Below are 144179 nucleotides of genomic sequence, written 5' to 3'. Positions count from 1 at the left end.
GGATCAAAGGCAGGGAGCCTTGGGGTTTCTCAGCAATAGAAGTGTGCCAGATTATACAGCGGCCAAACAAATGCACACCCCCACCCCATTACATCTTTAAAAACTCCCCCAGTCTCTGCCCACTTCTTTCGCTGTTACCAAAGCACTTCCCAGCTGCTGTGATTTGAATATGGGGGTCCTGCTCAAGAAAAGAGGGCATCTGGCACACGTCTTACAGGCTAACAAAAACCCCTAAACTGCTCCTGTCATGGAAATGCTCTGAAACAAGATTAAGCATCTTTAAAAAAGCTGAGAGTTAAAATGGAAACAGCCACTAAAACAAATCTGGGCAAAAGGCAATATGATACCAAGGCTAGATTGAATGCTACACATTGAGAGCTTTTCTGTTGATTATACAGTGAAGAAAATACTATTTTATTTTAATTGTGTAACTCTCCAAAGGAGGCTTCCATTTCACATTTATTAAGCTACCTGCCTCCATCTGGCCACTAATGCTAATTAACATATAGATGCTCAAAGTGTAGACAGAACAGTGTTACATTTTCTTTTTGTTTTTTTGAAATATACTAAAAAAAACATTTTATTTTTACAGTACTTCCAGTAGGTCTACTGATTACATATTGCAGAGTTTTGAAATGACCGTGAGACTCAACATTAGCCATTGTGCATACTTACAGTACATACAGTCACTGACCTGTTCAAGAGCTTGTTAATGCAAATATCTAATCAGCCAGTCAAATGGCTGAAACCCAGTGCATTTAGGCATGCATTCAACATGTACTGTTGAAGTTTAAACTCAGCATCAGAATGAAGATGAAAGATGAATTAAGTTAAATTGAATGTGTCGTGGTTTTTAGACATTTTGATCTGAGTGCTTTAGAAACTTTGGCTGTACTTGGATTTTAAGAGAATGGTCTGAAAAAGAGAAAATAGTGTGGGGGAGTTCCCAGGGAGAAAATGCTTTGTTGATGTTGAAAATTATCTGATCTGATAAGTCTTGATTTGCTTTGCAACATTTGAGTGGTAGGGTAAGAATTTGGCATAAACAACATGAAAGCATGGATCCATACCTTGTACCGACAGTTCAGGTTGCTGCTGCTTTAACAGTGTGGGGGATATTTTCTTGGCACACTTTGGCCTCCTTCATTTAAACTCCACTGCCTACTTGAGTGTTGTCCATTCTTTTACAACCCATCTTCAGATAACGCACCAAGTCACAAAGCTCAACTCATCTCAAATTGGTTTCTTGAACAATGTGTCCAGTGTACTCAAATGGCCTCCAGAGTTACCAGATCTCAATCCAATAGAGCACTTTTGGGTGGAACTGGTTGGAGATTCTCATTGTGGTTGTACAGCCAACAAATCTGAAGCAACTGTGTGATCCTATCATCAACATCATCTAATCTCTGACAAATGTGTCAGCACATATTTAAATCTATGTCATGAAGAATTGAAGAAAAAGATAAAACGAGGTCCAACCTAGTATGAGCAAGGCGTTCCTAACAAAGTGGCCAGTTGGTGTATAGAGTTTATGTGATATCAGGTTGTGGTACCAGAAAAACATGCCTGAACAAAATGACCTAAATGTTAATCCTGTAATCATGAATTAAACATTGGTGTTATGGCTACTTTATATTATACTATTGAGCAATAAGCAGCAAATATTAAATGAGCGGGCTAAATGAAGGTCTAACTATTGAAGTAGTAGTTCAAAAAAGATTTATTGATGTGCAAATAAAAGATGCTGTGACTCCGTCAACATGCTATGATCACGCCATAAAAACTATGGAGGGAAACAAAAAAAAATGACCATAATTTAATATAATCAGGACATTGCAGCTCCAACTTGTTTAATTCCATTTAAGTACGCTTGAAGTTATATGCTTTATTTCCTTTAAAATACACTTAATAGACCACCTTTCCTCTTATTTCCAGATTAAGTCAACCCCAGAAAGGTAGGCACCGGTTGAGCTTATCCTAATAGCATGATTCATATATTAGTCTGATGTGCATCTAGCAGTAGTTTCAGACTTTTTTCTTATGTCTTCTCTATCCGTTCACAGTGTGTTGAAGTCTCGGGTCCACCATATGTTTGCCCTTCTCATTCAAAATCTGCATTTTATTACCACCTAACAGCCCATAGAGATTAGTTTATTATCAGCAGCTGCAAATCCAGCTCTAGCCTTTGCTGCGTTTATGATCCTGCAGAGACGACAGAGAAGTTTACATACAAGTGACCCTATTATTGACTAAGGAAGCAGAACTTTTCAGGCAGGAAATGCTCACGTAGTGCAGTGACTCAGGACAGAGCTATGAGTCTTCATGTGTTGATGAAACCTTTGATAAGAAATGCATTTTGTCATCATAGGAGCAGCTGTTAAACCTCATTTTCCACTTTTCCCACAGTCTCATTTAGCCTTTGCAGAGAGTTTTGAGTGCAATTGAAATGGCTTTTGACACACAGCACTCGACACTTCTGATTCATGCGCAAGCACAGGCTGTGAGGTGATAAAGAAATTAAGATGTCTCTGCGTAACGTGCCATATAAATGTCAATAATAATATATAATGACCTTACTGCTTTTGAAAGTACTCAGTTACAGCAAAAGGGAATAAATTCATAAGCACAGATGACTCCCACACAATTGTGTCATCAGTTTATTTTCGCTGAGTGAGAGGTTCTCCTTACATATGTTCCTCCTCCCTGTGAGCTTGGTGGATGTCCTCTCCCCACGCCCAAGGTAGCATGGAGGAATCAGGTTCAAGAAGGTCAGCAAGTGGGTGTGGAATCCAAGTGTTTCCCACATGGAGTAACTTGACACACAAGCGCTGAGAAGCATCAGTTATTGCTCACAGAACCGGAATTCAAGTAGACCCAAAAGAACCACCTTTTGTGATGAGGCATCAGGCTTATTGAAAAGCACAAACACAGATCAAATCCAGCAATGTTACCACAGAGAACAGAGAACCCAAGATGCTGAACTGACTTTCTTAAGCCCCCAATCCGACAGAGTAATGTCACAACAAGCTTGATCTTTGGAGGACATTGGAGGCCCTGCAATGCAACCCAGAGAACCCAGAAGATCTGCTAATGTTCCAGTGCCAGACACCACAGGACACCTCCTGAGGTTCTTGACCAAATGAGTGAGAGCTCTTGTGGCAATTTAAGGACACAACTTCTCAGAGTGGTGATTGTGTTGTCATGTCAACGCCCTTTAAGTCAGAGCATATAGTTTTAGGATTAGATGATACATATTAGATGGAGATGACTATATGGTTTTCCTGTTGTTTTTCTGCATTTTATGTAGCATTCTAACCTCCAACTCTGAGGCCATAGTTCTCAGTTGGAAAAGGATGGAGATTCCACCTCAGGTCAGGGATGAGTTGCAGTGGAGGAGTTTAAGATTCCCAGGGTTTTGAGTCAGAGATTGACACAGATTTATGGGTTGGTGTCATGTCTGCAATGATTGCACTGGATCGATCTATGTTCCTACCCTGACCCAGGGTCACAAGTTCTGGGTAGTGACTGGAAGAATGAGATATAAGCGGCAGAGAGATGAGATTCTTTGAAAGGGCGTCTCTCTCTTAGAGATAGAGTGAGGAATTCAGTAATTCGTTAGGATCTTGGAATGATGCCACTACTCCTCCCCAATAAATGGAGACAACAGAGGTGGTTCAGGCAATGGATGGATGGATGAATCAGCATTTGAGCATTCTTGCATTAGCATTTAGCTCCATAAAGCTACACTGCTACTTTTTTAGCATAAGATCTTAAACTGAAATGTTGAGCATAAAGTCACATAAAATGGAAACATCCAAGGAAAAAAAATACTCCAAATTATAATTCTTGGGTTGGTTTCCTCCACTGTGGGGGAAATTTGAACAGCACCAGAGTGGGAAATGTCGGGGGAGCTGAGAGAAGAGATCTGTGTGGTTGAAATGTGGAAATGTGGCCACACGCACACACATAAACACACAAAGGTGATGCATCCCACTGAGGCAGAGCTGTGGATGGAGAAAGAGCTCCCCGTGTGAACCACCATGTTTCCTATGTACCTCTTACGGCAGAGCGGATTTACCACAACACTGTCAGAACACATCAGCTGCAGCAGCCCTGATGACCTCCACACTCAGGCTCTCCCAGCAAAGCCCTGGAGACACACCACAGGCCTGTTGCTTTAGTCCTGCTCCCAGCGGCCTGCTCAGCCTGCCTGGGTCTCAGCACACTGGAGAGGGCTCCCTAACACAATACTCCCACCCCTCAGTTTAATCTAGGGGAAAAATGATGATGTGCATTAAGCATTATCCATGCTGGCGTTTGGGAGACTAGACAGAAATAACAGCAAAGGGTCACATGGGACATTGCAATAAGTTTTTTTTTTAAAGGTTGCTCTATTGTAGCTGGAGCAGAAATGGCATTGAGCCCTTGAGCTATAGCTCCTGCTGCTTTGTGAGAAGAATAATATCCTCTGAACATGCCCACTGACCTCATTGGGTTGAGAGACTCAACATAATCTGTAATGTCTTCCTTCTACTAGGTGGCTAAAAATGTGTCATGTCATCACTATATTCTCTTCTCACAACGGTATGCAGCCTGTCAACAGAGTGAAAGTATTCTTGGTTGTCACCTGCTCTTTTAGAGATGAGGAGGCATGAATTGCTGTCATGGCAGGAGCAGGAATGCAAAAGAAGCAGTGAGAGGTAGAGAGATAAAGACACATGCATGTGGCTTGACCGACACCGGTTCAGGGTTATGACCTGTAGGCTTTGCCACTTTCTATTACACAGCAGAAATGTAAATCACTGCACTGAGCCTTGGTGAGTTTTCTGTTGAACGGGACAGCTACTGGGTTGGGGATTTTCAAGGTTTCTCCCCTAAAGTTGACACTTAACAAGGGCGCAAAGTGTTCTTTTAACAGCCTGCTCATGGTCAGTGGACACAGCGTGATGACACCAAACCCTGGAGTGACACAGATGATATGTTGTTGCCAGCTTGCAGACATCACAGGCAAGGATGAGGGCAAATGGAGTAATTTTGCAAGTACATCCCAGCGGGATGGTCAGTGGGAGGGTTTATTGAGTCAGCCGAGGCAAGAGTTGTATTAAAAAGAAAGCATGCCAAATGCTTATTTTCACCAGTTTCTCACACTTTTGTTTAACACTATTCCTGTCATTGATGAGATATTCTGTCAATCAATGCTTTTACTGTTACACAGTAAGGAGCATTGTTATGTAGCTAATGAAATAACACAGTGTGTTAGGTCCAAAGCAGACAAATATAAATATGTGATTGGTGTTTTTATATGATTGTGATCAACATTCATTCATATTGATTAAAGAAAGAATGAATAGGCGCAGAAGCTGCGACACCTCTTGTTGCAGTGACTAATCTGTTCCATCATTTAAATATAGTCTATAATTTGCACACTTTTTTCACAACATTAATGTGTGTTTGCTACCTTTGGAAACGTTGCAATTTCAAGAAGAACTTAAAGAACTTAATCTACATTTTGATGATAACAATTTTTTATATAAAAATTAAAGCAGTTAACATTTTTACACTAATCTGCAGATGCTGTCAGCATTACTGAGATTTGAAATTCATGGCAAAAAAACATCATCCACAAAAGATGAGTAACAAGAAAAGATAGCCTCTCATGTGAAAAGTTTGCATTGTTTTAATGCTTGTATTTACTCCTTTATGTTAGAGCCTACATAAATGGACCAATTGGTTGTTCTACATATTTTCCCCCTGCTCCCTGCTCACAATAGAGTTATGGCATGTAGAAGATGTTCTCCAAAGCTCGTTGTAGGACCAGCACACAACCACGCTAGTCCCTTGAATTTCAGATCATTTTTAAGCTGTCCAGAGACAATATTACAGTATTAAGTTTTGCCAGAGCATGGTATATTATTACTTCAGACAACTGTGCTTCTGTGAAAAAGCTCTGGAAATAACTACAGACACACACAGTTAGCAATTAGCTGGTAAACATTTGCCTCAAGACCTGGGAGAGACTAAAAGCAGAGCTAAAAGAGAGTGATTTAGACATATATTAGCCAGCTGGCCAAAATTGGCTTCAAGTGAATACTTTTATACTTTGTATAAAAGTTGATGGTTATATTAAACATCATCCATCCATCCATCCATTAAAGTCCAGGTCATAAGAGCCACTGAAAGATATAATCTCTATAGTGTGTCCTGAGCTGCCTCGTGGTTTCCACCCAGTTGGACATGCTCAAAATATCTCACCAAAGAAGCATCCTGGTCAGATGCTTGTACCACATTAGCTGGCTCCTTTGGATGTAGAATAGCAGCAGTTCTACTTGGAACCACTCCCAAATGAACAAGCTCCTCATGCTTTCTCTAAGAGAGAGCCAAGATACCCTTCCAAGAAAGCTTATTGGTACCCACCCTACTACTACCAACAGCTAGTGGCCGTAGATGAGTGTGAGCATGTGGATTGACCAGTAAAGCCTAGTATTTCTGCTCAGCTTTGTCTTTACCACTGCAGACTGTCTGCATTACACCAGGCCGTCTGTCATTCTTAAACTATTTTTTCCCAAAATACCTGAACTTCACTTGAGGAAATATATCCTGTAAAGCCATTTTCTAGCTTGGAGCCATGGTTTCAGACTTGGAGGTGCTAAGTTTGCACTTGGCTGCCAATCGCCACAGTGCAAGCCCGAGGTCACTGCTCAATGAAGCCAACCGCAGCACCATTTCATCCACAAAAAGCAAGTGAGATCCTGTGATCACAGAATGCAACATCCTTTGTCCCTTGGCTTTGCCTCAAAATTTGTCCATAAAAATTATGAACAGAATTGGTGATAAATAGCAGCCCTGATGTATTCCAGCACCCACTGGTGACAACTCTGGCTTAGTGCAATGTGAACCAAGCTCTCACCATAGCTGTACAGGAACCAAAATGATCTTTGACGACATGAAATTCCAGTGGTTAAACTAATTTAAACATATTTGGATCAGTCCTACATACAACAGAAACAGAGCACTATCAATCTAATAAACAGGTGAGCAGTGTGTTTTTTTTTCATGATTGTTGTGTGCAAAGCAAAGGTTGCAGAGCCAGTCTGCAGACAGCTGGCTTCAACGTGTCTGATCTCGCATTACAGGTGTGAAAATATAAACTCAAGCATAGTAAGCCTGTTTTTCACCACCAATGTGTGCACTCTGTGTCATCTCCTTAAACTATCTGTAGTGATTTAATGTCGAAAAAACATGTTTGGGAGGGGCTTTATAGTCTCACAACAGCCTAAAAAAGTTGAATGAATACAGAGCCATTGTTTGCAAGCTTGGGAACCGGGTTCCCAAAGGACAAGACATGACAGAAAACAGGGACTGTGATCAGGGTATTTGGGTTTAAACTAGCATGTGGTTCTCATTGCTGCAGCATAGTGAGTGATCATTGTGTACTAAAGCTTTAACTGGCCCCAGCCTTGCACGTGAGCCGATCAAAACCACATGTTCCAGTGCGATTGTGTCTGTGGGCTTGTAAAGATGGAGCTTTGGCTGAAGAGCTGCGTTTGGCTCACACAGACACACAGAGAGCTTTCTGCATGTTAAAAACATTTTTTCCACTCTTGGCTGATGCAACGTAGTACAACTTCCACATGGAGAGTATTTTCCCTGACTAAGGGGTTTGGGATCTGATTTATAGTACAGCACCGTTGTTCAAATGAATCTGAGGAGTGAGGCTTTGTTTTTCTAAGAGCCCTCATTGAATTAATATTCCAACAACAATCAAAGAAGAAAGGAAGTTATTAAATTGATTATCTAGGCTATAAGCAAAAGACTATTTGGAGGCAATGAGAGATTCTTTGCAGAGCTACTATTAAGCTTAAAAAGATAGGCTGAACTATTTCAACATAATTATTTTAATTTAGCAGCCTTTGAAATGCAAAGATTCTGTTTAAGAAACTGTTAGGACATCTGCTTTGTATTTCCACAAGCATTTTTCTTGGTCTTGTTGCTAAAACCAAGCTATGATCTATTTCAGATGAAAACTCATTAATGTCTGTGAACAAAATGTCCTAAATAATAATTATAAAGCTTATAATTGCACATGTTTTTAATGTTTCCAAAAAGTTTCTTCTTGTCCTGAGTTGGCGTGCAAATTTGTAATCCGTGAAAAGTTTTCTTACACTTAAAAAAACACTTAGAATGTAAAAGTCGATTAAGAGCTTGTCCAAAAATTGAAGCAAAGATGGAAATTAACAATCAGTATCAGTTAGCCTATATCTCCACTGCTCCACCTGGTAACTTTCATTGGTGTTTATAGTTTGTTTAATAAATCATCTTTTATTCAAGTTAACATTTTATGTTCACACACCCTGAACCAGTGAGTAAGACAAATGGGGTCTTGTCCGGGATTTGAACCCAGAACCTCCGACAGCCTTCCACTTGTTTATCTGGGCCGGCTTTTATAGCCTGAAAGGTCCAGGCGAGCTGCATCATCTCCCGACCCTCCCATGTCAGCCAGTTATTGGTAAGAGTGTGGCAGGACTTTTCTGGAGACTTCTTTATTTCACTCCTACAAACATATGAGATCATCTTTAATTCAGTCCACATGTTTTAAAGATATTCATTAGATAGATCACATCATTATATATCAGTTAATCTATAAATGTTAGATGTGTGTTATTGGGATATTCTATTACTTTTAGCTACAATTAGCCTATTTAATGTAACAAACAAACAAGTAAACCAAAAGAATCCATTACTTATAGCTTTATGTTTATCTGTGCTATTCTAATAATCATTTTAACTGTGCATTAAATTATTTTCAGTTATTTTTCTTTTAGATGTTTGTTTTAGTCTTTTATTTATAACTTTCTGTAAATCTGTTGCTTAAATACCTTTTCCTTTTAATTCTGTGCATGACCCACCTTTTCTTGATGCTTTTTACAGTTATCACTACAAGCAATCTCATATGTAAATCCAACATCTTAAGCTTTTTCAACTGTAAACCTTTTTAAACAAGTGTATTCCATTATTTTGATAACTTCTTATTTGATTCTGGTGATGGGTGGCTGGAGCCTATCCCAGCTATCATAGTGGAGTCCACCCTGGACAGATATCCGCTTATAAGTTTATACTGGTTAACTGTTTACAACTTTAAGTGCCATTTTAACTTTTCAGCTTTCTGTCATTATACTCACCCGAAAGCTTCAACCATTTGTTTATTGCTTTATTTTTGAATCGATGGACTTTCACAGCTGATTCCTGAAGCATTTCACAATTGCTTTCTATTCCATCAGTACTGCAGAAACTAACATTCAGATTCAAATGTGAGTTAATCAAATCTATTTTGTATTATCTGAGTTTCTCCACAAGACCTGAATACCTGACTTACACTAAAAGGTGAGTATATGACGATGAGGTGTTCAAGAGAGTGGTATGTGTTAGTCGGGTGGTAAACGAGGGACCGTTTGTGGGCTGGCCGAGGTGTTCACAGTGTTGCTGCCCTGAAGTCCCCTGGAAAAAAGCCAGCTGCAACCTCACGGAGACATTGTGTTCCTTATCTCCAGCAGCCAGGATGCTGATTACAGGGCGACAGTAGAGGCATGCACATATATCCTGGTCTGTGTCAGAGACGGTATGGCTGTGCATCTGCCTCCATGGCACCGCAGATATTCACAAAGTCATTATAATGTCACTCACTGTAATAGGATAGTGGACTTTTGAGGCAGCAATGTTTGACAAATACTGTTTCCTTGGACACCGGTGGCATCAGGTTGCAAAATTGTTTTAGGTAATGCTGGCACTCTTCCATTTGTCTGTATTTTATACAGTCAGCAATATCTTTGTTGCCTTAAAATCTAAATGTACATAGACTCTGTCCGCAGATAGACTTTTAACATACCTGGTTTAAAAAACCCAGATTTTTTAGTTTTATTGTACATGTAAAATATTATAGTATATTATAATAAAAGACAAGTGTTATCTTGTTATCAGTGGTCTTGCTGTTGTGTCATGGATCAGCTTTGCTATCAAATTTTGTACACACCGCCATCCCAGTCTTTAGATCTTTAAGTTTATTCGGATTTACAGTACTGTGTCAAATTACCATAAAGTCTTATGTGCCCGCTCCGACCGGCTTTAAAGGGTTAATGTTGTGATAACTGTACTAACTGAGCTAAACTGAGCTGAGCTGAATATTTCCACTTGATGCATGTTCATTTGGTCTTTGATCAGTGGTTGTTGATCAAAGTTCATAACAATTTGCAAATTAATAATAAAGAAACTGACCTCAAAGCCCATTGTTTGCCAGTCGTGCTAGTTTCAGTCATTATGCAAATGTACTTTTTAAAAGGTTGGGGAAACCTGTAGTCAGGTGAGACTGAAGAAGTCATTTGGATGAGTGACGAAACGTTTCTCCCACTGAAAGCGCTATGTCCAGATGAATCAACTTTTTGGGGGTTCTTCATTTGGAATTATTCCACTTTTTACATTTATAGCATTACATATACAGTAATGAGCAAAAGTCTTGAACTATCATATTTTTCGGATTATAAGGCGCACTTAAAATCCTTTAATTTTCTCAAAGATCGACAGTGCACCTTATAATCCGGTGCGCATTATGTATGAATTCTGGTTGTGCTTACTGACTTTGAACCAATTTTATGTGGTACATGGCATTCAAAAATCTGTCAAAGAAAGTTTTAGTACGACTTTGGTAAGCTAAGAAGCCGCAGCACTTGATGGATTGTCGGAGCATTACGGCTACCATAGGCTATGAGTCTTGCAGAGTAATTCGGGTCAAAAGTCCCCTTCAGGTCCCAAAGTCAAACGAACACTGCAACATCACTGAGAGTTAAAAACGGTCTAAATTCTTTCATCTTTAATAAAATGATCAGCTTTGCTGGTTTACCAGGTGTAACAATTAAGTTTAACAACCAGGCATCCATGAAAACAGAATTTATTACGTTTAACGGAGTTAGAAGTTAGCAGGAAGTTAGCTCGCTAGTTTCCACCTAAACATGATATACCATGTTCGGACTGAGAGATTTCTGAAAAAATTAAGACATACAGCTCTGCTATCACTTCCAACATAAACGAAGACAGAAAACTAAACAGCAGTGACTTTTGTAGGGTTACTGAAGTTGGACTAGCTGTTATATAATTATGCTACATACATGCTATGTTAGCATAACATGACACAGCTATGTGGGAGCATAACATAAACACAGTTGAAGTTCCTGATGGAGGGACAAATGTAATCGCATGGCAGGATGCTGTTTTCCACTTCAGTGAGGAGAACAACTGAAATAATCCATCCACAGTATGTTAGGGTTCACTGATGGTTAGGGACAACAATGTAATCGCATGGCAGGATGCTGTAAAAAGACCAAAGTTTCTAAACTTGATAATCCTGTTTTGCACAATATATAATCAGTGCACAATATGTATGAAAATAGACCCGTTCATCGACAGTGTGCCTTATAATCCGGTGCGCTTTATGGTCCGAAAAACACTGTACCCATCATTTCTTCATATTTTGCTTCCAAGGAGCCAGACTTGTAAATTGTTAAAGTTGTCTTGAGTAATACTTCTCCAGGCTTTCTAAAGGTCTTTGAAAGTTTTTCTTTGGACATTGGCTGCTTTTTCACTCGTTTTCAGTCCAGTCTGTGTACACGACCATTTTCAGAGACTGCTTTGTTCGTTTTGTTCATTTGTTTGTTGGATAAGCGGAACATGGATGGATGGAAACCATTTAACACTACCTAGCTCAAGGCATTTAAATCAACAAAAAAAAAACAACAAAACAAAACATTATATTAACCAATCAGTCCACAATTGGTATGCCAGATTACCAGTCAAACCCTGGAGAGAGGTACAACAGTGAGTGTCTACAACAATCTTTGGAGGCTCTGTCATAGTTTGGGTCTGTATTTCAGCCAGTAGTGTTGGGATCTTGTCAAAATTGATGAAGTATGAACGCAGAAAAGTATAATGCTATCTATGAAATATCTGATTGTATCAAGCTGTCCTGAAGAATAAAGGCAGTCATGCCAAATGAAACAAATGAGGCGTGGCTCAAGACCTGGACAGTACTTGGTTCTTGAATAATAACTTCAGTGTTTGTGTCTTTCCCACATTTTTTAATCATAGATTCATTTTACTCTTCTGGGATGAATAGTCACACTTATGTCAAACAAGTGCGATGTTAAAGGTCCTGAGATGTGTCAGCATGTCAGCTGAGAACTGGACTGCTATTTCTGAAACTCTGCAGCTGCGAAAGAAAAGTGGCAAGAAGGTAAGTTAATGATTTGTTTCAGCTATATTTGCTTCATTGGAATGTGACACCAGACACACAAGCAAAAAGTAAAATTTGACCCATGAACTCTCTGACTCTGGTTAAGAAAGACATTGCAGACAAGCTCACACACAGGTGTGTGCCAGAACAACATACTTGGCTCTGCTCTAGATGTTTCCACAGATATTTCTGATACAAAAAGGGTAAATACCTGAATACAATAAATGTCAGGAGATAAAGGAAACTGTACAAATACAATGCTTGCTTTTAACATTGAAGAGGATTAAAGCTCAGCTGTTATCAAGTGCCTCCAGCCACCTCCAGGCTTTCTGTTGTCTCATCACCAGTTTGGCTCTGCTTTTGAGCCACAGAAACAGAGCTCATGAAGCTCTTGCTCCCTTTTTCATACACTGGCAGTAAAAAAAAAGACAGCATTAGCCTTTTATTTCAGTGTCCCGTTCTCTTTTCAGGAGAAGAAGGCATGTCGCAAATAGATTTAATTACATCCTGAATTAAATGCAAATGTTTGAAACTGAAAGAAGGCATTTGGTGCACATATTACATTAATAATAAACTTCAGCTTGCTTATATTGCCAATTAAATGAACATGAGTTTAAATTTATTTATGACAAATTAAATTTATGTCATTATTTGTTTTTTCTAAGTCTTCATTGTTGCAAAAGGGCTAAAAAGTCCACTAATGTATTTAGACACGTGGATTACATCTACATTTACATCTACAGTATTCAATAATCTTACAAGCTTTTTGGTTTACCAGCTGACCAAGACATTTAAAAATCTAACTTTAACTTCAGACTATTTGCCTTTTATCCTGACACTTAGATGCAATATCTCTCTTTTGCTTCAGTTTGAAGATGACCGCCTGCAGCAGAACAGAAAATCTGGCAGCACCTGTGTCTGCTGCTGAGCAGGGGGTCTCGACCCGCAGACCACCAAGGCTGCTAAATGTTAGCCGAGATTACAGTGCATTCTTCGTCTACTTATAAATCTTCCCAATTTCTACATCTTACAATTTTCATAGTTTCTGAAAAGTAACTCTGTCACATTATTGTTAGTTACGTCCAGGGGCGATTTTAGCCCAAAATGAATCAAAGCACCCCCAAAGATTTCTTACTTTTTTGACAATATTTGCTGTTTGTGTGACACACTACTAAAAATATAAAAAGCATTCAGTACTTGTTTGAGACGTAACATTTTAACAACAAAAGTATAGATAACCCCCCCCCCAAAATGGTTTGCTCCAGCTCGCCTCTCCCCTGCTCTGGCTCTAGCGCCGTTGCTGCCAGAGCGATGGTGGCTGAGACGCAGCGGAGCGGAGGTGTAAGTGCCTGGCTTAAAAAAGGACATATTAGCTGCATTTAACCTTCAGTTACTCTTTATATACTTAGGTAGGAGTCAAACCATGTTTCTTTTTAGCTGAAAAACATTACACCCAGGTAACCTGCAGTGTTGCAAACGTGTTTTCTGATGATGTTTGCTACCCTACAATCCGTCCTGCTCTGTAGTAAAATCAGCGATATTTGACCGTCCTGTTGCTCCCATTGAAATTTATACAGCCTATTTAAAATCTAAAACTTAAAATTGTCTGTAGCCTGCTGTTGGTACCACTGTCCTGTTTGAAATGGAGTGAGAGAAGCTGGTTGTTATGTCATATGTGCATGTGCAGATATTAAGCCCAGGAGCAACATTCAGGTAAAAATGTAAGAACAAATGATCCGTCAATAAAGGATAATGTTGGATCAGTGTTTCAATATTTATATCTTTTATTAGATGTACATGTGGTTTGGTTATTTGCCTTTTGGTTGAAAGTACACTGAGAGAGGACTTTTTTATTAGTGATCTTAATAGTATTTGTTTTTTCATATTAATGTAATTTTTTCATCTAATTGAATACAATCTATTTGTGTATGATTGTTAGTCCAAAGAGGGAGAGAGGAAAGAGGGAATGTGAGGAGAAAGTACAAGGTCAGGAAGAACCAGGTAAGAAAACAGACAAGGAACAGTGACAGGCAAAACAAACTGTTAACCTGCTTGAGAGAGTTGATCACCAAAAAGTGATAGACAGATTTGCCAACCTCAAGGTGAGGCGACATAGGTTAAAATAAAAGAAAAAATCTGCAGAGCCGTAGTCGTATCTGCAGTAAAGATCTTTTCATACATTGTATACATTGTACCATAGGCAAAGTTGCCTCCATTTTTATAATTTTTTTTATCAATATTTTGTACATTTGTGCATTTCAAGTACTCCATTTTTGGAGTGTATTTTTATTTATCTGTATTATATTATACATACACATTAAAAGTTAATCTCTGTCCAAAAAATGCTCTCAGTTTACTTCTTACTCACTATGATCATCATTCATCATTTTCCCCCAGTAATTAAGGTTAGGATATGTATTTTTTTTTATTCCAATCATTCTTCATTTGCAGCATTTAAATAACCTTTATCTGATTTGATGGTTTTGTTACTAACTTTTAAAAAAGTGTTTTGTTTTTCTTTCACAAATGTGAGGATTAAATTGTGTTAAAATGTACAAAACAGTGATGTCATGTTTTGTGACAAGGACCCAGGCACAGAGAGACTTGATGAATTTAAGAATCTTATGATTTAATAAAGAAATTTGCAGACTTACACAGAGATGGTAAAATTATGATGACTGATAACGGAGACGAAGACAACAGACGATGAGGACAGGGAGGAACAGGGGTTTAAATGCACCAAGGAGACAGTCAGAGAGAACTCGGGACAACTGGAGACATTTAAGGATGCAGGGACTGACAGAGACAGGGAAGACGTCTCATCGTGACAAGTAAAGTTTATCTTGCCTGGCTGGGCAGCTCTCTGGGTGCTCAGCACCCCCAAAGCTCTGATCCTAGAATCGCCCCTGCTTACATCTATGGATTGTTGTAAAGTTCTGTAAGTTTCTGTAAATAAGAATCATGCTATAGTGTCCTGGCAGGTCCACAAGGACTCTCTGAGTCAAAGACATATATGTTTATGTTTATTTTAAGTGATTTCAAGACTTCACAGCTCCCAAACAAGTGAAGTGAAGCGAATATCACCTTCCTCTATGTTTGCAAGGCATATACCTTTAAACAGATGGTTCCCAAATATTTCTTTCAAGTTAAGTTTTGTTGAAGCTTTTGCGTAACTTCAATAAGGAAGATCAGTAATCAGTTACCTGCCGGCTTTCTGGGAGTTTGGTTGCTGCTTGTCTGCTACCACTTTCCCATGCTGTCAGTCTTTATACTGTGGTGGTTTAAACATGTGCTCTCCATCATTCTCCCTTTCCGACTCTCATTTGTGCAACCTACGTCCTCCCTTTCTCCATCTCATTTGAGCCACTCAGAGTTTCATCCAGGCCTCAGTCGTCAGCTTCACCACCACCACCATCATCTAGACTCCAGGGAGTCTTTTCTTAAGCCCTATTACTGTTCCGTTCTGCCTCTGGGTCATCAGAGTCTAATCGTCAAATACATTATTTCTCTATATCAATAATTCATGCTTAAGTCTTCAAAACTATTTTTCCTTTTTGAACTCATTGTTGATACTACAGAGTAAGGATGGGCTTCTCATGTTATGCTTTAGAGCTGTCATCTGTATTTGGTGTGATCTAACCACCAGTCACAAGAGCTCTTGTGACTGGTGGTTATAAGAGGGTGCGGCACCAAAAACCTCCTTGTGATTGCTTTGGTCACTAGCAGATTGGTGTGGTTGCCTGTAGTTAGGACGACACCCACTTGTTGGCAAGTATGTGCTAACTATAAACCGAATGGTACTAAAACTTTAAGAAGTGTGTTGCAAACCATAAATGGAGCCCATTGGCGTTGAGAATGAAAAGTTGTGATTTGGTGCTGAATCCAACACATTTCAAAAGGCACAACCTTTGCTTTAATGGCAAACTTCCAACTTGTTTTGTAGTTTTCACAGGTTTACTACCACTCAAAGAGTAGCTAGCAAGTGTTGGTATCTTCCATGCTACTACAAGGCAACTATGGCAATTTGCGAGAGACCAAAGGTTTTTGCCTGACTGTCAGATGGTCACAGACTATTATCTATTCCTGTATGAATGAGACTTTATTCACTTGAACCTACATTTATAGATGTCTAAAATGGTGGTTAAGTTAATTTCATATGTGGTTATATGACTGCAAAACATCAATTGGACAATGATGCAGTGGTTAGCATGATTCTGGGTTTGACCCAAAGCTAGTAGATAATATAGAAGTTTTAACATTAGCATTTTGGCTAATGCTAGCAAGCCTGGTTAACATTTATAAACTGTGGGAGCAAGTCATAGACACATACATCATATATCATTCATTAGTAATTGGGAAATACAGAAATAAAATGCTATAATTTCCCTAATTTCAGGTTACTTGTCAGTGAACCTGTTGGCCATGACCCTGGCTCATTTATCCAGCTAAAAGTGTGTGATATATATTAGCTAGCTAACTAGACAGCCTTCAGTTAATAAGTTTTTCTTTTGGGAGCTATCTTGGATTTTTCCAGTTTAGTTAAGAAAAGTGATGGTTATTCTCTAAAAAGTAAGTTCCACTATGCTTTCTTGTCATCATCTTTTTTTAAATGCAATGCTCTTTAGGACCATATTATGTTAATAAAATATTACTTGCTGCTGATTAATAGTTTTATTTTTAATCTTAGTTCTTAAAGCCAGAGAAAATAGATTCTGTGGCTGTTGAGCCCAGCAGCAGGGAACAATGCCAGTTACAATCAACAATCAATACAATTTTTTCAGCATTGCTTAACTTCTTTCTGATAACTCGTCCATGTGCTGAAGCAGTTGAAGAACTTTCGAGCTTTTCCTCTTTCTGCTATAGCAAAACCTGCAATCCATCACCAACTTCCTGTTTGTGCAGAGGCTCAGTTTACATGCTTCCTGTATATGCCAGAGGACTTCCCTCACGACACTCTGGATGCACCGACTCTTTCAACAGCCTGCTTATCTCCTGGGCACAGAGTGACACAAATACAGGCTTAAGATTCCCTGGTGACAGATGCACACACCTCAAAAGAAAAGCATTTTTACCAAAAAAATAAATAAATAAATGAGTACTGGTTCAAATACAGGGCAGTCTTCATTATCCAGCACAAATTTTTGATACATTTTAAGGTCATGAAATAGTTTTTAAAGAGGGTTTGCCTTTTTTGAAGCCAAAATCTGTGACAGGGGCTTTGACAGATTCACTGGTTCATTCAAGTGTTTATTCAGATGATGTCCAGAAAACATCACATCTTCTATTTGGGCTGGATACAGAAACTAAGGCCACCAGTACTATGGATGAATCATAATATTTGATTGCTACTATTTTGCCCACTTATTCTCTTACATTTTCATAGCGGTGTTGACAGAACTTTTGTTTGGGCTATTGTTTACTTCTCTCACTGATCTCTTGCCATCATTGGGATCTGTCAGGAAAAGCTACAGACACCTCCAATACAGCAAACTCTGTCAGGCAAAGTCTCAGTGAGAACAAAGAGAGAAGAAAGTGTGCCAAAAGTTAGTGTGTGGTATAAAAGTGCTGATCTTGTGTGTTAATCAGGGGGAAGAAGTGCTGAGGGTGCTCATAAAGCCTAATGGTTCAAATCAGCCTTAGGATGTATGGTAGTGGGTTATAAATACCACAGCTGCTAAGATGATGCAACTAAAGTGCTACTTGTGACTGTAAAGTTTTGAGACTCTTGTGCAGGCAGACCCAGCTGGTTATCGACTGATAGCAAGGTAACGCTCCCTCTGGTCTTTAATGGTACAATGTTTAATTCATAGACAGGCCAGGACTCCCGCCAATGCTTTCATGCTCAGATTAAATGTATCTGAGCAAATAAAGCAACTGCCTTACTACACGCTAAAATGTGTCTACCTTAATTATTTAGGACTGCAGACCGATGACAAGACTGTACAGCGAAAAAGTCAAGTTAGAGAAAAAAACTCTTAAGTTGATAGCATTATGGTGGCAGGGGTTTTTGTGTGTGTGTGCTGTCCATGAGCAGTGATGTTATTCAGCTGGTGCACTTGGCCTAAGAGCATGTGAAGTGGTGCTTTACACGGAGAGGTGATCTGGCAGATGTAAGTCTTCATAAAATTCACAGTGCATTTGCCACAGTAGTCATTCAGGCAGGGACATCCTCAGCAAGGACATCACTAGACTAAACAGTAGTAACATGAAACTAACATTAAATTTTGGAAATTTAATTGCATTGCTGGTAATTTTGGGCAACTTGGAGGCAGAAAACAAATAAAACAACCATTATCCCTCAAATATTATCTTAACCTCACCCAACAGCACCACCTAGGCACAGGGTTATTCTTGTTTAGTCACATTCAGTCTTTGGGGGTGCAAAATTAGTAAAAAAAAAAAAAAATGACTGTCAGTGGGTCATCACAGTGACCCATTTAGCGACCCATTTAGAGCAACTGTGGGGATCCCTAAATTGGACAGCTGAAAGAAAAAGAAGATAACCAAGGTATGCAGAAGAGAATGTCTGAGCTCAGCAACAGAAAGTCAAACCAGATGCCACTCCTGTCAACTAAGAATGGGAAAAAAGGCTACAGTTTGCAAGGCCTCAGCATAATTAGACAACAGAAGACTGGAAAACATTGCCTGGTCTGATGAGCCTTGATTTCTGCTTCAATATTTGGATAGCAGGGTGAGAATTCAGGGTGGTATAAACAACACAAAACCATGGATCCTTCCTACCTTGTATCAATGGTTCAGGTTGCAGATGGTGATGTAATGGTGTGGGGGAAACTGTCTTTGGTGTCCACAGTACCAACAGAGCATTGCTTAAAGACCACATCCTACCAGAATATCGTCATTGAGCATGTCCATCCCTTTATGACCAAAGTCTACCCACCTTCTGTCGGCTGCTTCCAGCTGAATGCACCATGTCCCAAAGCTCAAATCAACTCTGTTTCTTAAATCTGACGAGTTAATTGTGCTGAAATGTCCTCCACAGTTTCCTAATCTCAAAACAATAGAGCACCTTTGTGAACACATTTGACACCCAAGCAGCAACAGTGTGATGCTATCATGACAATTTTCACCAAAATCTCAGACCAAGTATACCAAGGTGTAATTAATAAAGTGGCAGATGTTTTGGTTTACCATTATTGAATGCTTGATCTTCATTTTGTAACTGTAATCCCAATTATAGTAAAATAGACATGAAAACGTGATCTGCTTCAGGGTGAGACGTCCTTATACTTGATAAGTTGCTCACATATGTCATTCTGTTTCTCAGTCAGTTCCACCCCCTCATTTCTTCTATTTGGGGTTCTCTGGTGGACACGATTTAATCTATTTTTTAATAGCCAAAACTATTGAATACTGATCAGCTCTGCCATCTTGTCCAAATACAGCCAATTCCAGTATTACAGTTTGCAGAGAGGACCTAAATGCAGGATTCCAGGTAGGAAATGTTTGCAATGGAATCAGGACACACACTTTTAAAGGATCGTAAGGTAAAACCAGAGCCTTCAAAATGGTACACAGCCACTGTGTACCATTTTGAAGGTCAAGTCCATATTAAATGTGTGTTTTTTCTATTTCTATTTGTCATTTTGATTGATGTTGCTATTGTTTTCAGAGCTGTTGACAGGTTAACAGAGATGTGACTGAACAGCATTGAGAGATGAAAAAATAAAAACCTCAAAACAAGTAGCTAAAATGGGCTAAAAAGCCCCAAAGTTGCATGCAACAATTCTATGTTAAATTTCAGGGGGAAAAAGCTGCCTAATTGATTACAAACAGTATAATTTTTTAATAAATATTGTCATTATTATCAAGATTAACTTTTTGGATGGATGTATAGCAGATATTTTATGACCCTGCAGTTCCCCATTATGTCCAGGATTACCTGGAATCAAGTTCATTTCAAAATTGCAGGTGGGGATTATGAGATCAAGGCATTATCTCCTCAATCCCAACTCTGATGTTCAGTGTTTAACCTGCAGATTATAGGGACACAAGGTTAGTGTGAAGTGTATTCATCTTAGGTCAGCAGCCATGGGACCAGCAGTTTATAAATCTAATTTGCATCTGACATGTGATGTGGTTTCCTCAGGGAGAAATAAATCTGTCCTGAGTGAGACAGATGAAGACGTGAGGTACTCCCCATTTTGAGTGAGGAAGTTGTGTAAGACATATGGCTGTTTCCCCTGATGAAAGACCTTTTTCTTATGTTGTCAAAACTGCAGCACAGCAGCAGCAGCAGGGAGAAACCCCCACCTTGCAAGAATCCAGCTGAGATCAAAGGTCACTGCCCTTCCTGCCAGTCAGAGGAGAGGAGTGCTAACAGAGGACTGGGTCCATCTGTAGGCTGAAATCGAACCACTAGCTTATGTTCCTCCTGCTACCTCTCGTTTCTATTGTTTAAACAAAGCTGCTTATTTAGAGTGGTGGGTGCTGGGGGGACTTACTATAATATTTCTGCCCTGCTCTTCTTGCTTTGTTGCAGAGGCGTTTTGTGTTATAAGAGGGGGATGGACTTAGTGACCTTCTTCTACCTATCATCTATCTTTATTTCCTCTGTCGCCACAAAGCTCATAAAGACAGTTCATGACCCTCCCTTTGACTTCAGCTCCTTCATCTTCAGTTGTCTCGTTAGGCTCAGCTGGCAGATTTATACCCACTCGAAGCCATTGTGTTCTTATCGCCCTAATTTCTCACCACTTTTTGACATATTACATGCTGGTTTGATCAGGATATGAAGGCAACCCTCTCACTACTTTAGAGAGATATAGTAGATTTGCTGTTTGAGTGGGAGAGGATGTCCTCTTCCTTTGTGGGTGTAAGATGTATCTGTTCTTATTTCTAATAACATTAGAAACAGTATGAAACAGTTGCTAAATGCATTAGGGATATCCATCCAGAGATTTCACCTAATCGACCAAATATGCATTTGCACACACACCATTTTGCTAATGTGTGTTAGGCTGGCTTTTTGTAAGGTTACCAGGCAGAGTAAATGCATTACCCCATAGATCATTATGAGGCCATCACTTTGAAGGTTGGCTGAATTTATTCTAACTGGAGTCCACCAATGAGAAGCTAAAAGAGAAAAAACAAATTGATGAGATGAGGTAGAAAGAGAAAACCAGAAACACACTATAGTATTCATGGATAAGAGTAATCCCAGCTGTAACTACAAAAAAAAAAAAAGGGTATTCCCAAATGTTAAAGCAGAAATAAAAAATCTTTGCAGCCTGTTGCTAATTTCACCCTTTGTAAGAACTGCACAGAAATTAAGGGACAAGTGAAGAAGGCCCCAGTTGCACAATTTGAGAAAAACTATGCCTTTGTTTATATAAAACTATTTTGTGGAGCAAAAGTTTAGAATTTCATTTTATTACTTAATAAAATATAATAAATATATTATCAGCTTAGGTTTGCTGTTAGCCAAATTTACTTTCCTCATGCTGGTTTAATAGGATTAGCTAACTTCTAGGCTAATGCTTCCTGAATGCTAAGGCGTCATTGGTTAGTTGTAATGTTGATCCTATACCAAAATGATTGATGATGATGATGTACGAACCAAACCAACACAGGTATATCACAGCCTGGTCCTGGGAACCACTGGTTGCTAAGGAAAAAACGTATTTCCCCTGACTGGTTGGTATAAACCTTATGATTGCTTTGTCCATCCATTTTTTTCCGCTGATCCAATTCAGGGTCACAGGTGGGTTAAAGGCAGGCTACACTCTGGATACGTTGCTAGTCTGGTGCAGACACATAGCCACAGACAACCATTCACTCGTAAGGTCAATTTAGAATCCCCAATTCACCTCACATGCATGTCTCTGGATTATGGAAGGAGTACCTGCTGAAAGCCCTTGCAGATATAGGCTACGTCCACACATACACAGATATTTTTGAAAACAGAGATTTTCCATTTTCGTTTTTAAAAAAAAATCCCGTCCACACATGCGGTTTTGAAAAAATATCTCCGTCCACTTGTAAATGCTAAAAACGAAATGTTGGCGTATCAGAAGTCTAGAAGCCTGGGAGGGAAAGAGTACACAGGGTTTTGTACCCTCACAAAACCTTAACTTCTTCTGAAAAGTTTTTGTTTTTCTGGAAAGGCAAATAATTTTGTATTACTTTTCAAGTGCCTTCAAATGTTAATAACTAAAGACAATATTTTGGCTGTTGTGTAGACTCACAACTTAGGAATGAACAAAATGAATACAGCATACATAAATTTAATTTTTTTTAAATGTTTGCATTGGGATTTGGGTTGTGAGAGCGTCTGTGTTGAATGGTAAATGGCCTGTATTTGTATAGCGCTTTACTAGTCCCTAAGGACCCCAAAGCACTTTACACAACCAGTCATCCACCCATTCACACACTGGTGATGGCAAGCTACATTGTAGCCACAGCCACCATGGGGCGCACTGACAGAGGTGAGGCTGCCGGACCCTCTGACCACCACCAGTAGGCAACGGGTGAAGTGTCTTGCACAACGACCGAGACTGTCCAAGCCGGGGTTCGAACCGGCAACCTTCCGATTACAAGGCAAACTCCCAACTCTTGAGCCACAGTCGCCCACAATGTAGAAGCTACGTCCGAAGTTCACTCCGACGCCTCTGTGTTATTGAATGGAGAGATAGTAACTGTGTGTGTATATGTAAGTGTGTAAAAACTGCAGATAGTAAGATTAACAGCAACAGTGTTTTGTCTCTATCCACCATTGTAGAAATTCATCTCAGGTAAACAATAATGTGGCGCACAGCGTGATGTCAAAAAACGGCCCACACGACGTTGCATGAGTCTGCTAATAAAATTTAGAAGAAGAATAAGACGCTGCGTGAGTAAATCTCCGTTTTTCTCATCCACACCTAAACGCAAAAACTGAGTTTTCGAAAATCTCCACCCTGGCAGGAGTTTTGTAAAAATCTCTGTTTTCAGTGACCCAAAACGACGTTTACATGTGGACGAAAGGCCCAAACGCATAGAAAAATCTGTGTTTTCAAAAATACCCGTGTACGTGTGAGAACAGGAATCCTCTTTTTTTTCCTCTCATGACCAGTGGTCGCTAGATGGCTGCAGACTAGTCTCTAGAGTTGTGTGACTGCAGCCTTATTCACTCGATCCTACACTGTCACACTGATAACATCACATGGTTATTGGTTGTCTTTCTGCAAAGCCTCAATATTGCTCTCACATTCTATGCAGACCTTTTTAGAAAAGAAAAGAAAAAAAATACACTAAAAGACTCAAAGATAACCTAGCAGCTTCCCACAAGCTAAACATTAACTGTCATAATGTTTACTCAAAGAAAGAAAGAAATGCTGATGGGTTATGGTCAGAAAACATACATTTGTTTTAACATACTCTCATCGCTCATCTGTATAGATAACATCCACATCTTCATTGTGTTATTAGACCCTCCAAAGTCCCATGCTTCACCGGTCTGACATGTGAATGATCATCTTCACATTTTCCTTCCAGACTAAAAATATCTACCTCACCGTAAGATCCAATGCCAACCACTATTAGCTGTGCCCTCCTCCACATGCACATCCTGTCAGTGTGACACTGTTACAGACGTATATATGACTTGATAAGACAGCACCAATATTACCACAGCAGAGCGTGTCTGTATCTAAAGGAACATGATGGAAATGTGAGACACCCCAGCTGACGTTTTCTTTGGATGACTGGTACCGTCACACACTGTACAGCCTCGGTGACTGAGATAACACATCATTATCTATTTTCAGTTGGCTTTACTGCCTAGTCTGTCATTATGTATGCAGCACAGAGATGTGGAGGAGAAGGGTTATAGAAAGGAATGTGACACAGCTATAATTGTTTGGTTGTCACAGAATGTAAAATTTCCACTTTGGTGTTGATCACATCATTTCCGTCTTTACTGCTGAGCATTACAGATTTATAGCCTGGACTATAAACAACTTTTTTATGATAGCAACACTTCTGGCATATTGATTGGTCGTTATTCTTTTTTTTCCTTTTTTCTTTCTCTCTTGCTTGCTTTGTTGTTTTTTATTTGTCTGGAGCATCTCCCAAGACCAAATGTATTACCATATCCAGATGAGAAAAATGTGCTTTTTGTTTTTAATTTTGTTTGTAATTTGAGCAAAGTGGCCTTTTTAAAATGCATTGAAGTGTTTTAGAACAGTTGGCTGATTTCAGCTGAGGCAGGTAAGATCCTCAGTCTTTTTAATGGCACTCTTGAGAGCAGCTTGAAACTGGACACCCAGCGTTGCACTTTTGTCTCCTGACACCAACTCTCACAGCTCCTCCCCCCTCTTTCACTGGAGTTTCGCAGGGCCCTTGTTTTATCTAATTTGTCTTCAAAATGTGGTAATAAAAAGTGGGAGAACAACTTGCAGTTTCGGCTCCATTGTATGTGGGATTTGGGATAAGAGCCAGGCCTTCTCTGAACGCGGAGAAGTTGCGCTAATAAATGCTTCTCATGGTTTATCATCAGTGACACATGATGCAAGCTGCTGAACATGGTTTGAACATGGTTTAATGTTTTACTTTTCCCTGCCTGTGAAAGTCTGTGTCCATATGAATGGAATGTGTGAATAACACCGAGCAGCTTTGACTGTGGCACAAAGGACGCCGAAGTCACTGCGGTATAATGTCCAAACTGAAACATGAGGTCAGTTTGCAAAGTACACACAACCTCAGTAAGGCCTCAAAGGATTTCTGAAGTGTCCTTGGGCAAAGTCCTGCAGCACTAACCTTGTGTTTGATCTCTTGGAAGGCAAACTATGCTTGGGATATTGTGAAATCTTTCCTATTTTAAAATGAGTTGGAAATACCAGAGTGATAATGAATAACATGCTGATACAGCTGACATATAAGATGAGGTCATTTTGTGTTAAATATTCAGAAACAAATGGTTTCTTTAATGAAGTACTATTTTTGTATTTATAGTGGATATGAGTCATGTGTAGAGAGACTCCAAGAGTAAGCTACCATAAGCACAACAGTACACTACATTGTTGTTTTATGTACTACAGGTATGTAAATTCTTTACTCATTAGTTGTTTTTAAAACCTTCAGTAAAACAAATTTCAGCTATGAAATCAAAACAAACAAAACTGCAAACATATACTCACCAACCACTTTGTTAGGTACACCTAACACCATGTGCCTTTTTGCTTACATCTTCATGGTGTTGTTTCAACAAAGTGTTGGAAATATTTCATGAGGTTTTGGTTCATTTATACCTGATAGTATCACACAGTTGCTGCAATGAGCAACGCTCTCATTCCTCCACATCCCAAAGGTGCTCTAATGGATGAGCTTTGGTGACTGTGGAGGCTATTTGAGTACCATGAACTAATTTTCATGTTTCAGAAACCAATTTGAGATGGTTAGTGATATGGCACGTCATCTGATGATGTGGTTATAAAGGGGCAGACATGGTCATCAAGATACTCAGGTAGACTGTGGCACTTAAATGATGAGTTTGTACTACAGGGTTCAAAGTCTGCCAAGGTAAAGCAGAACGGATACATGTCGTGTTAGTGTAGTGTAGTGGTAAGACTACACACCTCTGGAGTGGGTGTTACAAGTTCGATTCCCATGCGGTATCCAGTAAGGGTCCTGGCTAGAACCCCCATGCTAAAAAAACAGCCCTGGAGTGGCGAGGCTATGTCTGCAGTTCAGGGCACAAGCATTTCACTATATGTTGTACTGTGTATGTGACAAATAAAATTTTTATATGTTGTTAATTCTGACCCTGACAGCAGCAGAAATCAAAACTCATTAAACCGCGCATTGTTTTTTTTCAATCTTCTGTTGTCTTATTTTGGTGAGCCCATTTGAACTGTAGCCTTAGTTTCTTGTTCTTAGCTTCACACAGTGAGGTCTCCTGATACTATAACCCAGCGGTCCCCAACCCCCGGGTCACAGACCGGTACCGGTCCATGAGTCGTTTGGTACCGGGCCACGAGAGTTGAGGCTCAGGTGTGAAATTTATGGTTTCAGGGTTTTTATCGGGTTTTAGCGTAATTTTTTTTAATCGTTTTTATTGTTAACTCGGTTTCCCTGGGTCTTTTCCCATGTGTTATGAATAAATCTTCTTTTTTTGGTACCAGTACTGGTTTTATTTTGTTTTATTTATCTGCGACACCTTAAAGGCTTGTCTGTGAAAATATTGTCGGACATAAACCGTTCTGTGACGCAAAAAAGGTTGGGGACCTCTGCTATAACCTATCTGCTTTAAGATTTGACGAGTTATGTTCAGAGATGCTCTTCTGCACATCTCAGTTGCAAGAGAGGGAAATTTGAGCTACTGTTTCCTTCCAATCAGCTTAAAGCGGACTTTTTCCCTAACCTTTGGCATCAACAAAGCATTTCTGCCCAGAGAACTGCTAATCACTGGATTTTTTCCCAGTAGATCAACAGTTTCTGAAATGCTCAGACCAGCTCACCTGCCACATCTAAAGTCACTCAAATCAACTTTCAGTCAACTTCAGCAGGTCATGATGAGTTGCTTTAATGAGATTGGCTGATTAAATATTTGCATTAACAAACAGCTGAACACCTGTATCTAATAAAGTGGCTGGTGAGAAGTCCTTGAAAGACCACTACCGTCAGCTTGAGAACACACAGCTGAAACAATAAATTAGTCTTTTATCCAGATGTTACCTTCCCAGTACCAAACATAAAATAGGAAAGTTCCCACCTAGTGTAGTGCAAATAGTAGAGTAAATATTGGACTTTGGCTGGAAACATTTGTCCATCTAAATTCTCATGTCACTTTGCATCTGCTGGATGTGGACATAAGCAATTGTTAGTTTGCTATATCAATTCAGGAAGTGATAATACTTTGCTTATTAAATCTGCTTTATTTGTAGTCTGCAGCACAAGAGGAAACATGAACTACATATGAGAACGCAAACTGCAGTATAGAAGGTGTGGTTTACCCCTGATAAAATCCATCTTCTCTTCTACAGCGTGTGCCAAATTCCAGCTGCATTCCTCAGACTGCTTTACAACACCAACCTGGGCTTCAGTAAACGAGCAACCTCCTGCAGCAACAAGTCTTGAATGTACATTGTGTTTATAGAGAAAACAATACAGGACCTCTTTAACAGACCGGCCACTAGTCAGGGTGTTGCGGACGTCGCCTTGGTAAAGTGCCACATGGGCTAGATAATCCACTCCATGTGCCTGTAACCCGACACAATGACTGAGAATGGACCTTTAGTTGATGGACGACTCCCCAGTGGCCCATCAATACGACACAACACTGCCTAATGGTGGAGATTATTATAGTTAAGATTAAACTAAACTAAAATGAGGAAAAAGTAATTTGAAAAATTAAATTAAAAAAAAAAGCTGAATGCCATGAAATTTGGTAGTGAGATGAGGCATAGGCACTAAATGACAATCACTCATACAGGCGGTTGAGGCAGCGTTGAGGACAATGGGGTGGAGGAGGAGGAGGTCACGTTTCAGTTCCCCGCAGCGGTTCCTCCTCTCTCTCAGCCATGCTGCAGAGCTTTCCTCCTCTTTTGGTTGAGTTGAACAGTCCTTCACAGAGAGAGACTGAGCACATCTGGAGCCGCAGCCATGGGGCCAAACACGGCGCCAGCCCAGCTCCCAGCCAACACCACAAACACACACAGAAACACATACACACACATATGTCCTAAAATGCTGCAGTGTGATGGCACTGAACAGTTTGTTTCTCACTTGTCATTTGTGCAAACAGGAGGCCAAACAGTATTTGATGTATATTTTCATTAATGCGGAGAGCTATTTTTATTCGGTTCAACAAAGCAGGCAAAGAGTTATTCTACTTCAAAAAAAAAAAAAAAAAATCCTTCCAACTGAAGTGCTCTTTAAAAGCTTCTTAAATTAATCCTGTGAAATTAACATAAGCAGATACCATTCCTTTCTTATTGAGGCAAAGCAGACCCTCATGCACGTTAATTGTTCACAGCTTTTCTAATCCAGTCTTGCACATGTGGGACCTGATCCAGTCTGCCTGTTTCTGATTAAAACTAGTGGGACAGGAGATGCTGAGAGCGGGATCCAGAGTGCATTTTTCGCGGTTTGTGGGATCCGAAGCTATTGTCTTGACTGGCCAGCTGAAACGTCTCTGTCATGCTCAGAGTTGTGATTATTGCTGATTTACCCAGCTGAATGAAAATGATACATGCCAAATACAGCTGGGTAATTACATCTGTAGAGAAGGCGCACAATTGGCTGATTGCTCCTTTTAGGGGGAGGAATATTTTCAACGTACACCACCCTAAAGTCTCTAGTCTTTGGGCTTCCACTTTTATGGGAATTCAGCATTCAGCATTCTTGGTTGGCTTCACATTTTTTTCCTTTGGCAAGATTAAAGATTAGAAAGTACAAAAACATTAGGGCTTAAGATGAAAAAACAAGAAAGCACAAACTGATAAGGGATTCTGCTTACATAGCATAGTTTTTTAAGAGTGAAACATCAACAATATGATGGATTGCCATTACATTTTGTCTCCAGGGGATGGCCTACTGAATCAGATGGTCCCCCGAGCTTTGTATTTGTGGCAAAATGAGATAAATGAGATTGATGTTTGTATTTTTGAGTAAAATGTCTTAGCAGTCAATATATTAAGGAGGACTGGATAACGCAACACAAAAATGGCAACAGCTCAGCTGAATGAAAATTACTCACCTGATGCATAAATAACAAGTATAGATGGCATGTGCTAGTTATGCTTTTATTGCATTGGTGATATTTAGGAAATCTTTGTCATGCTAGAAAATGAAACTGTTGCTAATCAGATGCTTTCAGATGCTGTTTTCGCTGTCTCCCACCCTGAGACCATTTCTGATGAGGCTTTAGCAAACAGTACATGGGTCAACCAAAGGGCCAGATGGCTTAACAAACAATAACAACAAAATAACATCCCCTGAAAATGGTCAGGTACAAGGACTGAGCTGAAACTGAGGGAAAAAGCAGCAAGTAATTAAATAATTTATCCTCACCCGAGGGTAAATTAAAGTAAATTTTAGGGTGAGGAGCGCAGTAGTTCAACAGAGACTCGTGGTAGTGCTGCTGCTCCTCCACATCGAAAGGAGGCAGTTGAGGTGGTGTGGTTATCTGACTAGGATACCTCCTGGATGTATTTTGGGAATGTTCTACCAGTAGGAGGCCCCAATGCAGACCCAGGACTCACTGGAGGGATTATATCTCTCGGGTGGCTCGGTCTCCCCCGAATGAGCTGGAGGAGGGGTGACGGAAATTTGGCCTTCTCTGCTCAGACTGCTGCCCCCGAAACCCAAACCCAGAGAAAGGGTAGAAAATAGATCGATGGAACAAATAATTTAGGTTTCAGTGGAATACACAAGACCTTTTAGCCTTTCTCTCATATCCAGATGAAAAGTGAAGACTTTTTCCAGGGAATCTAATTTGTACGCAGTTTTAACTTTTACCTGTGCTATTGGATTGCAAATCTGTCCTCACAGACTGAATACACTTTTAAACCAGAGTAAAGTGAAATATACTCATTTGATTGCCGCACTGATTTTTATGGTTATGAGGCAAACAAGCAGATCATTATTGTCTACATAAGTGATGGCTGTCAGGTGTGCTGTAAATCAGCCAAACTGGAGACTTTTTTAAAAATCAAATTAACATCCCCCTCTTATTAAGAGTCAGATATCGCTGATTTACATGTACAATTAGCATTGCTGAAGGGGTACATATCAGACTGACAGTTGTTGTCATGGTCCAAAAGAGTAATGTAATTAGAGGCCATTGTTTAAGCACACCCGCCCTGTTCAATTACTCGTGTGCAGCTGACAGTCGCAGCCTGGCTGTTTGAGATGCACAACTAATGAATGACATCAGGATGCGCTGCCACCTTGCATTACTGCACAGCTGACTTTACACACACGTACACAAACCATCAGCCAATGTAGAGATTTCTTTGTAACAAACAAATAAGGAAATTTTGTTCAGTGATTTATGCTAAACAAGTGAATTCGTATTTGCTTGGAAGTTTGCAATTTCTCCTCTTAAATGTAAAACATGATCCACTAAATGAGAGCAGAAGCAACAAAGCTTCATACTCACATTCATGAGGCCTTTTATATTAAATTTTACTGTTTTTCATGCAAAGAAAAAAAATAGTCTTTATTGAATTTGTTTCCCTGCTCACACCCAGCTTATAAAAAATATGAGGAAGTGAAACCTTGGTGGAAAATACTGAGCTCATTGTTTTTTAGCCTTTTGCACAAAGTTGTCATCATACAACTTCCCACAGCCTCAAATCACTGAGGGACAAAGTTTTATTAAAAACAGGGAGGATCTGTTTGTATGAGCTGTTGTGATTTAATAAAGGATACAGGGAAAATAACTATCATACATATTACAAACCTGAAATGCACACTGTGTAGTTTTGAAGTATTCAGCTGAATTTAAGTGATCTGTTATTTTAATAAAGAAAGGGGTCAGATTAGCATCTGTATACACTTAGCAACAACATTTGTAGCTAGTTGTTTCATGAGCTTTGATGATGAAAAGACCACAGGAGCTCCAAGCAGATGTGTAGTGATGTTTCTTTCTTTCTTTAGCAGGCAACCTTCAATAATCGATATCTAGGTTTATATTTATAGATAGGGGCAGTTCAGCTGCTGGGTCTCTTTAAGATGGGTGCAGTTTTTGTTATTTTGTTTGGCAACAGAAGCATCGACCACTGGTTGAACTGGAAAATCAACTCAACATTTGAATAATTTGCCTAACAGCTGTTAGCACGCCCTTCTTGCCTTTAACAGAGGAGGTCAGGTCTTAGAAAAGTTTTTTTTCAGAGGATTTTATGTTGTTCGGGTAGAACGGAATATGTAAGCAAAGTTTACTTCAAAAAACAACCATTAACAAACAAAAGTAAAATGTTTAATGATCAGTAAGAAAACTGAATATATAAAATATAAACTGTACTGCACTTCAGATGACGTTTGACATACTTGGTATTGCTGTTATCTGTTTATATTTTAGGCTAATTGCTCTTTACTCCACTGCTGCAAATCACAAAAGACACATTTAGTGTTGGAAAAACATGAGAATATAGTATCTGAGGCGGAAACAGAGTTTGCACAATTCTAATGAGCTTGAAAGTCAATATTTGACCACCTATAATCTTTAACACAGCTTGAACTCCCTTCTTTGGATGTTGGCTGCCTTTTGTTCCATTCTCTGTTTAGATGATCCCACACTGCTTCGACAAGCCAGGCCAATCCATGACTAATAGTTTTCAATTGTGTGTTTTTCCATCCAGGTATGCTTTTACTGCACTGACAGTGTATTCGGAATCGCTGTCATGGTACCACATGGTAGATCAAAATCTGGCGCTCCGGTCCGCATTCATAATTCCATCAATTTCAACAACATCTCCAACACCATTGGCTGACATGAGATCCCAAATCACGATAGAGTCTCCACAGTGTTTTTACAGATGTCTGCAGACATTTACTGCTGTACCGCTATCCTGACATCCTCTGTACATACTAATAATGATGTGAACCATGCATTTCTAATTTGGATTCTTCACTCCATAAGAAATGTTGCCACTGATTTTAAGTACAATCCTGCATACCTAATCCCTTTTTGTTGTTTGAATACCTTAAGAATGACTTCTTGACAGCCAGCCGTTCACTAAGACTATTTTCTGAAAAGGCTTCGGATGGATTGCTGAAGAGTGCATCTTGCGTCAGGTCTTTGCTGGATTTTGTTGTTGTCCTTTCTTCAGTTTTTTCCTAAAGGACACACTGCACACCATGCTGAAATATGATAAGTTTATGGCTAATAACTCTTTGGGAATCACTTTGTTATTGCAAAATACTATTTTATGCCCATTAAGCTCTTTTATCTTTGGCATTTTCCACAGGTTCAACTAAAGAAATGGGAAAAAAATGATCCGTTTACAAAAGGATGCTAGTAATCAAGTACCCAAAGATTGGTTGTTTGCTCATTGGTCTGTTAAAGTTGTAATTAAAGTTTGTTATGGAGTAAATTTTAATAGTCACTCTGAGTGAGTGCAGTCAGCAAATGCTGCGCTCAGCTACACTTATCTGACAGCTACAGTCACATTATCCAGGTTCACCCCCTCAACCCCAGCCTGGATTAACATTGTGGATTAAAATTTTACATAGAAACTATATGAAAACATTATAAAACAGGATGTTAACATTGTAGATTAAAATACAACAACCTCTTAACCCTGAGTCAAGAGAAGCCACGAGTAGATTTAAAAAAAAAAAACGTATACAAGTGAGAGAAAAAACAACACGTAATGGTTATTATTAAAAAAAAATTTTGTTTTGAAAAAACTTGTGTTTCAGTATCTAAAATACTAGTTTTAAAAACCTAACAGAGCTCCAACAGCTTGTGTTAATGAGTAAATTGAGTGGTTTACTTTGTGTGTTTTTTTCTTGATGACCTACAAAAAATGAGATGAAATTCAGTTCAAATAGTTTAAATAGACTGAGTTAAAAGGATAACTTTGTTGGGTTTCTTGCTTTGTGTGTGTGTGTGTGTGTGTGTGTGTGTGTGTGTGTGTGTTTGTTTGTTTTTTACTTTATAATGCTCAAGAAATCCCATAAAAGCCCCATTTCACTCAAACCACGTTCCAGAAATGTGAATCCAGTCACTTTTATTGTCTCTAAAACTGCTTAAAAACAAACTATCGTTCCCGTACTTTTGTTTACTCATTATGAGTTCCACTGGCTTTGCCCTAAAGCACAGCTAATCTTTCTGGAGTCTATGCAATGCACTGTAATGAAGGAAAATGTCGCCCATTTCAAGGCCCAGTGCCCAGCGCTGTAATTTTTCACAATAGCGGGGCTAAATAAGTCTTTGGGTAGACAGACAGTAACTTTTTAATTGGATCAGTTCATTGTTTTTCATACTTTCTGGGGATTTATAGAGTAAGAAAAAAAATAGAGGAAGACGCCATATTCATTCTTTAAAAACGTTTTAATTATGTAGATTTATTTGATAGACTTTCAAAATAAAAATGTAAAAGTTATTTAAATAAAAAAAGGTTTCTCTGCATTATTCATTCATCACGAAAAATACCCCAACCCACAAAAGTCACGTTTATTTCTCTGAGATGCTTCTATTTAAATTGTTTTCTGCAGAAAACCATATAATAGAATTATTGCATGCTATGAAACTAAGCGTTTTTCAGTAAAATCCTGCTGGCACATTGGCTATATTTTGCTGACAAATCTTAAATTGTAGTTCTAAGACTTTAACTTTAGTAACGTATCAGATGTGTTGGATAGTCTGGCACTTTTTTGAATTTCTTTGCAGCACAACCTACCTTATTTACCACCTTTGCAAACCTGAGGTGCAGTCTTGTAGGTAATAAACATCAGCTTTGTATCAGGACAGCTTGGCCCGGCAACAAAACATCAATTGTTTCCAATTGGCAGAATCTCTTTTCCTCAGTCGTGGCTGCAGCCAATCAGGGGCTGGCTTAGTGGAAACGGAGCGCGTTCACCGTGGCAACCGCGCCGCTCTACCTCTGCTCACTGACAGTCCCCACACCCTCCTCTCTGCCTCCATCAGACGGCCGAAATAACACCCACCGGTGCACTGACACCGGCCTTTCCAGCAGCTCAGGGTGAGGTAAATCCTAACATAGCAGAGGACGGGGATGCGTGTGTGCCAAATCACGTTAACGCAGACAATACTGGGCTTTCTTTAAAGCCATAAACTCAAAGCTTCACATTAATAGGTGAGAGTATTCTCCCATGGTTGAGGGTTGTGACTTCCAGTGAGTCTTCGTGCAGCATATGCTTGTGGGGGAAGCAGTGATATTTGAGCCACAGCACAGATGTGGGGAAAACAACTCAAGACAAGTGTGGGTGGTGCTGCGTGTTTCAGTGCAGCGAGATACAAAAGACAAACCACACTTGTTTGAATAACCCTGCACTGACATCTGTACATGGGAACAAATGTTCACAGAGGTACTGAACGGCCAGGCCCCCAGAGGAGAGACCTGCTCGACAGAGAGCGGAGAGTGTTTACTTTGAAACGACGGCGGTGTCATGAGGAGCTGAGAGAGGTTGGGAAGCCACATTTAGCCGATAATCTTGATCGGACCATCTGGTCAGGAGTGTCACTGTGTTTCTGATTTCCTGTTTTACTAATTAAAAACACAAAAAGCATATTTTCGTGAGGAGGCTGATGGATTTGATTTACTTCTTCAAATGGAAAACTGAATGACATTTATTAGAGGGTAAGCTTATGTAGCACCCAGAGCCAGTGCGGAAATATTGTATATATAATATATACTTGTAATATTTCTGATCACTTCCAGTTGTATCTGCCCATCTGGATGCCTCAGCAAGCCCATTGCCCTCCCAGTGTAATCGCTGTTGACACAGGAAATTTAATCTAGAAATCTTGGTGATTATGAAAGTGGTTGTAATAGGATTAAACTTGGGCTGACAGGGGTGTGACATCGTTACTACAGGGCACTACTCCATAAGTACACCACTGCTGATGGGATAAAATACGGCTTGGCTCAGGAGCTGCCTTGTGCCCAATGGTATACTGATGTAAAAATATACAGATATAGATAATTGTATCATTAAAAGCAAAGGAGCAATACATTTATTTTGCCAATTTAATGTTGATGTTATGTGCCACAGGAATTCCAGTATAGGATCTGAGGACATAACAGTAGAGGTATCTGGGTAAAAAAGAAGACAGACGTAAAGCTGGAGAAGGAGATCATCAATATCATTGCTGAAAATAAAGGAAAACCAAACAGCTCAGAAGATGGTGAAATCGTTAACTTGGTCTTACACAGAGCTTGCGCACATGCTTTATGTATGGCATCCTGTTTACTGCCAACAGGAGGCAGTGTCAAAACAACCGGGCTGTGTTCATGTTTGTGCTGGTGTTAGTTTCTGTCGTCAAGGGCCGTGTCATTACCCGATTCATACCCATAAAGCCGATTTGTTTCAAACATCCACAAAATGCCCTGCTAGAAAATCAGTTTGTCATACCCAGGTATTCTTTCTGTTACTTCCTTTCACAATAAAAGTCCTTATCATTGGTTTATGTACAGTTATTTAGACCCCATTATTTTAGTAGTGCTGTAGTAGTTTTTAATCAGCATCTAAAGATATATATAATAATTAACAAAATAAAGCGTGCCTTTTTAATTGAAACTTTCTTTTTAAATTTCTACATTTAAGAAACAAAAACTCGTACACATACACACAAAGAAAAGTATGGAAGCTTGTTTCCACCAAAAAAACAGACACTTTTGCCATGCATAAGTCAAAATTTCAACTTAATAACTCTAAACTTCTAAATAAATCATACAAAATTGAGAAAATAACTTCAACTTTGGAGCTTTTAAGTTGAAGTTTTGAAACGACCCCATATTTCAATTTGTCTCAGTCTAGCTCAGTGACTGAAACAAACTTCCATAGAAACAAACTGTACTGCAACAGAACAAATCAGCTTCAATAAGATGAAACAAATATATAGTTTACATTGCCGTACACATGCACATCTGCATAGGCTGCACGGCCCAAATATGTCATTCTGCAGAGTCAAACACCTACACAAACAGACACAAACACAGCACCATGAATACCACTCTGCCACAGGGGCTCAGTTTAAGTACTCCCTAACCTATTTGCCGAGTGAAGTCAGCAGCTTTGGGTGGTATCTTTAAAATAATAATAATAAAAAAGATAAACACACACACACCAAACCAAAATAAATGCTCTCGATTCATTTAGCCTACCTACCTGTTAAAGCTCTAATTGTGGCACAGAGAGAACAGCGACATCTGTGCCCAGTGAACAAGAGGCGATAGACAGTGTGGAGTATAGTTTTTACCAGGTGACTTTGCCAGTCAGATTGCCCAATCATGGTTCAGCAATGAATTGTCTAGCCTGCCATTACTATGTATTGGAGGATGAGTGAAAGTGTATTTGCGTGTTTCTTTATTTTGCATTTAAACTTATTTAAAGTTATTTTACATTTGTTTAAATGCACTCAATGGGATCAATATGCCAATATTTGCTAATTTAAAGGGGTTCTATTTTTCCTGATTTCTGTAATATATATACTGTTACAGCAGTGAATGCTCATATTTACATACAGTATGTATGTAAGTAACCGCTGTAAGCAAAGAGCTGAGGTTTCAGACATCTCTAAGCACTTCTCTTTTTACAGTTTTTTCCACTGTTCAGTCTTTATGATGTCAATGCAGTCACCTCAGGCACAAAGCTCCACCCACAAAAGCTCCTCTCACCTCCAGTTTATAAGACACAGCCAGTAGAAAGAAAGTTAAAGGAGGAGGGGCTAAAATAGCTTGATTCAGTCAACGAATGTACTGTAGGGTTTTATAAAGGGTTACAGTGAACAAAGCAACACTAGTAGGGTCCAGTAATAATATTATGGAGCTGGAAATGTGGAAGTTAATATGTGAAGGTTGTGGCTTTTGTCTAAAATATATATTACATATCTCACTCTCACTTAAAATGAATCTACAGTACAAATATCTACAGTGAGATCTGTTACTGGCATTACTGTGGATGAGATCAAATGTCCAGTAAGGCTAATGCCACATCTGTGGGATAAGAGGTTTAAGATGAATGAATGTGTAGCAGCTTCATTGTGTTCAAAAATAAATTCATATGCCATTTTTAGTAAGATGATACCTGCTAGTTACAGTTGTGTGCAATTATACTCCAGAAATGGGAAATAAAAATAGGCCAAAGACCATAAAGGGTCTATTTTTTTCTGGACTAAGGTTCTTAAAGTCTTTTTCTCTGCTCATGGATCTGCCTTTGTGGCCTGTTACCATACGGCCAGATTATGGGTTGCATGGTTCGAGCCACAAAAAGCCATTACTTAGGAGCTAAAGGCTGGAGTTAAGATTATCTGCAGGCCTCCAGGCCAAAGAGATTTGTTTCCACAAGCACAACACATCAGTGTGTTTAGTAGTGAGAGGATTCTGGGGTGGCAGCGGTTAAATCCAAGATTAGGCTAATTCTGGCTGATGACCATTTTGGTTGAATTTCTGTGGAGATCCACTAACCCTGAATGTGCCTGCGCATATAGAATTAAATCACTTCTTTTAGTTTAGCTACAGCTGTCAGTTTCAGGAAAATAAATGAGCTTGGCATTGGTTACATGATGGTGGAAGAGATGGGGCATCAACTCACCATGAAATGAGGTAGAGCAAGGACACTTAAAGGCAGGTGTACAGTTATGTTCTTAGTGTGTAACACTGTTCCTTTAAAAGCAAAGTGACCCAACACCACCTACCAATAAGTTCTGACGGGGTCTTCTGCTCATATGTCAGTCCTTGACACCCATTGGCAATGGCTTCTAATATTTTAAGAGTTAGCTATTGAACTGGGTGTCCACTAGTGACTAACCATCATCAACAAAGAGCTGCACAGTTTGTGCATAGCTTCATATGTTGATGCAACATGTTGTCTTGTGTGCCTGTCATAATTACAGTCATTAACTAACTATATATGCACAGTTTGCCTCAATTTTACAACTTCAATCTTTTTTATTATCATTCAAATTTTCCCAGAGAGTTAATCACACATTTCTCTGCCGAGTGACAACCACAGAACACATTTATCATTGTTTTATATGGAATTAAAAATTGCATTAAAACTCAGGTTGGACTTAGGACTGCCCACTGCGACTGAGGAACACTCATATTGTGTTCTGCAGTTACTTGTTCCTCCTGACACTGACCAGCTGAAGCTAATTTAGAAGAAAATAAAGCTTGTGATACTTATAAATTTCAGATTTATCCTCTACATTCATGAATCTCCTCTGTGGGTTTCTGTCTTTCTCCTGCCTGGCAGCTCCATCTTCAAATTCTTTTGTCCAAGGTATCCACCTCTGGACGTGTCCAAATCATCTCAGCCTTGTGTCTATAACTTTGTCTCCAAACTGCTCAACCCGAGCTGTCGCTCTGATGCACTCATTTCTAATTTTGTCCATTCTGGTCACTCTCAAGTATCTTCAAGTCTGCTTCCTGTCTCTTTATCAGTGCCACTGTCTCCAAACCATGCATCATACCAGGTCTCACTGCCATCTTGTAAACCTTCCCTTTCACTGCTATCTTCTGTCACAAATCACCCCTGACACTGGTCAAACAAGGGCCTCAGAGCCGATCCCTGATGTAATCTCACCCCCACTTTGAACCCATCTATCTCTCCTCACCACTGTCTAGCTGTCCTCACACATATCCTGCACAACCCTCACACACGTCTCTGTCCCTCCTGACTCCCTCATGCAGTAGTACCGCAGTTCCTCTCTCAGCACCTTATCATATGATTTCTCTAGATCCACAAAGTCACAGTGTGACGCCATCTGACCTTCCTATACTTCTCCATTCCCACTCTCCCAAGCAAACATCACATTGTAGTGCTCTTTCTCTGCATGATGCGATGATTCTTTTATCCATCTATAAAAGCATATGTGTACAAATCTAAAAAATGATCAAGTTGAAGCTTTGTCACCACCATGTGCGTCTTTCATCTACTGCTAAAAATATGACACTGATCTCAAAGCGGAAACACTCTTATGACCATTTGTGTAATTATTGAAATTGAACAATAACAGCAGTTATGCAGGACAGAGTCAAACATTTTGTAATGCCAAAAATCTTGAATAACAGCGCATCATTGCCGTGGTACACTATGACTTTGTTTTTAATGCATTTTTGCCATTATTTTTTGTGGACAAATTTTATTCCGGTATTTGTCATATTCATGTTGTGCACAGTTTCATCGCTGATGCTCATTTCTCTTATATTACTCAGCTCTCATGATGATAAATTTCAAATATTTCAGGATGTTCTCTTCTTTAAATGCGTTTATCTGCAGTTCATTACTAAAAGTGGCCCCTTATTTTCACACTAGCCTTGAATGTTGTTACTAGAAGACAATAACAACTTTAAGCTGCTCTATGTTTTATGATGCACAAGGCAAGTGATGGTAATAGCCATATGTGATGTGGTTATTACTGGCAATCAATGTCTTCAAAGTGGTGTATCTTTTAAAAAAAGTACTTTATGAAGGCTACAAAAAGAATGCAATAAAGGTTACATGAAAAAATACACATTTTAGTCATTTAGTTTTAAAATGACAAATTTATGAACTGAACACAGACAGCTGTATGCTATATTTGAAGCACATTTGTATTCATCAGCCAGAGATCTCTGTCTCTGATATGAGAGGGCGAGCCCCTCTTGGTTCCTCACCCGAAGGCTCTTGTTTTATTTTCCAGTAATCAAAGCCAGTAATTGATCCACACTTGGCAGCGGTGTAGTGCTGGAAGGTAGCCACGGTAGGTCTGACTGACCTGCGACCTCAGGTCACTGTTTCTGGTCTTACACGACTGGCTTTAAAAAGAGATGAAATCTATCTATCAGTCACCAGATGGATATTTATCAGATGTATATCTGACCTCTGACAGTGGCTGCATACATGTAGGAGAGCCCATCTTTCCTTTGCTTTCCACATAATATATCATGCAGCTGTCTTGCACTGATTTATCAGATTCTGTTGTATCCATGTCGTGGTTATAACTGGTCAGGTCAGACAGCCTTATCATAACATGTGGTTATGATAAGGCTGGAGAAGCTGAGAATACCAACATTGAATTTTTATGGAAAAATAAGAAAAATGACACCCCCACGTAAATCTTACAAGCTGTTAATTTGGTTTACACGTTTAGCTGCGCATACCAATAATGCAGTAGGATTTAGACGGAGAGAGCATCTGTCATTGAATTGCATGAGTCATACATGGTTGGGCTCACGGCTGACTGTTTTTTTAAAGATTTTTAATGGTTTTTATATGAGATGCGTGTTCGTTATGTATTCAGAACAAGTCGCAGGTCTGCACCTTTGCATCTGCTCCAATTTAAAGATAAGTGGGATTATTTCAGTGAGTCACTGAGGGAGGAGTGGGGTGGGGCTGCTTCTGACTTATAGAAGATTATATTATGGATTACCAGGGAAAGAACAAGCATGAAGGTCAAATTAGTTATTCTGACTTTTAATACGCAATACTTTTTAGTCGTTCTCAATAACTGTTGTAGGGTATCTTTTTAGAGAAGTTCACAGGAAATATTTACTTAATACTTAATTAGGTGCTGCAGCCTACTTGTTCAGAATATTAAAAATACTGACTGCCCCCAGTGTTACCCCTCGGCCCCCTCCTAGTAGATGCACCCATCGTATAAATGAGAAAATCCTTGGTGACTTCCTTCTCGAGTTATTGCATTCACAGGATTTTCAGAACACTTGACCTCTTACCTTGACCTTGAGATTTTCAATAGATGGACCTATGGTATCAATTTGAAAATCCTGCGTTGCCTTGTTCTCAAGTCTTCGTGTTCACAAAGATCGGGGTTTATGCCTGCCCGTCCAACAGCAATTATCCCAGCAGCCTTAGTTAGTTTAGTTGTTTATTTTAGGTTTGTTAATTCCAAAATAGTGTGCTTGTTAACTGATTTAAGCTGGATAATTAGCATGCATGGCTAATAAGATAATAATAATAATGGTTAGTCAACTTGAACAACTGATTATGATTAATCCCTCAACAATTTTTTGTTTTGAAATCAGCACCAAGCTCTAGATGTTATCAAAGTTTATCTTTTGTTAGCTGCACTCACACTGTAGCAACCACAAATTAGCTAAAGTAGCACTCCTCAAGCCCCTTATAGACCCCTGAAATATGAAACAATTACCAGAAAACAAGAGGCGAATTAAAAAAATTATATAATTGGTAGAATAAAGCAGTCTGTATTTTACCTGCCCCTTTCTCCCCTCCGCTGCTGATGCTAGTGTTCTCCCAGAGTCAGCTAGCTTGTGGATATAGTATTTCCAACTTTTATGAAAATTGACATTTTTTGCTCAGCCAACTTTTTGTAAGGAAATTCAGTAAGATGACATGCGAGCTAATCCAGAGGTTAGCTGTAACAGTAGCTCACTGTCACTTCTGTCACAGATTTATGACCTTAAACTGATGATCCGAGTCAAGGAGCCAGGCTGCCTTCACTTGTAGAGGGCCTGCTGCACCTCACAGCCGCAGAAGTGAATATTTATGTAATATTTCTGTTTTACCTACATCATTATTATTATTATTTTCACAAAGAAACATTTTTTTCATTCTTTTTCTAAATAGACACATCCCATGTACACGTATGTCCAAATTCCAGTATGTTATGTCTGAGTACTGTAAAAAGAGAAAAAGTCTTATCATCAAAACAAGTTGGCGAAGGGCCAACAAACATTGGTGTTCACTTATCTGTAACTTGTAACATCCCCTCCGGGGATGACTGAAGGTTTTTAACTTGGATGAATTATCTTATCAGACACTTTCACTCTGTCCAACAAGTCTTTTAGTTCCACCACTTCCTGGCTCTAAGTCAAGGATGAGAATGAAGGAGGGTTGGCTAGAGACCCCACCCCATAAGAGGCTAACCACAGCAGAAACACAGATGGGAAACCAACAACAAGAAAACCTGGGAGAGGAAGGAGTTTTGATAGCCCATGTTCTGGTTTAACTCCTCTTTGGAAAGGAGTCTTTAGTTTCCAAGTGTGTCTCAAGTTTGATTTGTGCTATGTTATCATTAGTCATCTTCTCTAAGCAGATAATGTACTCAGGCTGAGGGCTACTGACATCCTCAGACATCATAGAACAGCTTTGCACTTGTACATATTGACGTTTTTTCCCTCATTTCTTTCGACGGTGGGTTGCAATAGTGGTTAGTTGTTTACGCCACACAAGAAAGAAATCAATTTTCCCCACTCACATATCTTGTTATCCTTCTCCCTATCAGTCAGGCCGCTGTATTGGATGTCAACAAAATATTGATGTACAATCATTTGAGAAAAGTTTTCACAGGTCTCTGAAAACCTGCAGCGTTTTTCTTCTAAAAAAAATGTTAAGAGGACCTTGAAAACATGCAGTCGTGTGAAAAATTAAACCTAAGCTGTGCTACCATGTTCTTTTAGAGAGAAATGGCTTTTCTCTTAGCAGCTCTTCCAAACAACCTGTGCTTGTTCAATCTTTGTCTAATTGTACTGTCATGAACTTTAACATTTAACATGCTAACTCAGGTCTGCAGAGTTTTTTTTATTCTACAGCCTTTTTAAAACATTGAAATCAACAATCCTTCTGGTATCTTTAGACCAGATATGAGAATATTTTTCTGTAAATATTTAACTGAAGCTAATATTTTTTGGGCCAAAGTCCTGTTCACAGGCCAGGAATGAGCTGTCATGCTCACGTTCATGTCTCATGATTTATCTGACACTTGAGGAAACTCCTGCTGTGTAGCACATATGTTTACTTCTGCGAGGATTTTTTTTTTCTGCTGTAGGACACCATCTCACTCTTGTACCACCCCGGTTCAGTTCCTGCTCTGTGAGCCACGATTGTTTAACTTCAGTACGAGGCACGACAGCATGGCACCGCTTCATAAACCGCAGCTTCTCTTTGATGTGTGTTTTTTTTTATGGGCGAGGAAAGCCTCCATGGGTTGGGCTCCTCTCCGCCTTCACCACAACCTCCTTCTTTAACCCAGATGGCATCTGATTTTTAGCTTGAGTTTACAAAAGGTTAGTTGAGCTCAACAAACAAGAATGATACTGGTTTATATGAAAACGTGACTGTACGTATAAGTCATTGACCAATGGGAGCTGAGGGTCAAAGTGTGCAAAGCCAAAGGGCAGCATTGTACATCAAACTGCACGTGAGCCTGTGCTTCATGGGAAACATGGAGCCTGCTAACATGTAATTAGCTGTTACTATTTTGATTCTGCATCGCCCTGAAGCGGCACAGTGTTGTTGGTTGTGTGCCTTTTGCCAGGAAAGTATGAGGCTGTCATATGGTTTTTCAGCCTCATGGTGTTCTGCCTTTCTTTATTATTGAAGAGAGGACCCTTTTCCTTAAATGAATGACTTCTATGACTTATGAAATAAAGCAATCCTGAATGAAAAGTAAGCCTTCTTAGGAAGTGTTTTTTAAGATTATTGGCAATTTCCTCAAAAAGCAAAGAAACAAAGGGAACAGTCATGCGGTGCTCCTTAAACAGATGTTGTTTTCATTCTTAAATGAAAAAAAAAAAAATATATGGGACTCCGACAGTAGATATTATGGGTTTTTAAAAGACTTTGGCCAACTCCTGTACAGTAAGTGGAAAGCAGGACTGTCCTCCTCAGGGACCTCTCAGTGACTTTGAGGATAAAAGCTCATTTTCCTCTTCCCTAAATCCTGCTGCACTGAACATCATCCAAAATGCAAGCTAATGCAAACTCCTGGCAGAACTTCAAAGCAGGGAGGGCTGGTGTCTGTCTCACTTCCTTTGCCCCTTTTTCCTCCCCTGCCCTACCCCCCTCCAACTCCAGCAGAGTAACAGCAGACTTAAAGAAAGACACGACTGAAATCAAACTGATCCCTGACCTAGAATTGAGGAAGTGACTCAATTTTGGACGGGAGGTAAGTCATGTTTGCTCTAAAAATAAAACTGCACTTGAAGGGCAGAAAACCTGAGGTGGATTGATCGAGTCCAATTTAAAAAAAAAATGTTGTTGTGGTTTTGAATATTAATGAGTTTAAAAAAAACAACAGACAGAAGGCAAGTTTGCTAAATGTGAATGTTGAGATGAACTTTATAGCTTTTTAGTATCATTAAGTTTTAATGGTGATAATATATTTCATCAATAATTCAGAGGTATTTTAAGTATGAGTGTATTTTAAATGCAAACAGTATAAATCTTCTTCAGTCCAAAATCACATTAAACTAGAAAGGCATTCAGAGGGTGCAGCACTCCACCAAGGTCAGTGCAGTTAATATTTTAAATAAAGTTTAATGGTTTAATGGTTTGGCCTAGTCTCCATCTCTCCAAGAAGCTTTATGACATCCAGCCTAGTAGTTGTTATATAGACAGAAAAACAGACAAACCAACATTGTTGAAACAGCCCAGTGCTTTATCCCAAAATTACTTTTATAACCAAGAAAATGATCTAGAGAGTTTGCCAAGATTTTCCTCCTTGGCAGTGCTTCACATCTCCACCAAGATTCATGAACTTCAGCCAGTTCATTTTTCCATAATATTGCTGACAGACTGATAAATAGTACTTAAAAAATACCCCTGCTGTGGCTACGGAAGAGAAACACACAATTTCATTATCAAATCATAAATGCTTTCATTACTTGTTACTAAAAACGGTCATCTCAAGTCACTAATCACAGATGTATTAAGAACTCGATTCAGATTGGTTAGGTGGCTTCCTTTAATGAATTGGAATAAAAGTAGTTCAGTGGCTTCCATAATACTGCGATGTACCACATTATACTGCTATTTTTGGGCCCAGAGAGCATGCTCAGCATCATTCTTAATAGTCGAGTCCATAAAGAGCATCGACTAGTTGGCTGACTTCCTGTTGGCTCCACATAAACACGAACAGCGCTTAAATAAAATACTCAGTGACTCTTCATGATGTTTCCAGATGATTTTGAACCCCATGGATCAAATTAAAAAGGTTGCTGATCCTAGAATATTTAATATTGCCGATGATCTGGATCTGGATCTGGAGACCCAGTCGCACAGGCATAGAGTCTAGTTGGCAACCACTTGGCAAACACCTGTCGCTAGGGGAAAATATATAATTCCAGATTGATTGATGGAGGTTTCTGGTTAGCAGACAAGTTAGTCTTCCATGCAAAATAGGAGACCACAGCAATCTGCAAGTGACCAAAGCAATCACAAGAAAGAAGCACGTTCTATGGGACTGATTTCACCTGGTGACAGCCAGTAACTACTTGCCAGCCAGTCAGGGAATATACATTTTTCCCTAGTGACTGGATGCTACCAGGTTTTTTCTGACTGGTTTCTAGGCCTGTGTGAATAAGGTCTAAACATATAAAATGGGCATCACTGACTTCAGTTTGTAAAGATGTGGGAGGGTGCTAGGTCACATTTGCAAGCATACCAGTATATATGACGTCTGAGGATTTAATTTAGTGGACAAATGTGATCAAAAGATAAAACAAATCAATTATAATATATGGTATTTTATTTCAGTTAAGAAATTGACAAGCACTCATCAGTCAACATATTAAAACATTTGTGCCACGTGTGCAAACTCACACGACGGCTCCTTAAAATAAATACTTTTAAGAGGAAATAATACAGACAGAATATGTGAGGCTCACACCACACGGACGAACAAATTCTCCAAATGTCCAAGAGACAAAAGGGTCTGAAAGTTCCCAAAGTCACCCCGACTCTCCAATGGAAAGGTGTTTGTATAAAACAGCTAGGTACTTTTAAAAATACAGAATCTTACAAAAAGTTTTATCTTTTCACTTCTTTAAATCACTGGAAAATATCAGCTGGTATTATGACAAGAAATCAGGAAATTTTTCCATGTATAATCATAAAAAGACAGAATGTGCTTCTGCGTTTTTACATTAGTATTCACATACATCGTGAGTGAACTGCATCGAGAAAGTCCTCCACACCTTGGATGGTGCTGTGATGGAGAGTGATGTTTAGCGCAGGGCCGCTCCCCATTGTTGCATTAAGTATCGATCTTGCCATCTTTTCAAAGTCGCCGCAGTATACCCTCAACGCCCAGGCTACGTAAAACACACTTCACAGCCAAGTGTTCATTGTCTTTATAGGTTATATTAAAAACAGTGTTCACATTTTCTGTATATAAAACAAACAAAAAAAGTAAAAAACAATATTCTTTTCGACAATTTGTCATCTTTCCAATGGTCCAAAAGAAAAGAACAGCCAACAACAGGAGAGGATTTTACAAGTTACAGTACAAAAATGTGATCCAGGTGGTAGCACATGAAGCATGCATGTGTTTGTCGCCCTGCTCAGCCCTAAAACCCTCATGCGAAGACATACTGTATAAAAAGGCCACATGGCTTTTCCTTCTTTTTTAAATGCACAAGTACTCCGACGGCTGACCTCTTTGCTCTGCTCATCCGAAGACCAACAGAAGGTGAGTTTGTTTTTATCTTATTTGTGGACTCCACTGTAGATACGAAGCCCCTAATGGTCAGTACTAGTGTTTGTTTGGTTGAAGCTACTCACAACGGGGGGGTCAAACTGGCTAAAGCTACAAAGTCATGGACAGGTCCTGTGATGGGAAGAAGAGACAGACCTGTAATTTTATTGTTGGCAGGTGAAAAACCACTTTGGGAGAGTTTGAAAGTAAACATCTCAATGCTGAAAAACCTTTGACACACCATCTTTTCTCAGTAGAAAGAGAAAGTTGTACAGTCGACATGACTTTGATGTCCTGAATGTCCTTCTTGGACTTTATAGTGATGAAAGGTTTGTGAAGAAAAACCATTTCATAATATATTTTTAACAGTTTTTAATAAAACAATCATTCCTAACCCGTTGCACTGGAGGCCGTGGTTGGCCTGCTGAGCTTCGATGCTGTGTGGTTAGCTGATCATAATCATTTCATAACCAAATATGTCATCAGTCAAATGTTTGTATGAACAAAATCCAGTGATATTTGTCTGCTTTTGATAATCAGATCAATAGTTCTTGCTTTGCAAGAGACGATCTAACTGAACAACTGTTGCACTGAAACAATGTGAGCAGGTCTGACTGGGAAGATAACGTTAATGTTTCAACAGCTTGCTGGATATTTATTGTTTCAGTGGTTTAAGTCTAGCAGTTGATAACATTCGAATCTTTTGTTACAGCTGGTAGGTAGTTAGCTTATCAAGAGGAAACAAGAGGAAAAGCAGTTAGAAAGTGATGTATGAGTGGTTTACAGTTTCTGTGAGCATACTAGGACTAGCTTGGTCCTAGCATGCTCTTTACAGTACACCATACATACAAGACACCACACTGTCAAGCCTTAAGGTGGACTTCAAAGAAGTATAATATGAGTGACTACTCCTCTGTGGTGTCTGAAGCCATCCACAACTGAGTATAATCCCCACATGACTGTTGGCTACAGTTGCTTGAAGGCTAGCTGTTAGCCATGCTAAGATTATGAGCTATAGCAGCTGTATCTCTTCCAAAGAATTCATTTTCTTATTCAAGCCTAATCAAACTGAGGTGGCTGGATTGGTAGTTCAAAAGGCTAACATAGAAACTGTGATCCACTCATACTTGCATTCACACTACGGCCAATTTAAACTCACCAGTTAACCTAACATGCAAGTCTTTGGACTGTGAGAGGACACCGGAGCACCTGGAGGAAAGCCATGCAGAACAGCCAGCCAGGAAGTTCAAATCCAGAACCGTCTTGAATCATTATTCCATTAAAACATGAAAATGATCAATATTTGAGCTGGAAGTTTCCCACCCGTGAACAATGACCTGTTTGTGTGTTCACAAATCTCACAAGCAGTTCTTACTGCGTATTCAGGGTTCATATATACTGTATGAGCACATGTACAAAAGGCAGTTGGGCTTGAGCTTGAGTCCGCAATGCTCCCTCTTCTTTAGATCATCCCAGATAAAAATGGGACATCTCTGAAACAGCTTCTTTTTTTCCTTGTTTCCTACTCTTAGTGTAGAGGCTAATGAAGCCCTTCAGCTTTATTTTATATCTGTTCCATAATCTTTTGTATGGTAAAAACAAAAGCAACAAAAGCATAACTTAAGATAAACTCTTTAGGCACTGTTTTATTTCCAAGGCTTTCAGTTGTAGACTGTGATTACAGGTCAACAAACGGAAATTGAAAAAAAAAAAAAAAAAATAATAATAATACAAGAAACAACAGAGAGTGATGGCTCTGCAGACGAAACACTTTCTCCTCTCTGATTTATCAAGGTCCTCCAAGTCCACTTGCACAGCCAGACAGACTCACTACAAGCTCTGTGGTGGAGAAGTTATAAGGGCAGAAAGTGTCTAAAGGGTAAGTCTGTGTAAGTTCTCAAGGTTAAGTTTCAGTTCCAGTCTTTAACGAATCTTTCTCCTTCATAAACAGAAAACAAAGTTTGCATCTCAACCCATTATCTTCTGGGGAATCTCTATAGAAGCCTTGATGAAGATGCAGTTGTCCCGGATGTAGTTCCTCTTCTTGATCTCCTCGTGCGAGATGAACTTGGGGTAACCGAAGCCCAGCGTGCTCTCGTCCAGCGAGTTACGGCTGCTGCAGGGCTTCTGGAAGTTCTTCCAGTTAGGGTCGGGGTTGAAGGTCTCCGTGATGTGCTGGGGTTTTGAAAGCGACGGGTCGCTCTGGTCCAGAATGGAAAACGTCACCTTGTAGGAGAAGGGCCACTCCAGCAGGTTGTCATATTCTCCGGGCAGCACGCGGATATAGACGGAGAGGTGAGAGCCCTCACCACTACCGTTACCATTGAGGAAGGCTGACACCTGCAGCTTGTAGCCATAGCGGTGAGTGTAGAAGGGTGGGCTGAAGAACTCGTGGTTACTTCTGAGTTTGGCCTCCTGGAGTTTCCGTGAGTAGTCACTGAGTTTCCAGATGAGTACGCCATCGTGGCTTACAGACAACTCCTCCATCTCCCTCCGCAGCTCCAGGATCTCCTGCCGCTGACGACCCACCAGGTTACACATCATAGTCAGGTGGGACTTAGTGGTGTCTTCCAGGTGACGACCAATAGCCAGTTTGGGGCACTGCAGAGAAGGTGCAATCTGATTATAAAAACAAAAATCGGCTTCCCATCAGTGTAAAAGACTGCTTTTGTGCGAATCTTAGTTATTTATAGTATTTCTCCCAGCTTTTATACAGTAGGAGACACTTAAAACTTCCTGTGTATCAATTAATAATAAAACAAACAGTAATATGATGAAGATGAGCATGCTCAGACTGCAAAGTGAATCTGCACTCTGCTTTTGTGTTTGTACTTTCCATCAGGCCATCTTTAAATAGAACAAGTCAAGCTCTCCAGATGCTTTTTAAGTCTTAACAGAACACCAAGCCGGAGTTTGGTGCTCATCAGTCACTCTTCCTCGAGCATATCCACATTTCTCCAAATTGATGTGGGTTTTATAAATAGACAGAAATGCACTGTCAGAGTGTAGAAGTGTTGATCTCATTAAAATAGACCCTACAGCCACAGCAGTGCATGTCTGAGAAGAAGAAAGGCAATACTTTGGACACATTTACCAAGGACCAGAAGTTTTACTTCTTGGACAACAAAGACAAAACACTTGGCAAGTCTTCTCTTAAGGCCAAATGATGCAGGTCTTACCCTGTGTTTGCACCCGGCATCTTTAAAGGGGCAGAGAACGAGGGCGCTACCGCAGTTGTCCTTCATATGGTTAGCCAGGTCCTCTCGGGCAATGTTGGGTGTGCCGCATTGGTTTGGGCACTGGACAGGAAAGCGAGGGCAGTGGTACTGATGGTTCTGCAGAGGACAGACAGCATGACCAGTAAGAACACAGACTGCACACCAAGGCTCAGATTAATAACTGTACTGGCGAAAAGAAGCCCTTGAAAGTACCCCCCAAAAATACACTTGGGTTTAAAAATGAGGCTACAGACATAGAAAGCATGAATTTATTTTTGTTTTAGCTTCAAAGAAAAGAAAAGAAAATGAAGCTATTTGCTATAGTAAATACATTATGGTTTGAGATCTACGGCTGAATAAACCAGGGAAACAAGGGGATCTGGTTAATTGTGATTAACATTTTTATCCATTTTTGATGTTTTATAGATGTTGGCTGATCATTTCATCAACTGATTTCATTAAAACCAGTCTATAAAATGTTTTCCATATCTTCATGTGAAGTATTAGATTGCATATTATTGTAAATTAGTGTATGTTTTCATGGTAAAAACAGCAGCTGTTTTGAGATACCCCATTTTAGACTAGATGGTGACATGAGGAAGCAGGATAACACCTATCTTTGTAAACCAATTAAATGAGCAATACTGAGAAAAACTCTGAATATCACGTGACAACGGAAAAAGCTCTTCAACTCTAGTGCGTGCTGCGACCAAGATTGGATTATTACATCTTGGCCAGTCACATGGGGGAGGGGAGGGTGACACTGACTGCTCTGCCTCTGGCCAGATGTGTGCAGCAGGAGGTGCCTTCCCCATACAAAACCCCAGAAAGAAAAAACAGCAGCTTCACACTAAAATCCAGCTGCCACAAGAGAGAGACACCATGAATGGCAACACCCTTCAGCTACAGCAGGTTTTCTCTTTGCCATCGGGCTCCAATAGGCTGAATTACAGACAGAAGATAAAATGTGTCTCTGCACTTTATCTTGCCAAACATAATTATTTCACTAATAAAAAGTAAATAAATTAAAAAAAGAAATTGAGGAGCGTTTTGGGGAAAATCACAGCATCTGGTCATAAACTTAATGTGAAACAGACCTGGATTGTGTCGAAGACGAACTCCTTGCCGCAGTACTTGCAGGGCTGCGTGCGTTTGGGGCACTCGGCCATGCTGTGTTGGGACAGCAGGCGACGCATCATCCTCGCCCCGCACTTGTTCTCGCAGTAAACGCTCTCTTGAGGACATACGCCCTGGTGATTCTGGAATGAGAAAAATAAAAAATTAGATCGGGGTTATGACATAAATCTATGATTCAGATATGGAGGTGTGCATACTTGATGGTGTCTTTGATTTAAACTGGATTTTAATTAACAAAATAATGCTGTTAAAATTGGGTTATACTGAATGTTATTGCAGCAATGAACACACCTGCATCCATGCATAGCTACTCTATTCAGTAGCGAATCATAGGGATCTAACTGGAGCTTAATCTAATAACAAAATGTTCACTAATTATATCTAATGGTGTCCAGCACAGAAAGCAAAACCTTTATTTACCCATTTTATATTGCTAGATTTGTGAGGCAATTTAGTTCCATGTATTACCACTGGGAATACTTTTTCAGTAACCACAGGGTATGTAGAAGGTTAAACTTAATTAATTTAATAAAAATAAAAACTGTATATTTAGTTTAAAAAATGACCCAAATAAAACAATCTTCCATTTAAACATTAAAAAAAAAAAAAAAATCAAATCAAATTAAAGTGTTTCTGCCACTGAACATTTGTTTTGGCATTTTGTGAACTTTCAAAACGTAAAATTTCACGTTACACATTTCATAATTTTGACTGTTATTACCAACTTTAACTGGTAGGAACAAGCTTTTGCTTCTAATGGGGATAAACTCATTAAATTGTTAAAAATATTGTTTATTAACACCACATTGTAGTGAATTGTTAGCTTAAATGCATGGCTAACAGTTGTTAGCTAAGAGAATTCATAAACAAAATAACAAACTATATTTAATTTACTGTACAAAAACTGAAATTAGCTAGCTATAAATATAAACCTATTGTTTAATTTAAATATATAGATAATAGTTGCTAGCTAATAACTACACTATAGTAGAGATAAACAATTTAAGCTGTTAGCTAAACTGTAGCTGTAAAATAGCAATGAAATGGAATAGCTTCAAGAAGCTAACAAATGGGTAAAATAGAATTATAGATAAATAGATCATAGTTAATAAATGACAAGTTGAATGCAGTTGCTAAGAGTTAATGGTAACCTTGAGCTAACATTAAACAATGTGAGAAACAGTGTTAATGAAGGAGTCGAGTCCAAGGCTGCAGGGGTAAGATATTTAGTTATTTTATAGATATAACCAACTTTGTAGAAGCTTTAACAACCTATTTTTTTTGTCTTGTGAATAAATGAATCTTAGTACTACTGTTAATCTCAGCACATCCATATAAATACTTAAATTAGATATTAGGATTATTGGTAAAGGTCAAAAGTGTATTAATGTTCCTGTAATATTGGGCAAAGGGGAAAGCAGAGTAAACAGAGGAGGGGCAGGCTGGCAGTAATGACAGAGGTGCTAGTGAGAAGCCTGAATTACTTCAGCTGTGGAAAACACTTTCAGCATGAAAGACACGGTTATATATTCTTTCTTTCTGCCAACACACGTGTTATTTCAAAATAGACCTAGACTCTCTGAGGGCTCTGACACACGCGCATTCACTTTTCCCGCTGCTTTTAACAAAGACACCTTTTATATAACCATGGAAATCATGTGTCACATGAAGTTGTTTACAATGAGAGAGAAACCATAATAAAAATGATTTTATTTTATTTTTTTTTTTTAAAAGGTGTGAAGTGCTTACCTCATAGGCTTCGCCGGTGAACTCGCTGCCACAAAACTCACACTTGACCTTGCGCTTGGGGCAGTCGTGCTGCAGGTGGTCGGGCAAGTCGCGGCGCGTCAGCTTGACTGAGCAGCGATTGGGGCAGGGTATCACATTGAAGGCGCAGGTGGAGAAGTGGCCCTGAGAGACACACAACAGGTCATCAGAATCACCCCACATGCTGGGTGCAGCAGCGGAGGAAGGAGGCATGTATCAGAGGGCATCGCTTCTTACCTGCAGCTGCTTCATCTGGCCAGTCCAGCGACAGCCCTCCTCGCTGTGGATGCATCGGATGGGCAGAGCCAGGATCTGCTGCTCTAGCTCTGGGTCTGGGTAGATCTAAACAAGAAAAGCAGGAGTAGGTCGGTGTAGCAGATTCCAGGATGTGTCCCCACTGGTTAAATGCATCTGGCTTTGACAAGTTTTTGCTACATTTTTAAGCTTTGTCATTACTTTGAGGTTAAGAAATATGGGATAAATGAGACACGGGTTAAGTGAATAATGGGAAATCATAAACCAGAATACAGACACTCAGTGGCTGCTCACAGTTGCACACACTGGAGATTTATATTGCAAAAAGGGTAAATGCAGCCCTCATCAGACTGCAGCACAGTGACTCAAGCCAAGCACTGCAGTGATAATGAGTAAGTCTGTGGTTTTATGGGACCTCTGAGAGAGTCAGAGAGGGGAGAGAAGAGGAAAAGATTTATTTATTCTTGGTCACAGAGCGATAGGGATGAGTCAGTTTTCTGCCCAAACACCCCAAATCCTTCCCTACAGTACGCTGTCCAGAGGATTTACGGCTCTTTCGCCGCATCTCCATCCCTTGTGCTGTCACACGAAGCACGGGCAGAGCACTGATCAAACAAGAAAAGCCACTTCCTCAAAATGTCACAACAGCCCTCCGAACAAATAACGGCTCCCAGAAAGTGCCCGACTACGCTCACGTGTCTCTGCCATCGCCAGCAAGTTAAAAATTCATTTGGAAAATGATTTGCAATGAAACCCTCGTCGTTTCTCTCATTGTTTGCAGCAGCTTTGTTAGGAGATAGACGCCTTTTCAAGTGTTTTAAAGTATATCTCTGAAGTGAAATGACATCCATAAAAAGCAACTCCATTTACACTGAAGGAGCGGGTGATATTTCAGTGCCATAATCACATTCTCTGAGGAGAAACAAAGAGCAGAAAAAAGTCCTCTAAAGCACACTGAAACACTCTCTCATTGTTACAGTCTTGGAATTTGCAGGGGGACGGCAATAATGACCTTTTAATAAGTTAGTCGCAGGCAGATCGGGGGGGGGTTAAGCTCTTTGGAGCTCCAAGTTGGGGGTTTATTCTGTCTGCTGCAGCAATTGTTGGCCACGCAGTGCTGCTACAGCAGAAACAGTGCAATCCTTTAATGACTGCAACACTGTTGTTCTGTGGGAGCGAGGTTGTGTTTGTGCATGTTTTCGAAGGACAGTGTTCAGCGAGCGTTACAACAACCCTGACAGGGACCACCAGGATGGGGTAATTTACAGGCGACTGGGAGCCTTGGCAAATAACAGCGTCTGACAGGTGTGCCATGAGCACATCCTTCCCGTGGGGAGTCCCTGCTATTACAGGCGCCTTCATCGCTCTGAGCACAGCATGCAGACCTGCACTGCTGCCCCGCTGAGCCTGCTGCAGCTCGAGGTTAAACCCTGATAATTTCCTTCATTTTTTTAATGAGTTTTAAGGTCACAAAAATCACCTTATTCTTCACCGCCTGACGGTATCAGCTTTCATTAAATCTGAACGATGATGAACTTCTATTGAGTGCAGCCGTCTTTTTACTTTTTCCAGCGGCTTTGATTGGACGGGCTTTGTGCACACAGGACAAGATCATAAAGAGTAAAGCTAACAAACTGCATGGGAGACTTAACTGAAGCCTAACGCTGCACTGAAAAGGAGATGATCCTTTCCTGCCCCTTATCCTTGTCTTCCAGTCTCTCATTTTGCAGTGGGGGTGTGGGTGTGTGAGAGCCAGCCGCTGACTCTGAATACAGTTAGTCATTATCTTTTCCCCCTGAGCACAATCTGATTAACTGCATTTAGTGTTCAGCTGAAATTTCTTCTGGACATAAAGAGATGTATTAAAAGAGGCGAGGGTGGGGTGGTACTAGTTTTAATAGATTTTCCACTGACTCTCAGTTAAAACAAGGATTCGCAAACTTACTTTCAGAAATTCAGCTTTTATCACACCATTGTAAAGTCAAAGCCATCATCCTAAAGCTGTTTTTTTGATAATTTGCATTTACATCTGGATTCATGACTCCATCTTTATCTAATCTTTGTACTCGTCAGACATCTGATTTGCATTCGTTCCTATTCAGGCCAGTGTAGTCCAGTTTATTTACATCCTGAAGCAGATGAATGCAAACAAAACAAAAATGCTACAAAGCTAGTATTTTAATTATTCTAGCATCTAGTGGCATGTTGTCACATTGATCATCTCCAGTCTCATCTGTACTCTGTGTTTAGTGCTTTGAGCAAATGCTAGCGTAATAAATTTCTCAACCACAGTGGTGATCACAGTTAATAGATCTGCTTAAATTCTGGATGCTAACGTGGTAGAATTGCTTTACAAATGGTCGATTCTTTGATCTGGTGCACATCAGCTTGGTCGCACAAGCATTTTAGCACACCGATGTTACCTCACTGTGAGCTGTAGCATGGCTATTATCACCTTTGGCCTTGCCAAATGGAACTCTTTGAAAACTTCCAGTGTACAGACATCCAGAAACAAGGCGAAACTGAGTTTTGACAGGTTCTGTTAAGTGTTTTGTTTAACTTAGGTAATGTTGTTCAGTTTGCACATGGCACAAAGGTCTGATGCAAATTATAAGTGGTGGAGGTTTCAGGAACATCTTTTATGCTGTCCATGTCTCAAAGCAAGTCATTCCCCATCGACTTTTGGCAGAGGGTATTTTTGGTCGCTCCCTTATTTCCCGAAGGAGGTCATTGCAGTGGATGGATCCACACCTTTTATGTGACACAGATTTTATACCAGGTGCCATTTTTTTACATAACCATCCCATTTATCCAGACTCGGGACCAGCACTTGGACTACCATATGCCTCCCTGAGCCTGGGTTTGCGTCTGCCCCTGGGATCGGAACCATGCAAACCAAATGCATTAACCACTACATTATGGGGTCATTTGTTCTCGATAGACTCCCATGTTAAAATACCCCACTTCACATCAATTCAAACAGGTTTACAACCTAGAACTAAATACATTTGACCTCTATGGATATTTTACTCCTTCATACCAACTAAACAGGGTCTGTTTTTTCAGATCCTGCAGTAAGGGGTGTAGCTGCTTTGATTGACAGAAGTGTAACCACTCAGTGTTTGTTAGGCCACAGCTGCTAATTGGAGTCAGTGAAGTGAACCACTCAGCTGCGTTTGTGGTGTTATTGCCTTTTGGAGCATTTTCAATGGAAATTATCGGGACTTGCTTTTTGGTATAGCCCGTCCAAGATATATCTACTAATTAGCATTAATTAGCAACTCCAAGCTCTCATCTAAAATATGCTAATTTGCCCCTCAAAAACAAACAAACCAAAAAAAACATGGCAGCGGACAAAACAAATGTTGAGGCTTCCAAATGTGGTGGGTTTGGTTCATGTTGTTACCGTGCTGATTTTTCAACTAAGGAGGGAAAAATGTGCTTTTAAAAATACTCCTGCTTGTGTGAGTTTGGCTTTAGTTTGGGATTAGGAGCGTCAGTCGTACCTTGGCATAGTCTAACGGCAGCTGATCCTCCGGACACTTGAAGACACCCTCACTGCAACAAAAAAAAAAACAGAAACAAAGAAAAGTTTAGTATTGGATGAAAAGAAGACAGAGAAAACAAGTTTAAAAGCATCTCAGCAAAAAAAAAAAAATCGGACATTTTAAAACCACACTGACCCTCGGACAGAGCTAAAAGGCTCTTCTATAATAGTCTGAAAGAGCAGCGTTGCTCTGCCCTTAGTGCTTCTCTGTCTCTTCACATACACTTTAAATCTGAGAAGCTGATCACGCTGCGTGACGCACTCTCATGCAGCACAGTGATGTCAGATCTGTGAGCTGCTGACTTTAATGACATTGGCTCTTCTGTGTTTGACCCCTCAGAGGACACGTCTGCACAGATTTTTATGACTGCAGAGGACAAAACTACACTGTAGCGCTTCATCTGTTTTTCTCTAAAACATAAAGAAATGATTGTGAACCCCACTGTTTAGCTTCTTTTTCCATTTCTCTTTTTGCTCTTATACCACAGCCGACATAACAAAGTTCTTGTTTTAACAGGCTTCAGTTTTTCTCAGTATACAAACTGAACCTCGCCTTCATGCTCGAGGCTCATCCTCGGGACGATTAGCTGATCTGCTCGTAACAGTGAGAGGACTATTTTCTGCATTTTCCCCCTGCAGTAGTAAAACCCAAAATAAGACTTGAACACCCGCTTTACTACATACCCCCTGTGCAGTTTTTGTGGCGCCACAGAAGTGCATTCAGCAGCCCGTTTAAGGTCCAAATGAGTGAGTGCCATGGCTCATTAGGGCAGCCGTCGCCCAAACTCCCAGCCCTGATGTTGTCATAAAATATTCACACTTCTAAATAATAGAGGCAGCAGCCACTAGGGGTGAGCTGCTATACAGCGCCGAGGCTCACAGCTGCACAGCAGACACTTCTACACACACAAACTTAAACAGACACACACAAAAAAGAGGCAATCATGGCTCATCTCCTGAGATTTTAACCATGTTATGATTGTCTGGAGCCTCCCTGTTATTTTTGAGTCACACATGTTATCATTGAAAGTCAGGCCATTTAAAAGATGTCACCTTATGAATCTGCTCATGATAAACATGATCACACGATCATGCTCAGGCTTCACACTGCGTTAACCGCTTGTTTTTCTACTCTTTTCTCTGTGTGTTGTCAAAAAGAGGTGACCTCCGTAAGTACACACGTGCCCCTCCTACCTGCTATGTAAACCTTGTATTTGTGAAGGCCAGCCAATCAGACCACAGCTTAAAACAGCAAATTTCTCACATATGAAAAAAGTGAAGGGGTCAGGATGAAATGATTTATTTAACTGTAATTTATGCAAAGCTACTGTAGCTGAAGCTAATATTAAAAATACAGAGCCGGAAATCACTATAACTGGTCCTAATTTCAGCAGTGGTTTTGCCTAAAACTATTTAGAAAACAAAAAGGCACAGGAAATGTGTTTTGCACAAAAGCCCTGAAGCTTCATCTGACCTGTGCAGAAGCCTCTCATAACCCCGACCATGGCCACATTATGCTTAAACTAATTAAGGGACAATAGTATGCAAACAGTAAGTGTATGCCTTTTGGTGCTTTAATTTGCTTGGCAGTGTCACCTGACTGCAGCTCCCAGAGGCACAGGGACATGTGACAGGGGGGGGGGGAGTGCATGTGCACTTCACCCCCCGTCTAACCAGCTGCTGTGAAACCAGAGAGTGAGCAGCAAAGAGAGGGGGGGGAGCAGAGGTTAGGCCTGAGATGGAGGGAGGGTTGATGAAAAAAAAAGGGGGGAGGTTAATGCATGACGAGACAGCAGTAATTCTCTTCCATTAGGGTCACTGTGTCAGCAGGGAGCTGGAGACCAATTAACAAACCCACAACGGGCTGTAAAAGGAGGTCAATCGATTGGAGGCTTCGAGAGCCCAGTCAGCATCTCGTGTGGTGTGAAATCATTTACAGTATTCGTGGCCATCGCGGATTTAGAAAGCGCTGCCTGTCCCACAACTGTAAAGCGAGAGGAGATGGGAGGCGACAGGCTCTCCGCTCTGGACAGGGGGTGATGTAGGCGCAGGCAAGGGTGGTGGGGGTTTACAGCCCGAGGCCCCATCCAACTCGGGCCACGCATCTGACACACAGAGAGTCAGACAGGCGAAAAGAGCCTAGTCACAGACTGTCAGGATAATTCCTTCCCCGGTCACAGAGAAGCTCCCACAGCTCCCACACATTCATGTGTTCGGCCCCACGAGCAATAACGCTGCCCGACTCTCTCGGGTCGCTCTCGAATCGAACTCGCTGTCGCTCCGTGACAGCACATTAGCGGTGAACAGTGGGGTTGATGTGAGACATAGCTCCGGTTCAATTCATCCATCTTCTCTGCCAAACAATTTCTTTGGCTAGCGAGAGCTTTCTAGAAGAAATGAAATATAAGGTTGTGGGTACAGTACAGAATACTCTGCTACAGGACTGCTTCAAGCGACATGTTTACTACAGCAAATGATTATCTGGATATTGATACAAATTAGTTTTTAAGCATTTATCTAAGAGCACAATGAAGAAAAGACCGGAAAACTGGTAGAAAGATCAATGAAAGTTGAGCGGGTTCTTATATAGTGCATTTCTACTCAATTGGAACACTCCAACTGCTCCAGGATCAAACTACCAACCTCCAGGTTAGCAGTTGACCTGCTCTACCTCCTAAGCTATAGCCACCCTATCTAAGGTGAGATTTGAACCTGGGACTCTCCATTATCCTTGTGATACGTCCTGCTCAATCCAGTGAGCCAAAAAAGCAAAAAATGTTTTTTCTAAATGCTTGATGGTTCCAAATGTGTACAATTTTTTATTCAAACAATTTTCTCTTGTATAGTTACAAGCACTACTTTGTACAGATGTTCAATCCAACAAACAAAGCGATCTGAGGACGTCACCATGGGCTGTGGGGAATTGTGCACTTCTACTGGACCTTGACATTTTATAGCACTTTACACAGTAAGCAATTAGCAGATCAGTAGTAAAAAACATTGCACAGGACAGCCGCAGCCTGACAAAAGCTACTATAGGGTAAACATTACTATTACGCAAAGCCTGGAGGATAAACTTGAACTGTGCATGTGGGAACTCGCACCCCACAAACTTCTTTTGAAACAAGTTCGTAATAAATGTGCATAACAGTCTAGATGCTGGTAAACAGCGTTTCGGGGCTGTGTCGGAGAGTCACGGGGGAGCCGCTTAAGAGCGTATAGCATACAGTTTAACACAATCACTTCATTAAAATTTTATCTCCTCCTTCTGTCCACTCAGCTGCTCTCAGGCATTCTTAATATCACCTTAAATTCACTGGCAGGCGACACCGTCACATCGTGTTAGGAGGTAGAAAACACATTCCCCCCCACACCAGGTGAAATACACCCACCCACCAATCAGCCCTTAAATCCCTCTTCCCTCTAATTGCCCTCTCTTTCTCTCTCTCTCTCTTCCCCCCGTGTCCTTAAATCTTTTCAGGCCCAGATTAAACAGTCGTTCATTCATCCAGCTGATACCACGAGGACAGCCGTCACAACATGCTTCGTCACTCTGCGCGCAACTCCTGACAGGCAGACGGTGAGGAGTACAAATCCCTCAGGTTTAATCTCACCGGCGCAGAGCAGAGGGGTGTTTTTCCAAGAGACAGCGACCGGCCTGCAGGCCACACAGAGAGAACATGTTGGTGACAGTCTGCCTCAGAGTAACCTTGAAGCCTGCTCTGTATTGACTAAGAGAGAAACTCCTAAACAAACCCTTCTGTGTTTGCCATTGTGGCAGGCAAGGTCTGTCGAGACGCACAAAACAAACTAAATCAAAAGCACGAGAGCTTCGGAGAGCGCCAGTCTGTGGCACATTAACTCTCTGAGCAGACTTTTGTTATTGAGTCAGATAGCTTCGGGAGCCTTGACTGAACTGCCCACTTATCTCCCGCCGGAGCTTGCTGCCAGCTTTTATGTTCATCCTTATGCTAAACCCTTTTGTCTTTTCAAGATATAACCAGGATTAACTTTAATATGCACAAACAAAACCTTAAATTCCACCAGTGCGCTGCATGAAGGCTTTGGGTCTCACAGCTGAAACTCTTCTCGTTTCCTCTCAGGAAGTTGAGGGAAAACAAGACCTTTGTTTTATCTCATCTAAAGTTACGATAATCCCACAAATCCATCTGGTTTTGGGTTTATGTGTGCAAGAAGTCAGGACTTCCTTCGTCTGAATCTTGTATTTTGAACAATAATGAGTACAGACTTCATAGAGACATCACAGAGTGCGTGAGTTTTATGGTTCAACTTCATTTAAATGATCTCTTTTTTTTGAAAGTTTGGGATACTTACTTACAAAACAAAACATGTACCTCGAGTTTCACACTGTACTTTCTAATATTTTTTTTGTTTTCTGATGCTTCAGTTGCAGGATTAGGGTTTAAAATCACAATCAATCTTTCACAATACAGAAAAACACCTTTTCAATAACCATTAACTAATGTGAGAAGATCCGTTTCAGCTCTCGTCTCCCACTCTGCTCCAATTGTTCAGCAGGCCTGACCAAAATGTGCCACCGGTACTCGATGAGTCACTCTGTGAGTAGAGGCGCAACCCTCTGCCGGTTGCTAACAAAGCCCCAGAGTTCAACCGCACGACCAAAACTGCAAGCGAGGCAGCAGCATTCTTCGTTTCCAGGGTGTGTCAAACTATATGTGAGGCGGGCATTGCGCTTACGTGTAGAAGTAATGAGGATACGTACGAGAACGTAATAAGGAAAAGATTAGAGGCAAATCATTTTAGCCTGGGTTTTTTCTTTCCTGTGGGGGGGAAACAAAACAATCTAGCATGGACTTTGGACTCTGCATCCAACAAACTATATAAAAATAGAAGTGCTAGCAGATTAAAGGAAAGGAAAAACCTCCAAAACGCAAAATACAGGCAAAGATTGGACTGTACTAGAACTTCTCAGCCATTTTTACACGTGGACTCCAGTGCTGAGCCTTTTTATAGGTTACATGTGAAAATGCAAATATCCCTGCACAAAGTCTGCGTGATATCCGAGCGTGGAGGAGGGAATAGTCTGGAGAATTCATAGCAAGCGAGTGCCTCCTCCAAGTTTTACCCGTGAACTTCCCCTCACCCAAAGCAAACAGACTATTTCCAGGAATTAGAACAGGAAGGACAACTACCTGTTGTTCGTTACATGTGGGCAAGAGCAACTTGGGACGCTGCCAGGACCCGATAGTTGTCATCACAATATATGGAAAGCAGAAATCTACACACGCAAGACTATCAGGGAAATTGCAAGTGTGACAGCTACTACCAGTTTAATGAGAACTTCACACAGAGAAAGCCAACCGTTTTTCCAGAGATTTAACAGTTTGTTCTTATGTTTTTCCAGCTGTTTCTGAAGCTGTCTGACCACAAACCACAATTCGTTGTAATGTCTTCCAAATGAGAGTGGAGGAGCAGCTTTGCAACAGAGTTTTTAGAACAATGGGATCAACATAAAATACAAAAACCAACGACAGTCAAAGGTTACACTGACATCCTTCTGCACACCACAAACTCAAAGGTTACAATTAGTATTGTTAGTGCTGCAGCTCAGAGGCCTTCCTGAAAACATCCTGCCTCTAGCCGGGTGCTCTGTCCCTCTGCCTCACGATTAGCTGCGCATCCCCTGAATAAGCCGGGTGATGTTTCCACCTGTGGAACCTGATAGATTTCGCCCACAGCTCATTTGGCTTTCCGCCGAGCTCTCTGCGGCCCTCTCAAAGAGGAGGAGCAGCTCCTACTTTCACAGAGCGCGATGACACACCGGCCCACAGGTGGATTGACGGCTCCTTTGCAGACTTTCTGTGTGGCATATCCACACATGAATGACGCTGTGACAGCTGCTTGTGTAGCGCTTAATTCCTACAGGATAAGCTGTCCATACCTGTGGTTTGTTGGAGATTATATCGTGCATAAGCCCTCTGACGTTTCTGGAAGGCAAAGCTATTGACTACTAGGAAGCACGGTGACCTTTTCACATAGTATAGCAATGATTAAAAGAGGTTGGCACTGAAACGTCTTGGTGTAGAAAATTTATTTAAACTAAGGCTGTAGAACATAAGTGTGAAATGACTATATAAAATAACTACTTCACTAAAATCAAAAACCCACACATTTTTTTGTTTACAATTTGTAAATGTGAAAGTGTTTTGTTTTTTTCTTTCATTTGACATTTTCAGGTTTTGGACTCTTTTCTGCCTGATAAATAAAGGATTTCAAAGAAAAATAGCAGCAGATTGACTCAATTTTTGTAGAGAAAAACTAAACTAAACTAAACTGGATACCAAACGGTAAAATCTAACATTTTACACAAATAGCATATAGTTTTGTCTGCATCTCTATTGCTGTCCTTCAGTCTGTTACGCAGTGGACGTTTTAGTGTCCAACTCATAATGCTGCTATTTTTGTCTGAGCTAAATTTGTACAGTTTTCTGTTCCGTCTTTACTCTGTAAAGTACAGATATTATTACTGAACCTCACACAGAGGCCATCTAATGGCTGATAGCTCAGTGATATTTACTATTTAGCAAAGGAATCACAAGACAGTCAGTAAATTTTGGTCAAACACAGTTTCTTTATCATATAAATGCCCCGAAAACTCAACTAAAGAGAAGAGAGGACGGACTATTAAATTTTGCACTACTGTTTTTACCCTAAAATTATTCTTACAGTTTTTGACAGATCTCAGGAGGCTTTCTGTTGAGTTTAGCAGGATGCAGTCTGGAATATGACACCTGTAAAATCCTATCTGACTTCCTGTGTTGGTCACTAACAGCCACTGACAACTGTTTAATATGAAGCAACAATGGCTGACAGTCTGTAGGTCATGGTCATCAGCAAGAGAGAAATAAACCACATGTGACGCTGTGTCAGATGGCGCTTCAAATAAAGGCGGAAAATTTAACTGTTTTCAAAGATTTGTTGCATAATTCCCTGTAAATTGAACTTTTACACTTGTTTCAGTTCTCCATGTTCCTTATCCAGAAAAGGACTATTTTTGTTGCGTTGCTTTGCTGAAGCAGGAATAAAATGATGCAAGTGGAAGAAAGGCACTACTACTACTAGAGAGAGTGTGAGTGTGTGTGGGTGGATGTCTGGCCTCGTTCCCTGGCTTCATCTCCTGCACCCCATGCAACACACTCGCTGAGAACAAATGTGGACCAAGATAGAAAAACCATTAAAGGATGGTTTTACTACGAGCTACACAGACGCCACCTACAAAAAACCTGAACAAAAGAAGAAAAGTGGATTTCGAAGCTACTGGGATTTTGTTTCGTGCCTACACGCACGCAATTTTCTGACCACACACAAAACAGTGGAGATCAGGACACCTGAGGCCATCCCTGCTCATGCCGTCATCGCTTATGCAATGTTATTCATTTCTCTGTGCAGTTCACCTCACCGTGGTGACATTTGTGAACACGAGCCATCTGTGAGAGAGTTCGCACATGTTCTCACAGCATCCAAAGGTTGACAAAAATCTGTTTGTTTTTTATTTTTTTAAATGTCAGCTCGGCAGTAGCAGCGGAAGCAGATAAAGGTGAATGTTGCCCCGCGCTCTGTGTCATCTAAGAGCTCTGACTGAGTGTACTCAAAGTGTGACCCAACAGTAAGAGAATATTTCCAGAGACTGTCCGTTAAATTTCCAAATCATAACAAGTGATTGTTAATTTATTGCTTTATGCTTTTTGAAACCCTGAAATTATCTTATCGCACAACACCCACTCCTGAGAAGGCCTGCAATAAATGATCATAAATATGGACCTATAACACGTGACCTATGTCACCACTTCTTTATTTCTCAGCTGCTCCCTTAAGGCGTCGCCACATTGGATCATCTGTCTCCATCTCACACCATCCCTAACATCCTCTTCTGTCCCACCAACCACCAACAATCTTTGTGGTTTTCCTCTTTGTCCTCATTCCCAGTGGCCCCAACAGACTTTGTCCAATAAATCCACTATTCTTCCTAAAGTGTATCAATAAGATACTTCATTTTGTTATAAGCACCATGTTGGTTATGTCAACCCATGCATTTGAACAGGATTACATTTTCTGTATGAAAAAAGGGGATAAACTGAAGCATCCGTTAATAGTTTGCTATTAACAGATGAACTTTTATTGAACATATTTTGCAGTTAATAACATAATAATTCTGCTAACTTCCTTAATTTTGATGCATTTCTACACACAAAGACCTGGTTGTACTTGTAGCATTACACAATAAAGCTCCATTGATGTGTTATTGGTTTCCAGAAAACACACACCTACATCTCCTGGACAGAAATAACCTTTTGTGCGATTATAAAAAGTAGAACTCAGTCGCTCGAGAGGTGAAACCTGGCGGTCGGTCTGAATTTGAGAGCAATTAGATGACGATGACTCATCTCATCAGCCAGAGGTGCAGCTCAGACACACAGCCACGAGGAAAACACAAAGAAGAAGAAGAAAAAAAAAAAAACACCTTTCAGAGGGCAAGCAGGAGAGGGGAGGAAGGAAGACCATATATGGAGGGCTGAAGGGAAGAGGAGGAGTAGTTATCTGAAAGCTGAAGGCAAGCTTGTGTGATGCATAATCCATCCTTAAGTGTGTGAGGAGGGGAGACGGCACATACAAGTAGTTATAATCCCCCCCCCACACTGTCTCCTTCCATCAGCGTGATCAGGCTCTGACATGGAGTCTTTAACAGAAAAAGAGGGGGGTATAAAAGAAACTGAATTCTAGCTCCTCCACTGACACTATGAATTTATAGCAGTCATAAACTCAAGACGTCCTCCTAGGTCGCACCTGGGATATGAAATGAGCAAGGGTTTAATGATTGATAGCGCTCATTTCCAGGTTAACTATGAAGTTAGCTGCAGCAGCTTGTCAGTTTAGCTTCGGATCAAAAACAAAGAGCTATCTGAAGGTTTCTGTACAGTTAAATGATAAAAGGTAAATCAGGTTCAGGGGTTTCAGGAGCCTCGCCTCGATGTTTGTTAAATACCTGCAGGCATGTGCAAAACCGGTAACTTCGAAAAACACTCAATTATAAATTACCCAAGACAAGATTGATTAGGATCTAATGTTCTAGAGAGCAGTATCACTCCTCTCTCTTGACAAAGAAGCCAATAAGTGCATTTCCCAAATGGTCCAACTCTTCCACTAAAATGCCTCAAGTCATATGGAAGTCAGTGCCAGTTATGCCAGTTTTATACCAACGCACACTGTTTTCTAAGGAACTTGGCAGGCAATCAAGGAAATAATATAACAGAATGCAGTAGGATCTTTTGTTTTCCTGGTCGATTTCATCTCCCAGATTAAACGTTGGATGCAGGAGGTACAGGAAAATCAATCCACTTTCATTAACTGCTGCTGATCTGGGAGCAGGGTGGTGGGGGAGTTGAGAGAGAAAAAAAAAGAGAGGTCCCATCAATTGTACCGGGAGCTGAGCTCATGCATGCATGAGTGCAGTCACCCTCACCCACTCAGTGTACAGCAAAAGTGGAAAAAAAAAAAAAAAAAAAGGAAACGAGAGAGACCACCATAACGGAGGCGTACACGCACGAACAGAGCCCGCACTGCGTACATGAAAGGAAAGCAGAGCTTGAAAGGGGATGCTTTACGTTTGATCTGAAGGGCGGTTTGTGGAGGGGCGGGGCGGGTGGAGGACTGCATCTGGAGATCAATGAAAGTCCTGAGGTTTAACACGTCACACATGTGAGAAGGACTTACTGGCCATTGAAGAAGTGCTAAAAGCTGCAGTCAAGGTTGCAGCAGGTGAGAAATACCCCACTCTCCGTTTTACTATCCACTGTCACCAATTTGTGAAGATCCAAAAGCTACAAAGGAGCTGGAGAGTGATCAGCTATAATTCAGCAACAAATGGAAGCAGCTACATGCTCTACATTTCTCCAGACGCGTGTGATATTTAGCAGTTTTAATCACAGATGGCTGGTCTAATTTTAGTTCAGAAGGCAGATTTCTGCTCAAAAGAGCAATATGCAGCGATGACGGCTGGCTTTGAGGAGCCGCAGTTAATCTCGTGGAGCGCCTACACCGGACGGGGAGGCAATGCCTGGCCTACTCAAAGGAGAGCCACAAGCCAACTGTATGCATATGGCAGCGGAGACGCAGTAGCAGACAGAGTCACCTCATTTCCCCCATCAAAACAGCATTAATGAATCAGCTATTGGAGCCACAATCACGGAGAAGCACAGCATGAAATCGCAGCACTAATGCAGATTAAGTGTGGAAGCAGCAGCGTGCTTCGAGCTATTGTACAAGCTGCCTGTCAAAATAAGAGCATTTTCAATCAGTTTGTGACGTCTGCAATAATAAGGCATGAGGTGTGCTGCTCAACAAACAAAGAAAATGTTTTCATTCAGGTGTTTAGTTTGAGGCAGTCAGCTCAGCTCAAAGACTGGAAGCAGGGAATCAGTCAGCCTGGCCCTTTAAAAGGTCTCTGTATCATTGTGGGTGGATTTTTCTTACTCTAGGAAAGAGCTAGGCCAGCTCCATGGTCTCCTGGTGCAGCTTCATAGAACACATTAGTAGGCTGAAAACAGGGGGGGGGGGGCTCAGCTAGTCTGGCACAGTCCAAAATCTGCTTACTAACACCTCTAAAGCTCACTAACTAACCACTTTATATCTTGTTTGTTTAATCCGCACAAAAGCCTTTGCACAGAGCCAGGCTGTGCCCACTTCCACTATATTGAGCTGCTAGCTGCACATTCATATTCAGCAGGAATAGCATCAACACTCTTCTTCCTTTGCAAACCATTTCACATCTTCTCATAAACGTCTCTCTGAGCTGGGACACTGCCGCAGGTCAGCGTATCTGACAGATGGTTGACAGCGAGGTGAGGAGGTTAATGCCCAGTAAATCCAGAGATAAGCATATTCTGCATCATAAAGCATTTTACTTTGAACACACTTTCTCTGATTAGTTGGGACACTGGATGGGAAAATCAGTCCTTCACACAAATACTGGATTAACTCAAGATTTAAATGCCAGGACAGTTCAGCGGGTAAGACGAGCCGCTATCAGTCACAATGGAGCATCTCTGCCGCGCACACAGGAATAAAAAAACATCAAAACTAAATTTCCACACAGAGGTGTAGGCTTCTATATTCTATTAGGCTAAATGCATGTGGTCAAAATGCCTTTAAAAAACAAACAAACACACAAAAAAAAATCAAGACCATTTTATCTTCTCTGGAAGAATGACGAGAAATATGCCAGTGATTTGTTAACTGGTCCTAGCAGAGCATTTTTCCTGCGTAATGACCTCGTTTTGCTCTCTGTGGAGTTTGTTTTATGACTTTAAGAACCGCCAAGATCTGTTTCGCCCAGACGCCAAGAGGGACATTTCAACTTTAAAGAGAATTTAGGACAGACCTGGCCACCAGAGGCACGGCATCAATCAAAAGCCACTTAGAGCTAAAATTTCACCATTTAGTACCTATAGGCGCATGAGCTCATGGCAGAAGAGGAGGAGAGGAGGAACTGCTGCTGCTGCTGCTGCTGCTTTGCATGCTCTCAGCATAAATCACATTTTATAGCAATTCGTAAGGAGAGTGCTTCGGTTTGCTCGTTTATTATGGAGTCGACTTTCAATGCCAAGGCCCTCACCAGACAAAGAAGACTGTTGTTTTTACAGCAAGCAAATGAGCCGTATACCCTCAAGGAAAGAGCCTCAGAGAAACACAGAGCTCATCACTCATCAGTTAACGCTATTATTTACTGCAGACTGACTGACAATCGCTTTGGAAATATTTAGAGCAAAGAAAAAGTGAACGCATTCAGACCACAGACAAATGGTCGGTCTGCAGATTATGTCAAACAACTTCTGCATCACATCTCTGCTGAGAGACTGCAGCAGGTGGGCAATGCAGATAGCCCCTCCCACTTGTAATAGCTTATGGATCGTAGCAGATCTTTTCATTGATGTGCACCTGTTAACCTTGGAAAAGCAGGTGGAAAACATCCACCTGCTTTTAGACCTTATTCTTAAAAACATAAAAAATGTGAAAGTCAATGTAATGAAAAAAGTTAAATGAGTCAAAACATGAAAACAATTTCCTTCCACTGTAATTCATATTTGGCAGTATGGCTCTGCTTGGAAAGAAGCAATGACGAGAGCATTGTTACAGGTGGAGGCAGCCTAGAACGGTGGGCTAAAGGATATCGGCTGATCCATCAGCTGATGTGCGTTAGTACTGAGATCAGTTAGTCTGCCGAGATAGTGGCTTGGAGGCCTGAACTATACGAGGCATCTAAATGTCACAGGTACAAAACTAGGAGGCAGGTACGAATCAAGCATAAATGCCATATTTCCATCACAGTTATTAGGTCACCGGTGCACTGGTAGAAAAGCACCTCCAGCTGCTGATCTTGGATAGCATTAGTTAGCATTTTAGGAAAAATAGTCTGACTTGTGCACAGAGAATAAATAAGCACTGTTGTTTCCTCTCAGCGGGTCAGCATAATGCGCAGCAACTTCCATTAAACAAACTGGATACACCAGAAAAAGAAGCCCTGCCTTCAATAAACAGCTGTCTGCTCTTCCCAGGCCTTCAAAGATAAGTACTCCACACACACTCCCTCCCTCAGAGCTGGTCTGCTATGTGTGAGAGAGATAGGAAGAGATAGCAGGTGTGGGTAAACCATTATCAGCTTTGCGTGTGAAGAAGTTATTTTGGTCCGACCCCACAGGAACAACACAGAGGAAGAAATGTGAATTGGCCTGAGATGGACGAGTCTAATCCGAGATAAAGAAGTTTTTATGTCTTGACCCAATGAATTTCCACAGAATTTAGTTTTTAGATTGCAACTTTGCTAGAGTGTGTCTGAGGTCACAGCGAACTGAAGACTAGAGGATAACGACTTGGATTTCCTCTTGTCAGAGTCTGCGATCTGCGTCGTTGTGATTCACTGTTATCGCAGCAGCAGAGCGCGGGAGGCACAGCCGCGAGTCTGATGTGTCATGAGTCACTTGTGTTCCTCTCAGGCAGAAAAACTGAAAACTTTTGCCTCTCAGCGCCGTCTTAACTCTCCTCCTCAATCCTGCTCACCTTAATGCCTCGCTTTACTGTCAGATATCGAAGAAAACAGCGTTACATAATTATGAACGTCTGCTTCCGGCTCGTTTGAATTACCACTGAACTGCAAGCGGAAAAGCTCCTTTTTCCTGATGTGTCAGTAAGCTGATTCGGGCCTGAGAGGTGTGCACATCACCGGCAGGCAGTGACAATTTTAGGTCCTGTGCTTTTGTGTCCATGGTAACTGGAAGTAGGTGTGTGTGTTTGGTTGACAGTGAGCGCGCACACACACACACACACACTAACACACAACACACACACACACACACACACACACACACAATCCTTTCTCGCTGGCCTTATTATCAGCTGCTGGAATCACACCTCAGACGGGCTGTGGCTCTGGCTTCTCCTTATCAGGTTCAGTCTCTACCAACCAACACAGAGAGCCCCCTCCCCACACCCCCCCACGTGCCTGATCTGTGAGGCACCTCAAAGCTGGGCCTCCTGCAGTTGTCCACTTCTCTGCCTGCTCTGTGGACGCGGTCTCTTTGTTCGGCGAGGCGAGGCGCTGACGTCAAATCGCCTCCTTTGTTTCAAAACGCCTCAGTTTGAATTGTTCCTCGAGCACCGATTCTTCAACCTGCCCCTGTTGCTCGGAGCAACAATGAGATAAATGACAAGATTTTTCAATCAGCGCATAAAAGAAGAGGGGGAGGAAAAATAGAGGAATTAGCAACAAATACAGATGTCATCCATTACTCATAATAAACCCTTGTTTTTTTTCAGCTGGAATATAAGCTGCACTGCTTGAGCTGCAGTAATAATTGGGGCGTCTGTATGGCCCTTTCTGAAGCAAGACGTTAAATAAGTAGCCTTGTTACTGCAGGGCTTCTTGATTGTCAACAGTGAAATTAGGATCATTTGTTCATCTGCTGCTTGTTGGAAACTAATAACTAATAATAATCTAAACCCACAATCAGCTGATCTAGTCTTCTTTCTATAGTCTCTGAGCTGAGGAGGTGAAGTAAACAAACGCTCCTTCATTCTGAACAGGGTGACTGACCCATCCGGAGGTGCACCTGATCGCTTCCTGCGCCACCCCATCGGGGGCTCAAAGTTGGCCCGTTCTGAAGGAGGAAGGAGGAGGCCAGGCACAATAACGCTGCGTTGACGTATCAGTAAATGAGCTGTGAGAGAGATCCGGAGGCAAAAACACAAGGGAGTCATTGAGCTGTTTGGTTAAAGGGCCACCACAGAAAAATAGATGAGAGGAAGATGTAGAGCCTTGGCAGGAAGGAAGCCCTTGTCACTGAAAAAAAGAGGGCAGGCGGAAAGGCTGAGGGCCAATGGACAGTGACCTTAACATTGACGGAGGGCCCTGTGGATAAATGACTATAATTCAGAGTGTGTTCACTTCAAGCGAGGGGCTTAACTGCTCTGCAGACACCTGTTCGGCTCGACAGAGGAGCCTTTCACTGAGGACAGGTGCCTCGGCAGCGAGCCGCCAACTTCCCGCTCCCAGCTGCTCCGTTTTCAGACCTCGGACAGAGATTCCTCACATGCCTTCCTGTCAGCCCTGAAACCCTAAAGACTACTCCCTGATGCAAACAAGAGGCATTTAGTCGACAAAACAAGAGCATGTGGTTTAAGGCGCATAAGCTGCATGCAAAAAGCTGCATTAGGGCACATTTCTTACTCGGGGATAGATTACAGATGTTTTGTGTAAAAGTATGCCTAAGTTTCACTTCCTTCATGAATAACAAGACATCACCGTCAATACAAAGAAGTCTGACGAAGATTCAAGTAACATAAACTCACAAAGCTGCTGCATCATCAAAATGACTTCTCTGAAATGTTTCCACAGTCATTATTAGTCCAAGCTGACATCTTCATCACTCTAACCAGTTCGAATTCTATCCGCTGGCAGATTACTTCACCGATTATTTGATGAAATTTTGGCGAGAACAGTCCAAACAGCCCACTGCTGACTGTTAAATATAAAAAAACTAAATACGAGCCAGAAAACCTCACAGTTCAGCTGCTGAAACTAGAAAATGTTCAGTATTTTTGCCTGAAAATGACTCGTTAATCAGCCCTAATTTGAGGTTTGATGGCGTCTGCTTGCACTCTCCAGATGCGATTTCAGCCTTACAGCTTCAAATGAGAAAGCGCCCTGCTGGAATAATCTGTGTGAGAGTCAAAACACGTGTGTCGGTGCGCTGGGTCCGTCAGCTCGGTGACCTGTGCACAAGACAAACACGCTGAACGAGCGGGGAGTCGATTAGTGCGATAGGGGAGCAGATGGAGCCGGGCTGAACACTCAAACCTTAAAGTATCTACCGCTGAACCCTAAAATCATACATATATTATTATCTGAGCCGCTTCACATAGCATGCATACTCGGGCACATGTAAGCACTAGTCATGCTTTTCAGATCTGGGCCAGTTGGCTGTGGTCCAGCACCAGGGCTGGGCTGAGCAACTCGGTCCCAGCATGCTCGCTGTGCGAGGAGCAAGGTGCTTCAATGCATAGCAGGAATGTTTTCAGCCTTTGTTTGGGCGCAAAGGGCTGCGGGATTCATTTAAAGGAGCTCTTATAGGCAAGGGCAAGTCGAGGCATGTCTATAACGGCTTCTTATTGGGCCTCACGAACACTCAGGAATATATTCACAGGCATATTCACATGGCTACACGCAAACCAGGCATCTACTGGGAAACATTACATCCTATTTACACAGCCTTGGCTGCCACCTCTGCGGGTTAAGGTAAAGGCAAGCCAGTGGTTTTCCCCCCCTTTTTTTGCCTTGTTTATCGTGTTTTGGGTGAATAAATAAATAAATTACTCAACTCTTTACTCCTTAAAAGCTAACTAGGACTAACGCTTGAAGCTCTCTTCTGAGCTGAACAGTTTCTGTCATATTCAGGCCTGCATATAAACCAGATGACTCAGTGTGCATCACAAGTTAGTGAGGGTGATCTCTGCTTGGATAACCCTGAAAACTATTGTTAATACCGAGGTTTCAAAACTAAAATAACTAAACGCCAAAACTTCCGGTCCATGCATAGTTGGATTTTTTTCCCCATTGAGGGTTTTATGCAGATCCTTGAGGGTATTAGCGCATAACAAAGCATAACATTCAGAAACCATAAATCAGTGTTATCTAAAAAACACAGAAGATTGGTGAAATCAGTTTGATGTAGCAGGAAAATCAGTCGATGATATGGGGATTGAACAAATTTCCTGGTTATCTTCCGAGACATTTCTTCAGTTCTTCGCAGTTTTGTTGAGACGGCCTCGTTTGACCTGCTGTGCAGTTGCTAATGTTCACTAAGCTTCATGTGAACCTAGTATTGATATTAATGAGTCATTTAGCTGAATTAATAACTCCCTAAGCCTGTTAAATTACTTTAACTACCGCCACATAACTGTCAGTTACAGCCACAATGTAAAAAATGTTTTCTAAAGAGCAACTAATCCGTTAATTATCACTTTTAGCCCTAATTTTACCTACAAATAATCGTCCTGTTCGCCCGCCTTACCTGTTTTTAACCATACTTACAGAGTCAGTGACTACAGTCTCATGACAGCCAATAAAAACAACCACAACTGCACAACAAAAGCTATATTGTAACAAACTACGTCTTCATTGTAAGTACTATGAACCAAATCTGCACTTGTAATAAGCCGCAATTTGCTTTTATCTCAACAAACCTATATTTCATTTTTAGGCTGTTATACCAGCACTTCATCAGGTAACATGAATCCATGATTTGAAGTCATTCAAGTGGATGGAAGTTGACTCACTTTCCCTAAACCGCAAATTAACCTTCATCTAAACATTCTGACACAAACCACAAACAGCAGTGGAAACAGTGTGTGGGGTCAGATAGTCAGGCTTCATGGAGAAGTCAGCGAAAGCCTCCGAAGTCATTCAGGATGTGTTCCTGTCTGAGCTCGCATAATCGGTTTCAGGGGCCTTTCAGAAGAGAAGAATTATTATTATTAAAAAACAAATTAAAAACGCATCCAGATGACACAAGCTGAATGTGAAACATCTCCATCAGAAGCCCAAAGTGGCTCCGAGTTTCATCCCAACCCGAGCGCACGCTCTCGTTTCTTTACATCCGTCAAAATATGAATCTCATAATGACATCTTTTCTCTACTGGAGGGCCTCTGCAGCTGTGTGAACTGGCCGCGGCGCTTTCTCTCAGCAATGTCATCATCACAGCTGCATCTCTAAAGCCTCTCTCCGCTTCCTCCCAGGAGACAAGCGTCTTATCCTGAAACAGCCCCAACTCACATCCATCCATCAGTCTCAGGAGTGAACGACTTCCATAAACGTGTTTTTGTTCTCTCTGCTGCACGTTTTTTTTTCCTACCTTTCGCTGGGGGGAAGAAGTGGGTTCACAAGAGAACAGGGGTATGTCAGCAAAGTCATGTGAAGCCTGTTGTGGTCGCAGCCCAAAAACAACAAATTTAATCTGACTGTGTAATAATTCAGTCTGTTTGCTGTTTATAACAAGCATTACAGAAGGTTGCAGATCATTTCATCCTCTCCTGTCTAAACACGGATAATTACGGGCTATTAGATGTCAACATCCATTTCCTTACACCCATGAGACATGGCAATTTGAGGTCGTTTCCTTTTATTTTTCGGGATTATATTCTCAGACTTAGATCTTCAGCTAATGTGCAGCTAAACTGAAATAACACTGGTTGCAACAGGAATGGGTGCTTAGTTCTTACAGACGCGATTATGAATCAAGAACATGCGTGAAGCCACCGGGTGGCTGCAGCTGTACTTCAAAAAGCACAAAATGAACCAAACTACATTGGTTGAGGATCATATTTTTCTCCGTTTTCATGTCGCGCTGCAGCTGAACTCGATTGCTTGGGCTGTAAACTTGGTCCACGTTAAACTTTAAACATCAGTGACTTTCCATGCAATCATTAGTTTCAAAGTCCAGCCGTGTGGTGAGCTCAGGGAGTTTCAGTGACTAACTTCCTTGTCAGTAATTGCTGCTAGAATTAGAAAGGTGTGGGTGTCACGCCTTCACAGCAGCTGGTCACTGCTTCTCGACTCTACAGGTACATTTAGGTGGCATTCAGAGCACCTACTGCTCTTTTTCCAGACAAACGCTGCAGTGTCCCGCTCCATGTTTTTTCTCTGCATGCCTCTTTATCCTCTGACTCATTCTATGCATTGATGTGTTAAAGTTTATGGGACCCTTTCCAGCTCCATCACCCCGAGTGCAACAGCTGACAGCGGCTTGATTGCACAGCTCTGAGAGGCCTTCACAGACCCCAAAGTGTAGAGCGGAGGCCTCGCCTGAACACAGCATCCCTCTGTGCGCTGCTCGCTGATCACTGTTGAGGCTCCGGATCTGGACCCAGGAAGCCTGTGCAGTGTTGGGACACCTGCGGGGGGGACTGTGAATGTCTCTGTGACAGGACCGCAGGATGGAAATGGCAGCGAACACGCAGTCATTCACCAGTCATCCATGGCTCTGCTCCCATTCAGACACAGACACCCACTGAGGCACAAAGACCCAGCTGCCTCAAGTGGCAGACTTACACACAACATTGAGCACTAATACACACAGCTCCATTAAGCCCTTTAAGAAACATCCTGTCACTGCAGCCAGAGTGCCCCTCTATACATCCCTTTGGACAGAAGGGAATTCTTCACAAAGTTAAAAGGGGGACACATTTAGATCATCGTGTGCCAAACAGGCCAAATGTTCTGAGCTCAGATCACACCTGTTTAGTGTTTTGGTTAAATCCAGAACTAGTTTAAAATTGCCCAATCCATCTGAATCATGCCTCCAAGCTTAATAATGCTGGCATTGTGATTCTGACAGCTGCACATAACAAAGACAGACGTCAAACTCAAACAAGTGGTGCTTTTACACACCTGAGTCACATGCAAACTTTGTTTTTCTGCCCTGTTCCTACAGTCTGTTCAGGCTCTGATGATAAAACCTGCGTGTGTTACACTCAGAATATGGATGAAAAATCAACGAGGGACTCGATAAAGAATCAGACCTGTGAGGTGTATTTTAATCAATATCCATCCCTAGTCTTAGAATCACATCCTAACAAAGCAGCTTCAGTAAAAGAGCAAATACAGTCTTTACAGAAACTTTATAAGCCACTGATTAAAATAGCTTTGATGAGGAAATTTCATCAGCACAGATATTGTTTACTTTTTTGGAAAATTAGCTTTCACACTGAAAACTGAATGAGAATATCCGAGACTCACATCCACACCTATGGCCCATTAAACTAACGAGCATGCCTTTGGGCTGTGGCAGGAAACCGGAGCACCTTCAGGAAACTTATTCTGGACAAGCTCCACACAGAAAGATCCCAGGAACTCAGAACCCCTCAGCTATGAGGTGATAGTGAGGTAACCACTGTACCACAGTGCCGCCCACGACTTAAAGAATTCACCACACCCGACCAAGAAGTCATCTGGCAAATAACTCACTTCCATATAGAAGGGCTGGTCTACTTTTTTCACATAAAGACAAAGGAAAGTAATTTTATTATAGATTTATGTTTTGAAAATAAAGGGTTTGGCTTTTTAACAAAGCAATAAAAGAGTTGTTGACTGTAGTGTTAGAGCAATTCATTAATTCATTGAAAAAGTAGCCAATCAGACAATCATTATAGCAACAATTTAGCCGTTTCATTAATCATTTAAATAGTTTATTAAGCAAAAATGCTCATGCTAAGCTTTTAATAAGTCCACTTGGCTTCTTGGAAACACTTCCAATCGGGTGACTTATCAGTTTTTTACTACCACACTGCCCACATATTAGATTAGACAGATGCTAGAGGAAGGAGAGTGATGTATGAGGCGTTCTGTGGCTGTGCATCAGGACATCCACAGTGTAAAAAACGTGGGAGAGCACAGCTGAAAAAGTGAGTATCACCTACATCAGTGAGGAGGGGGGGGGAATGCTGTGCTACACACAGAGGACATGTCAAAGTTAAAACGAATCAAGGTCTGCTGCGAAAAACACTGGCCTGGCTTTCGGACAGTGAATAATCGAGCTGTGAAAAATTCTCACATTAGCCCACTTTGGAGCCACTCGTGACTCCGGGTAAGTCAGCAGTTGTGCTGTACGAATGCACGGAGGGCCTGTAGGAAGAGATGCTCCCGAGCTGAACAAACCAATTACACCCCTGTCAAGGCCGTGGCGCTGCACTGCATCATCCCCACAGAGGCCCCACAGTTACACTGCGAGGCTTTACTCTGGCTCAGGCGTCCCGGCACTGCCGAGCCGTGAGGCCTGGCATGTGCGGCTCGATCATAAGCCCAACTATTAAGTGTTTATTCCCCTTTATTAGAGCAGCAGTGTAGCTAAAACAAAGTCTGCCCTGGTCAGTAGACACTGAACAACTGAAGCATGTGACTCCTATTTGATTGCAGAGTGTGTTAAAGCTGCAGGGCAGGGCTGCTTTTACCCCATGACTCTCCCTTCAGAAGACTGTGTGTTGGAGGGGGGGGGAACCTCCAAGACTGCTGCTGCTGCACATTCCTCACAAAGCGGAAACACAGGCCATTAGCATCACATGCTAACAGAGGCTGCTCAGACATAGTAGAGCCACAACGCTTCATGTGTTTCCTTGAGTGCCTCTCAGGGACGTTTCACTCCACTGTGACATTCTTTGAAGTGGAAATACAGGATTAGCCTCCTCGTGGTGCTTTAAATAACCCTACATGGCATTTAAAGGCTGCATATGAACAAAATAAATGGTTTAAAAGGTGATAGGAAATTTTATCTTTACACGCATGGCTTATATCTGCGTACAGGTATAATACAAAATATTTATATAACATATTGGCACTGTTGCCTCATATTAAGAATGTCCTAGGTACAAATCCTGCCCCGAGCGAAGGAGTTTGCATGGTCTCCCTGTGCCTGCGTTGGCTCTCTCCAGGTACTCCCGCTTGTCTCCAAAGACAGGCTAATTGCTGATGCTCAATTAGCCCTAGGCGTGAATGTGAGCATGAACGGACCTGTGCAGGGTGTACTCCACATCTCACCCTATGACAGCTGGGATAGGCTCCAGCCTAGGATGTCGTCACATCGGCGCTTATTACAGCCTGCACCTGACAAGTACTGTCACATTAGGACTAAAAGTGAAACCAAAACTCGGAGGAGACATGGAGCATGACTAACAGAAGAAGGCATTGCATCGTGGTGCAGATCGGGATCAATTTCCTTAAAATTACAAAGATGGTGCATTAACCCTGGTAGTTGTTGCACTCTGCATGTCCTCGTGCCATTACTGTCATTTGCTATCATGTCAGTTCTTCTCATGAGGAATTTGGTTATTAAGCACGTATCACTCACCACATAGCGTGTTATAACCCAGTTATATTGCTCCATATAAATTTCTAAATAAGTCAGAGGGATTATTTCTTGAGAAAGGATGATTAACGCTCCAGCAATGTCATGCATTTGCTTACTTGCGGCTTGTTGTGACAGAGCAGTGGGTCTCCGGAGATGGTGACAGAGCCGTCCATGTGAAAGTGGGCATACCGGCCAAGCAAGCCTGGACTGGATGTGACACAGCCCTCAATAACTTCAGAGACAGGATCAGCTGAGTTGCACAATGGGCAATGCATTAGCTAACTACTGACTGTCAGCCTCAATAAACTTGAACCGTGCTCACAAAAGGCGCACACGCTCGATGGCCTCGACTGGCACACTTTTTTAATTAAAGAGGTGAGAACGAAGCCTGTCGGCTGTTTCATGACGGCGGAAGAGCTGCTAAAACACTATTTGCTGTTCACATAGATGTTTATTTATGCTTTAATCTACCTGGGAAGTGAAGCAGGAAATCTCCTTTGAAGCACGATCAGAGTTCCCACTGTGACCTTGTGCGTCATTTTGATTCTATTATTATAAATCTGAATGTGGAAACTGTTTATTTAGACATCTTAGTGTCACTATCACACATCTCAGGGCTCAGAAAATAGCTTTTTTAAGTGGCTCATAACAAATTTGGGGACATCAGGATCAGAATATTGACTTAGAGGTACAGTTTTAAAAGCTTATATACATTATTCTGTGCTCATGTCTGCAGTTATTAGGCCAATAATATAGGGATTTATTATCTGGTGTAAGATCATATTTGTTAATAAGTCGGAAATAGAGAGTTTTAACCTTGTATACAATGGGTGCTAAAAAGTCTAACGCCTAAGTTTACTGAGCAGAGGTGTAAATACTTTTAAGTATTGAATGATGTTCTGATCAATGGCCAACAGATGACCTGTGAACATTAGTAAATATTGATAAAACTACCACCCACATTTTAGCTCCTTAACTCAGGATGTGTTATTAAAGAGGAGATGCACTTCCAGTAAGGCTCTCCACTCACTTGATGTAGGTCATGTAAACTGTACAGGGAGGAATCATATTATATGACATCTCAACCACGCAGGGGCACAATGTTACTCAACTCAAAACTTTAACAAGTTGAGAAACTTTAGTTAAATTCAGTCTGTGGGAGTTAAAAAAAAAAAAAAAAAGAGCGTAAACTGGAGGACGAACACGGAGGCGGACGGGATGAGGCAGACAAAGCGTCGGGCCAAACTCATTGATCAGCAGCAACACTGTTCCTCCCGCGCTCCCTTTGTTCAGCACTCTTTCTGCTTTTCAACCAGATGCAATCTACTGCTGTTTAGTAATCCAGAGGAGGCTTCCCGATGACTCAAAACACTGCAAACCAGCAGCTCACGACAAACTAGCTAATATATTCATAGCGTCAATCCACCTCTGTGCTGTCAGCGTGTTCTGACACAGGAAGCCTGACTGAATGATCACCAAATAAGACATCAGTCTTTCCTGAAAGCAAGTGGAGCTTACAGAGAAGTTATCCCAGTTTCCCTCGGGGTGTCTTCATGTTTCATCAAGTAAAACCGAAGACTGGTCTCAGCTAAATAGCTGATTTTATAACTGACGTTAAACTGCAGATCAGCTTGACAGGAAAAATCACAAACCAAGAAACCGCAGCATTTTTATGACTCATAAAACTACATTCTAACAATTATAATGTGACGTTTAACTATAGCAAAGCATCAGACACTGCAGACAGTCGTCTTCAATGTCTCAAACAAAAGCAACTTTGTGTTTTGTCGTTCTTGATTTATCTTTCCATTTAATCACTGCAGCTCAGATCTGAATCATCACAGCAGCTGTCACCCATATCCCATCCAGACTCCATAACATAAAAACAATAGAACAATAGTCTGAACGAAGAGACCAGATCTACTTTTATTCAAATCTGATGTGTGAATTCAGTTTTCAGCCTACACATGAAACAACTAACGATCATATTTCCAATAATTCAAATATTTAGCACAAAACACTACAAATGTTCTTCAGTCCCATCCCATTCACTTTAATCTATTACGCCAGCAAATTCTCAAATCGAGGAGGAATCAAGTTCTGACGGGCACTTTTGCTCAAAAAAAGAAAAGAAATGTTGTAATCAGACAGCTTTTCCAAAACAGTGTGAGTCACATTTAGACCGCACTGTACAGATTTATAAAAAAAAAAAAAAAGGAAATAAAAACCAAGCTTATGAACAACAACTCCCACAATCAAGTCTTTAGACCTTCTAGTGTGGAGGGCAAACACTAAGCAGCTTAAACTAACAGACGCAACTGTAACACACAGATCAGATCTTTTATTTAATTGGCTAACTCTGTTCAAAAAACAAACAGTTCTCAATGTTTCAAAGTCCACAACAAACAGGGAAACAACACAAATTGAGTTAAGGTAAAATGAGATAACACAAAGAAAAGCAGGAAATTCTAAACCATTTAAAAACAGATATTTTGGTCAAAAATTTGATTTTTCCCCCATCATCATCATCATCATTATTATTATTACTCCTACAAATTTTAGTTATCAGTGCACCAGAATATTTCAAGGTTAATTTTAACCTTTAAAATAATCTTTTCAGTTTATAAAAAAATATTTAAGTATTAACTAAATTTGTTAACCTGTTTGTTTCCCGTTTTAAATCTTTGTGATGTGGCTTTCAGGGCCATTTTTTATATATAACAATGCATATTTCAATGCCAGCAATAATTATTGGTTGAATCCCAATTTTATAGTTTACAAAAGACAATGAATTCTTAAAAATCAAATCAAACCTGGTTTGTTCAGTCAGATTCAACAGATTTTTTTGCAGCATCGATAAAAGTTGAGGTTTAAAGGGAAATGCATGAACCTCCACCTCCTTAGAGATTAAGTAGAGTGCTTTTCTGCACACATTTTAATGCAACTAAACATCACATAAATACAAATCAAAAGTCAACTATCTGAACGCATCTACTACTTTACATGGTGACACTGCAGCCAATCAGGCTGGAGAAGAAGCTCCTGATGCAGGTGTGTGTGATCTGCAGGTAAGCTGTTGGGGGATTCTGTGTTTTACTTGAGAGTCCTGTAGGTGTAGTGGGATAATTAGCAACAGGGCCATCTTTAAAAGGAACAAAACAAAGACTCTGTTTGTAGGGATCTTAACACTGAGTCCAGTGTTATACAGATTAAAAGGTGAGGAGGTCTGCCATCCTGCTGACCTCTGAGCGAAAGGTCCCTCAGCGGCCCCCAGATGCCCCCGACCAATGAACCACTGTCTAATCCTGGACTAGAGAACATACTCAAACACACACATACACAACCCACGCAGACTCATCCACCCCAGGCCAGAAACACAGACAGGATGGGGAGGCAGGGGCCCTCTGCAGGACACAATCACCACAGCATAAAAAATTAATGTAAAAGGGGGGGAAAACCCCAAACTTTAACATAAAGATTACACTCGTAGAAAAAAAATAATAATCTGCGCATTAATGAGTCTAAGCGATAATTAACACTGATGAAATATTATTCCAGGCTAAAGCTGCACATGCAGAGAGAGAGAAAAAAAAACACACCTGACATCAAGAGGAGGAGGGTTAAAGCCAGGCATTGTTTACCAGGCCTCATATTGTGTTATTGCTCTGGGCAGCAGCTACACAATAGACCAACATTAATGCAGACCCAGGCAAGACGGAAGAAAGGTGAGTAGGGCACACCTTCCCATGCTTTTATTTACTGCTGCTCGACCGAAACTACGCCAGTAATTTCCGGTGTCGCCTGCAAAGAGGTGGATCCCTGTGCACACAAACACACAGCATACCTCAGAAATTCTTGCAGGCAGGTGTCACAGAAGCGGTGTCCACAGGTGGACACTTGGACCGGCTCCCGCATCGCTTTGCTGCAGAGCGGACACTGGAAGCGTCTCTTTGGCTTCTCCAGGAACTTGTAATCAAACCCGGGCATGGCTGCAGGTTCTGTCGCTTTTGTCGGGCCTTCGGCTGCAGGTTAAAGGTACAAATGTCCTCTCGATCCCCCCGCAAACGGGGCTGTCTAGCTGCGCTGCCGTGAAGCCGATGAGGGGTTCATATCACGTCCCTTCCGCCGCCGACGGAATGGGCTCTGCAGCTTCGTCCTCCCGCAGTGCTCAGCTGTCTGACGGCAACAAAGGCTGGACGGTCCGAGACAGGCTGGAGAAACGGTTCTCCCTCCGCAGGGTTTGTGTTGGCCGGCAGAGCTGCTACAGCTGTGCGGATGACTCCTCTGGTGATGCAGAACTGACACACTGAGAGCAAAGCAAGAGCCCTCCGTCTGTTTAGGTGCACCGAGTCCCGCCTCCTCCTCCTCCTCCTCCAGGCAGGAGGAGTCAAGGAGCTGAAACGCTCTGTTCACACCATTTTATCTCTGTGATCCCTTCTTTATGAGGCTTTAGTCGAACCTTTGTCCGGCTACAGTGGGCTCTCATCGTTATTTCATTTCACATTTGATAATTATCAATGTTTATTTATCAGCTTAGACGCCATCGGGGTCCACATAAAGTGTCGGAGAGTGATAATAAATAAATAAATAAATAAAAAATACTAAACATACACAGTGCCAGCTGGTGAAGTCACACGCGAGAGAGGTTTTGCAGTAAAGATGTAAATTAAATAAAGAAAAACTGAATCCAAGTCAGACACCTACAGCACAGTCAGAGGGGAGAGGCGCCCTCTGGCGATGGAGCAGCACACCAGCCTGGTATTATTTCGTTTCACGCTCAAATGTTTCATATAAATGCTTCATTAAAAATAACCCCTGACGTCTGCTGTTATACTCATAAAATGAAATAAACATCCGGATGTCATTTCGTTCACGGTGTCAATAAAGCGCACAGCTACACATCTGGATCGGTTTTCACCTGCTGTATTGCCACCGGATTACATCACCATTACATCATCACACAGGACAACAAAGGCAGCTGAGCCATGTCCCCAGAAAAGGTGAATAAGTCTGGAATAATCTTCACCGAGGAAGAAATACCCACTGATTAAAAATAACTCAATGTGTTTATAGTATTAAAGTACATATTCATGACAGAGTAAAGAGAAGGGTAGAGGAGGTTAATGTTTCATTTTTTGCTCACTTGTAATAAAAAAAGTCTGTCTTTTTAAATGTTCTGTATCGCAATAAAAGCCGTAACACAAGAAACTGTCACTGAGTCAAATTTAATGTGAATGTAAATATAAAAAATACATGCATATTTAAAAAAAAAAAAAAGCAGCAGTGGAAATGAGCATATATATGCATTAAAATCTTTATCAGAGGTGAGTTTATATGGATATATAATGCTTAAAATCTTTATCACCTGTTGAAGTGGAACTAACAGTTAGTCACAATAGATCAAGGAATTTTTGGAACGATATTTCAGCGCTGTGAGACATCTGGTGTCATCAAAAATACCTATCAAAGTGAAATCAGACATCACCTTGATGTTTACGAGAAAATATCACAAACTAATCCAGATGCAGATTAGTAAGTAAAATTGATTTATATAGTGCTTTCTAAGAAAAAGGAGTCACAAAGTGCTTTACAGAGATATCAGGAGAAAAACAAACAAAAAGAAGAGCAAAATGCACACAACACACAAACATCACCCAAATCTCTGTCTGAATAGAGAAGTTTAAAGCTTTCTGAAGAATGCCACAGAGTCAAGGGTGTGAAGAAAGAGTGGTAAGCTGTTCCACAGTTTTGGTTTTAAGAGACAGTACCCACTTAGATTTTACACGGGTACGGAGAACCACAAGAAGACCTCTATCTGCCAGCCTAAGGATTTGGCTTGGAGAACAGGGAGTAGACAGGCAATGTAAGTGGGGGCCTCACCTCATAAAGCCATGAAAGTAAGAACCAAGATTTCAAGATGATACCTAAACCTGACTGGATGCCAGTGCAGATGCTGTAATGATGAGGTGATATGAGAGAATTTGAGAGCGAGTTAAAATCCTTGAAGCAGCATTTTGGACAGATTGGAGGTGATTAATAAACACTTTGGCGGACAAGAAAATAGAGCAGTACAATAATCCAAGGAGGAGGTGATGAAGACCTGAACGAGCATCTCTGGTTCACTTTTTGAGCATTTTTTCTTACAGTGAAAAAGCAAGAGCCTTGATGTGAGCATCAAAAGTCAAACATCAAAAATGATCTCAAGATTGTGTGTGTGTTAGCTTTTAGGGTGAATGAGAAAGAAAACAGATATAGAGGTATATGCTTTCTGGAGCGGGAAATAGAGACTTTTGCTTTGTCTGAGTTAAACTCAAAAATATTTATTTTTGATCCAATCATTAATTGACTTGAGACAGTCAATCTACCCCTCAAACAGGAGTCTCTGGAGAGACAGAACTTCCACCCTTAGCTGAGGTGTGCAGTCTCAGACTGCTCTCAGCCTAAATACAGAATATAATCATGTAACTGCAGATGATCTCTGCATTTACTATTGGAAATGAAGCCATGCAGCAGCATATTAAGTACTTCAAACTGGCCCCACTTTGCATTATTAGGACTTCAGGTTCTGTGTGCAACTTTCTTCAAATCGTTCATTATTACAGGCTCAAGTTTACACTGCCTGGCTCAAAAAAGGTCCTCAGCTGTGACATTTATTTCCATCTAGAGCTGCATTTATTTTCCAATATCTCATATTGATGAGGGGAGATTCACACCGCTGTGTAACATGTTCTCCAGCACATCCCAAAGATTCTCAGTGGGGTTAGGATCTTACTGAACCTAGACCTTCAACCCAATGGAAGACCCTTATTTCTTTAGTTAAATGCAGGCGGTGTATTTTGTCTTTATTTACTACAATGAAGGTTTTTCAACATTGTGGTATTTTCATTTGTAGTTAACCCTTTTCAGCATGGTTGTGTCTGCATCAGAGTGAGGCGTTGAATGAAATAGTTACTGCACTCTGAACACTTTGGCAGGTTTTGATTTTGGTCATCACATGAACAGTTTTCACACTGTTCTGTACATCAACATGATTTCAGTGAGTTACAAGGACAATAATGATAAAACTGTGAACTTCATCTGCTGTTCAGAGTCCTACATTGGAATGAAAACAGCCCAGCATGTGCACCACTTCCTGCTGCAGTCAGTAAACAGTCTGAAATCTCCTTTCACTCCTCTCATTGAACTGCTGTTTATCTTCCAAAAGTGAATGAGCAAACAAGCGAGTGGTTTCAGACACAGCTCGGTCCGTCGTTATGTGGTTCGAACACCGCTGTAATCCAATAAATCGCAGTGACCACTGATGTGGTGCTGACTGCATTTGTCTGATGAACGCTCAAGTGGCTTCATTCTTTTCGTTTCATTCACCGGCTGCTTGAGAGAGCTCAAACCAGTTTGACCTTTTAATGGTCTTTCTTGTGCTGACACTGCACATGAGAGCGCACAATAGCTCACTGCATGAGCCCAGCCTAATGACTTCCTGTAATCTAGCTTCAGTATCTGTGTTGCAACATTCCTTTCACCGACCTGATGTGAGATAAAACCTGCAGCAAGGCTGTGACCTTTTTCTGTGCTTTGCACCATGAAATCAAACCATTGAATGAAACACTTGAAAGAAAAATAGATAGAAAAGATAGAGAGAGAAAGGCTGAGGCTGCAGCTGGGGTTTGAAAGGAAATCGTTCTAAATTCGGCACAGATGGGTCTCTAGGAGGAAGCGGTCGTCCTCCACAGTCCACTGCCGGGTCTCACGATGGCCACAGTGTGGGTTATTTTTCAGGACAAGATCATCTGGAGATGGCCTCCTCAAGCAGAGCTGAAGAAGAAACAGAATGGCAATGTCAGTAGAGCTGAATCAGGTGCAAGTGTTTGACCTAATTGGGAACTGGTTCTATCTTCTCTCCTTTAAATATAACAGTAAGATAAATAGCTTCTGGTTTTTGTACTGAATTAATCTGAAGTTGCCACCTTGGCCTGAAATCTTCGCTACATTTTGACATTTGTCAGACAAAATCTTCATTCATTCCACAAAGAAAACAATTAGCAGGTTAATCAATGAATGAACTGAACCAGCAGCAAACAACTCGTCTGTTTTTGCACAAAAAGTATTAACCCAATAAATCAGTGGGCCAATAATGAGGCTGACAGTTAAATGAATATCAGTACGAGCTTGTCATGTTTTACAGGAGGTCTGGTTAGGCCTGAATGAACCACTGTGAGAAGTTCAGAAGTCTAATGGAAATCTTAACACTGCAACAGATTGATTCCTGGCTGTCCAGATGTTCCGCCCTCTTTCTCCATCTGCTTTTTCACTCATGACTAATAAAGACAAAAATACTACACAATACAAAAGAAGTTCAGGTCTTATTTGTCTTTAAATTTAGCATCAATATTACAAATTTTGGAGAAGTGGCTGCAGTGCTGCATTTTCTTTGGTATTGTTTAATCACAATTACTACTACTGGGTTACTGGACCAGAAAAACATGTTTGCTTTTCACAGTGACTCCACAGCTACATCTGTACACAATTATCTACATTTTCTCTGTTCATTGTTTAAAGTAATTAATAATTAATTAATTCTGTCTTCAAGTAATTGTTTTGAAGATGTTTGCCTTCCACTCACAATTTAAAGCTCACATTAAGAATTTAAGTTCTTTTCAGAGGTTTGTGAACTAATTTTGTGTTCAATTAAATGAATTTTTCCTCCTTAAGGAAAACTCTGAAACCTGGTGATTTTGTACTTTTGTGTTTTAGCTTTTGGCCTTCACGTGTGTATTTCCTGATGTTCGCCAGATCCTGATCACTGAAACATTGTTCAAGCATGTGTCATATCATCCACACACATCAGGTCACGTAGAGAAAACACTCACCTACATGACGAAACATTCCTGTTGTCCAAAAAACTATACAAACAATTTTATCTCTCAACTCTAAAAAAAAAAAAAAAAAATCATCTTTGGATGATTCAGAGCTCAAAACAATCCTTTTTCATCTTATATTGGACCTTTAGGACCACCCTCCGTTTCTTTCTGTTTCTGTTGTTTAATGTTGAAGCGGTTCAGTTAGAAGGGTGAAACTCACTCACTTGGGCACTTGTGCAATGGTCTGTACTGTAATCTAAACCTCTCACAGTGGTTGGTCTCTATGTATCTGCTGCTCAGCTCAGGCCTGAGAACCATTTAAACAGCAGCCCTGCAGCCTGTTGCTGGATTACCAGCATCTCTGTTACTTATTGAATTCTGATGCAGTTTAATCTTCTCTAACTCTGCAGCTGTTTTCAAATATAAAGTGGAATCCAAGCCCTCAGTTTTGCACCATCACTGTTTATACTGCCATTTTCTGTTCCACTCAGTAGACCTCTGTGACCTACAGTTACTTTTAGTGTGCAGATAAAAATTATGTTTGAAGAATAAAAACTAGTTTCTTTTGTAAACAAACCCCCTGGCACCCTGTCTGTAAAAGATGGAAGTACTCCACATTTTTGGCCACAGCTGAGCTTTCAAACTTACAAATGAGTCCTTTCACTATTGTACACAGACGAACATGCATCTCTGCTGACGTTATCGGGGGACCTTGTCTTGAGTTAAGCTTGTCTTTCATCTGGGGAGTAGTGATATTTCACCACATCCCAACATCTCACAGAGTTTGTTAACAGAGGGTAATGAGCGAAATATTACGTTTCACTGCCAGCAGGGTGTTGCCATGACAACAAGCCACCGACGTCACCGCGAACGGGTGACTTTCATCGAGCTGCACTGGCTTTGGTATCCCAGAATCCTCCTCTTTTCTTCCCAGGCGGCCACGGGCCCCCTTGCCCCACGTGTACACCTCCCCTTCTGCAGAGAACAGAAACAGAAGAAGAAGAAGATGATGGGCACCAAATTGAGAGTCAGAGCCCCAGCATGCATTAATCCACACAGGTCTTTAACCGATGGCGCCGTCTCTCCAGCAGTGGCAGCACAATGGCTCGATCTGACGGAAATCAGAGTCGAACAAAGCCCGTATTCCACAAAGAAAGCATGGCTGGCTTCTCTCCAGGGAGCCAATCACTAATATGACATTTTACTGTTTTACCATCAGCTTTAAGAGCAACACACACAAAAAACTGTTACCTACCACTGTGTTTAAGTAACGCTACCAATATAATCTATGTTTTTCTTAAAGATTAAAGACCATGCACAGTTTTTCTTAGTACCACAGACTGTACTGCTCAAACGACAATCAAGTATATCATGGGTTTATCTCTGGGATGACGTGAAAATAATCCTGAAGAAATGTGAAACTTGCTGAATCTACCGCAATGATCATCTTTATCAGCTTTATTTTGGAGTTGAAGCTATAAGTTCTGACAAACTTGAGATGCTGTCCAAAGAGAATGCAATCATTTGTAAATCTCATAAAACCCATATTTTACTCATAATAGAGCATGGAAAGCATATCAAATGTTTAAAGTGAGAAAATGACAATATTAAGAAATATATTTTGAATATTTTTAAAACAGTTGGCACTGGGCAAGACGTGGCTGGAGAAAGTAAGTGGTACTAATAGAAACAGCTGGAGGAACAGTACCGGTAGTTGTTTGCAAATCATTAGTTTAATCGGCAACAGGTCAGCAACTAACTGGGTATAAAAAGAGCATCTTAGAAAGGTAGAGTTTGTCACAAGTAAAGACGACCAAAGTTTCACCAATCTGCAAAAAAATGCATCTACAAATTGTGAAACAATTTCTGAACAATGTTCCTCAAAATTAAATTGTGAATCTCTTGTAATCTGCAGTAAATAAATCAAAGGTTTCAGAGAATTTAGAGAAATCAATACAGAATGCTTATGACTGTCAGGCTCTCAGGCTACCAACTCCTACGTCCCAACTTTTTCAGAATTGGTGTTGTACATTATAACTGTGTGGTGACACAGCCAGTCAGAGTCAAACTGAGATATAATAAAATGCCCATGTAAAGCAGCTAAACAACAGCTATCAATGAAATGTGGTCTCTATCAGATTAAATCTAATGTTATCCATTTCAAAATCCTAGGTGACTTCCTTCTCAAATTATCTATTTAAAACAACCATTTTTTTATAGATATACCTATGGTATCAATTTCAAACCCCTATGTCAGTTAGCGCATTCACAAACTTGGGAGTCCACATCGCCCACCCGGCAGGTTGATGATAATACCCCATCAGTCTTTTACAGCTGAGGGGTAAAAAGAAATTTCTAACAGTAATTTACAGTTTTATGGACTAATATTTTTAGATATGGTAGTTCTCACAGTTTATGTTTCTCTAGCATACCAAGCAAGTCTTCCTTGCCAGAAAAACAGATTTGGCCTGATTGCAGCTTAAGCTGTGTGTACACACACTTTTCTCCTTCTTATTAGTTCCAGTAATCCAGTCAACTCTCAAACTGTACTACATCCCTGGCCCATCTTCAACCTGAACAGCAGCCAGAAAAAACTGAGAGCCCCTGTGCAGGTGTGCAGGGTCTTGAAAAACTTCAAGACGTGATATTTACTCCTTTCTACTCATAAGTATATTAACCTGATATCACACTTTATCTAAAACTATATTTTATTTTTATCCTCTGTCGCCGAGCCAACATATTTTGATGATTCTTATTCACAAAACTCAAATGTTTGAGTCTCAAAAGAAATGTGGTTCAAAGAGAAATCTGCTGCACTGTTACAAACATGACTCAATAAATGCATCTACTCACCAGATCCTATGGCTAAGGTGAAGGCGTCGCCACAGGCAGCCATAGTGATGCCCTGCAGGCCAGACACTTTGCAGGGGGCACGGCTGCTACGTCGGGAGCTGGAGCCAATTTGACCGTGTTGGTTGCTGCCAAAGGTGAAACACTGACCATTTTCTGAACAACAAAAACGTGGAGACATGAACCAAGAAAAAATTTAGGAATTACACTAGTGGTGGAATTACTTTGTTAGCAGGTTTTGCCTTCTGCGCATAAGAAACATTTAAGTTTTTCATGAATTGTAGTAATAATAATTTTTGTACCGCAGTTGCCTGACGAAGGTCTGTGGATAAAAAGAATAATAAAAAAAAAAAAGAAGTCACAGACATTATTCAGGATTCTTTGTTGCATCCCACTAAACCCAATACTATCAAAAGCAAGGGAACTACTGCAGTTTTGTCAGGGCTAATCTCTTCAATCTTTCTGGAAAGCTTTCTGGTTTCTGTTTTTCTAGTCAGCTTTTGTCTGGGTGCTAACCAATCATATCTGAGCAGGTTCTGGATGCAGATAAACAGACTGTGTAGATGCAAAAAGAGGAAAAGTATTTGCCGTTAAGCAATCTCTAACAATCAGCTATTTAAAATATCTGCTCCTCTCTATTTAGTCGCTCTGTATTCCCCTTGAATTAGTTCATTTATCCTTTAGTTATGTCCTTGATTAATTTCCTGCTTTATTTTGATACCTAGATTTCTCTTGTATCCTGCTTTGGATTTTAACCCTTGTTTGTTGATTATCATGATAGTTTTCACCTTTGTCTGGTTTCCCTTCTGTTTCTCATTTCCAATCAGCCCTCTGTCTATAAGTAGTTCTGTCTTCCTCTTTGTCAACTCATCTGTTGTACCACCTGCTTCTCTCATAAGGTGCTGCGTCTAAGTCATGTGCTTGTTGGCAGTTTTTGTACTTTTGGATTAGTCACCCTGTTTTCCTCCTTGGAACTTACTGTCAGCATGAAAGTAAAGCTTGCTTTGTGTATTACTCTGTGTGTGAGTCTGTATTTGGGTCCACCTTTGGACTTAAACTAAACACACAAAGGCACTCGCAAAGAAATGCTATAATAGCTACAAACGAGACTCTTTCCAAAAAAGAGAATAATATTGTGAATTTCTTGAACCTGTAACAGCGACAGAATGCGCCGTTCCAATGTCAATGTAAACAATCTTCTCAGTGTTGAGTGGGGCTGATTGGACTGGAGTGTACGAATGAACTTCTTCCATTTGATTCAAGGGATTCGGTTCCTCTCCAGCTGTGATCTTATCCAGGCCAAGCTTGTTGAACCTGAGTACAATAAAACAACAAAACAAACATTTTTAACAGACACAATATTGTAGCATTTGTCCAAATCTTAAGTGTTTGTTTAAGCATGCATAAATTTGAGAATCTAAGACTGTTTGTTTCCTGTAAACAAACACATTACCAGCACTCGCTCATAAGTATCGTTTCTTTTTTGTCTTTTGGCTAAAAGCTGCAATTGGTGAAATCCAGAAAACAAATCTGACATTATGTAATATATAAAAAATCCCAAGTGGGCAGACGTTCCAGTCTAGTTTACTATCATGTGTATCAAGTTTCCATCCCGTTGGCTATGAAGTCTGTTAAGTTTCATGGTATATAAATAGTCCCACCTCCTATTTTTGGAACCACTTTGGGAACCACAATTAATATTGTGCAAGCTAAAAGCCCCAAAGGTTTTAATCAATCATTGTTTGTGTTAACAATTATTTTGTGGATATTTTTATCAATGATATTGTGATGATAGCTATAAAGTTCTTCTTACCCATCAATAAACATGAAGAATAATTATCAGTTAATGCCAGCAATCTTTTAGTTTCACATTTATCAAGTATTCAATACATGTTTAAGGTCTGGAGCTGAGTTCACTGCTACTGTGTATATATTTCATGTCTGTAAGCCACAGAAGTGTGAACAAAGCTGTTTACTGCTCTTGCTCTCTCCTATTCACACATACATCCTCTCTGAGAGAGCGGGATTAGCACTGAGTGAATGCAAAGGCTTTGTCATTTTAAGAGAATGCTGTCTCACAGGTTGTGCACTAGGAAAGTACCTCTCTGAACTTTTAACCTACCATCAACCCACATGACTGAGTTTATAGAGTGAAAAAATGTTAGCATTTTTTACGGAAAACATGGAGTGAAAATGTCGTCTCAGCGTTATATAACGCTGCTCATCACTTCCTCATTTTTGTCACACTTTTGAATCAAGAACCAGAACAGTCACCTGTTGCTTCCACATGCCACAATGCTGTGTTGGTTGCTGATAATCATGGAGCAGTCAACTCCACACACCACCCTCTGGGCTTCGAAGTCACCGGGTAAACACACTTGCTGTGGAGAGTTGTGGGTGTCCTGGGTGCCGAGCCCGAGGCGACCTTTCAGACAGAGACCCAACCATTAAGCTCTGTGTTGAGATGCAGCTGTCATAAACCACACAAGCAAACACCAAAAAGAAGAAAATAAAAACTGGTTTGTTTACTATACCATTGTCTCCTCTTCCCCAGGCAAAAACTTCTCTTTCATTGGTCACAGCGAGAACATGGGAAGCACCGCAGGACACCTGAATGAGCTCGTAACCAAGCAGAGCCTCCACTATCTTAGGCTGAGAACAAAAACAGTGTCATCAATGAAATGAAAGCTTTTTATCAAAAATCTGTAGGGACGACCTCATGGCATTCATTTAACTGTATAAAATGAAACCGCATCATTCTTGGTTGAATTCACCCCTCTCTCCCCCTTTGTTTCCTGTCCGCTTCTCTACTATCAAGTGCCTAATAAATTTTAAAAATGTCTTTTTAACGACCATCTCTTTCTATAAAGTCTTTTAATTATTCATTCATCCATTATTATTTCATTGTTATCGATTCATTGTACATGTTAAGGCATGTCTGCTTTTAATGTGTGCTTTTCTGTGAAAAATATGAGGAAAAGCACATCAAGCCACGAAAAAAAGAGATTATTTTAACACTGTGAAATTGCAAAGCACACACAAGCTTGTGTAGAAGAGTGTGGAATGAAGTCTAACCTGTCAGCTTTTTAGAACGACGTCCGTATTTTTTTCCTCCAGTGTTCCAACAACCCAGCTAATATTCCAGCACATTCACCACTAGCTAGTGGGCATCATGTGTGCTGCCTCCTGCACACTAGGGTAGCTCCCTCACCTAAACCACACAGTGTTTCCAGTAGTGCACTGCTGATTAAATGGTGTTATAGACTAACTTCAGGGTCACAGAATTTCTACTGATTGAGAGATTTCTTTAGCATGTAATCTACCTTTATTAATCTAAACAAGTTGATTTGAGTGGAATTTACAAAGAAGCTGTTGGCTTTAACTGTATTACTTACTTACTTTTATTAGGGTATACCTAATTTCTTACACTGGCAGCTATCATTGCATTTACTAAGGCATTCAAATAGTGTACCTGTGTTACATCATTGAAGTTCCCGTGTCCTAGACAGCCGTTGCTTCCACTTCCAAACGTCATGATAATGCCCCTGTCTGCAAATTGGAAATGAAAAGAAGGGATTAACAGGACTATTAGTTGATGAGTGTAGGTGTATTCTTACAGAGGCCAACAGAATGCTTCTAATCCCCATCTAGGAAACACTAATCTGCAACACAACAGTGAAAACTGATGAAAGAGACATGAGCTAAGAGAAAAGAGTCTTTAATCCTGTGTTATCGGCTTTGTGATGTTGGATGGGTTGACAACACCCTTCAAAAGCACACTGTGAGTGTACCACAGTGTGAGAATGAGAGAAACAACCATTCCTAACTGCCAGGCAAGCATGAGGGTTATGTTCAGGTAGATTCACAATATCAAGATAAAGAGATGGCTGGCTGTATCCAAAGTTTGCACTCAAACGCCGGTTTAGTGTTTTAGGGGATGAGCATAAACAGATTTTCTACAGCACAGCTCCTAACTAAACTGACTGGCATGGCTGTGATCTCTCTGATGGGTATCCAAAGACAAATGGCCCACCTACCTGTCATGCAGGTGGTAAAGAGATCACCACAGGACACAGACTTGATGGTGACTCCAGACTGACCCTCCAGGAAGCGAGAAATGAACTGAGGCTGGATCTGCTCCACCACACCAGGAAGACTGGCCTCAGAGGACCCCACTGATGGAGCCTGTGACAAAAAATGTTATTAGACTAAAGTGAGCAGAGAGTCTCTTTATGGCAGAACAGAGTAAGAGGAAATCATGAGTCTGCAATATTCAAGCCTTCCAGATGTTACTTTTAAAGTATACAAAATACCCATTTAGAGATTTTATGCTTTTCCAAGAGTATCTTAAAACTCAAAATATGGATGAAAAAGTGCTAAAATCCTTCAATCTGATGTTGTCTGTTTAGTACTGTAGCTTCTCCAAGCAACCATAACAATGTTGTCCTGTAATATTGCTACTTGAGTCTTTAAAACTTTATCTCGGATCTTTTCGTTTGCTACAACAAGTACTGGCTCATAATTTTTTTCAGCTATATTTGGATATTTGGACGTTTAACAGTGGAAACATCAGCAAGGCTGAGGAGAGCATATCAAAGCTGCTTCTCTACACTGTGTCAGAGTTACAGGGAACATTTTTACATTATGATGTATTTTTTTAACATTTACTTCAGGAAAAGCAGTCGAAGTAAAAAAAAAAAAAAGAACACACACACGAACAGACCTCCCATGTAATCAAACGGCCAGACTTGGTTACACCCATCTTTTGAGTGCGGCCCAGGAGACCTGAAGCACTTCCGTGTTGAGCATCGGGAGGCGGAGAGGGGTCGAGATGCCACTTCCCCATGTATACACAGAAGACAGCGGGAGGGAATGCACCTTTCCTGGTCCTAAACCAAATGATCTGTCTGTTTCAGCCCACAAAAGCAAACAACAGGTTTTGTAACTGACGCTATCAGTCTAGATCAGCCAGTACTATGGTCAAATAACTACATGCTTCACCTCTTGACCTGTTGGCAGGAACTCTCCCTCCTGGTCTACCTTGAGGACCAGTTTGCACCGTAGACAGAGGTTTCTCAATCCTGGAAGAAACGAAGATATTGATAAAGATAGAAGTCATTACACTAAACTCTTATAGTTAAAATAATCTTATTTTATTATTAATTAAGCAAAAAGACTGTACCTGTGCATTTTTACATTTCCTATATCTGTGTAGAGGTTAAGCAGGGGCCTGATGCATATAGGGAGAGCCATTATTTCATTGAGTTGAGGCCGTTTGGATGGATCCAAATTGAGCATGTTGAGAATTAGCTGTCGGAGTTCTGGGCTGTAACGGTCTGAGATCGGCGCAAACGTACCGCTCATGATCTTCAGAACGAGGGCGGGGAGATTCTGAAAGAAAAATGAAAAAGTGAAATCATAAGATGCATCACAGATTGATGTGAAAAGAATAATCTCTCATCATCTACCCTAAATCCTTGTCAAAACAAGAATCTTTCACAGCACTAAACCGCAGTGGAATCGGTAGTGAAAACAGACTTGAGCAAAAGCAAAAAAGATTTGAATGAATTATTGATCTGAGTGGATATCAGAAGCAGTAGCAATCTGTTTGTGCTTTAAAGTGAGACAACCTGCGGGTGCTCTTATGAAATATTCTGAGAAATTTTAAGAATCCCCCATTGTGTAAACAGAGTAGCTCTGATGGTTTGAATGCCTTTGCACACAGCAAGAGTTTATAATTTATACATTTAAGAAGAAGAAGAGTAATGTAAAAACAATAATGCAGTATTATCATCACACCCAAAATGGGACACTATAAATTATATGCTTTTATTACAGCAGCCTCGAAGGCTCTCTTGAGGCTCGCTAGCTCATACAGCACACAGCCCAAAGCCCAGATATCACTCTTCTGGTTATACGGCTTTCCCTCACACAGCTCCGGGGAGATGTAGCAAGGGGTCCCGACAACCTGTAACAGGAAATAAAGGAGGCTTTAATTCCATTTCAGAATGCAATTTAGAATTCTAAAAATGAAGGGAAGAGGTAAGATGATTCACCGTGTAAGCTTTGCTTTTGCTGACGAGGATCTTGGAGATGCCAAAGTCTCCGATTTTGACAATCATCTGGTGTTTGTCAAGAAGAATATTCTGAGTCTTGAGGTCCCTGTGCAGGATGAGCTTGTTGTGAACGTGGTACAGGGCGAGCAAGATCTGCACAAAGAAGTGAAGGATGGTGTCTTCATCCAGCAGCGAGTTACAGCGCTTCTGTATGTAGTCAGCCAGCGTCCCACCTACATAGAGAAAACATGAAGGAAACAATAAAGAACACAGATGACTTCTGTTCCCTGGAACCATAATGGAAGTTACTATGTTGGTTGAGTAGCCAATTAGCATTGGATTTTAAAGGCTTTAAAGGGCTTTAAGATCACAGCAGGTGATCTTGTTGCTCAAGTGAAATGTTACTGTCAGTATAAGAGAAAATAATTAATCCAGCCATGTAAATAAATCATATCTACACTTTTATCTGCAACAAATAGACTTTTTGGATGTTTACAGCCTCAAGATCTGAACTTTAACAAAAACTAAAGTCCAAGTATTTTTTCAATAATTTTCTTTCATGTGAAAAAACGTGATAATAAATCCAGGCAGGATATATTTACCAAAAAATCAAATAAACTACTGCTAGAATAGTTGGAGCAATAACAAAGAAAAGATAATGAGTGAAAAATGCTCATAAAAACACCAAAATATGTAAGGTTTTAAATCTGAATCAAAACAATGTACGTGCACCAATATCTGTAAGCTATGGCAGTTCCACTGGCAAAACAAGCTACTTAACCAATCACAAAAATGAGAAAATGTCATTTATAAATGCAATGCAGAAGTTTGGAGGCCTTGACAAAGTCCTCGTCTTTATTATGAAAATATAAAGATCCAAAAGTAACTTGCCTGATGATTGTATGTTTGTGTGTGGGAGCATTTTTGCAAACGGCTGGCCTCACTGAAGGCAATCTACATTTTTTACATTATAGATAAACAGATTTCAGAATTTTAATACTATCGCACAGCCTCATGTGGTATTCCCAGGCCTAACATGGGAATGAGGAAAGGTATGGAGCCCTGCAGCACTATATCATGGGAAAAGTAACATGCTGTACAATAAACAAAAGGGAGTTGTGTAATAAGATATTATAGCGAGGTTACCTGGAGCATATTCCATCGCTATCATTAGGGCCTTGTCTTCCAGGAAGTTCTCATAGTACTCTATAATATTTGGGTGGTTGAGCAGTTTCAACACCTGACACTCGTTCTGTGCTGCCAGACGCTCGTCTCGTGACATTTGCTCCACCGGGATCTCCTTCAGGATGACATAGGCCATGTCGCTGCGCCTGCGGCACAGGTGAACGATCCTGACAGCAGAGCAAAGTGAAGAAGAATGAGAGATACAGTTTCCTGAATAAATATGAGCAGGGTGATTTGCTGAAGTTTAGATTTGATGTTGTTAAGCTTTGGCACTGATTTATTACACGCTACTCTCTGGGGAAGCGATAATGTGAACCAAATAAACACAGTAACACAGCGATGTAAAATAACCTCAATATTTAACTTAAGATTTTTAAGCTAACATGAGATAAAGTTTTAAAAGAATAGAGAATCTGAAAAATCGGACCCTTTCACAGCGTTCTGTATTAACCTTTAAGAACCACTCCCACACATGGCTGGTTCAGAATAAAAAGAGAAATACATGGAAGGGACACCAACACAGTGCATGTCTTCTTAGCATATAACCCGTCTGCATGTTTTTATGTAGAAAAATAATAACAATTTATCAGCCGATTTAACATCTGGGCTCAAAAAATAACTCTGCCATGCTGTGGGATCAACATTGTGTTCTATTCAAATAAAGTACTGACATAAAAGTACAGCTGTGCAGATCAGGACCTTGTGACTTCCCACCTCTGATGGATTATTTAAGTAGTTATAAATAAACTGCAAAATGAGCAGAGCAGCTCAGGCTCAGGATAAATCCACTTGATGTGCATTATTTATGAAATGTAAGCAGCACAATCCCATGTCTCATTGTGCAAACATCAAACAGGCCATCTTTAAATGACAGCTTTATCTTTCAGATGTGAAGTATGACCAAAACCAATTCAAAGTGATATGAATGTACAGGTATGGGAAACAAGACTTCTTTTCCTGCCTCTATGGTATTTTGATCAAAAGTTGGAATTCAGACAAATAGAATGAAAATAATTAATTTCCATGTTACAAATCAAATTTCAGCTACGTTTTGGTTAGATTAGTTGATTTTGTTTCAGAAGACATCAGAAGCTTTCTCCATCTGTGTACCTGAAAAGTATATTTGATTTGTGTTACAGTCCTGAGGTTTCTGAGATGTTACTGAAATTTGATTCTTTTGGAATTTGTTGAGTTTTGGTTCCTGTTTTGATTGGATTGTCATTCTAGTCCGAGCTGTGTTGCAGTCTTTGTGTCCCCCTGTCTCTAATATCATCTTTATTGTGAGTCTTTTTGTCTGGCTTTATTTATTATGTTTTGATTGTTCGATTATTTTCAGTTTTGCTTTGATAGTCAGATTTCTCATCTTGATTCAGTTTTTACCTCCTGCCTGTCTTTACTTGTGTTTGATTACCTTCAGCTAGGCTTTATTCCCACTGCCCTCTCATCTCCAATCAATATATATATATGCTGTGGACAAACAGTCCAAAAAATTCTTGACCTTAATGGTCAGGTGTAATGGAGACTATAAGGAAAAGAGAAGCAAAGTCCTCAGAATCCAACTTTACTTACACTATACAAAGCTTTTTAAAAATGTGATGGCAGATGTCGTGGATGTTCAGAAGAGTGAAGACAACAACTAAATCTTAAATACTTTGGTCAACATGTTTGTGTGATGTTGTTTCACACAGTCACATTAAAAGAGAACCACCCCTAAGAAATACAGAATAACTTCATTAGCAAAGCTGGACATTTAAATGAACAGGGACATGGAGCTCATAAAGTGAAATAAAACACCAGTCAAAATGAGATTATTTACTCCAGTCATATTTTCTGATGATCTAGTGTAACTCCTCAGTATAGCTCATAATCTTTATTCATGGAGCTTTTCCTACTTATAAAGCTGCCTTCTTTGTGTAAAGAGACAACAAGGACATTTCATGACAGTAGCATAATAGTAGTGAAAATCACACACAAATATGTGAATTGCTTTTTCTTAGTATTTAGAGAATTAAACCAGCTCTGATTATACCTGCCATGTTCATTCTTACAGGTCACTTCACACAGAAACCTTCCTGAGCAAAACCGACTCTTTGACCATCTTTTGTTTTCATTTTGAAAATTATTATTCATTCATATGTGACATGGTAGTGTTTTTGTCACTGGCTATAAAGTTTGTGATTAGAAAAATATTTGCAGTGTTTTATGACCTCTTGGGGTTTTTGTTTATCAGCTAAAATTATATATCTTCATGATGCTTAAAAGATTAAAAGTTTCATTCAATTTAAGACTTCAGTGTCTCTTTCTTAAAAGACTTGCCAACACATATTCTTTTTCAAAACTCCAGACAAACTCATTAAATTAGTTGAAGTTTAATAATAAAATTTAGAGTTAAACTTCAGTTTGTAGGCTAGTTACAAACTATATACACTCATTGCTCATTTTACCCTGTCAGCTGGACCAACTAACACTATATGGACTGATTTGGTAAATGGACTGATTCTTATATCGCGCTTTTCTACTCTCCTGGAGTACTCAAAGCCTTTTATACAACACGCCACATTCACCCATTCACACACATTCACATAAGCACTGTTTCTATACTTGTCAGTACTTTATAACTAACATTCATACACATTCGTACTCCGATGGTTGGATCGGAGAGCAAGTGGGGGTTAGTATCTTGCCCAAGGATATTTGGCATGCAGACTGTGGGAACCAGGGATCGAACCACCAACCTTCCGATCAGCAGATGACCTGCTCTACCTCCTGAGTTACCAAAAGTATTCAGTCACCTATCCAAATCATTGAAATCAGGTGTTCCAATCACTTCCATGACCATAAGTGTATAAAATCAAGCACTTTGGCATGCAGACTGCTTCTACAAACATTTGTGATAGAATGGGTCGCTCTCAGGAGCTCAGTGAATTCCACCGTGGTACCGTGATAGGATGTCACCTGTGCAACCAGTCCAATTGTGAATTTCCTCACTTCTAAATATTCCACAGTCAACTTTTAGTGGTATTATAACAAAGTGGAAGAGATTGGGAACAACAGCAACTCAGCCACGAAGTGGTAGGCCACGTAAAATCACACAGGGTCAATTAAGGGGTCAATGAATGCTGAGGTGCACAGTGGACAGACAGTTGAGTCAGAACAGAGTCAGCAACAGTGTGAGAGAGCTTCATGAAATGGGTTTCATGAAGCTGCATGCAATGCAAAGCACTGGATGCAGTGGTGTAAAGTACACCGCCACTAAACTCTAGAGCAGTGGAGAGGTGTTCTCTGGAGTGACAAATCAAGTTTCTAAGTCTGGAAATCGAATGGACAAATCTGGATTTGGTGGTTGCCAGGAGAACGCTACTTGACTGACTGCATTGTTAGCATAAAGTTTGATGGAGAGGGAATTATGATGTGGGGTTGTTTTTCAGGAGTTCGACTGGGACCTTTGTTCCAGTAAAATGACCTCTTAATGCTTAAGCTTATCAAGACATTCTAGACAAATTAATGCTCCCAACTTTGTGGGAGTTGAGGATGTTTGGGGATGGCCCCTTCCTGTTCCAACATGACTGTGCACCAGTGCACAAAGCAAGGTCCATAAAAATATGGATGAGGGAGTTTGGTGTGGAGGAATTTGACGGGCCTTCACAGAGTCCTGACCTCCACCCGACAGAACACCTCTGGGATGAATTAGAGCAGAGACTGGGAGCCAGTCCTTCTCATCCAGCATCAGTGTCTGACCTCACAAATCCGCCTTTAGAGGAATGGTCTAATATTCCTATAAACACACCCTTAAAGCTTGTTGACAGCATTCCCAGAAGAGTTGAGGCTGTTATAACTGCAAAGGCTGGACTAGTGTCATATTAAATCCTATGAATTAAGAATGGGATGTTACTCAAGTTCATATGCGTGTGAAGGCAGGTGAGCAAATACTTTTGACAATATAATGTATGTAGGGTTTGACCGAGGGTGGGAAACATTTTTGGTGACTTTGGCAGACTTTAACACTCATCTGACCTCTACATGCCTTTTAGATAGCTGGTTTTTAAAGTAAATAAATCGTGTCCAGTGCTCTGTTACTTCTGCTGACACGTCTTCTCCGTCGTCGTCTTCTTCGCACGTTTGACGATTTCCGTTTCTTCTTTTTAAGGGGAAAATTTGTTTTCCTCTTTCGCTACTGACAGCGCAGCGTTTACAGACAGGCTGATGTTTGTGACATAAAACAACTTTTAATAGACATATATATAAAGTGTAAGTAAAGCCAGACGTTACCCGAAAGCTCCTCTTCCAACAACTTTGATTTTCTCATACTTCTCCATCGCTGCTGCGCCCAAACGTTTCCGCCGTTTCCAGGCAACCCGTCTCTGGCACCACGGCAGCCAGCGAGGGACAAAACGGACGGATTCCACATAGGTGGTACAGGAAGATACCAAACGGACACCCCCTTTTTAACAATTATTTTTTCAGTCACGGTGAACATCGTTTTAGTTTATGCTTACACGTATACTTCAAAACAACGAAATATGGTTATATTTTATTGGAAGTACTTCATAATGCCGTCGACATATATTGTAATTTCCAAACATTTAAGATTTACTGTCTGTGGAGCAAAACAAAGAAGTCACAATTTGAGGTTTAAAAGAAAAGAGAAAAAACTACACTATGTAAATATTTATATATTTTAAAGTAATAAGTAGCATGAAAATTTAGAAACAAAGAAATGGAAAATTTTATATTATTTATATATTATTTATTTGTTTTTGTTTGGTTTTCCCATTTGATGAAATTGTTCTTTAGAGGAACGGATAATCTTTATCCATCTCAAACGGTGATTATACAGTATTTTTAAGCACAGCGGCTGTGTAGTGGTTTCCACATTTCCTTGACAAGCAAAAGGTCACTGGTTTGATTCCACTTGAAGACACAAATCACCTTTGGGGTTTTGTCAGGAAGGACATCTTGCATAAAACTGCAAAATCACACATGTGGAGCTACCCACTGTGGTGACCTCTGTTGAGTAAGGGAGCGGATGAAAGTAGCTGTCAAGAGCAAGAACTATATTATAGACTAGATCAACCTGCTGTTATTACACTGTAACTACCTAATATTTGAGGTAATACTGTGTTATACAGTATTGTAACCTCCTCCTCCTTACATGTTGATAAGTAGTTATTACTGATTTCCCATTTTGTTTATTTTATTCTTTAGGCTACAGGGTATGACTCCACAAACTTCCAGGTCTCAACCATACTGTCCCTCATGTTCCTTCAGAATAAGACGGCACACTCCTGCAAAGTTCCTCACTTTGGAAGCTATACCTACATCTGTAGGGCTAGGGGGTTAGGGTACTTAATAATACAGATCACGTAATGATAATACAGTTAATTACAGTGTAAGAAGTTCTTTCCTCCAATGTATCTCACGGGTACTCATTACATAAAAACACTTACAGTATAATTTGTTTCTTTTTCTTTTCTGTTGTTACTCCATTGTCTAACTACACCTACCAGTAAAAACTCAGAATAAAATGACACACTTAATTTAAACACTTAAAAAAAACATAGTAATACTTGGGAAATTATACCATAAATCGTGGACTGTATTGTGAATTGCTACCTATTTTGGTAGCACTAAAATGCAGCCAGAGCTTATTTTCTGTGAAATATCCGGCCGTGCATTTGTGCCAGGAAACAAGTGAATTGAAATGAAAGTGCAATGGAAATGAGAACTAGTCTGACGGATGAGATTAGTAGAGCTTCTTGAGCTTGGACAGCTATTGCACTCTTACATCCAGACACCTGGTGATTATAAAGCGCCTTTCCATTGCCTGAGACAAGCAGGAAGGGGGCTGTATCAGCACTGTTTCCCCTCTCTGCCTCAATAATAAATGCTTTGTGCTGTGACAAAGCTTGCTCTGTGCTAAAGTACATACCTTCACTATCATCATCAGTCTGAAATAATGGTACATTACCACAAACAGTCATCTGCATGTAACTCAACCTTTCCCTGCAATTTCCCTGCAAGATTTTTAAATGACACTAAAGGTGGTGCAGAGATAGGTGAGCAGAGGGTGAGTCCAAAAAACAATACCCTGCTCTTTCTCAGGAACATGATATCTCAATAAAGCACACATAAAGCAGCCCTGAAGTGTATATGGCATTCCTCAGACCAGCTAAGTGACATATTTTGCCTTCTGTCAGCTGATGCTTGAGAGTCAGTGTCCAGGAATGCACGGTGCAGGACAGTGAAACTGTTGCTAAACCTCAGGTATGAAACCTCACCTGAAGAGCATTATCTGTTACTAATCTCCAAAGATCTCTCATGACACATGATGAGAAATTGTGTAAAGGGAGATATCTTGAACAAAGTTAGTACACTTTCCAGCATATGTTGAAACTTTATTATATGTTAGGTCCTGTCTTGTTATATCCTGTATGTTACCTAAATGTTGTGTAACCTTTAACAACTGATGAGTCAGGACCGAAATGTTGCCCAAGTACATCTGAAGAAATTGACAAATAAAAACTTTGAAGGTTGACTGTTCACATGGCATTTATTTTTGTTTGTGTGAGGACTGAAATGTAAAACTGTGAAAAAGGTTATGTTGACAAACTTTGAGGAAAAGCAAAGGTGGCTTAAACTTTAGCAAAGGTAATACTTATATGATAAAAATTAGGAATTGCTTATGAATACTCATCTTAATATCTTTCTTTATTCTTTTTAATGGAACGGCAAGAGGAAGTCAGGAGTGGCAGTGAAGAATGTGAGGTGGTGAAAGACATGTGTGAGGACCGAGACAGTGGTGAGGTGTGTGGTAGGAGTGACAGATATGTTCAAGGTGGGACTAGGATTACATCAGGGATCAGCTCTGAGCTCTTTGTTTTCATTGGTGATCGACAGGTTGACAGATGAGGTCAGGCAGGAGTCTCTGTGGGCTATAAGGTTTGCAGAGAGCATTGTGATCTGTGGTGAGAGTAAGGAGCAAGTGAAAGAGAGGTGGAGGCATGCCCTGGAGAGTAGAGGAATGAAGGGCATTAGAAGCAAAATAGAATACATATGAGTGAATGAAAGGAGGCAGGTTGAAAGATGAACATGCAAGGAGAAGAGGTAGAGAAGGTAGATGAGGTTTAATACCTGGGGTCAACCATCCAAAGCAATGGACATTGCAGAAGAGAGGTAAAGAAGAGAGTACATGCAGGGTGGAATAGGTGGAGGAGAGAGTTCAACAGAAGGATAGCAATAAAAGTGAAAGAGATGGTAGTGAGTTGTGCTATGATATCTGGTGGCAGGCTGAGCTGGAGGTGGCAAAGTTGAAGATGTGTGATTTTCATTGGATGTGACCAGAACTGACAAAATTTGAAATGATTACATCAGAAGGACAGCTCAGGCTGAGCAGTTTGGCGACAAGTCTGAGAGAGGCAAGGCTGACATGGTTTGGACATGTGCAGAGGATACACTGGACAGAATATGTTGAATATGGAGCTCCCAGAGGAAGAGCACAGAAAAGATTCATGGATACTGCAGGGATAGGGTGAGATGAAGGCAGATGACTCACTTTGGTGACCTCCTAAACATGGCAGCCGAAAGAGGAACAAGATTTTTAATGAACTTGTGTACACATAACATATACATGTTGTAGGCATCTTTCAAGGTCAGAAAATAAGTCAAAACAAGATAGCTGTAGTGCCAGCACTGATTTGATCTACTCAACAGAGACTTTTATAAAGCAAATCACCTTGCAGCTGTTTATACAGTATAAATATGACCATGCCTCATGTTTCCAGCAGTACTCTGCTAAGTAGCGTTATGATAGTGGGGTACATGGCATCAGAACTCAGCAGAATGTTAGACTCTGAGCAAAGAGGCACTTTCACAGTGTCTAATCTCGTGTATGGCTCTCTAAAACACTTTGAAACTGCATCAGTTTTCTCACAGTCAGGCAGAAGAAAAAGCGAGCATGCCACCAGAAGATGAGTGAAGCTTTGCTCACTGAGAGGAAGAAAAACATCTTCATCACACAGGCAGAATTTTCAAACAAAAGAACAAAAAGACTCCAATCAGCAAAAGCACAGTCAAAAAGAAGGCTGTGTGGACTCAGAGGACAAGCAGCGTTTAGAACAAAACCAAATGCTGTGGGTGATGGAAGATATTGAGTGATGATGAGATCTGTGGCAGTAACAAAAGGGTCTGTGTGAGGAGACAAACGGGAGAGAGAATGATACCACAGTGAGTTAAGCGCATAGTGGAACATTGCTGCAGCTGGACACAGAATGGACTCCACCCTGAGCAAGGAGAAGCAGCACTCCATTCTTTAGAGACATGCTCCACCCTCTGGTTTGCATCTTTGTGTAGAAGAATTACTACTACAGCTGAACACTGACCCCAAACACACATCAAAACACTGAAAGAACTAACTGAAAACCAAAGAAGACCAAACAGTATTGAAGCTGTGGCTTTCCCTCCACAGTCGTGTGACTTCACCCCAGCTGAAAATTTACTGGGACTGAGAAAAAAGCATTCCTGACATAACAAAAAGCTTTGTTAGATCATGTTAAGGTGTGGGTTACCTGCTTCTGTTCAAAACTTTGTAATGTAACTAATGTAAACTAGTGTCTCAGATTTCCCCCAGACAAACTACGTGAGAAAGTCAGTATACTATTACAAATGTAATGAAACATTAAAATCACATAAATTACCTTAAACATTCTATTTGCTAGACCTTTCAGTGCCACATTCAGCCCCAACAGTGAAATTAAATCTCTTTCTGGTTAAGATAGACCTGCTTTTTCTGGGCTATTCACGATGCAATCGCTGGATTCAGCTGACCTCTAGATTTTCTTTCTCCTGGCTGCTCGCAGTCTTCACTGTAGCTGTTTCTCAACAGTCGTCAGGAGAAAGAAAATCAAGATCAGTATGGTTCAGCTCTGAGCCAGACAAAAAGATTCTGATCTAAAACAGATCACATGATATTGGGAGACCTTCTCAAGACCTCAACAGCAAAAGAGCAGCAGAAGCAGCTTCTCTTGTATGAAACAGGAGGCTTCTGCATCTGCAGGCTGAAGTATTTTCTCTAGAAACCTGACTGTGAGGAATTGCAGGTTCCTGTGCCTAAAACAACTATGAGAGCAAAAGGCTTCCAGCATCTCACACTGCAAAAGAACAAAAAAAAAAAAAAAAAAACAGGAGGGGACCAGGAAACACAAACAGTGGTGTTAAATTACATTTCTCTCTCTCTTTAACTCCAGGGTGTCTTGTTACAGGGAGCTTTGTCCTCTGGATATAAGCAGATTAATTATATTGTTCATCTTTCACATTTGAAGTTTGCTTTCAAAAGGTAAAAAGGGAATTTCGTGGATTCAGATGCATCCAGGCATGGCTTTTATTTACCAGAAAGACATGTGCCGTTTTGGAATCATTTTATTAATGCAGATTATTAAAGACGAATTTTCCAGGATGTCTCAACGGCCCTTCTCCAGGGTAGGGTAGAGTTTAGAGAGAGAGGTGCCCCCTGGTGGTCTTATAAAAAACTGAGTGACACATAATTGTTGGTTTTGATGTGAAGTCATCGTGTAAGGTTTTGTCTCCATCTCCTGGTGTGCTTTCATGCTAGCGCCTGGCTGTATTTTTTTTCTAAAGATGGAGCTACACGCTCCGCTGAAGCTTCTTTTAAGGCGTTGTTTGGACATATTTACGTTAATTTGAGCACAGCATGAACAACTGTTCATGGTGTTATCAGTAAAGAAAAATGCGCACGCTTCAATGGAACCACTGTGAATATAAAAAGGACAATGATGTAACAAGCTCTAATATAAGCGACTATTTTAATATTGTGCTTGGATTTTGCTAGAATTGCGAATCGATAATTATTGGTAATATTGATGTGTAGCCAACAGATTGGGTTTTTTCAGCTTTATTTGCAGCTTTTTACCCAACACACTGCGTTGGGTATAATTATTCAGTCCGAATTGTGTCGTTTTCATTCACAAATTAAACGCTTTTACGCGCAGCGCATTATTTACGCACGAAGGAGCGGCGCCTCCTGCGTGTCTATGTGCCAAACATTCCTATGCCTATTTTTGTTTTGGACAGCACGAACACAAATCCACATTTTAGCAGGATCTGTGCAACCGTTCTTCTTGTGAAATCTAATCGCAGCCTCTGGTCTTTCGTTTCTCTGGTTTTAAGGGCGCAGCAGCGGCGGCACCACCCACCCCGCTCTCCCTCTCCACCACTCCCCCTTCGTGATCCACAGACAGGCGGGGTGAGAGCGGCGGCACATAACGTTACGAGGCGCAGCGTGAAGACAAACACCGTCGCATTGGAATGAGCTGTAACGGGAATCCCCTCCAAGCCCACCTCTTCAGGCTCCGGACGCTGAAAACGTGAAACGAAAAAAAGGCTGCAGCATCTGTTGGAAATCAACTCTGCAGAGATTTGGGGGGGAAAAAGAAAAAGAAGCTTAGGATCATCTCCTGCAGCAGCAGCTGCGTCTCTTTTCTCTGGCCTGGACAACGCTCCCATCTCTTAACGCGTATATTCGCTCATCACTGGGGCCGAGGAGACGCTGACAGGGGCGTAAAAAAACAAAACAAAAAACGTCAGGGGGGCGAAGGGAGGGAGCTCATTAAGAGCAAGCGCCAAGAGACAGCGGGGTGGGTAGGAGAGGATGGAGGCCCTGCTTCCTGTGCTCAAGAGTCACCCAGGCCCGTCAGTACTGGTGTGCTCTTTGATTTTCAGGTTGGCCCACCGGCTGCTCCAAAGGCTGCCCGTGCCCAAGGTGGTGAAGCAGGATGCCTTCCGCTCCTGGAAGTGGAAGAACCTCTCCGTCTCTATGGTGCACTCAATGCTGACTGGGATTTGGGCCCTGACCTGGTAAGTGTCCTTCCAACGCACACATCTGCCTGTCCATCCACACTGGGACACCATTGTCTATTGACAATGCACATGATGTGTCGTGTGTAGGGGTGTGTGCGCAACAGTGACAGCCTGTGGCAGCCAGGATAAGAAGCGCATGTTCACACAGGGCGAGGGATGGGGGAGAGAATGGCATTTTCAAGTGGGGAGGGAATTGCCACTGTACAGTATGAGACAGACACACAGCTCTTATTGCTGTTTATATCATTCATGCACAACTCGGAGGTTTGTAAGGAAAGGAATCGTTTCAGACCCAGTGAAGCAACAGACTGCTGGTATATCAACTGGAAAAACCTGCTGGCTTAACCGTTCTTGTAAAAGCATTTTGAAAAAGAGTTATGTTGGGCGGGACTGAGCTCATGACTCATCTTTTAAAATTAAGAAATGGGATCAAGGTCAAACTTTGAAGCTGTCAGCTCTGCTCAGTTTGCTAAACATGTGACTGTTTGAATTTGCAGTCACTTGACTGCTTAAGTGGGTGAAAAAAACACGTTTTCCAATTCAAAATAAGGGGTTTAGCAAACTGCTTTACATATCAGATAAGGTCTACCGGCCATTTATTAACAATTATTCTGTTGTGGCTTGTTTATTCAAGGAGGGGGAACAGAGGGACCTTTGCTTTTTAAGGTGTGCCCCTTATTCCACACTTCAAAAAATGATAAAGAATGACAGAGAGGAAAAACAGACTAAAATGGTAGTACATGAAATTAAAAAAAGCAATAACAGCTGATGTTAATGTCTCTGCTTAGTCAGGCTTTTCTCTCCAGGAGTGAGCCCATGTATGTCTGAGTGAGGCGAATTCAGAGCCATCTATCCATAACATGTATCCTTCTCCAGTGTGGTGGTTTGGCCAGAGACGCTGAGCGACATCCACTCGTACCACACCCCTCTGTCCTACCTGCTTGTCTGCGTCTCCACAGGTCAGTAAACACATAATGGATAAAAAAAAAGCTAAGAGTACTGCAACGTTGACATATATTCATTCATAATTATGCATCTCAGTATTTGTATAGTTGTATAGTATAGTTATATAAGGCTACTTTTGTCATGGAATCTGATGATGAATCATTTTTCCTGTTAAAATGTATAGAAATCGTCAGATTATATATGTTATTATATATAACTGTCTAAAGGTCCAATAGAAAAAAACTCCTCATGTTTGAGAAACTGAAACCAGTAAAATACATTTTTAAAAAGTAGTACAATAGTTTTATGTTGATTGGACCCCCAGTTTAATGTTTGAGAGAAATGTGGGAGAGATGTTAACTGATGAACAATTCTCCTTCCATTACTGGATCGAACTGCAATTATTTTGGGCACGTAAAATTCCACTTTGCCTGTCATTAGAGAAGCAACCAACAGAGCCTTTCTTCTCACCTGCTTCCCAGAAGGGAGGCTTTCCAGGTAAATGGGCGGCTCCCGTCAATCACCATGGACACCAAAGATAGTCCCCCCGAGAACTCGTCAGTCAGGTTGAGCTCTGTTGTGTGTAGTTCAAACTTGTGTGTCTCTGCGTTACTACGAAGACACAAATCTGTAAAGATTTACCGTAACTACTGCAAACAGCTATTAGCGCCACTGAGGCCAGTCACACCAGATACTGGAGGTCATTTTCTTTAACAGAGGGACTTGTTGTGCGTCTCGTAGCTGCAGAGTGCCAGTCATACTATGGTACAAAGGGACCCTTAGTCACTAGAATACCTCCAGCTGAATGAGGTCGACACGGTTTAATAACTGAATTGTTTAGCTGGCAACTTCTAAAAATGATGATGGCGAGAAACGTTTAACTCTGCTGTCAGATTAGCTCAACACTAATTCAGCACTTAATGTTGCTGTGTCTGGATGACCCTAAATGGATGGAAGGGAAACCCGGCTTTGTGGCCTCAAATATTCTCAAATCTAGCGTCTGAGAAGTTTATCTTTTAGTGCATGATGTAAGAATTAAGTGGGAGCTTTATCTAATAGATTAAGCAATTACTGACGTATTCTTTCAATATTTATGTGCTAAAAGAAGACCGATGCAAATGTCAAGTAACTAAAATATTAGCTTGCTAAACTGTTGTTTACTTCATGTTGTAAAAGATCTTCATAGCAGGAACGATGATTATGCTCATTCTTGTGTTATCTTTTTATGAGTGGATACATGGTTTGATAATCACTTGTGTGGTGGGGTGAGGTTACACAGAATGTTTACTGTGGTAGGAAAACCAAATATTTGTCTGGTCTGTCAGGCCACTCTTGTCTGATTTACAGCTCCAGTGACCTTGTCAGTTCAGAAAATACTAGAGAAAGTGTTTGGTTCACGTAGGTGCAGCAAAGCACGTGTTTGATGAGGTGAGCAGATGTGTCAATCACGATCTGACAGCAGGAGCTCAGCAGATTAAAAAAGAAAAAGAAGTTATCTTGCAGAGCAGCAAAATGTGATCACACAATGGGGAGAAAAAAGAGAAGTGTGTGATCCCACTAGTCTCACTCTGTCCAGTAATATTGTAGATATGAATGATGGCGTCACATGATCCAACAGTTTAAAAATTAAGCCAAACTCATGTGTCTGTGCATTAGTGGAGGCAGGTGGAGACATGATATCGATGACCCAGCTACTGCTTGATGTAAATGCGAGCACACACCTTCTAACTTCATGTAGCCTAGCCTTAAATTGTACATATAGTACTGTGCAAAAGTCTTGAGCCACCCCTCATTGCTTTACAATTTGTATTTTTATATAAAAAATTATAAATATATATTATATATTTTTTTATTTTATGTTTCATATATTTGTACTTATATTTGGAAAATGGGAAATTATGGGTGCAGTGATTTATTAAAACATGTGCAAAGATTAATAGAAATTAGTGCTGTCAGCGTTAATCTCATTAAAATGGCGTTAACGCCATAACCGCATTAACGTGGCAAATCTTTTGCCACGTTAATGGCGTTAACGTCATTTTAACAAAATTAACGCTGACAGCACTAATAGAAATATAGTATAGTAGTAAGGCAAAAACAATTCTACTTGTCATTATAGTCAATATTTGGTATGTCCACCTTTATTCTTCAACACAGCCTGTCTCTTAGGAAAGCTTTCTTCTCATTTCTCTAAGTAGTAGTATTAGTATTTTTTCTCCAGGCTTCTTGAAGCTCATTCAGAGCTCTTCTTTGGATCATGCCACACTGCTTCAGTAATGTTGAGGTCCATGTTTACTGGTCGATTGTGAGTTTTTCTGTCCACATATGCTTGTATTGCATTGTGTTTGGCATCAATGTCATGCTGAAAAATTGCCAATCACACAATTTCCAGTTGGTGCTGAACGGTGAGCAGTCCAGTTCTTTTCTCCAACAGAACTATGTGACTTTGTGCATTTTCAATAATTTCTCATCCAAATATGGTAATTTCTGACTAAAAAAAACAAAACAATGATAGTATTGTTAATAATATGGGTGATGTCATGGTAGGTGTCTCTATTCCTCAGAAACAAGGGGCTGGAATTATGATGATGATGCAGCTTTGCTTCTTGGGAAAATAGCGTGTCCTCTGTTTTACAGTCTAAATGCATTTAAAAGCTAAGACATAAAAAGGTGAAAAACCTGCAAAGGACTGTGGGAGAGAGGTCACGACACACATTGATCTGCCATCTCCTGCATAGCAGGGAAAATACTTAATCGACTAGTCTGCTGTGTAGACGTGTATGCTGCTGCTCTGTAGCAGACTGCTGTGATCGGCACATAATTTAATGAAGGCAACCACAGCAGACAGTCGTGCATAATGTGTCCCGCTGCCTTCGGACGGCTGCAGAGATTTATTGAAGTGAAGGAAAACGTGACTCTCACACTTTATGCGGTTGGTCAGCGACAGTTTCACTACAGTGAGGGCTGTAACTAACCATTATTACTACTGAGTGTTCTGCAGCTTATTTTCTTGATGCAGTGAAAAGCCTGCCAGATAAAAGGGAGTGTTTTACATGAAACAGGGTGAGGCAGATGATCCTTAGTCTATCTTTACACATGAAAGCCTGACATCTTTACTTTCTTTTTCAGTCGGCAGTTTAAACTTACTGGTTTGCATTCTTTGACATGATAGAAGTCTTTGTATATGAAACATGCTGGTGGAAACTGTGATGAATTGCAGTAAACTGATAAACTTTGCATGTGATGACAGATACCATTGAAAATATGCTATCATATACCCAAAGATGTCCAGTGACCGTGAGATCAGTATAAGAAACTTCCAACTGCTGTGACCTCACATGTAAACACCTTTAAGTGCTCTTCTTCTAACTATGGAACTGGAACAAAATCATTTCAATACAGGGGTCAGTCAGTCATGCATGTTTTTCTCATTCTTGGTTGGTGCTAAACTTTACCAAAAGTACCCTATGGCAAATGAAACACCCCATATGCAAAATACGCCAGGGAAACATTTTCAGGAAAGCTTTTGTTAAAGTAAGCAGTAAAACACAGACAACATCTTAGAATTTTTCTTTTTCCTTACAGGCTACTTTGTGCATGATGCAACTGATATCATCCTCTCGGGACATGCAAAAGGATCGTGGGAATTTTTACTCCATCATGCACTGGTAAGACAATATGCCTGTGAACATTATGAGTTCTTAACTTGATCAAGGTTTCTTCTCTGGCTTAGTCTAAATATTCAAGTCATAGTGTTAAATCCTGCCAGCCATTAAAAAGAAGCTAGTGTCAGGGTCATCTACATACTGTTGATCTACTGGGTTTTCCCTGTGCAAATTTTCCAGGATTTTGTAGAGAATGACCCCAAAAAAGAGAGAATATCCAGTGAATGGCAGTTCTCTGGGAGAAAATGTCTTGTTGATGTTAGAGATTAGGAGCATGGCCAGACTGCTTTGATATGATAGGAAGGGAATAGTTGCTCAAAGAACCACTTGGTACAACCAAGGTATGCAGAAGAGCATCTCCGAGATCACAACACATTGCACCTTGAGGCAGATGGGCTACATCAGCAGAAGACCACACCGGATGAAGCTAAGAACAAGAAACTAAGGCTATAATTTGCACAGGTTCACTGAAAGTAGACAACAGAAGATTTGAAAAATGTTGTCTGGATTTCTGCTGCAACATTTGGATGATAGGGTCAAAATGAGGTTTTAAAAAAATAGCAACAGCTCAGCCAGCTGGTGGTGTAATGGCATGAGAGATAGTTTCTTGGCACAGTTTGGGCCCCTTGGTAGCAGCTAAGCTTAATTTAAACACAACAGCATACCAGAATTTTGCTACTGATCATATCAGTCCTTTTATGACCACATATTCCATTTGGATAACAAGCCATATCACAAAGCTCAGATACACTCAGATTTGTTTATTGAACACAATGATGAGTTCACTTTACTCAAGTGACCTCCATAGTCACCAAATCTCAATCCAATTGAGCAACTTTGGAATGTGGTGAAATGGGAGATTCTCATCATGGATATGCAGCTGACAAATCTGCAACTTTGCGATGCTGTCAGGTCAATATTGACCAAAACCTCTGAGGAATGTTTCCAGCACTTTGTTGAATCTATGCCATGAAGAATTAAGGCAGTTCTGAAGGCAAAAGTGGTCCAACTCAGTTTTAGCAAGGTGTACCTACCAAAGTGTCAGGTTTGTTTATAATGTACTCTGACCAAAGGATTATTATAGCTGTTAAACGATCTACTGCCTTAAATCCTTTAATATTACCTGGAGATTACTTTTAAGGTTGGAAAAATCCCAGTTTTCCACTGAGTACAGTACATATTCTTAGATTGAATCTGGACATGCACTAACAAAGTCCCAAAGCAAACAATAAAAGCAATTGAGCTGCAAAGAAAAGCAAACAATGAGATCACAATCCACAAGAGATTAGCTATTAGTACAAACACCTGCACCACCCTCTATGTCTGTCTCGTCCTCAGGTGATTTGGTGTTTCCTGTACGCCCTGTACACTCAGCTCTATGTAGCCGGCGCTGTAATCGCCCTCTTTGTGGAGGTCAACAGCGTCACCCTGCACCTGAGGCTGATGCTGAAGCTGGCGGGTGCTCAGTCTTCCACCTTGTACTACATCAACAAGCTCGCCAACCTGTTCACCTACGTTATGTTTCGCCTCACCACCCAGTTCTACCTCACGTGGTTTATTATCCACAACTACTCCTGGCTGGACCACGGTGGATACTTTCTCGTTTCTATGATGGTGATGAATATTATGATCCTGATTTATTTTTACCGCTTGCTCCGTGCAGACTTCTTCCCTCGGAGCTGTGCAGGACAGAATGGGATGCATAATAACAACACCAAAAAGTTTATTAGCGATTGACAGGGTAAAGGTTTACGGGTCTTTTATAGTTTACAGGTTTTGTCATTTTGTTACTGACACCATTTATCATGACGGCAGGATTCCTTATCGTGTCTCACTGCCAAAGAACATACTGCCACAAAAATTCCAAACCCTGGGGATGTTACCACTATTAGCGTATTTAAAATGGCTTCTTTGTATCATAACTTTTAGGGAATAAATTGAGGTTTTGTAAAAGACCCTTAGTGGTTTACCTACCAAGAGTCTGATGAGAATAAACCATAAAACCAGCGTTTTCATACCTGTACAATAAATATTAAGCTACAGCAAGCAGCTGGTTAGCTTAGCCTAGCTTGGAACCAGGAGGGAAACGGTTAGCTTGGCTCTGTCCAACAAACAAACAAAAAAGTCCTCATGTAAATTAACAAATAGTTGTTTTTTTTAACACTTGTTGAATTTGTGCAAACGTATTTAATTTGCCAGTATTTTCTCCTCTTTATGTATGCTATCTATGCTAGCCCAGATGTTAGTGGTGGGGGGATTTAAATTAATTTTAGGTGTTAAACCATTGCTTTAATGTTAAAGCTAAGCATCATGTCAGGTCTAACATTTTGAGTAATGTATTTTTAATTAAAACTTTGTTAAAAAATCAGTCAAGCGGATCTGAAACCTCATCTAACAGCAGTTAGGTTTGATTTGCATTAAGTTCAGAAATGATGGTTTAAAAAGGCTCTCCTGCAAAAGCACAATATTCTGTTTTTACACTTGGAATTTTATACAGGTCAAACCAGGGGTCTCAAACTTAAATGAGCTGTGGGCCACTGGTGGCACTGTCATCTCATTGGAGGGCCACTTTAGTATTCAAGCAGTACAAAAAAAAAACCCAAACAAAACTTCAAGGACCAAATTGCATTATGTTTCTTCATGTCAATATACGGGCTGCAAGTGGCCCCCGGGCCATGAGTTTGAAACTCCTGAGTTAAACAAACAAATCTACTTGTCAGTAGGTTATAGTTAGTTAGTTTTTAGTGGTAAATATTTTTTGCTATTTAGCCAGTTAGTATTAACTAGATTTATAATTATAATTAGCTTACAGACATAAGAGCAATTGTGACCTTAAATTGAACTCAAAACAATCACTTGCATGATGCAGATCTTTAATATTTAAAGCAAAAGTTTGACTTCTATGTCATTACAATGTCCTTCTTGATATTTCACAGCTCTGCAGCCTTGAAATGTTTCCAGGGACTTTTTTAAGGAAGTATTTTTAAGCATTATTTAAATTAACTTTATTTCAAACATTATGTGTGAATTCAACAGTCAAACTGGGTAAAAATATTTAAAAGGTTTACAGACTGTGCCCCAAAATTAGGTTTTTAAAAATATTATTTATTCCTGTTAGATATGCTTAAATCACTGTCTTTGCTGTTCATACATTAATTCATATTTTAACAAATATTTGCTGTCTTAGTAAGACCTGATATTACTAAGACAGTAAATGATGATATTTGTGGACATGCAAAGCAGTAGGGACCATGGACGAGCAGTTTTATCACACCTGCTTGGAGGATGCATAGCAAGAAGATGCCCTTGCCTTTGCAGTGAAGTCCATGTAGTCATAGCCACTTGGAGGGCAGATGGATGTCTATGCCACATCATGTAAACCCTCTGATGACTAAATACACTAAATGTCACTAAATTAAAAACAGAGCCTTGTGTGTCCACACTTGCAGAAAGTATAACACCAGAAGAGTGGTGTTGATTTTTTTCATAAGAATGTCCATCGACAAATGCGTAGTTTATCAGAAAAATAGAAAACTGGAAATTGTATTTTACAGTTGCTAACAACCTTGCTCTGTGTTGCTACATGTTTAACATTTGCATGGGTAGCAGTTTTTTTATGTAGGGAAAATCATGATCAGTTTTCCTCTTGCTATTAGGAAATTTCTGATCTTGGACTTTGAATTTTAGCAGATTTTAATTATATGTGTAAATAGAGTGGACCTCTCCTTTGTCTTTATGAAGCCATTTGTGGCTGAAGAGATGCTGGACTGTGAAAAGACAGGTGCATAAAACACAGTGTTGTCAAACTGAAGTGGTAATACACAATAATGTGGGATAATTTATGGTACTCTTGTGGTTCTCATATGAAATCTGTTTGTATTTGACTCAAGTGGAGCTGGATCTTCCTGCCATCTAACAGTAGCTCATTGGAAACTGGGAAAGCCTCCATGGAGAGCAGGCAGCAGCACAGTCCCAGACAGATGTATCTTGTTGCTTGTTTTCAAAATAATACTTTTACAGAAAAGATCTCCTTTTAAAGATGTTGAAACAGAAGATGTGTTCTCTCTTCCTCTTTGTTCCTAAACTGTATATATATGTATGTATAGCACTTTGTACATAATGTCCTTCGGTGTGCATTCCCTTTTGATATATTTTAAAAGAAGTATCCATAGTTGTTGACCATTAGTGGACTTGCTCATTTTTTTAACCATGCCATGAATCATAAGTGCAGTGATATTTGAAAACCTAATAATAAGTACATTTCATTTTCTATTTCAACTGATGCCAAGAAAGTCCAAACAGACCTGGACAGAGTGTCTGAGCTGTGCTACAGTGCCTTTGCCATCGTGCCTTTTCAAAACTAAGCAGTGTGAATATGAAAGTATAGATATGCCGCAGAGTGGTGTGTAGTATAGAGACAAGCATTCAGAAAATCCATGTGACCCCGACCACAATAATGTAAAATATATCTTGTATTTAAGCAACAACTGTCTTTTTTTTTAGGAACTGTGTATTTTGGATTGTTGAGTGATACGATGAAAATAAAGATTGTATTTAAAATCACAGAGATGATGACGTGTCATTTTGTCTTTTATCGATGAACAGTCAGGCTGAGTTTAAAGGCTTTCTCTGATTCGTGCCTCCTCGTCTCCTCCGTCCCAGCTGTGACCTGGAAAATAATCTTTGTTGACGGATGTCTCACTTCCTAAAACATGTCTGAGTGAGACGCTTACCAGACGACCTATAAATAACAAAGGATTCACAGGTATATTCTTTGCAGAAGTGTTTTTACCTTCATCAAAAAACTGAAGGATTTTTGTGTGTGTTTATGTGAGAAAACTAGATTCTGTTTTTATGCCCTTATTGAGGCTTTGCACACAGCTTTAATACACAAACTGCCCTTGCCCCTTTTATTTCATATGTTTTCATTTAGCTTTGTGAAGCTTTCCTCCTTTCCCTATTTTTATTTGTGTGATTGTCACACTGCGTTATGCAGTGAATTTATTTAAAAATAACACAGGTCTGAGATGATAAAAATAGCAGTAGTTGTGTCACGTGTCATATTTGATTGAGATTGCTTTATAAATGCCTGTTGCTTGGTCTCCTCTCCTTGACTGCGGTCAAATTCAGGGTCACAGGAAGCTGGAGCCTACCTCCAGCAGTCATAGGGCAAGAGGCAGGGTCCACCCAGATTGCTAGACTTTTGCAGGGCTAACACACAAAGACTGGATATATGCTCACAATCACACCTAAGATCAGTTAACCTGAAATCTGTGCTTTTTTGGTAGAGAACCACAGTAAGGACATGCGAACTCCATATAGAAAGGCCTCAGCCAACCCACTTCACCTTCTTGCTGTGTGAGGACAGCACTAACCACCACACTATTGTGCCACCCTCTGTGGTGGGGCTCGGAGCTCCACTCAGTGTAAACAGTCTTCTTACTGTGTTTCAGGCAGGTCATGTAAAAGAGAACAACTGCTAATAATAATAATGACTGTTTTTGTATGGCTGGAACATGAAATATTTGTCCCATTGCTCATATGTGCTCCTTCAACTGGACCTGCTATAATTCCTCTATAAATAGAAGGCAATCCTGAAGGCTGCATTGTAGCAGTGAACATAATTAACACAAACTGCATGAATTTACTTGTATCATTTTGTAATAGGTCATAATCTCCGTTCATTTATTCATTAAGATTTTTAATATATGGATTCTTCCTGCGACAGCATGATGAGAAGCAAATCTCACATCTGCATTCACCTGTGGGTTTAACATAACTTGAAGCGATTGAAAACGCAGTGTTAATCACGCTGACTGTTGTCTGGTGGTATGTTGCTGTGATTATGTGACGTGATCGGGTTATCTCATTTCCTAAAACAACAACAACAAAAAACGATGGTCCAGTGTATCCCCTGTCAAAGAAGGTAATAAAGGAAGCATTGAAGCGCCTTTCCTTAACATTTGAAGAATTCCATTAGCTGACACACAGATACTTCCGGTTCACGTCTCCCATTTTTAGAAACCATCATCCAAAGCTCATTTGACTATTGGCTGATGTATCTCTTCCTCGCTTCCTCCGCTTGCATCTCCCGGTGGGCGGGACTAACACCGGAGGAAAGGAATCGAGGGTGCACTCTGATTGAGGAAGGGGGTGAGGCTCAAATATGATACACATTTAACAAACACATTGTTCGTGTATTACAATGCCGGTCTGGGCTTTTCCAGGTGAAGCTTACATGTTGTGGGATACTTGGTGCTTTCTAGTGTTGTCGTATGTGTGTACGTGGTTGTCTAGGTGACCTGTCAAGGGGTGTGGCCGGCAAAGTGAGGAACAGAATCACATAGAAATATGTCAAATAACTGTTTTGTGACCTCCAGGAGATTTTTCTTTGTGTAGGATGTGTTCAGCTGACCTGTTGCTCATTATGGATTAGGGAAACTGAGGATGACAGGATATACGTAGATGTTACACGAGCTATAGGCTGATTTCTAACTTCTAGAAAGAATAAAGCTATAAAAGGTACAATTCAGTGAATGAATCTAATCAGTATCATCGTTTTAAAAATAATTCAATGTCTGCTTCCCTTTATGCGACCTAACGTTGACCTAAACACCACAGCCAGTCTAAATTACAGAAGGCTTCTCCACAATAATGCATTTTCATGTAACCTTTAAATAACAAAAAAAAGTTTTGAATACCTTATACAAAAACATAATTCAGCAGCACATTATGTATAGATCCAATCTCTGATTTGAATGAATGAATCAAAATATTACAGTCCAGTTTATCAAATTTCACTTGCTGAACAATGCTTACCTCAGAAAAATGTTCTCTCGTCTTCCAATCCCGCCTTTGCATTATTTCATGTTTCTCCATTTCTGAGAGGGGCACACATCAATGCTTTTAGCACACAGCACACAGCTTGTGTGCTAAACTGCACAGAATCAATTTTTGTGTTTACTGATATCTGTTGAGCTGTTTGAAAACATTACATGAAACCAAAAAATAAAACAAAAGAAAAACACGTTGAGCACTGCAACTGCAGCTTTATTTACATGTACGTCATAGGGATGAGAAGAATAAAGGGATGTGTTGATAGTGTAAGCGAGAAATGGGATGTCATTATTTTTTTATTACTGAGCAAACATATCAGTGCCGTCGCTGGAAATAATGCACGGCTCATTAAAATGAACCCATCTGACAGTAACTAACCTGCCTGTAAGAGTCATCTGTTTACTAACTGAAGGTTTGATAACATTTCAAAAAATGATTTCTGGTATGTAAACTGTTGTAAAAAGATTGTTATCTTATAATCTGTCAAACATAAATCTTATGAATGATATCAAACGATTTTGTACCAGGAAGATCATTTCTATCACAAGCTGGAATTGCAATTAATGCAATTAATTTATGGCTAAGGGACTATTACATTATCCTTAATTTATCCAGGTAAAAAGTATGATTGAGATTTTAAAAAAATTCAAGAAAGATATAGCCAAGAGGACAGCAGAAAAAAATGACATAAAAGTTATGTAAGTATATTTCTAGAGATCAAAAAAGACTGGATTGAATATAGAAAACAGAGTGAGAGAATCATAAGAATACTACTTATGATATTAGGCGTTTATTTATTTTCTGTATAACCTTTCCATACAAATGCAGCCTATTTGCCAATATTAACAAGGATGTTAGACACACAAAAATACATAAAAACATCAGCAATAACTTTTTAATCCCTGCCTGTAACTCATATTTTAATAGGACACGTCGCTGCATCGTAAAGACAAATCTAGTATGTGCAAGTTTTTGTATGTATGTAGGCCTGCACTGCTATATGTGACATAATATAATAACGCTAGCAACTGATTTATGTCTGTTAGAAATTTAACTACTATTTATTGCGCTTACAGCTAGACAGATATTCAAAAGAGGGTTATGGCGCCCTCTGTAGCCGAAGATTCAGTATTGAAGGACAGGAAGTTATACAGTTTTTTCCTTTGTGGGAAAAAACGAAGACAATAAAAGTAAGTAATACTCGAGTTACGTGGAATTGGGTGAAAGTGGGTGGTATTATAAAATGGAAATAGAAGATATATACAGCAGTTTTTGTTTTTTGGCTGTTATTATGCATGCAGAAGGATTTCCCGCATCGTGACCTTTAAGCATGATTTATATTATAGTAAAAAAAAAAAGTTTACATAAGTGTAACAAAGAAAAACAAACAAGCAAAGTTAACAATCTAAGTGACAGAGCCCCTTATATCCGATCATTCCTCTTTCCTCCAGCAGGGGGACGAGCAGGGAAAAATGTGGGAGGAAAAACTAAATCCAGGGACCTGAGTCAGCAGCTGCAGCGGTGCCAGTCTGCCGATCCCCACAACTTCCGCTGATCCGTTTCATCTTCACACACATTCATAGTTAACAATGGAGCTGAACTGATTTACAGTGAAGAGCGTCTTTGTTAGAGGGCGAAAACAAGCAGAACAGAGGAGGAAAGAGGACCGAGCGGACCATCCGGAGTCTCTGAGGTATCCTGTAACATCTCCAACCCGCGGCTGCTTTTCAGGAGTTAACTCTGAGTAACTCCTGCGGTTTTTCTTCTTCGGGGGTAACTTCAGCGTTCCTCCTCCAACTTGATGCCCAGTCTTCAGGTTCCCGTTATATGTTAGACTATATAAAAATAGCGTTCTTCCTCTTTTCATGAAGCTCTGATGAACAATAGGATTAAATGTGATCCACGCAGTGAGGGGATCAGGGCTGATCACAGTTGTCTGGTTTTACAAACTGTTGCTGTTGTCTACCTGGTCGCGTCTACTTCTAGGAAAATAACATGTTAAAAGAGGCTGGCTAATTGGGGTACTGTCTATGTCCTGGTGGCCTGGGAAACGAAAACAAACAAACCTGAAAGAACCGTGAGCTAATGTATCCCACATTCAGAAAGCTACGGCTAATTTAGCACTTAAGTGTTGTTTTTATTACCTTTTTATCCGAACTTAGGTGTAGATGTGGTCAACTGACGATAATTTGGGGATTTCTAGTAATAATAATCAGCATAATAGTTACCTACAGGGCTGTGCAAAAGACTCGAGCCACCTTAGATTTTCTTTATATTTTTCTTCCAAAGTGACTTTTGTTCTTTTTAAGTGGTCTTTTTTAAGCTTTTTTCACCCATTTTCAGTCCAGTCCTTTGATTTTCACAGGAATGTATTTGTGTTTAAGTCACTCTACTCTGACCTATGAAAATTCAAGCACAAAAAGGCACCTAAATCGATGGATAAACGAGTGTTGAGTGTACACATAACAGAAAACTTAGCAATTTTAAATCGTACCTTTTTAGCCCTATGTTATTAGCATTATTTGTTGCCACTTTGTTTGCTGAATCTATGAAAGTTATCAAAAATAACACAGCTTGACAGACAAGAAATAGCAGCCTTGCACCAACCACATGATTCTTAAAGAACTATTAGCTGAAAAGTTGCATATCTCAGGATGGTGCCATGTGTGCTTAAAAAAATCTGAGGAAAAGGGATAAGTAGAGCACAACAGAAGTAGAAGTAAGATATTCATGGCAGATGAAGAGAATCTGAAAGTCACCTCCTTAAGAAATAGAAATATCAAGACCTGAGAGAGATCTGTGGTTCGCTAAAGAAATAGTCTCAGTGGAAAGGTGGCTGTCAAGAAGAACTGAACTGAAAATCAGTGGCCAGCAGCGTTATGGAGTAATGAATCTAAATTTGATGGTTAAAACCATCATTGGTATGTACAGAGGAGGTCAGGAGGGGAAATACAACACATCTGTAAAACACGGTGGAGGCGCTGTCATGGTTTGGGTCTGCATTTCAGCCAGTGGTGTTGGCGATCATATTAAAGCTGATGGAAATACTAACACAGCAACAGAGATTCATCCACAATGTAGTAACATCTTGAAACGCACAATGGAACACTATCGATCATGGCTTCGCCTCTCGAGAGCCTGGATCTCAACGTTATTGAAGCAGTGTGGGTTCATGTTGACAAAAGAACAGAGTGAAAGGCAGCCAGCACCCAAAGAAAAGCGTTGAATGCCTCAGGAAGCCTGGAGAACTATCCTTAAAGACTACTTAAAGCATTGACAAGAAAACTTCCCTAAGAGAGTTCAGATTGTTGAAAAATAAAGGCCCTTATACCAAATATTGACTTTAATGCTAGTTAGAATTTGTGTATTTTTGCCTTATATACTGTATTTCCATGTCTGTTTTACCTGTTTCTATTTTATCTAACAAAAGGTAAAGAAATAAGGTGTGGCTCAAGCCTTTTACACTGTACTGCATCTAACAGAGTCGCAGATTACATTTGTAATGTCCAGTACCCAGAGAATGTGTTGCTCACTGACTAACCTCGGTCAACTAAACTTGTTTCTGTCTCGGTAGATTTTTAGTTTATCTTTAAAGCCACCCAAGTTAAACAGCAGACTGTTTACACCACTCCCTCTGTCTTTCTGTCCAGCCGCTGTTTTCCTTGAGGCCTCATGTCAGTCCGAATTTCAGCCATGAGCGTCCTTCCTCCTGTTCGACGGGACCGAGTCATCGCTCAGCTCCCTCAGGTAAAATCAGTCACCCCAGTTGCCTACTTGTCTTTCTAGAACAGTTCACATCTTCATGATCCCTCCCTCCTCTCTTCAGTGTTTCCGAAAAGAGGCGGCCATCCACACTAAAAACGATTTCAACAATAAAGTAAAGACTGCGTGTCAGGAGCAGCGGACCGGCACTGTGGGGTGAGTGCCGCAGTGTGAAGCCACTGTATGCGATCTGCTTTATGTGGCTCTTATTTACTTGCTGCTGCTTCTCTTATTCTTCTCAGCAGATTTAAAATATCCAAGGTCATCGTGGTGGGGGATCTGGCTGTGGGGAAAACCTGCCTGATTAATAGGTAAACTAAGACACACTCACTTCATATGTGACTGCAAGGTGAGGGGGAATTTGGGGAAATGAATAACTCAGAGGGAGTTCAAGGAAGCACAATACTTAACCTGTGTTACAGTTGCTTTAGGTTTCACAGTAATCAAAAAAGTATGAAGCAGCTGTTAAAAGCATGAAAAAAAAGTTGGAAAACATAAAAATGGGGCATCTTTTTCCAGCCCTGATATGCTTTACTGTACTTATGCTTTGTAATGGCTCTTATGGGTGTTTTTGTTGCTGTGTTTGTGACCACAACACCAAAAATAATGCCTGATAGGAATGTGTTTGCTAGCTTTGGCGTCACCAGATGATAATCTTTTATGACTGATGGTTTGTGGTCCCGTCACTTCTGCGCATGAGGAAAACACAACTTTTGGACCACTTAGAGAGCCTCGCTGCATGCAGTACATTACTACCACATGTATGGAAGTACACAGTTTGAGACTGTAACGTTTTAAATTACAGTACAACTGTGTTTTCTCCTGTCCTGTAACAAGTTCCTTTATGCGTCTGCCATGATCATACATTAGATACGTTGTTTTATTAACAAATGCAGGCAGTGTTGGTTTTATGATCGGGACCTGGGGGTCTAGGCCCACCCAGTAAACTCAATGTGCCCCTGCAACTTTGGTCAGACTTTATAAAGCACCCCTCACGACTCTTTGAAACTAAAAACAGGCCATTTATCAGTTTGTGTAGCTAGTTTTAAAGCATGACCCTACTGAAAATTGCAGAACTCCTCCTTTGCCTCTGCAGTTTAACACAGAACTTTTTGCACATTGTGCTAAATTTCTCTGTGCATGTATGGGTGTAAATAAGCAAAGCACTTTTCTGTTTTTTTTACTTGAATGCCCACCTGTCAGAGTTGGTCACCTGTCCAAATCATGTGGTCTGCTGCCGACCGTAAGTGCATATATTTGCAGTAGATAATTTTTTTTTTTTTTAAGGTTTTGCAAGGATACATTTGACAAGAACTACAAAGCAACAATCGGTGTTGACTTTGAGATGGAGCGCTTCGAGGTGCTGGGTGTTCCTTTCAGCCTGCAGCTGTAAGTCTGATCCAGAAAATGTAACGCATTAAAACAAAAAAGTCACTCGAATTATGCTCATCAGCCTCTGTGTGTTAAAGTTGGGACACCGCAGGCCAAGAGAGGTTCAAGTGCATTGCTTCTACATACTACAGAGGAGCCCAGGGTAAGTTTCCATCAGTCTCTCCATTTAAAACACTGTTTACAAGGAATAAAATATCAGTCGCTTTCCCGGCTGTATCCAGCTGCTAACGCAGTAAAATGATCTCTTCTTCTCTTCCAGTTGTGATAATCGTGTTTGATGTAAATGATATTGCCTCTCTGGGCCATGCAAGGTAAATATATAATATAAGAATAATATTTGTGTGCCTTTATCTCATTGTTGTCCCAGCTGGTGGATTTAATACCGTCTTTTCCCATCTAAAGGCAGTGGCTCGAAGACGCTTTGAAAGAGAACGACCCCACCGCTGTTCAGCTGTTCCTCGTGGGCACCAAGAAGGACCTCAGCGTACGTCTTTTACTGTTTAAAGTGGATGTACCTGTGGACATTTCTGTTGTATTTACTGGAGTCAAATGTGAATTGCTTGGATAGATGCCAGGAGCACAAAGCGTATCCAAGCTCAAACCTCAGGAATGTTTCTCCTCCTTTACTACACCCTGAAGTGGTTGTGACCGAGGTGGAAATCACACACAGGAACGTTTCTAAGACATTATGTATTTAAACAGCCGTACTTAAGCTAGTTCGGTTGCTAGGAAGACATTGTTTCTATGAGTTAGTTAGCAACATGACTGGATATGAAACATAAATGCTTATTTAAACAATAAAATAAACAGTTGTGTTTGTTTTCTTATTGCTGATGTGTTGTATGTTCTGCTTTGTCTCACAGTCACCTGCTCAGTATTCCCAGATCGAACAAGATGCCCTCAAACTAGCAAACGAGATCCAAGCTGAGTATTGGGCCGTTTCATCGCTGACAGGTGAGCGTTTGGATTTTAATACAAGTAAAGCTGTTGCCTCCAAAAGGTGTTGGAGATGAAAACTATTTCTATAGCTTCAGCCAGAATAGCTTTTTGTTTTTGTTTACACTGTTCCTCAGGGAAAGGCGCTGCAGTTGATTGTTCTCATGAAAATATTTTGGTAATAAATGCAAAGTGTTCAGTTCCAGAGTTACCAAATTTGCACCTAAGTCTGTATTACACTGCTTGAATAACAGCTACTGTAATCTTGAAAGATTAGAAAATGTGTTTGTAGGATGTTTATTACCAGAAAATATTCAGAGAGAGAACAAAAGCTTTAGGAGTGGACAAATCCAATGCACTGGAAAGCTCAACATCACCAGAAGGCCTGAAAATCCACAGAAGACAACTAAAGTAGATGCTTGCAAACTTTGTCCTTGTTTATGAAAAACAACTTGACAACATCTAACCAGGTCAAGAACACTCGAGGACTGTGGGTGTATTTCAAGATGGGACTCACTGATTACTCTCAAGAACAAGAAGTCCAGATTAGATTTTGCCAGAAAACATCCAAAAGAACCTGCAGAGCTCTGAAAAATAATCTTCAGACAGCTGAAATCAAGATAAACTTGTACCAGAATGATGGTAAGAGACGGGTATGGAGAAACCGAGAAACAGCCCGTGATTTGAAGTGTGCCACTTCATCCATCAGACACAGTAGAGGCAGTGTTATGGCATGGGCACGTTGATGATGCGGCTGCTGATAGAAGTAGCAGGATGAATTCTGAAGTGTACAGAGCTTTACTCTGTGCTCAGATTCAGCCAAAAACCTCACAGTGCAATTGGATAATGAGCCAAAGCATACTACAGAAGCAAGCCATGAGTTTCTGAGTGGTATATCCTTCAGTACCCAAGTCTGTTACCTGATCTGAAGGCAGAGACCCTGAAACGAGCACCAACAGAGGGCGGCTGCAGGAAAAGCCTGGAAGAATGAGATCTATGCTTTCAGTCATAGACTGCAAAGGATTTTCATTCAAAAAACAATCCCTGTATTTAAAGTCATGTTGGTTTGTCCAGTAGCTTTTGATTCTCTGAAAACAAGCGGCTTTGTATAGTATCGCTGTCATTCATGGACAGTTGATGCATAGTTTTTAAAACTACCTAAATAAAAGCTAAAGGTCTGCATTTGACTGTCATTTTAATTGTTTGATTTAAATCCCATGATGCAAAAAAAAAAAGATTTAACTTGTCCAAAGGTGTGTATCTTGAAGGAGTCCCATAAACAGCATTCTGCGTAGGTCGTGTTGTCAGGTGTGAGAGGACAGGTGCAGTGGGATGGGTTGGCTCCTATTCTGGCTATTGAGCTAGCTTTAGTTTCTTTATAGACCTCCAGTGCTTCTCCTTAAGTCTGTTTAAATATAAAGTCCCCCAGCAGTAGTTTTCACACAGCCCCTGACAGATGCTCTCTGTGTATCTGCTGCAGGGGAAAACGTGAGAGAGTTTTTCTTTCGGGTTGCATCATTAGCGTTTGAGACCAACGTTCTTGCTGAGCTGGAGAAAAGCGGATCGAGGCAAATCGGAGATGTTGTCAGTGAGTATCCAGACAATCCCAAATCACAAAAGCAGTTGTCGCACGCTTTGAAACCAAGCTTTGCTTTCAGGGATTAACAGCAATTCTAACAATCTGTACGCTGCATCGAAGAAGAAACAGTCCAACTGCTGTCACTAAGGATGGAAGCGGGAGGTTAAAATCGAAGGTACGGACTGAAAACGAGGAGTCTTCTGAGTGGAAAATGACCACGGCTGCCGTCCAGCTCAGCAGGAAGGATTTCTGTGGTCGGGGAGGGAGGAGGGATTCAGATGTTTCCCTTCCTGACATGTTTTAATTTCAGTTTTTCCTGGCCTAGAAAGCTTTTTCCTCCACGGGATGTGTGTGCAGATTCTTGTGGAGTGACACAGGAATTACACACAAAATGTTCCCGTCCTGCCAGAAAATGCCAGAGTCTCGTTTCACTTAGGGCTTCAATTCAATCTTAAATGTTGCTGCTGTAGTTTATTTTAACAGTCATATTCTGCTTGTGTTGAATTAGTTTTTTTTGGCTCTGTTCTTCTTTTTTTTTCTTTTTTCATTGCATTTAAGTGACCAGTTATATTTGTTAGAGGCTAAAAAGAAAATTTGTTCTTGTTTTTATATCTTGTTCATCATCTTCTCCGTTTATCCATCGCACGCTGAGGTCCCAGACCAAAGACTGGGAGCCATATTTGTAATGAAGATACTTGAAAGGTATATTTTTTTCTGTTTACAATCAAATTTATCACAGAATTTAATGGTCAGTATGAAAACTGATGTGGTTTTCATATTTTTTATTTTCCAATGGTGAGCTTTACATGTTGTTAGGACATTAAAAAATAGAATAGAAATTGTTTCAGTTATTTAAAATAGAACTAAATCTAAAAAAAGCCAGCTATTCTGTGAGTCCACTGTATTTCTTAAAAAATATATCTATACATGTATTATAAAATTTCACTATGCTTTGCCTTCTTTGCTGAACCTTTAAGGAATCACGTTAACTTGTTCAGTTGTTGGCGGTTTTGAAGGAGTCGAGGTATTTTCCATCAATTTGGCTCTGCAGCTCTTCGGGTATGCAGTGAGAGAATTTGTAGTTTTCCTTAATCCACCTCCCTCCTTCGGTGTTCTCGATGGCCACAGCTGCGACGCCTGCAGAGTGAGATGTTTACAATCAAGTGTTGGGAGTCATTCGGTTATTATATAATACATTACTTTGCAAAAGTCTTGAACAACCCCTTGCTTCTTTATGTTTTGCTTCCAAGCGCACTGACCTTTGTTTTTAAACCAGTCAGTAGTTCTCCAGGCTTTTTCGGAAGTCTTTCAAAGTTTTTCTTTGGCTGCTTTTCCCCCCATTCTCAGTCCAGCCATTGTACCTGACCATTTTCAGAAGAATGTTTATGCATTTGTTATGTCACTTAAACTTGGCCTATGAATAATTCAAGGGTAAAAAGGGACAAACCAGTGTTTTGTCTAAATATATCATAAAAGCAGCCTGCCACAAAAATATTGATTTATTTCCTTTTCTTTAGTGGAATCTGCCAAACATAACAGTTAAACAGACTTAAAAAAAGGTTTTTTGCACCAACACGGTGATTGCCAAAGAGCTATTTGCTGAAAAGCTAGCATATTTTGGAAAAGTGTGCAGTGTGTCCTTTGACCAAACTGGAAAAGTGGGGTGCAAAAGAAAAAGTGGTTGATTTAAAAACGTTTTAAAGTAGATAAGCAGTATCTGAAAGTGTCCTCAAGTCCTATGTCCTTAAGAAACAGAAACAAATCCAACAAAGATCTGACACAGGACCTGAAAGATGCATCTGGCCCTTCAGATACATCTCCTGTTTACTGAAGCCTCATCAGAAATGGTCTCAGTGGAAGAAGCTATTCTTGAGGATGGGAAATGGAGTGAAAAGGCTGAAGAATGCCAAATTACACAAGGATTGGACTGAAAATCAGTGGCTAATGCCCTGTGGAAGATGAATCTGGCTTCAGCTTGACAAAACAGTGCAGTAAAAGCATACCGGTACCTAGATAGAAAAACACACAGTCATGGTTGATTATTTCCATAATGTGGGGTCGTATTGACAGAGAACAGAGCAAAAGGCAGCCAACATCCACAGAAGAACTTAAATGTTCATCAAAAATCCTGGAAAACTTCCTGAAGACTACTTTAAGGATTTAGAAGAAACTCAGTTTTTGCCTTATATCCTTGATTTCCACATTCCAATGAATTTTTGCATCTTTTTTTCCATTTTCCTAACAAAATATAAAGGAGGGTAATTCAAGACTTTTGCACAGCACTGTTAACTTACTGACTGACATACCTACAACTGTGGCTCCCAGTTTCTCTACCAGCTGAATGGCAGCCTTCATTGTGCCCCCAGTCTCTATCCACTGGTCCACTAACAACACCCTCAAACCTGTGGCGGGGACACACATGTCGACTGTTCATGTCTCCTTCAGTCTTTCTTCTTCAACTCGTTTTGTTTACGAGGACAAGTATTAAAAGAAAATGGTACATCTTGTGTTTATGAAAGAAACACAAAAACAAATGCTGACAATAAACAGTTATATTTTAATGCATACGTTTCCCATTAATCTTGTTCTAGGGGATTGTAGTATTTTGTTTTCAAATCTCAGATTAAGAGAATACTCATTTACCTAACGTTGTAGATCTCCATTCACCTGTTTATACACACACACAACAGATTGTGTTTGTGCTGGAGAGGATGTAGGAAGTAGAAATTTGTGAGACTTGATTCTTCTTTAAATGCACGTATTGCAAATTAATGTTTAAAAATGAATCCAGGCTGTCGACAGAATCTGAAGAACCAACATCTGTGGTTTCATGTCCTAAACTGGCCTACACTGTTACGTAATACCAGTTTGTACCAGGAGATGGTGCAGTGACCCAGGCAGGACCTTCAGGAGACATTCCTCTACAGGAAATAAAGCATCTTAGTCAGGTGTTGCGCTACTAGAACAGCTTCAGTGTTTCTTGGCAGTTTTAATGAAGCTTTTCCCTCATTCAGTGTTATGATGAATTATGACACTTTATCCAGAATCTTCCGTCGGTAATATGTGAAGGCCATAGCATGTGGCTCACATCGTTTTTAGCTGTTCAATGATCTGTCATTATGTCATCCTGCCACACATCAGTGCTGTCAGGAAATGTTTAATCATGGGATCATTTAGGGCAGGGGTGGGAAACTCCAAGCCTCCTGCAGGTTTTAGATGTGTCCTTGATCCAACACAGCTGATTTAAATGGCTAAATTACCTCCTCAACCTGTCTTGAAGTTCTCCAGAAGCCTGGTAATGAACTAATCATTTCATTCAGGTGTGTTGACCCAGGATGATATCTAAAACCCGCTGGACACCGGCCCTTGAGGCCTGGAGTTCCCAACCCTGATTAAGGGCATATTTTCATTGATTTACAATGAAACAAACCTTCAGGCCTGTGCTATTCTCTGCGTGTTCGTCACACATACGTTTGCCCTTTTGTTGAGAATATTGTGAAGGATAACTCATGGTGCTGTGCTAGAAGAAAGACAGGGGAGTTTGGAGAAAACTGCGGGTTATGTGTTGGTCAGAGTTAGTGAAGTCAGTTAGTCAGACTCAAGCTGAGCAGCTGAATTAAATATTTTGTGTACTTTTCTAAGATTTAGGCTTAAAAGGTCCAGCTCAGAGTTTTGGCAAATTTAGTTTTTTTTAATAGAAATGGCCTCACCTAAAAGACTGGGCTTTGACAAAATAAATAATTAAATGATTTTGTCATTTATTTAAAAATGTAAGAGCTGAAATCAGTCATTTATCAACCTTCTCATCCACAAACTGTCCAAACATCTTTCTCAGTAAATTATATAACAGGGTTAAGGGTAAAAAGCAATATTAACCTGGTCTTAGCACATCCAGTCTTACTTCCATAGTCTTTTCTTTGCCTGTATAGTCGGTGTAGTTTTGGCCTTGGGTGGCGACACATAAGTGGCCTGCTTTGCGAACAGCCAGGAAACCTTTTCCAAGAGCGGTGGCAACAGAAGCCCCTGAAAAGACAACATCGGTAACGTTCATTCACACCGACAGAGCGAGAAAAGAAGCTTCACATTGCCATGCCATGTGTGAGAGGCAGAGTTTTTCTAAATTTAGTATCTTTGCCTGAAGGGTCAGGTTTCCCGACCTACGTAATGTACACAGTGACAACGTCTTAAAATAAAAAATTACTCTTGAGTTTAGTTTCTCTGAACTCGCCCTGTATTTTACCTCTAAGTGTGAAGTTCTTTGCTTTCTTACCAAGAATGAATCCCATTGCATCTATGCCAGCAACCAAGTCAATGTTGTCACTTTGGAAAGGACTGAGAAGGTCTTTGGCACAGTCTGCAAGAGCCTGGATCGAGTGCAAAGAGGAAAAAAGCACAAAATACAAAATGTTCACATGATAAGAGACAGACTGCATGTGTATTTGTGCAGTTAGAGGTGGGGTTTGTTGTACTCAGTGAATAGGGGAACAGCAGAAAAAGTTTTTGCAACATTTCTTTTCTCTTAGCATACCTGGGAGTTGCAGTAAAGTCTGGACGGGTCCAGCCAGGCGAACTCTGGTCCTTTTGTGTTGGGAGCCATTAAAGAAAGGTACCATCCTTTATGCCTGTCACCTGGAACTGCAAACACGTCCATTTGGAGAACAGCTCTTGACTGCACTGACAAGAGGCACAAACAGGGGTGAACGGACTGAACGGTGAATGAGAGTCTTCTGTATCAGGTTCCAGGGGGGTGAATGATGGGTGGGAGCTGGCTGTTAATAATACTGAACTAAGTTACAGTTTCTCTCTGCAGTTTGCACCAGATTTCTTGTTCAGAGTTTACCAGTGATTCATCAAACAGTCTTAGCCTCATCAAACAAAACCTTATATGAGGTATATTCAGTGTTGGGGAGTAACGGAATACATGTACCGCCGTTACGTATTCAGAATATAAATATGAGTAACTGTATTCCGTTACAGTTACCGTTTAAAAGGTGGTATTCAGAATACAGTTACTTTGTTGAAATAAATGGAATACAGGCGGTAGTTTTCCTGTTTCATATTATCGCGGGTCAGGATTGTTTGGGTTTGTTTGACAGCTACGTTCTGTTGTTCCAGGCGGCAGCGTTACGGTTGCCATGGTTACAGGGTGACGCTCTCTCTCTGCGTGTTTCCTGGGTGAGAGAGCGCTTCTTTTTTGTTGTTGTTGTTGTGCTAAGCTAAAAGGCAGAATGCTACAGGCATAGCTCTAAAGCATGTAGCCTGATGGGCAGTGTAGTCCGTGCTGCAGGGAGAATGGACTACCATACCCGTTATGTGTCTGTGAGCGAGGGAGAGAGAAAGGAAAAGTCCGAGCTGTCACGGAGCAAAAACGGGAGCTGGAAGCATGTAAATATAATAATAACCACAGCAGCCAAGAAGAGTGCCTGACGAGCCCATTTGTAAGTAAGCTATTAAGACTCAACTGTACACTGTGTTCGTGTTTTCCTCCGGAAAAAATAAGTTCCGTTGAGCAGCCTTTCAACGCCTCTCTCTGTACCCCGCAAGCAAAGTTGACCCAGACAACAAAGTAAAGCTAGTTTTTGTGCTACCAGCCCGACAGGGAACCGGACGTATTAGCCAGAGGTCCCTTTACTACATTGCGTACACGTACCTTCAGTAACAGTAATAAATCACAGCAATAGGACATTCATGTAGTTGTAAACAGCATGATAATATATTAAGTATTCCAAAGTATTCAGAATACGTTACTCTCATTGAGTAACGTAACAGAATACGTTACAGAATACATTTTGGGGCATGTATTCAGTATTCTGTAGTGGAATACATTTTAAAAGTAACCTTCCCAACACTGGGTATATTTCACAAAACAAATGCTTTTCTTTTCTTTTTCCTCTTTCTTTGTATTTTCTTTTAGTACTTTGGGACCATTAAAGACTCACACCAGTGTTTAGCCTGCTTGAGTTAGGTTACTTTTATTTGTCTTGATTTTTGTACTGTGGTTAAATGAAGTCCAATCAAACCTAAAAGTAAGAACAACAAAACATTTAAGATGACGTTGTAAGTATCAGTGTCTTTGAGGACGTGAACAGAAAGGTGCAGTCCTTTAACAGATCATCTATCTGTCCTTCCAACCAGAAATGCATAATTTAAAACAAACTATTTTTTAATGAGTCAGTCTGAACTTTGCATGTGACGAAACAAAGAGCAATTCTCACTGTTTTGTTTTTTGAATATGTTCAGACTCTGAACTAAACACTCCAGTCACCTGACCATAACTGAATACACATCCTATAAAAATCCCTCCCTCGTGCCTGCCTCGGGTTGTTATTGTAAATGCTTCTCAGAGCTGATGTCTTTAGAGGAATCGGTGTCTGAATAAGCTCAGGTTGAGATCACGCTCACTGCAGGAGAAACACGACCCTGGATCTCGCTGTATTCACAGGATATTTCCAGTTTTCAGACTGGGAAGCTTCTTACTGTTATTAAATAAACGCATATCTGAAATTTCATCCCAGTTTTATAAAACAGAGTTCAAGCTGAGCTCAAGAATGAGCGATGAACTGTCTTCCAGCAGTAACTCCACTTTCCCACAGTCTGGTTTGTGTGCATCTTGAAGCACATGGCCGTGTAGTAAATGTTGCTCTGTCATGATCACATGCTTTATTTCTGACACCGTAAATGTGTTCAGATATAAACGTATTAACTTAAATTGACCACAGCATCTTTTAATTTGGTACAATGTGCTGTATAGAAAAGATGGACATAGCTTTAAAAGTTGAAAAATGAAACCATCACACAAGTGCCTTAATCCTGCATTACTTTCTAATGCCCAGCAGGGGGCAACTTCTCTGACTAAAAGAAAACAATTACAGAGAAGTGTATGGGGATATGACCATCTGGGTTAATCGATGTGACTTCAGAAAACACTTTTCTAATGGCTTCATGGGCTAAACTGGTCTTATTAAATAAAGAAAATGGGATATATTGTTTTTTAAGTTATTGTGGCCTTCAGGGTTTAATAAAATGATAGAACTAAAGCAAGGTATGCCTTAGGGTGGGCCTAGCTCATTAATGTTAAGCTGCTACTTCATGAGTGTGCAGTGGCCCATAGTTTCTCATTTATCACATCCAGGCTCAAATCACCATGCTGAAGGCCAGTATGTTCAGCTCCAGGCTCCCCAGCTCTAGCTCAAGTCCATTTACCACATAAGGAATTCACTGGCCATGAGGTGATGACACTATGGTGACAGTCTGTCATAGTTTTCTGTCACAATGTGCAGACGTGTTCTTCTCACCTTTTGAACGTGAGCCCAATATTCAGTCTTCTTTTAGCTCTATGTTAGTGCGAAATGCTCCACTTACTGTATTTTCACCAACTACTATGACTTTCTGTCTGTCTGCCATTTGGTGCTGAACAGGTAGAATACATTGATTTTAGCGTCTGAAGGCTGTCTGCTAATGCACCTGAATAAATTTCATTTGCTTTCAAGGTCAATGGTAATTTAATGATGCAATTCAACCATCTAGTCAAGATTTACTGTTAGGCTCCCAAATCCAATCCTGTGCTGTATAAGAAAAAACTTTTGAGGAGTAAAAGTTTTAAGTCATGACAGTTTTTTTTACACTCAGTTCTGTCTGTGTCATAGTGATGACATTGCTGTCACTGTGACTTCTGCATTATTTACAATTCAAATTCTAATTTCAACCAGAAAAAAGATTCTGACCTGAATCTCTTTCACACCGCTTGTTTCTTATTATTAGGCTCACAGAGTTCTTTTATTGGTGTAGAACAAAACGTCCATCAGGACATACCTTCATGCATGCATCACAGAGGGTTTTCATAAAGATGCAAACCCCTGTTTACACTCAGGGGCAGAAAACCCAGATTAGACTTTGGTAGAAATCACTTAAAAAGGACCTGTGGCTTTAAAAAGATGACAGAAAGATTCCCTCTGGCTTGGAAAAGCATGCAGAAGATGTGAAGTTTCCACAAATATGCCAAAAAATGTAGAGATGATGACTCAAATAATAATACCCAGCAGCTGTTGGTGACACAAGGCCCAACCATAGATTTGAAATGTAGAGATATTAGATATCAGAGTTATCAATTTACATTATTCATGTTTAGTTTATATATTCTAATTTCTAGGGTTTTATTATGCACTACTGTTAATTTTAATAATTATTTCTACTTGTTTTCTTGTTGTTTTTTTAAAATCATTTTTACTAGTCTACTGTCAAATGCAATAGCTGTATTATGTTATGTATAATTATTATTTATTTTATCGATTTACTTTATTGGATTTAAAATTGCGATTACTTATTGTTGGCTTTTTTTTCTTAGGCCTGTCTGTTCATTCATTTTGACATTATTTAGTGTCAGACTGGCCCCCTTTTTATTTGCTTGCTCTTCTATCTGGAATGAAAAGTTCCCGATGAAATAAATAAAGTTACCTTCTTACTTAAATGTTCCAAGCTGCCCTTACTTTTTCATTTTTTTAAATAATTTATTTGTTCAATACTCAGTACCGCTAATTATATTCTGTCATTTTATTATGATTATATTATTAATTATGCACAGAGACATGTTTGCTTTAGATTTCATCATCGTCTTCATGAGTGTTTCATATGTTTGTTTGTTTGTTTTTTCCATTTTGTTTTGATACATGCCAATTTTTTCAGCTTTTATTCTTCTGTTTTCTCCTGTTTTTTCCCTCTTCATCTGCATTTTATTCCTGCTTTCTTAAAACCATCCTTACTGTTTGTTTGTTTTTTAAATTTGGTATTATTTTGTTTTTGCACCAGTAAAACTAGAATGAGCGCCCTGGTGTTTACTGATGATGTGATCATTGATGGTTCACACGTGGCGATGTCCATGGATCCCAGACTTCAGGCAGTGATTGACTACAAAGGACTCACACCCAAGTGCTAAAAATAAAATGTATCATTATATTGGTTCATTTAAGTTTGAGTCTGTGATAAATATAGAAAAAAATAAATTGTTAATGCAAAGGTTAAACCCTGTAAATTAACAGTAATGGTCTGCATTTCAGTCACATCTGCATTGCTACATTTCAAATCCATATTGGTGGTGTTGAAAGTTATGAAAATGAACAAATACCTGTGGACATGACTGTAGTTTTGTGTCCCCAGTCTATCGGGGAACCTAGAAAATACGAGAAAACACCTACACTTTGTTCATTTATTTATTTTCCCAGCTCTGAAACAGACAGAGAGTCTGAATGAGCTGTTCTGGTTTGCAGCCTGCTGTAGCAAAAGCAGAGAAATACCAGCCTCAGCCTGCATCATCATCGCTGTCCACAACTGCATTTCATTTCCATTTCCTGGTGTAACTGCACTTATTCTTATCTTCTGGAGACACTGCTTGTCTGCAGCTGATCTGTCTGTGGCTGTCAGTAAGTGGAGTGTAACTTATCAATATGTTTTATCCAGACTCACCTTTTCTGTTTCACTCTGCCTTGTTACTTGACTCCACATGAACGCACAGTGAACAGCGGGACTATTAGGCTCTTTATTTTCCCCAAACCCCTCCTGCAGCGATGACATTAATTCATGAGAACCCCACCCACCCCCGCCCCACTCAACACTTGGTCGAATGTTGCCTCTGGTGATTTTACATCACTTCTCTCCACCTTCCAGAAATCCGATTTCAGTGCCTTGAGTGGGCTGGATCTCCGCCTCTAGAGCTCAGAGTAAGACCAGCCATGTGATATAACACTGGGCTGATTAGAAACCTGCCCTGCCAAGACCTTTTTCCCTCCCTGTGAGGAGAAGTCAGTTGTAGAAATATGCTGTGCATCATTCTCTGACTTTGGAAAAATATTAAAAGGGTTTTTTGTTGACATCAGATATGAATAAACAACAATTTCACACATGAAATGTGTTTCCTTATTGAGGTGATCACATAAAGTGAATAAACAGTGCAACTACTGATATATTATTAGTCAAATGAACGTTTTTACTCATCTGTCAAATATACTATATCATATTGTCTGAAGGATTATAAGACATTTGACTAAATTCTTGAACCACTGAAAAAATAAATACTGCATTAAAGTGAAAATATCAGGGGAAAATACCCATTTGGTCTTTTCTCTCAAATTTAAAAGTAACTCTATTATGTTATTCATTGTTTTCCTGTCAAACATGCTTTATCCTGTTATAATGACTGAGGCTCAAATTAAAGCTTCACTTAATGAGTTAGAACAATCTGATTTGATTCTTAGACCTCAGGGTGCTGGTAGGAATATAAGGCTGTAAAAGTTCAGTTAGGTCATAGGTCATATGATGTCAGAACATTGAAACTCTTTAAAATAAGTAATAAAATTGAACAGAAATGGACTGGAAGAAAGGAGCGGCACAGGTGTGATTTGATCATGATGTTTCTTTCCTGCAGCTTCAGCATTTTGCACAGCCTGCTGGTGACAAAGTAACAACTGATCAGAGTCAACAAAGTGACAGTAGTCTAATCGAGGGGTAATATAGGCATGAATTACTCTACTAGTCATGTGAAGGGGCTTGTGTTTATCACTCTGAGGACAGCATATGCACAGGTAACCCCAATCAGCCAAAGGCTCAGCTTTCAGACTGCTCTAAACACAGTTTCAGACTATTTTTTTTCTGATTTTGGCTCTGTATGATGGAGAAGGAGAGGAGATACCCTTAATGTGATTAAGGGTTTGATATGAGCTAAGATTGTTCTTCTAAGATGGTGTTTGGCTTGAGGGGCAGCACCTTGGACTAAGATAATGAGGATTATTTTAGATGTTCAGTCATGCAAAGCTATAGTAAGATCAAGGAACAGAAACATGGAGCTGGGATGGAAAACAGTGGGTTTATTTTTTAAGTAAAACTGGCATCTTACATTATTATAGTGAACCCAGACTGTGCTACAGTACACACGTACTTCTTTGATAATCTGCTCTTGGGGGAATGTGATTTTTTTCTTTAGTTTTTTGCCTTCTAGTATTTCCAGTATATGTTCTCCATTACTGGAGAAAAAATACAAAATCTTCTTGAAGCTTTACATTTGGGTTGATTTGAATGATTGGCAACTTGTGTCAGCTTCTGGGGATAACTGGAAGCCAAGCAGTCATCTGATGCCTCCATTATTTCAATGAGTTTTTTTCTTTTCTGTGTTGGCCGTCAGACTCTGGGGCCCTTCAGTCACTCGGTGCAGAATGCGTGCGACAGAGGCAACCTTTTTCCACATTCCTGCGTAAATGAGTTTTGTCCCAACACTGTAATTTAGGTCATCACCAAATCAGCGCTTGTTTTGTGGTATTTGAATAATGTCCAGTGTGCTTGGTCGGCACAGTCACCCCATGCCTGTTACCATGGGAAGCGGGCGTGAGCTAGAACCTCCTCCATGCATTTTCCCAAAGTCCTATATCTCAGCCATAGGGGGGTGCTGAGCGGGGAGGGGTGGGAGGTTACTTGCGGTCATCTCTTTCTCTGCAGCTAGAGGTGCAGGTTTACGCGCTGCACACCCACTAATTAACCCTCCGTGGGTTAAGTGAGATAATTAAGGTGGTGGGGGGCGGAGGGTGGGGTGATACCTGTTCAGTGTGTCTAACAGATAGAGATACTCTGCCAGGGCTACAGAGGTTAATCCTGCTGACTCCTCCCAGTCATTCATCGTAGCAATAATCGTACCACTTTAGGTTCGCCTTAAAACTGGGTGGGCTGCTTGAGAGCGCCGGGAAATCGCGAGGAGCTGTCTCCGTTACGCGTGGTGCTGAAAGTGCCACTTGCCGCATCATGTGGTCAGTCTTCTTCGTCTTTTTGTCTTATCTGGACACAAACGTCGTTAATGGCGACCTCCTGAGTGGCGCTTTGGACGCAGAGAAGGAGGGCAAAGAAATCTTCTCCACGCTCAACGGCACCGTGTGCGCAAAAATGTCCACGGTGGGGGAGAATTTCCTCTACCAGGTGTCAGACGGAGCCGAGGTGGTGCGCTCGGTAGTCAGTCCTGCCGGGAAACTATTGAACTGCTCCGTGATAGTGGAACAGATGCAGGTGAAATCTTTCATGCACGAGTGCAGGTTGGGGCTGAAGAGACAGAGTGGCGGGCGGCAGATGGAGGCGAGTTTTGCGCGCATGGATGACGCCAAGTTGATGTGCAGGGAGTTTACGAAGAGGCCGGAAAAGGAGGATTCGACTGTGCAGGTCCAGGTTCTGAAAAGATCGAAGAGAGGCTTTACTTATCCGGGGACCCTATGGTGCGGAGCCGGGAACATGGCTGATAGCTATGACCAGCTGGGTAGGTTGAAAAGTTTTTATTCAAGCTGTCTGACTCCCGAGTGCAATACCTGTAATATATAATGACTCTGACCTCTCTTTTACAGGAGAGTTTGCAGACACTGACAACTGCTGTCGTATTCATGACCACTGCCCTCATGTCATCCACGCCTTCTCCTCAAACTACGGTTACACCAATTTCAAGTGGCACTCCATCTGTCACTGTGATTGCGATAATGCGTGAGTAAAAGCTTTATTTCTGTGATGCTCATTTTCATTTCAGCAATGAAGAAGAAAAACTGGAGAGTGCAACTTAATTAAGAGCAGTTAACACATGAAATGTTTGGCAGGTCTGTATGTAGAATAGCTGATAAATTATAAGATAAGATAAGATAAGATAACCTTTATTAGTCCCACACGTGGGAAATTTGTTAAAATGGTTGCAGAGTCTAATTACTAATACGTTAGTTATAAAAATTACGAGAACAAAAAAAGATAAGAAAGAAAGAAACTCAGAATGAGCAGAGCTGCTGTAACAGGCTGCCGCACACGGGGGCGCCGGAAGTTAAGCTGCCAGATGTTAATATTACTCTGTTGACTGTTAGTTTAAGGCATTATGGTGTCTTAAACTAAAACCTTCCTGGTTAATTTTAGATAGTAATGCCAGCCCAGTAGATACATTGCTGTATTAACAATATATAGTACTTGCTTGTCATTTAGTTAACTGTAGTTCTCCTATAGAGAACTCAAATCATCCCTTTACTCTCTCTGCAGGTTGAAAGACTGTTTGAGGAAAGTCAACGATACATCTTCCAGAGTTGTTGGTCAGGCATTTTTTAATGTCATCGGTGTCCCTTGCTTTGAGTTTGCTTATGAAGAGCAGTGCGTAGAGCGGCACTGGTATGGTCTGTAAGTATTCGTGTAAACCTTTAAGTAGATTTTAAATATACTGAGCCATTTTACTTTCCTAATACGCTACACATTGCCTGCCCTCTTTGTTTTCTCTCTCAAAGTTGCAAAGGATACAAGAAGCTCCCTGTTGCTGTGATGAGAGAGGCAGTGCCGTATGACTTTGGAGGCATTGACATCATTGATGAGCTGACAGTAGCTCCTCCCAAGTCAAAAGGTTCTAAGAAAAGCAATGAAGAAGAGAAACCGGAGAGTGCAACTCAGTCTACGATGTTGGGTCCCGAGGAGCCGTCGCTCAGAAATGTTGTCACCGCCGCCGAGGATTTCATCAAGGTTCTCGCTACTGTCTCCACGTCGCAAAGCTCCAGTACCAACTCTGGTAAGGTAGAGGAGCAAAGTTCAGAGAAGAAAAAGAGGAAGAACACAGGGAAGAAGAAGAAAACAAACAAAAAGAAAAAAGGAAACGGAAAGGGGAGGAAGAGAAAAGTGAAAACAGAGGCAGGTGTGAAAGCAGAGGAAGGAGCTGCTGTTTCAGCCTCTGGCAGCAAAGCAGAAGAAGTCAAGCCTCTGAGTAACTTCATCAATGAGTCACAAAGATATGATCAGTCAAGCAGGAGCACAAACAGAGTCGATGAGAGCGAATTTGAGCTCAGAGGAAAAGACGAACCCCTTAATGAAGTCATGAAAGATGAACCAGCCTTGGATAAGGAGACGGTTTCCATTACATCATCTGCAACAGTCCAGAAGAGGCCAGCAGAGTCGGTCACTGTTGTGCTGACAGCAGAAGTCGCTCCCTCAATAAGCACTACTGTTCCACATAAAGCTAAAACAAGAAGACAAAGAAAGGAGAAGAGAAAGAAGGGCAAAGAAACAACTCTTCTTTCTTTTCCCAAAGATCTTGTAGCAAACAAAACAGAAAACTTAAGCCTTGTCCCCACCATCATTACCATAACCCCACCAGCGCAGCCTGAGCAACAAAACTTTGGGAGCGACACTGAAAAGCGACCTGTTGTCAGCATTGCCAATGCCCCCATTGTTATCTCCAAAGTCAAAAGGAACAGGTCAAAGGAGAAAACAGACACAGAGGGGAGAAAGAAAAGGAGGAAAGCCAGCTCTGCTTCCCCCATTGTTCCTGTTGCCCTGCAAAATTCCTCTGTGGACAATCTGAAAGTGATCCCTCTCACTGGGGTTCACACCACACCGTCGATCCACACCGCAGAGTACCAGCTTTCCCACAGGCTGGACGTTTACGCAGGGAGGGTCCAAGTTACCGCTTTGAACACTTCCTTTAGTGTTTTGAAAAGGCAACGGTCGAAAGAAAGAGGGCTGAGAAACAGGAAGAGGAAAGCAGGTGTGCCTTCTTCATGGGAAATCCCACGTTCTCACAACAAGCTTGAAAATGCGCTCCCTATTGTCACGACTCCAGACACCCGTGTTCTTCTCAACAGCCCTGAAAGCACTGCTGCAGAAGAAGAAACACAAACTCAGAGTGAATGGAGGCTTTTTGCCACAGCCGTGCCCACTGTCGACACAAAACGGCAGCGGCAAGCAGCCAAACAGCAGAGAAAACCAAGAAAGAAAGCTGCTGCTCTCAGTGATGCATTTTCTGATGCTAAACAAACTGAACCAGTCACATTTTTAAGCATGCCATCCAAAGCTGCCACTACAGCAGAGCTTAGATCTAAAAACCCCTTTGCAACCACCTTAGCACCACCTGACATGAGTCCACTTCAGTTATCTATTGAGAGAGCTAAAGCACAATTCACCAGGAAGAAGAAAAGGAAAATGAGACTGTCTAACCGACAACAATGAGCCGTGTGGTTCAGGCACAGCAGGATAGATGGAGAAACACACAAACACACAGCTTTAATTACTTAGATTAGCTCCTGATGACCAGACATGCTTTACAGTTAGAATATTTACATATCGCAGTACGCTCTTTTCTGGCTTTAATTGCTGGAATCGACAAAAATCATATTTAATTGTAACATGAGAATCAAGTTTTGCAATACTTTATCCTGCATGTCAATAATAAAATTATTGGTTGATTCTGAATGTGTGGCAGTGCTTCACTTTATTTATTCAATAAATAAAATATTAAATAACAGTATTCTATTTTAACATAAAATAATAATTCAAAATGTTTTCTAGCAAAAGCATCTTCCAGCAGCCACTTGCCATCCTGCAGGGAATACAACAGTACAGCTTTCTAACAATTAGTGGTTGCCAAGCAGTTGCCAACTGGTCTTCAGGACAGTATGAAAAGGCTCTAAAGCAACTTTGTTCTGACTGGCATCCCCCTGTCCTTTGTCCTAACAGTTAACGCTTTGCCCCTAAAATGAGTATATTAGGGATATACACTCTACACTGTGATATCAGAAAGGGTTAAAAGTAGTGTTTAATACGAGCATCTACCAGTGTAAAAGTATGTATGTCTGACAGCAAAATTAGCAAAGATGTAACAGAAGCTACCAACTTTAATGAGAAGCTAGCACCAGTGAATGTTAGCTTAAAACCACAACTCAGAATATAATACGCACGGATTAAACTTATTCAAATCTGATGTGTTATTTGGTGAGATTTAGCTTAGCTGCTTGGAGGATATGATTACCACTGACTGTACAAAACTAATGGATTACAGTTGACCCCCGATATTTTGTGGGGTTAGGGACCACAGCCGCCTGCAAATAGCTGAGATCTGCAGATACTTAAAACCCCATCAAAAACGTTTATAATTGCTTATTTTAATAGTTCAAACACCAAATATATCTTATACTATCACCCTAATGAAAAAAATACTTTAGATATGCTTTCTATGCTTTCCAAAAAATCAGTGAATAGGTAAATTTTCCGCGAATAATTTTATTCATTCCACAGAAAAATCTGGGAATAGGTGATTCTGCAGATACTGAACCACGAATAGGCGGAGGTCGACCGTACTGCCCTTGGACAACACCAGGCTATACTAAGCTAACAGGCTGCTAGCCATACCATCTTATTTAACCTTAGGAGAATGGTAGAAAACTGCAGCTCTAACTCCCAAAGAAACAAAGCAATGTGAATGCTCCACATGACAACAAATAGTTTTTCAAACTTTGTAAAAAATGATATAAATTCAAATAACATACCAAGAGCTATTCTTATTAGCTTTCTAGCTAATAAAATATAATCTTCATTTTGTAATTTTGCATGCACATCTTATCTCAGCTGGAGACATTTAATCAGAAGGAGAAAGCTGAAAGGCTTAAGGTTGACCTTCTTAACCTGACTCTCCTGAGTTTCTTCTGGCTCAGAAATAGCCTTTAAGGCACCGGTCCCCAACCTTTTTTGCACCACGGACCGGCCTTTAAGGTGTCACGGATAAATAAAAAAAAAACATAAAAACCTGTTTTCTTCATAAAAAAATAAAATAAAAACCCTGAAAACCATGAATTGCACACCCGGCCTGACAACTCAAGTATTATACTATCACCCATCTGGTCCATGGCCCGGGGGTTCGGGACCGCTGCTTTAAGGGGTGGCTGAACCATGTACGGTTAGCATACTACACTGGAAGTAGGTTTTGACAGAAACGTGCATTTTCCTGTTAGCTGAACATCTGATAGTTGTATGTTGTCAGGGGGATGGGGTGAAAAATTCCTCAGTGCAGAAAAATCCCTGCTTTTCTTTCCATACTGCAAAAAAATCTGTCAGAAAAAAGCTTTATATATGCATGCATGCTCTTTTCTCCAAGGTGACTGAGGACTTTGGTCAAGCTGCCTTCCCGTGTGTGGTTTAAGACAGGGTCACATTCTCAACACTGATTAGAACCTCATTATTTTCACCTCTTACCAATGAGGGTTGTAGAGGCAAATCCTACAGATCAGCTGACTGTCACATGCTTGCATAAGAGGACTTTATCTGGATGGTTCTGGACATGCAACGCATTTCCAAATTAGACCTCAATCACTCAATCATTTAAAATGTGCTCTTAGAGGAAGAATATTCACATACATGCATATCTACATATCTTGCAAACAGTGGGAGTGATGTAACAGTGCAGATTTTTATGCTACAGCTCAAGCTCCCAGGACTTTTTGGAAGCCATCCAAATATTCAAAGGAGCTTTCAGATGCAGTCCACAGCTTGAAATTCTCATGAGTTGTTTGCAAAAAGAAAAATCACCATCATAATGCGGCTACCCCTTCGGCGCCAGCTGTGGGCTCAAGGCTGGAGCTGAACAAAAACTCCCTCATAACGACTGTGTTGAGTCTGTTCCTTCCCATTCCATACAAGGCCACCTGGGTTGGCTGAAAGACTGTTTACTTAGCCTGGCAGGGCGAAGGACACTGTCTCAGCTGAACTATGGACACGCACACACATACATATAC

The 144179-nt window shown here is 40.5% G+C and overlaps 6 protein-coding genes across 10 annotated transcripts; 3 read left to right on the top strand and 3 right to left on the bottom strand.

The window, feature by feature from the left end:
* Positions 1-45380: 45380 nt before the first annotated feature.
* traf4a (tnf receptor-associated factor 4a) lies at positions 45381-82089 on the bottom strand. The gene is made up of 7 exons (XM_031731700.2): positions 81547-82089; positions 56230-56281; positions 52706-52810; positions 52451-52612; positions 50662-50823; positions 49526-49681; positions 45381-48947 (listed from the first exon to the last, which is right to left on the bottom strand). Exons 1-7 carry the CDS (start codon positions 81687-81689, stop codon positions 48315-48317), a joined length of 1413 nt encoding a protein of 470 aa, XP_031587560.2. The 5' UTR covers positions 81690-82089; the 3' UTR covers positions 45381-48314.
* Positions 82090-83071: 982 nt separating this feature from the next.
* Positions 83072-100996, bottom strand: nek8 (NIMA-related kinase 8). The gene is given in 16 exon segments (XM_031731701.2): positions 83072-85514; positions 87377-87535; positions 89414-89566; positions 90561-90724; positions 91685-91835; positions 91945-92062; positions 92883-92959; positions 93448-93595; positions 94134-94189; positions 94192-94317; positions 94412-94491; positions 94593-94801; positions 95247-95378; positions 95467-95699; positions 96613-96818; positions 100921-100996. Coding segments are annotated over 16 exon segments (2088 nt in total). The 5' UTR covers positions 100968-100996; the 3' UTR covers positions 83072-85485.
* Positions 100997-106910: 5914 nt separating this feature from the next.
* Positions 106911-116161, top strand: tlcd1 (TLC domain containing 1). The gene is made up of 4 exons (XM_031731703.2): positions 106911-107520; positions 108400-108482; positions 112054-112136; positions 113472-116161. Exons 1-4 carry the CDS (start codon positions 107315-107317, stop codon positions 113868-113870), a joined length of 771 nt encoding a protein of 256 aa, XP_031587563.1. The 5' UTR covers positions 106911-107314; the 3' UTR covers positions 113871-116161.
* Positions 116162-118169: 2008 nt separating this feature from the next.
* Positions 118170-127613, top strand: rab34a (RAB34, member RAS oncogene family a). Of its 5 annotated transcripts, none has more exons than XM_031731705.2 (12): positions 118170-118286; positions 120422-120663; positions 122621-122717; positions 122797-122888; positions 122978-123043; positions 124020-124121; positions 124202-124266; positions 124384-124435; positions 124527-124608; positions 124988-125078; positions 126541-126648; positions 126719-127611. In XM_031731705.2, the coding sequence occupies exons 3-12, from the start codon at positions 122643-122645 to the stop codon at positions 126784-126786; spliced, it is 801 nt and encodes a 266-aa protein (XP_031587565.1). In that variant the 5' UTR covers positions 118170-118286; positions 120422-120663; positions 122621-122642; the 3' UTR covers positions 126787-127611. The 5 variants fall into 5 exon arrangements, with proteins under 5 accessions (XP_031587565.1, XP_031587564.1, XP_039453985.1 ...); XM_031731704.2 differs by having other exon boundaries at positions 122975-123043; XM_039598051.1 differs by lacking the exon at positions 120422-120663 and having other exon boundaries at positions 118199-118286; positions 122975-123043; positions 126719-127613.
* Positions 127148-136479, bottom strand: zgc:174895 (uncharacterized protein LOC100126024 homolog). The gene is made up of 6 exons (XM_031731706.2): positions 136099-136479; positions 131168-131308; positions 130910-131003; positions 130516-130662; positions 128946-129041; positions 127148-127776 (listed from the first exon to the last, which is right to left on the bottom strand). Exons 1-6 carry the CDS (start codon positions 136204-136206, stop codon positions 127634-127636), a joined length of 729 nt encoding a protein of 242 aa, XP_031587566.2. The 5' UTR covers positions 136207-136479; the 3' UTR covers positions 127148-127633.
* Positions 136480-138225: 1746 nt separating this feature from the next.
* proca1 (protein interacting with cyclin A1) lies at positions 138226-141863 on the top strand. Its single transcript, XM_039622411.1, has 4 exons — positions 138226-138922; positions 139008-139140; positions 139675-139809; positions 139914-141863. Exons 1-4 carry the CDS (start codon positions 138421-138423, stop codon positions 141619-141621), a joined length of 2478 nt encoding a protein of 825 aa, XP_039478345.1. The 5' UTR covers positions 138226-138420; the 3' UTR covers positions 141622-141863.
* The last annotated feature ends 2316 nt before the right edge of the window (positions 141864-144179 follow it).

The sequence above is a fragment of the Oreochromis aureus genome, linkage group 14 (genome assembly GCF_013358895.1).
Source record: "Oreochromis aureus strain Israel breed Guangdong linkage group 14, ZZ_aureus, whole genome shotgun sequence".
Lineage (NCBI taxonomy): Eukaryota > Metazoa > Chordata > Actinopteri > Cichliformes > Cichlidae > Oreochromis > Oreochromis aureus.
This window is presented reverse-complemented; position numbering and strand designations above follow the sequence as displayed.

Excerpts from the sequence above, each read along its gene's own strand:
- traf4a (XM_031731700.2), bottom strand. The coding sequence starts at position 81,689 with ATGCCCGGGTTTGATTACAAGTTCCTGGAGAAGCCAAAGAGACGCTTC. Across the intron at positions 56,282-81,546 it reads TGCCTGCAAGAATTTCTGAG|TGAGGGTGTCTTCAAGTGTC; the intron begins GTATGCTGTGTG and ends TTTTTGTTGCAG. Across the intron at positions 52,811-56,229 it reads TGCCGTTAGACTATGCCAAG|ATCTACCCAGACCCAGAGCT; the intron begins GTACGACTGACG and ends TTTCTTGTTTAG.
- tlcd1 (XM_031731703.2), top strand. The coding sequence starts at position 107,315 with ATGGAGGCCCTGCTTCCTGTGCTCAAGAGTCACCCAGGCCCGTCAGTA. Across the intron at positions 107,521-108,399 it reads GGGATTTGGGCCCTGACCTG|TGTGGTGGTTTGGCCAGAGA; the intron begins GTAAGTGTCCTT and ends ATCCTTCTCCAG. Across the intron at positions 112,137-113,471 it reads TTTTACTCCATCATGCACTG|GTGATTTGGTGTTTCCTGTA; the intron begins GTAAGACAATAT and ends TCTCGTCCTCAG.
- rab34a (XM_039598051.1), top strand. The coding sequence starts at position 122,643 with ATGTCAGTCCGAATTTCAGCCATGAGCGTCCTTCCTCCTGTTCGACGG. Across the intron at positions 124,122-124,201 it reads GTTCCTTTCAGCCTGCAGCT|TTGGGACACCGCAGGCCAAG; the intron begins GTAAGTCTGATC and ends TGTGTGTTAAAG. Across the intron at positions 125,079-126,540 it reads GGCCGTTTCATCGCTGACAG|GGGAAAACGTGAGAGAGTTT; the intron begins GTGAGCGTTTGG and ends TATCTGCTGCAG.
- zgc:174895 (XM_031731706.2), bottom strand. The coding sequence starts at position 136,206 with ATGTCATCGCTGCAGGAGGGGTTTGGGGAAAATAAAGAGCCTAATAGT. Across the intron at positions 129,042-130,515 it reads ACTGGATGTGCTAAGACCAG|GTTTGAGGGTGTTGTTAGTG; the intron begins GTTAATATTGCT and ends TCCCCGCCACAG. Across the intron at positions 127,777-128,945 it reads ACTGGGAGCCACAGTTGTAG|GCGTCGCAGCTGTGGCCATC; the intron begins GTATGTCAGTCA and ends CTCACTCTGCAG.
- proca1 (XM_039622411.1), top strand. The coding sequence starts at position 138,421 with ATGTGGTCAGTCTTCTTCGTCTTTTTGTCTTATCTGGACACAAACGTC. Across the intron at positions 139,141-139,674 it reads CACTGTGATTGCGATAATGC|GTTGAAAGACTGTTTGAGGA; the intron begins GTGAGTAAAAGC and ends CTCTCTCTGCAG. Across the intron at positions 139,810-139,913 it reads GAGCGGCACTGGTATGGTCT|TTGCAAAGGATACAAGAAGC; the intron begins GTAAGTATTCGT and ends TCTCTCTCAAAG.